The sequence below is a fragment of the Malaclemys terrapin genome, chromosome 1, assembly GCF_027887155.1.
Source record: "Malaclemys terrapin pileata isolate rMalTer1 chromosome 1, rMalTer1.hap1, whole genome shotgun sequence".
Lineage (NCBI taxonomy): Eukaryota > Metazoa > Chordata > Testudines > Emydidae > Malaclemys > Malaclemys terrapin.
In genome coordinates this window covers 143,349,020-143,490,982 of record NC_071505.1, presented here as the reverse complement: position 1 = coordinate 143,490,982, position 141,963 = coordinate 143,349,020, and the positions used below count along the sequence as shown (strand labels likewise).

At 48.0% G+C, this 141,963-nt stretch overlaps 4 protein-coding genes and 1 non-coding gene across 10 annotated transcripts in view; 3 read left to right on the top strand and 2 right to left on the bottom strand.

The window, feature by feature from the left end:
- SCNN1A (sodium channel epithelial 1 subunit alpha) overlaps window positions 1–1,101 on the top strand; it is an 8,799-nt gene extending 7,698 nt beyond the window's left edge. The window contains exons 12-13 of the mRNA XM_054042200.1: window positions 31–106; window positions 311–1,101. Of these exons, the coding sequence (XP_053898175.1) occupies window positions 31–106; window positions 311–637 (403 nt within the window). The 3' untranslated portion in view covers window positions 638–1,101. The remainder of the gene's footprint in view (window positions 1–30; window positions 107–310) is intronic.
- Window positions 1,102–26,441: 25,340 nt separating this feature from the next.
- On the bottom strand, window positions 26,442–33,600 carry VAMP1 (vesicle associated membrane protein 1). Of its 3 annotated transcripts, XM_054042189.1 has the most exons (5): window positions 33,272–33,597; window positions 30,403–30,532; window positions 30,075–30,233; window positions 29,156–29,207; window positions 26,442–28,701 (listed from the first exon to the last, which is right to left on the bottom strand). In XM_054042189.1, coding segments are annotated over exons 1-5 (360 nt in total). In that variant the 5' UTR covers window positions 33,274–33,597; the 3' UTR covers window positions 26,442–28,684. The 3 variants fall into 3 exon arrangements, with proteins under 3 accessions (XP_053898164.1, XP_053898155.1, XP_053898146.1); XM_054042180.1 differs by having other exon boundaries at window positions 26,442–29,207; window positions 33,272–33,600; XM_054042171.1 differs by lacking the exon at window positions 33,272–33,597 and having other exon boundaries at window positions 26,442–29,207; window positions 30,403–30,552.
- Window positions 33,601–39,439: 5,839 nt separating this feature from the next.
- On the bottom strand, window positions 39,440–41,039 carry MRPL51 (mitochondrial ribosomal protein L51). Of its 2 annotated transcripts, none has more exons than XM_054042160.1 (4): window positions 40,937–41,039; window positions 40,483–40,576; window positions 40,254–40,361; window positions 39,440–40,026 (listed from the first exon to the last, which is right to left on the bottom strand). In XM_054042160.1, exons 2-4 carry the CDS (start codon window positions 40,565–40,567, stop codon window positions 39,830–39,832), a joined length of 390 nt encoding a protein of 129 aa, XP_053898135.1. In that variant the 5' UTR covers window positions 40,568–40,576; window positions 40,937–41,039; the 3' UTR covers window positions 39,440–39,829. The 2 variants fall into 2 exon arrangements, with proteins under 2 accessions (XP_053898135.1, XP_053898127.1); XM_054042152.1 differs by having other exon boundaries at window positions 40,950–41,009.
- Window positions 41,040–41,245: 206 nt separating this feature from the next.
- Window positions 41,246–112,222, top strand: NCAPD2 (non-SMC condensin I complex subunit D2). 3 transcript variants are annotated; one of them, XM_054042123.1, is made up of 31 exons: window positions 41,246–41,465; window positions 46,647–46,722; window positions 48,174–48,232; window positions 48,687–48,868; window positions 49,360–49,499; window positions 50,425–50,552; window positions 50,635–50,758; window positions 50,830–50,977; window positions 52,551–52,748; window positions 52,949–53,083; window positions 53,649–53,733; window positions 54,087–54,264; window positions 54,575–54,702; window positions 55,030–55,230; window positions 56,559–56,733; window positions 61,650–61,734; window positions 62,942–63,075; window positions 64,237–64,369; window positions 75,282–75,366; window positions 75,452–75,613; window positions 75,883–76,100; window positions 78,447–78,558; window positions 78,907–79,030; window positions 79,238–79,393; window positions 79,654–79,831; window positions 83,862–83,956; window positions 92,786–92,866; window positions 109,778–109,964; window positions 110,242–110,383; window positions 110,507–110,671; window positions 112,081–112,222. In XM_054042123.1, exons 1-31 carry the CDS (start codon window positions 41,330–41,332, stop codon window positions 112,161–112,163), a joined length of 4,233 nt encoding a protein of 1,410 aa, XP_053898098.1. In that variant the 5' UTR covers window positions 41,246–41,329; the 3' UTR covers window positions 112,164–112,222. The 3 variants fall into 3 exon arrangements, with proteins under 3 accessions (XP_053898098.1, XP_053898106.1, XP_053898115.1); XM_054042131.1 differs by lacking the exons at window positions 110,242–110,383; window positions 112,081–112,222 and having other exon boundaries at window positions 110,507–110,612; XM_054042140.1 differs by lacking the exons at window positions 110,242–110,383; window positions 110,507–110,671; window positions 112,081–112,222 and having other exon boundaries at window positions 109,783–109,926.
- LOC128830700 (small nucleolar RNA U85) lies at window positions 48,296–48,607 on the top strand. The gene has a single exon (XR_008443658.1). It is a non-coding gene; the product is annotated as a small nucleolar RNA U85 (small nucleolar RNA).
- Window positions 112,223–141,963: the final 29,741 nt, after the last annotated feature.

The window sequence follows — 141,963 nt, the reverse complement described above, 5'->3', positions numbered from 1 at the left end:
GAGTCACTCATCTCTTTTTCTTATTAACAGGAATGGAGTGGCCAAAGTGAACATATTTTTTGAGGAATGGAAGTATAAAACCAATGGGGAGTCTCCTGCCTTCACGGTATATACCTCATCCTCCAGCTGCCCCTCCCACTCAACATACCCCTCTGCCTTCCAGCAACATCCCTGACTTCTGTATTTCTCCTCCTGCGGCAGGACTGGAGATGGGAATAAAGCCTCAGCAGTGGGTGATCCTGACAGCAAGTGGGAATATGAGCATCCTCACGGAGACACAATTCTCACTACCCCCATCTCTCTCTTGCAGGTGGTGACGCTGCTCTCCCAGCTGGGGAATCAGTGGAGTCTCTGGTTTGGTTCCTCTGTTCTTTCTGTGGTGGAGCTCGCTGAGCTGATTTTGGATTTCATTGCTATCACCTTCATCCTCTCCTTCCGGTGGCTCCGCTCCCGTCAGCTACTGGCCTCTGCTGTGCCATCCCCAGGTGCTCATGACAACACTGCCTTCCAGCCTGAATCCTCTGGCCCCAGTGCTCCACATCGCTTCACTGTCGAGGCTGTGGTAACTACGCTGCCCTCCTACAACAGCCTGGAACTATGTGGGCAGAACAGGGATGCTGAGATTGGAGTGGAGTGAGGATTATGGTGGGACAGCACACTGCGGTTGAGGAGTTTCGTGTCTCCACTCCACAGATTATATGCTTGGGTCTGAAGACATGTGGCAAGTTGGAGCAGGGACTGATCTCCTGTTTGGTGCTACAGCACTTGCAGCTCAACTGCATTTCTATGATGCTGGTGCAGAGTTTCCATCACCTCAATTATGGCACTCACTCGGGAGGCAGGTGACTGCAGTGTTGGTTGGGGGGAGGTGTTAGTTTATATTCCCTACTGTTGGTAAACCCTGCATTCATCTCCCACAATACAGATGACAATGCCCTTGGCCACATTTGCTATGGAGGCACCAGTGATGGGAGAGACAGCATATGTGGGTGATATTGACTGAGCCCCCTTCCATCTATATACACTCACTTCTCAGCACCCAGGAATGTGGCCACAGTGGTCTGTAACTGTTTGAGAATAAAAACTAATTAATTAAAGAGGCTTGGCTGTGACCAGGAAAAATTAGGCTCTTGTGTATGCCTGACAGCAGACAAGGGTGGGGTGTATAGAACCCAAGAGGGTACTAGCATTCACAACTGCCTCATCCTCTGTAGGACAAATTTTCAGTCAGGAGGTTAGATGCTGCTTCCCAACTCTGGATTGCTGTTTCTGATGCCATGCTCAGGGTGGAAATTTCCCCCTCCACCCAGGAATCTAGGGAGGAGGCTAGGAGAGCCTGTTTGGAAGGACACCTCCCTAGGCTAGAGACCAGGCAGGAGAGGTGCTGGGTTAAGGGGCTTAGGGGTTGGGGGGTGGTGGTAGGGGAAGGGTTCCTGCATGGATCCTCATCCTGGCATGAGGTCTAGAATAGTCTCAAGCTCTCCACAGGCTACCTGCAGCTCTTAGGCCAATACAAAGATTCTTCTTTGCAACATAACATACGCCTCACTCTAACTCTCCATTCAGCCTCTCATCTCTTTTCTGAACACTGGGGGCTAAATTGGTCTTGACACTGGCTTATGCCTCCCATAATAAAGGAGCTGTGGGGGCCAAAGTAGCCTCAGTGATGCAGAGCCTGCAGAGCTACCCTAAACTGTGACATTGCTTCAGTGGCCCCTCTGAGCTGCTGCAGTACAGAATAAGAACTGTGCAGGGCCGCCACAGCTCTGATCTACCTATCCCTAATCTGTTCAACAACAGAATACCCGCTGCATGGGTGTGGGGGTGCTGTGCTGAGCTGGCTCCGTTATCTGCTTTGTGAAAAATGTCAAGGTTTTGAAATTCATTTTCATGCCCTATCAGAACAAAAATGAGACCTCTGGAATTAAAAACCCCCAGAACACAAGAGAAAGCAAGCTACCCCAGAATAGCCAATAGCCCAGAGGTTAGAGGACTTCCATGGGATGCGAGACCCAGGTTCAAGTCCCTACATGGTCTGATTCAGAGCACAGCCTGCTCACGATCTGCTGTTGGAGCTGTTCTACCTGATAGAAATGATTACCTATTCATGGGGTCAGAGAGAGATTGGCTCTAGCCTGGGCTATTGGCTATCTTGGGGTGGCTTGTTCTCTTCCATCCCGGCCCGGAGGAAAAACGGTTACCTACCTCTTGTAACTGTTATTCTTCGAGATGTGTTGCTCATGTCCATTCCAAGTAGGAGTGCGTGCGCCGCATGTATAGTCATTGGAAGACTTTTCCCCTGGTGGTACCCATTGAGTCAGCTGTGGAGGCCCCTGGAGTTGCGTCTTCATGACGTTGTATATAGGTCCCTGCCGAGCCGCCACCTCTTCAGTTCCTTCTTGCCACAGTGCTCTGAGAGAGGGGTATGAGGGTGGGTATTGGAATGGATATGAGCCACACATCTCTAAGAAGAACAGTTACAAGAGGTAGGTAATTGTTTGTTCTTTGAGTGCTTGCTCATATTGATTCCAAGTAGCTGACTCCCAAGCAGTCCTTTGGAGGAGGGGTCAGAGTTCACTGAGTCGCAGACTGCAGCACCACCCTGCCAAATGTGGCATCGTCTTTGGCCTGCTGAGTAACGGCATTGTGCGATGTAAAGGCGTGGATCGATGACCACGTCGCCGCCCTGCAACTGACTTGAAGGGGCACCTGTGCCAGGAACACCAGAAGAGCAGAGGCTTCCTCAACGGAGTGCGCGGTTAGTGCTGAGGGAGGTATCTTTGCTAGGTCGTAGCACGTCCTGATACAGGCCGTGATCCATGAAGAGATCCTTTGGGACAACATGGGAAACCCCCTCATCCGCACAGCAATTGCAATGAAGATCTGTGTTGATTTTCTAAACAGCTTTGTCTGCTCATTGCAAAAAGCTAACGCTCGTCTGACATCCAGGGAGTGGACCATCCGTTCCCGGTTACTAGAATGTGGCTTAGGGAAGAACATGGGAAGAAATAAGTCCTGATTCACATGGAATTGCAAAACTACCTTTGGGGAGAAAGCCGGGTATGGCCGCAACTGTACCTTGTCCTTATAAAAGGGCTCGAACGTCAAGGCCTTAAGCTCAGATACCCTCCTGGCTGAAGTTATAGCCACCAGGAACATCACTTTCCAGGAAAGGCAGAGGAGAGAGTATGTTGCTAGGGGCTCAAAAGGAGGGCCCATCAGTCTCGAGAGCACCAGGTTGAGATCCCATGGGGGGATTGGCTGTCTTACTTGAGGGTACAGTCTATCTAGTCCCTTGAGGAAGCAGCCAACCATGGGGTTAGCAAATACTGACCAGCGGTCAGACCCTGGATAGAAAGCCGAGATGGCGGTCAGGTGCACCTTTATTGACGACACTGCTATGCCTTGCTGTTTCAGGTGCAGTAAATAGTCCAGGATGAAGGGAATCGATGACTGTAATGGCGTGGAGTGGGGAAGTGGCCCAGGGAAATGTAGCAACTCTGGCAGTGAAAGGTTGGCTGCCAACAGCTGCTACCATTAGTGTCCCTGGGCTGGAAGCCGGAGTAGAGGGCGGGCCCAGGTTCCCCCCCATGGAAGCAAGTTTCCAAACCTGAGGAAATCTCTACCTATGAACACGGCGTTTGGGAGGTTTGGGACTACCTCTGCTTTCACCCCGGTGATATTTCCGTGAATTTCAATTTTTACTGGTATGATGGGGTGGTAGCTAACAGTCCCATGGACACAGGTTACCCCATACACTTGGCCTGCATTAACTGGCTGCGCTTCACTAATTTACCCAAAATTAGGGTGATATAGACTCGGGGAGTGCTGAGTGCCATGGTTTCTACCCCATTCAACTTTACCTGCCTTGTATATTTATGTGGGGTGACTGCAACCCCTACAATATTGAGTAGGCTGCATGGGTCTGCCCCGTTCCCCAGGTTACACTGCATTGGCTCTATGACATTGGGGCACTGGGCAGCTATGTGCCCCAACTCCCCGCACCCATAACACCTATAATTGCTTCTAGTCACTCCCCTATCATGTGGGTTAGGGGGGTTAGTCCTAGGGTTCCCCCCACTCAGGCCTTCCCCTTCCTTCAGGGTTCCCGACTGGTTTTCGACCTCCCTCTTCCACCTAGGACTTCCTGGGGGTTTGGCCACCCGACCCTCCATGGTCGGGGTCGAGTGTTTGATTCGTGAGGGGCCTTCCTTGGGTAGTTGGGTTAACTCCCTGGCTGTCCACCAATGTGATCATTTCGTCGTAGGTGGACAGATTGTTCTGGCAGACCCATTTGCAGAGATCTGGCGGCAGTCTCCGCATGTAATGGTCCATGACCAAAGTCTCTAAAATCTCCTCCGGGCTGCATGCCTCGGGCTGTAACCACTTTCGAGCGAGGGGTATGAGGTCGAATAGTTGGGACCTTGGAGGTTTGTTCTCCCTGGAACCTCTAGGCCCGTACCGCTGCCGTCACTAGGATCTCTGCCCTCAGCCAGGAATAGTCAGCAGCATCCCCAGTGGGCAGATCAAAGTAGGCCTTCTGGACCTCTCCCCACAAAGAAGGGGCGAGAATGCTGGCCCACTGCTCCCGGGGCCACACCTCATGCTGAGCAGTCCTTTCAAATGAGAGGAGATATGCCTCTATATCATTGTCTGCCGTCATCTTTGGCAGACAACCGGTGACCCTCAGGGTTCGCGTTCCATTGGACCCCTGGGCCTGGGTGGTGACGATCTTCAGCTGGTCCACAACCTCGCACAGGAGGGCTTGATCTTGGGTCGTCTGGCTCATTAATAATTGGTTGGTTTCCTGCTGTAACCTCATGGACTCCTGTTGCGCCATCGCCTGAGCCCGGGTTGCCTCCTGCTGGGCCGCTGTGGCTTGCACCAGTGCTCTCACCACCTCCTCCATCGTGGTACAAACAAAAACCCACAACCAAAAACCCCAGTGCATTTTTTTTTATTATTATTAGTAAACACCTCTGTTCTGCCATGCTGTGAACAATCACAATCCCACTCCCGACACCAGTTGTGGCAGAGCTCTGACCTTGCCCCCGCAGGTCCTGTGCATCTAGGCGGTATATGCTAGCCTCAGTGGCTCACTGTGACCCTCCACCTAGCCTTCTCTCTCTAGGGCCCTTTTCTACTGAGCCCTTTTCATCATAGGCCAGCAAGGAGGTTGGTGAGAGAATTCCCACAGTCTCTGTTGTCCCTAGGGGCTTGTTTTAGAACAGTTTAGCCTCCTGTCCTGACATGGGCCTGACTTCCCCTCCCAGGAGGTGTTCCTGTAGTGGTGGATTGGGGGGAACCCAGGCCCGCCCTCTACTCTGGGTTCCGGCCCAGGGACCCTAAAGGTAGCAGCTGTTGGCAGCCAACCTTTCACTGCCAGAGTTGCTACATTTCCCTGGGCCACTTCCCCACAGCTCTCCTGCTTCTCCCTTCTTCACTCTTACCTTAGGGCTCCCTTATCAATAACTTGAGGGTGTCTTCATTAACCAGCCCTTCAGCCACACTTCCTCCCCTCTAGCTCTCCTCTGCCTGACCGGAGTGAGCCCTTTTTATAGTATCAGCAGGGCCTTAATTAGAGTCAGGTGGTCACATTAGCTTAATGGCCTCACCTGACTCTTTGCAGGTTAATTGGAGTCACATGTTCATTAGCCTGGAGCAGCCCCTGCTCTGGTCAGTCAGGGAACAGAAAACTGTTAATCCAGTGGCCAGTATATCTGCTATTCTGCTATACCCAACTGGCCTGGGTCTATCACATATGGTATTGCCACCCTTCTGTTCTGCTGCTGGCGGTGAGGTGCTGCCTTCAGAGCTGGGTGCCTGGCCAACAGCCACCGCTCTCTGGCCACCCAGCTGTGAAGGCAGCGCAGAAGTAAGGGTGGCAATACCATAAGCCCCCCTAAAACAACACTGTGACCCCCTTTAACTCCCTTTTGGGCCAGGACTCCCAATTTGAGAAATATTGGTCTCCCCTGTGAAATCTGTATAGTATAGGGTAAAAGCACACAAAAGATCAGATTTCACAGTCTGTGACGTGTTTTTCATGGCTGTGAATTTGGTAGCTCCCTACTGATACACATCTGCCCTCCAGATGGGTTTGAAACGTCTGGTAAGAAAGGCAAACAGCACGTAGTTCCCTGACATTGATGTGCAGCGCAAGTTCTGCTTGGGATCACAGACCTTCAGTCCCGAGTCTTCCTAGGTGCACCCCCCAACCCATTGCTGATGCATCTGTTACTAGAGACAGCGACGGTTGGGGCCCAGAGAAGGGCACTCCCGCATACACCACTTGCAGGTCGAGCCACCACAGGAAGGACTTGATAACTGGAGGAGTGAGTTTGACCAACTTGTCCAGGTGGTCTCGGTTCAGCCTGTATACCGAGGCTAGCCAAGCCTGAAGGGGATGGAGCTGCAGCCAGGCATGCTGTACTACACACGTACAAGCAGCCATATGGCCAAGCAGCTTCAGGCAATTTTGCGCTGGAATAGTGGGGTATTGCCTGAGTTCCTGTATGATGGCACCCATGGCGAGAAAGCATGTTTCTGGAAGGAATGCCCTGGCTTGACCAGAGTCGAGGGGAGCTCCACTGAATTTGATCCTCTGAGTAAGGGTTAGGACTTGCCACATTCAGTATCAGGCCAAGCCTGTCGAATGTCACCCGAACCAGGCCCACATGGTCCTTCACTTGGGCCGTGGAGCGGCCCTTGATTAGCCAGTCGTCTAGGTATGGGAATACTTGCACCTGCCACTTCTGCAGGAAGGTGGCTATGACCAACATGCACTTGGTGAACACCCGAGGGGCCGCCGAGAGGCCAAAGGGGAGAACTGTAAACTGATAGAGGGTTTTCTTGACCACAAAGCAGAGAAACCATCTGTGGGATGGGACTATATAGACACATGAAAGTACGTGTCCTTCAAGTCAAGGGCAGCATACCAGTAAAACCCAGATCCAGGGAGGGGATAATGGAAGCCAGAGAAACCATGCAGAACTTCAGCTTCTTCATTAATCTGTTGAGGTTTTGCAGGTCTAAAATAGGTCTGAGCCCACCCTTGGCCTTTGGAATTAGGAAATACCGGGAGTAGAACCCCCTACCCCTGAACTCCGGAGGGATCTGCTCTACCACCCCAAGTTGTAGGAACGTTTGCACCTCCTGCATGAGAAGTTGCTCGTGAGAAGGGTCCCTGAAGAGGAATGGGAATGGTGGGATAAGGAGGGAGGGAACAGAAGTGGAGAGAATATCCCTGTTCTACCATGCTCAAGACCCAGTGATCTGAGGTGATTTGTGCCCAGGCATGGAAGAAATGGGATAGACGATTCACGAAGGGAGGGGAGTTGGTCCGGAATTGCCCTTGCATTTTCTTTTCAGTGGCAGCTACTACAACCAATGTGCCCAGCTGAAGGTGTGTGAAAATGTACTCATACCCTTTTGAAGGCACAAAATATTTCCTTTCCACCCCTTTGGTCATGGGGGGGAGGAGGGGAGAAAGAGAGGCGGGTGTTTGTCACAACACTTTAATAGTGTTCTGGAGGGTCTTAATGAGGAGCAAAGCTACCCTCGAGGGACCTTCAGGCTGGCCCCAGTGCCAGTTCCTGCTGTGCCCTCTGGGCACCAAGGCCGGCACCCATCTCGTGGCCTCGAGGAGGTTCCTGTGCTACAAATCATGATGGAGGGGCCCATGCCTTGGATACATCTGACACCTATCTGGACCCGCCTTGGGCTTGGTGATAGGCCCACGGGGTCCAGAAGGGCCATTGAGCCAGTGCCTGCCACTCGAGTGGCCACAACATCATAGGCAATGGCCACCCCTCCTGTCTGGAGCAGTGCCGGCTCCACCTAGATGCGTATGCTTCTGAATCCAACCTCGGCAACAAAGGCAGTACGGAGCGAGATGGCGTGGGGGAAAATGGTGCCGAGGTGAGGGCGGGCAGTTCCACATCATCACTGGCTTTCCCTGGAGTGCGCTGTCATTGCTGGCTGCCTCAAAGGGATCTGGAGTGGAGGGAAGGTTCAACTCCTCCACCTGACACTCTTGCACTGGGGATTCCGCAAGAACCGGACTCGACAGACCTCCCTGTGAGGCTGGAGTCGACGGTGCCAGCTGAGTAGGAGCTGGAGGTCTCGGTGCCTCCTTGCTCTGCTGCTCTAATGGGAGAGCGATCGGCCGGTCATCTTCTTGTGCGGCACCAGTGAATGGGAGTGGTGCCGGGCACTTGCACCAGAGGAGGTCTTTCATGCTGGGGAGTGGCGGTGCCAACAGTCTCTGGAGTCTGAGTGCTTTCTTGGTGCTGCAGCCTCTCTTACGAAGGCTGGTGCGCTCCGCACCGAGGTGCTGGGCTTGGGGTCGGACACCGCCTGTGCTGGTGGGGACAAAAGGCTGACTCCATGAGGAGCAATTTTAAGTTAAAGTCCCTCTCCTTCATAGTCCTTGGGCGGAAGTCTCTGCAGATTTTGCACTTCTCAGTCTGATGGGCTTCCCCCAAACACTTTAAACAGGAGTCATGTGGGTCTCCCTTTGGCATAGGCTTCAGACAGGACCCGCATGGTTTGAACCCCTGAGACCAAGGCATGCCCCGGTCCCCGGGAGGGGGAGAACGTGGTGGTGGGGGGAAACCCCCAACTAAAACTTATCTTAACTAACTATGGCCTAGTGAAAACTAAGTTTAATTATTTACAGATACAACACGGGAAAGTCCACTAGGGGATCGCTTGCCGTAGCAAGAGAAGAGAGCTGCTCCAACGACTGTCACTGGCGGTAAGAAGGAACTGAAGAGGTGGTGGGTTGGCAGGGAGCTATATATACCGCTGTGAAGGCACGACTCCAGGGGGCTGCACAGCTGAACCAACAGGTACTGCTAGGGGGAAACCTTAAAACTGTGCGAGCAGCATGCGCACGCCTACTTGGAATTGACATGAGCAAGCACTCGAAGAACCACCTTCCTTATGAAAGTTCTGTCAAAACTAATATGTTCACACAAAGTTTTGGTTCCAATGAACTGACATTTTCTGACAAAAAATCATTTCACTGAAACATTACCAACCACCTCTAGCATAAAAAATCCACTCAACCTGCTTTAGGGATAGAGGGGGTGACAGACTGAAGCAAAAGCTCAGTGGTTTGAGCATTGGCCTGCTAAACCCAGGGTTGTGAGCTCAATCCTTAAGGGGACCATTTAGGGAACTGGGGTAAAAATCTGTCTGAGGCTTGGTCCTGCTTTGAGCAGGGGGTTGGACTAGATGACCTCCTGAGGTCCCTTCCAACCCTAATATTCTATGATTCTAAAAGCAAATGGACACTGAAATTTTAGACACATGGATTATGGTCCACAGCATTGCCTTAATGTGTGCTGTAGTATTACTGAAGTGGGTACCCAAAGATTAAGTAAAAGGAGTAATAGGGAGCCACTCCCAATAATAAATAGGCATGTTGGTTTGTGACTGACTGACTGTGTGACAAGTCACTTCACCTTTCTCAGCCTTAGTTTCTCCCTCTGTCAAGTAAGGATAACAATCCTCTCCTGCCAACCTCATGGTGGTAGGAGCTGTGAGGATCCGTTTGAGTGGCACTAGTAGCAGTGCATAGTATGAGGTGTCCTATCACGTTGAGTCATACCAGATGACATAATATAATATCTGAACTATTCTAATTTATTTGTATTTTATTATTTTGAAATTGTTAAGAGCAGCAACTACTTAGCACAGCCTGAAAAAAAAAAAAAAAAAAAAAAAAAAAGGAAATATACCTATCTCATAGAACTAGAAGGAACCCCAAAAGGTCATTGAGTCCAGCCCGCTGCTTTCACTAGCAGGACCAAGTACTGATTTTGCCCCAGATTCCTAAGTGGCCCCTTCAAGGATTGAACTCACAACCCTGGGTTTAAGTAGGCCAATGCTCAAACCACTGAGCTATCCCTCCCTGAAGCACCTTATCTAAATTTTCTAGATCAAAATGCCTCTTTGTGTAGGACGAGACAATTTAACACTTTGTGACAAACAGATGAGCCAACAAGGAGTGTTGGAGAAACAGAAGGTTAGGTGAGCGTGACAAAGGGGGTCCTCTCAATAGTGACACTTTACCCTTCCCCGCCCCCATTTTGAAGAAGAGGTTGAGATACAGTGTGTAAAGGCATGGAGACACTGATATGTATTGGGGGAGGGATAAAAACATTGTAAATAAACTACTGTAGTCGTGGCACGGTTGTCCCTCCCCCTCTGGGTCGGAGGGAGGCCACACCGCCTCACTAAGTTGTCGGGCCGCTGCCTAGTGTCAGGGGAATTAGCATTAGGTGTAGTGTCCCAACTGGGCTAACAGGCCAAGCAGCCAAGCACCTATAGCCCTCGAGCCGTGCATGCAGAGACCATGCACAGCTTAGCGTACGGTCTCTGGGTCCTTGTGGCAGGGTTCAGAGCCCATATAGGAGACTAGTAGCTCCGGGCCCTTCAGCCAAGGGCGCAGCACACACAGTGGTCAATTCGCTCTGGTCTCTGGAGGCAGAGATAGAGCAAGACCTGCAGTCAGTTAGTTCTGGGCTCTAGTTGTAGGGCCAGAGCAAGCCCAAGAGTCAATCAACCCCAGTCTCTCGGTGCAGAGACAGAACAAGCCAGCAGTCACCCTACTCCACCGGACCCCAAGCTAGTGCCCTAACAGTGGCAGAGTGGTCCACCACTGGGTCAGCGGGGATCCCAACCACAACATGCTGGTTGTGGCTCACGCAAAGCTGCTGCCAGACCAAGGTCGGCTGCCCCTGGACCACTTCCTCCCCTCCCCTCAGGATGTACTAGAACAGCAGGGTGTCCTCTGCCTCCTCTAGGTAGGTGGCCTGTGGCAGTCCTGGGTTCAGCAGCAAGGTCAGCAGGGCCGGCTCTAGGCACCAGCAAAACAAGCTGGTGCTTGGGGCGGCACATTTTTAGGGGCGGCATGACCGGCGCCAGAATGCTGCCCCTAAAAATGTGCCCCAGCCGCCCTAGCTCACCTCTGCTGCTGCTGCCGCCGCCACAGCGCGCAAAAACAGCTGATTCGTGCGCCGCTACTCGCCCTCCCTCCCAGGCTCTCAAACCTGGGAGGGAGGGGGAGATCTCGAGCGGCCGTTTCGCGCGCCGCTGCTCCCCCTCCCTCCCAGGCTTGGGAGCCTGGGAGGGTGGGGGAGAAGCGGCGCCCACGCCACGGCCACTCGGAGTCTCCCTCCCTCCCTCCCAGGCTCTCAAACCTGGGAGGGGGGGGAGATTCCAAGTGGCTGCGGCACGGGCGCTGCTTCTCCCCCTCCCTCCCTCCTAGGCTTGAGAGCCTGGGGGGAGGAGGCAGGGCTGGGGATTTGGGGAAGGAGCGGAGTTGAGGCGGGGCCGGGGGTGGGGTTATTAAAAACAGGGGGAGGGGCGGCCAAAATTGTTTTTGCTTTGGGCGGCAAAAATCCTAGAGCCGGCCCTGAAGGTCAGCATCCAGGAGCGAGCAGGGTCTGTCTGCCTTCTTCAGTGTCTTGGTCCTAACTCAGCGGGAGGCACCGCCCTTTATACTTCCTGTCCCGGTGACGTACTTCCGGCGGAGGAATGAGGCAGGCCTGGCTCTGCCCACTTAGGCATAGAGGGGGTTCCTCCCTGTCTCGGTCAGAGGGAGGCCACACTGCCTCACTACAACTACACAATGGCCTTTATTACGAGCAAGAAAGTCTTAGAGCAGGGGTAGGCAAACTTTTTGGCCTGAGGGCCATATTGAGGAATAGAAATTGTATGGCGGGCCATGAGTGATCACAAAGTTGGAGTTGGTGTGTGGGAGGGGGTGAGGGCTCTGTTTGGGGGGCGCGGGCTCTGGGGATCATGGAATATCAGGGTTGGAAGGGACCTCAGGAGGTCATCTAGTCCAACCCCCTACTCAAAGCAGGACCAATTCCCAACTAAATCATCCCAGCCAGGGCGTTGTCAAGCCTGACCTTTTAAGGAACGAAGGAGATTCCACCACCTCCCTAGGTAACCCATTCCAGTGCTTCACCACCTTCCTAGTGAAAAAGTTTTTCAAATATCCAACCTAAACCTCCCCCACTGCAACTTGAGACCATTGCTCCTTGTTCTGTCATCTGGCATCACTGAGAACAGTCTAGATCCATCCTCTTTGGAACCCCCTTCAGGTAGTTGAAAACAGCTATCAAATCCACCCTCATTCTTCTCTTCCGCAGACTAAATAGTCCCAGTTCCCTCAGCCTCTCCTCATAACTCATGTGCTCCAGACCACTAATCATTTTTGTTGCCCTCCGCTGGACTCTTTCCAATTTTTCTACATCCTTCTTGTAGAGTGGGGCCCAAAACTGGACACAGTACACCAGATGAGGCCTCACCAATGTTGAATAGAGGGGAATGATCACGTCCCTCGATCTGCTGGAAATGCCCCTAGCCTTCTTGGCAACAAGAGCACACTGTTGACTCATATCCAGCTTCTCGTCCACTGTAACCCCTACGTCCTTTTCTGCAGAACTGCTGCCTAGCCATTCAGTCCCTAATCTGTAGCAGTGCATGGAATTCTTCCGTCTTAAGTGCAGGACTCTGCACTTGTCCTTGTTGAACCTCATCAGATTTCTTTTGGCCCAATCCTCTAGTTTGTCTAGTTCCCTCTGTATCCTATCCCTACCCTCCAGCGTATCTATCACTCCTCCCAGTTTAGTGTCATCTGCAAACTTGCTGAGAGTGCAATCCACGCCATCCTCCAAATCATTAATGACGATATTGAAATAAACTGGCACCAGGACTGACCCCTAGGACATGCCGCTTGATACTGGCGGCCAACTAGACATGGAGCCATTGATCACTACCTATTGAGCCCAATGATCTATAGTCCTTATAGTCCATTCATCCAGTCCAGACTTCTTTAACTTGCTGGCAAGAATACTGTGGGAGACTATTTCAAAAGCTTTGCTAAAGTCAAGGAATAACACGTCCTCTCATCCAGTTATCTTGTCATAGAAGGAAATTAGGTTAGTCAGGCATGAGGAGAAGTTTGGGGTGTAGGAGGGTGCTCTGGGCTGGGGCAGGGGGTTGGGGCATGGGAAGAGGCTACGGGGTTCAGGCTCCGAGCGGCGCTTACCTGAAGTGGCTCCCAGAAGCAGTGGCATGTCTCTTCTCCAACTCTTATGTGTGGAGCGGCCCCCAACTCTGCGCCCCAGAGCAGAGCCATTCTGAAGTTTCCAGGAACAGTGTGGCGTGGCCCCCGACCCGGCGCCCAAGCTGGAGCGCCAGAGCGGGACCGAGCCACGTGGTGCAGCCCCCAACCCGGTGCCCCAGCTGGAGCGCCAGAGCAGGGCAAGCCTCAGACTCTGCTCCCCATTGGGAGCTTCTGGGGCGGCTTAAAACAGCTTGCAGTCCAGATTGTAGTTTGCCCACCCCTGTCTTAGAGCAGTCTGTGTTCATGAAAGATGTGGGGGTGTGGCATCCTGCCCCATCACAATCATACAGTGCACAATTACTGGTCAGCCATGAACCCTCCAATTTCCCAATTAATGTTCTTCCAACACTTATTAATGGTTTCCATATTATTTCTGTAGCAATTATTCAGATGCTTGCCAAATCAGAGAAACCTATCACAGCTCATGGAAACAAATCTAGGATGTGGTCCAAATCATAGAAGATTAGGGTTGGAAGGGACCTCAGGAGGTCATTTAGTCCAACCCCCTGCTCAAAGCAGGACCAACCTCAACTAAATCATCCCAGCCAGGGCTTTGTCAAATCTGCTCTCATACACTGTATGTGGTGCACACCAGGAATAAAGCCCAGATCATTTCTATCCAAGTGAGTCAACACAATGCCTAGTAGATCACAATCTCTGAAGTCACTGATTAGATGTTGACAAAACATGATACCAATGCAGGTCACTGCTCTCCACCCAAATCAGGCTGTAGTCCCAGTGATAGGTTGGACCCCTTAAGGTGCCACCTGATGTGCTGAGATACCACTGAGCCCACCAGTTATGCCAGCCTGGGCACCCTTCTTACCTGTCTTGCTGAGCCAGGCTATTAAGCCTCCTCCAGCAAACACACAGGCAGGGCCACACCCAACTGCAGAATGACACAGACACTGAGATCAGTTCTGGGAAGGCTCAGCTTAAGGGACTTGCCCCCGCACTCAGGTGTCCACCTCCTTTGGAATGCAGGCCCAAAGGTATATTATGAAATCTGCCTCCTCCCTCAATGTGGAGGAAGGTATGCACAGCCTTTTATCCCCTCTCCCCCCCCCCCAATTATGAATTGCAGAAACTGGGTTATGTTATAAAAAGAAAAGTTTATTAACTACAAAAGGTGGATTGTAAGTGAATATAAGAGATAACCGACAGAACAAAACAGATTACTAAGCAAATAAAACAGAACACGCAAGCTAAGCTTGTTCACTAGATATTGTTGCAGGCAGATTACAGAAAGTCTTGAAAGGCAGCTGCACTGGTCTCCAGCTTAAGACCTCAGATATTACTACTCACAAACTAGACGCCCTTCCAGCTTGGGCTCAACGCTTCTCCCCCCAGTTCAGTTCTTGCTTCCAGGTGTTTTTCAGTGTCTCTTTGGGTGGGGAGGCAGAGGGGAACCTCGATGATGTCACTTCCCTGCCTTATATAGCTCTTATGTATGGCGGGAACCCTTTGTCTCCCAGTGGAAGAACACTGTTGGGTCCAGTACCAGGTGACCCAGCCCCATGTCTCTGCAGGATTGTGGCAGCCATTACTCATAGGCTGTCTGGAGCCTCCACAGGAAGACTAGCAAAAACAATGGACTGTAAAAGAGCTTAATGGGCCATTAGCCCTGTCTGGCTTTTCCATTGTTGTACCTGAAGGGCTAGTTAGGGGTGACACCCAAAAGTAGCATATTTGAAATACAGATACATAGTCAATATTCCTAACTTCAGATACAAAAATGATACAGGCATACAAATTGGATAATCACATTCAGAATATCATAACCTTTCCAATGATCTCTCACATGAGCCATCTTGCATAAAGTACATCTCGGTTATGTCATAATAATATCATAAGCATATTTTCACAAAGAATATGGAGTGAAATGTCAGTCCCATGTCATAGTTTACTCCTTGCTCTCCTGCAAACTGTTGCCACCTCATGAGCCAAGAATCATCTAGAATCCACATTAGCAACCCTGGCAGCACACACATTTCTTTTCCCTCAGCAGTCAAGTTACCTGAGCTGTCGGTTCCAAACCACCACACTGTGTCTCTTTGGACACTCCATATTAATTACCCCCAAAATAATGCCACACTCCTGGAGTGGTTCTTTTCCCCGCTCGTCCCCAATGTACACCCCGCTCTCACCCGTGGCTTCATTTAGCTGTAAGTATGCGACAGCGGCCACACCCCGGTAAGCCACCTCGGCAGGTGGGCTAAACCAGGTAAAGGTAAGTGGAAGTGTGGAAACTGACGGTGATTTAGGGATTGTCCTCCGAAGCGTACGAAGACTGTTCTGGTAGCCAAGGCGGAAGAGACCGTATATTGGTCCAACAGCTTGAAAAGCAGTGCAGCAACACATTGTAGAAGGTGAAAGGCATGATGGGGCACTTCAGAAGTCATGGCTATCCACTGCAGCTAAAGAAGCCTCCAGTAGTAACAGCCTTTGTGCCACTGGGCCAAGCTTCAGCCGCTGAGAGAATGGGATTGTCCCAGTGCAATGACTCTCCCATTTTAATCAACCTCACACACGTCATTCATGCACATCTCTCTTTAAGAGTCCTGTGGAGCTGGGGGAGTGGCAAAGAGACTGGTGAAGATGATTACTAGCTGTTGTAGCCACAAGCTTGCACATAGGTGGCCTGGGACATTGGTCACCCATCGCTATCCCAAGAGCAGCAGGGAAGCTCGGCAACGTGCCTGGCAACAGAGCAGCCCTTTTTAGGATTGCACTGCTCTCCCTTTGTAAGGGAAGGGGCTAGAAAAGGTGCCTCAAACATTGCCTGCCCAAATCAAATCCGGTCAGTTTACCGCAGCTGGCAGAGCATCTTCAACGCAGTCGAAAACAAAAAATAACTAAAAAGTACTTGGAACATCAGGACTATGATAGACCAAGATGATACTTCTCGATTTAAAAGAAGAACAGAACAGCTCTTCTTTCAAAAGAGCTAGCCCGGTAGGATATTGACATTGCAGTGTTCAGTGAAACCAGATTGGCAGATGAGGGCTTTATTACAGAACTGGCTGGGGGCTAGACGTTGGGCTTGTCCACACTTACATTTTACAGTGCTCTAACTTGCTGGCTCAGGGGTGCAAATAATCACCTCCCCTGAGCGCAGCAGGTCTGAGCACTTTAAAGTGTTAGTGTAAACAGGCTCTGAGTGCTGGGAGCCAGGCTCCGAGTGCTCGGAGTTAATCCCCTCGCGGAGGTGGTTTACTAGGTACGTGGAGAGAGCTCTCTCCCAGCGCTTGTGCGCGACCACACTTGCACTTCAAAGCGCTGCCGTGGCAGCGTTCATGTGGCAGCGCTTTGACTTTTCCAGTGTAGACATTTCCCTTCCAAAAGGACCACAATTCATGGACTGGGAATTGTCATCAAAACCAAACTCTTGAAGACTTTCCAACAGGCATCAACAAAAGACTGATGAAACTCCGGCTACTGCTAAATAAGTCACGATTTGTTACCATCATCAATGCATATGCACCCATCTTAACAAGCCCTGACAATGCTAAGGAACGGTTCTACTCTGATCTCGACTCTCTCATCAAGTCAACAACTCAAAGTGACAAACTAATCATCATAGGGGATTTCAGTGCATGAATAGGTAAAGGTAACAACTGGCAAGGTGTCATTGGAAAAAAAAATGGCATTCAAAAAGTGAATGAAAATGGTCTCCTACTCTTCGGCTATGATATGCACACTTGCCTAACTATTACAAATACCATCTTCAGACAGGCAGACAAATATACAACTACATGGATGCACCCCAAACAATGGCATCTAATAGATTACATCATTGTCCATTAATGTGACATAAGGGATGTCAGAATCACCAGAACTATGCATGGATGGAGCAGAATGCTGGATGGATCCTAGAATGATTAGGTCAATACTGAATGTACACATTGTAGCCACATGCCTGAAATGCCAAAAACAATCAAGAGATCCCCTGATATTGCTGAATTAAATCATGCATACTATCGAGACAAGCTACAAAGTGCACTAGAAACCAACCTTGATGATAACCTTGTTTCACGGGAGGAATTCAGGGACACAGAACTGAGACATTCCCCTGGTGTTATCTGGGCCGGTGATCTGCTAGGTCACTTCAATCCTCGACTCTGGGAGCCAGCCTGCACTGCTGTGAGAACCCCCACTCCTGGGTTGTTCAGCCACAGCCTCTGGCATGTAAGCTGCTCCCAGCTACCTTAGTGAGCACTTTTGGCCAGCCGCTGCTTGGCTTATGCAACCAAAATGACACTAGCCAATATCTCCGGTCTCAGAAACAACCCTAGGAACCTCAGTCTTGCAGTGTCCAGTTATGCCTCCTGGACGCTGCAAAGCTTATACGAGTTCGTCAATTTAACCAAGAATTTTATATGTACCAGGCTTGTTATCCGGAAGGGAGTCTCTGACACACTTCAAACCAAACGCACTGTTTCAGGTAGAACAAACAAACAAATTTATTAACTACAAAATAGATTTTAAGTGATTACAAGTCAAAGCACAAGTAGTCAGATTTGATCAAATGAAATAAAAGCAAAATGCATTCTAAACTGATTTTAACACTTTCAGTGCCCTTACAAACTTAGATGCTTCTCACCACAGGCTGGCTGGTTGCCCTTCAGCCAGGCTCTCCCCTTTGATCAGTGCTTCAGTCGCATGGTAGTGGTGTCTGTAGATGGAGGTGGGAGAGAGAGAGAGAGAGAGCGCGCGCATGGCAAATGTCTCTCCCTTTTATCATGTTCTTTCTTCTCTCTTGGCTCCCCCCTCCCCCTTCAGAGTCAGGTGAGCATTACCTCATCATAGTCCCAAACGGACCAAGGGAAGGGGGGTGGGGTGACTCACTAGAGAGTCCAACAGGTCCTTTGTTGCTGCCTAGGCCAGTGTCCTTTGTTCTTGTGAGGCTGGGCTGGGTTTGTCACACCTCATCAAGGCATGTATGGGAACTGCCCCTCCGCTCCTGAAGAGTTTTGCCTGGGCTTGTTTTAAGCCACAAGGACATTTTCAGCCTCATAAGTATATACATGAAATTACAATCTATAACATTACTATAATAAACTATGCTCAGTGTATCATGAGCTTTCCGAAAACACCTGCCATGACAAATTGCATTGGATATCACACAGTCATATTATAAGGATGGACATGGGGGTGCAGGGTGTTACCCCTAGGTACAGAGTGTCTCAAGTACAGAAACCTCCAGCTGACATCCTCAGACAGAAGAAAAAGGGCTCACCACAACTCGTTTGACAAAAATGAGGAGGAAATCACAAGGAAAAAAAAAAAAAAAAAAAAAAGAGGCTTTCCAAAACTGGCAAAATAATTATTCAGTCCATCCCAAAGAGAGACAGATTCAAACTCCTGAAAAGCAACACACGGAGACAACTACACTCAATACAAGATAAATGGTGGGAGAAGGTAGCAGAAGACATTCAAATGTATGCAGAAACAAATGAAATAAGTTATTTGATTCTTTGAAGCTAGTCTGTGGACCTTCAAAGGTGGGCACAGGTTCACTCATGACGGCTGATGGCTGGACAGTCATCGAAAGACAAACATGGCATGGAACAGAGATGGGTTGAACACTTCAGCCAACTACTGAACAGACCATCCTCAACTGAAACAAGTGCTATTAACCAGATATCTCAAGAGCCTATTCAGCACCACCTTGACTCCTCACACTCACTTGAAGAAACAGAAAAGGCATGAGCAGCTCAGGAAAGTCCTCAGGCAGAGATGGAATACCAACAGAAACATATAAATCTGCTGGTCCAAAGATGTCAACAACACTCCAGAAGATCCTTGCTGACATCTGGGACAACAAAGAAATGCCACAAGGCTTCAAAGATGCCACAATTATTCCTTTATTTAAAAATAAAGGCAGCAAAATGGTCTGTGATAACTACCCTGGGATCTCTCCTATCCGTGTCACTGGAAAAATCTTTGCTCATGTCCTCCTAAACTGTCTCAGAAGCCAATCTACCTGAGGCTCAGTGCGGATTCACTGACTCCTTTCCCATTTCAGATGGAGTCAAACAAGGCTGTTGTCCTTGCTCCTGTACTGTTCAACCGCTTCTTCACTCAAGTTCTCAACCATGCTACAAACAGGCTCAACAGAGGCATATACATCAGGTACAGACACGACGTCTCAGTCTTCAATCGTATAAGGCTTAAAGCAAAAACAAGAGTAACAGAACTACTAATAAGAAAAGCACTTTGTGGATGATTGTGCCCTCCTAGCACACACAGAGGGAGATCTCCAGTGCATCGTAGATCGCTTTGCTGAAGCATCCAAATACAATCAGCCTGGAGAAAACTGTAGTGTTGCATCAATCATCTTCACTACTCCATGCCATATCCCGTTAGCATATCCATTAGTGGAATACAACTAAAGCAAGTTGACAATTTTACCTATCTCGGCAGCAAGATCTCCAATGATGGATTTCTTGACAAAGAGATCACAAACAGGATACAGAGAGCTTCACAGTCACTAGGAAAGCTATGCAACAGAGTCCTGAAATCTCACAACATAACCCTCTCAACAAAAATAAAACTTTACAATGCTTTTGTGCTCACATCTCTCTTCTATGGCTATGAGACCTGGACACCATACAAATGGCATATCAAACAGCTAGAGGTTTTCCATATGTGGTGTCTGTGCGCCACTGTGGGAATCCGCTGGCAAGACAAAATTACCCACCTAAAAGTTCTCCAAAAGTCAAATGCCACAAGCATCAAGGCCACGGTGATAAAAGCCCAACTACACTGGGTTGGACACATCATTAGAATGCCTGAACATCAACTCCCCAGAAAGGACACCGGAATCAAGGCCTCCCCAGAAAGCTCTACAAGGATAGCATCAAGAACAGCGTACCCTTTGGTGCAATAAAACTAGTTGATCTCGAGAAGGCTTCATCAAATAGATCAGCATGGTGACATATAACACTGAGCTCTCCAAGCCTTTGATGAGGACAGAAATAATCAACTGTTAGCTGCAAGGGAAAAGCATCATGCTACTGCTATAGCTACCAAGACGCTCACCAATGACTTTGTCTGCCCAATCTGCTCACGAGCATGTGCCTCACGCTTTGGACTCCAGAGTCACTCCAGAATCCACAAAAAGAGATAGCATGAAAATATCATCAAACCGACAGTCTATGCGAGAATGAAATAGCCATTTGCTCCTCTCATTCCCACAGGGGCTAGGAAAATACAGATTTTCTCAAGCAACCAATCCAATGCTTACGGGGGAGGGATAGCTCAGTGGTTTGAGCATTGGCCTGCTAAACCCAGGGTTGTGAGTTCAATCCTTGAGGGGGCCATTTAGAGATTTGGGGCAAAAATCTGTCTGGCAGGGGTTGGACTAGATGACCTCCTTGAGGTCCCTTCCAACCCTGATATTCTACCACCCATCCTCATTTCCCGACCCCTTTGCAGCCCCAGCCTTTCTCCTTGGCCCTCTCCACTGGTACCTTCACACACACACACACACACCTCTAATCTGGCTCCTCCCCACCCAATAGAGCAAACATTTTCATTAGACTGGATACTGACTAGTTTGCTGTATTCACAATAAACCTCTCCATAAAACAAATGCATATTATATTATAAAAATAGACAACTTGTAGCAAACAACGTGAGTTATTAAATTTTTATTGGACAGGGGTACAAAGGTTCATACTAGAAACATCAGTGGCAGGATGTTCACGGGGCAATGGCATTGGCACATTCCCTCATATCATCTAGGCAAGTATAAAGTGGAGGCACAGAAACTCTCACATTCTTTTTCTTTATTGGTTATAGCAGTGCAGGACTCACCCCTGTGGTGCCTCCTGCTGGTCATCTCCGGGAATTGGCTCTGCCAGCCTTGGAGCACCCTCTGCAGGCCGGTGATCCGCCTTGCTGCTGGCCCCGTGTCCCTCCCAGGATCCTGGTGCCCCGTTATCTGCCCCAGGGGAACCCCCACCCACTATCCCCACTTCGCCTCAGTCTTGGCTACTGCCCAGTCTCCATCTAGCCCCCGTTCACTGGGGCAGACTGCAGTATCAGCCACTCATCACAGGCAAAGGGGTTCGGACCTGCTGCCTCTGCCTACCCATAGGCTGCCTCCTGCAACCCAAGTGCTCCTTTGGCCTTTCCCCAGCCCTGCTCCACTCTAGGTACTTGGTTAAGCTCCCTGCAGCCAGGCCCTTCTCTCTCTGAACGCAGAGAAAGACTCCTGAGCTCCTGGCTCCCAGCCTTTTTATACAGGCCAGCTGTGGCCTGATTGGGGAAATGGCTGCAGCTGGGCCACACCCCAATCAGCCCAGCTTTTAGAGCTGCAGCCCTCTCCAGGGCTGCTTTCAAGCCCTTCCAGGCAGGACCAGGTGTCCACCCCGCTACATTGGCACATTCACACACTGTAATCTTCCCAGATTACACATCCACACAAGCAAAAATATTAACATGTTTTTAAACACCATTCACAATTTGGATCCCTCAAAGACTCAGTGGGTGGCACTACCTTGCACAAAAATTGACCGATTGAGACCATTTTTGACCTGCATAACAGCAGTAGTTTGAGCTCTAATTCTGTATGCACACAAAAGCCCCACCTAAAAACTTTCTGAAAAACTGCTATTTTTTTCCAGGGCGTCTATTTCTGGGTCCTACTCTGCATTCCTATGAAGGGTTGCAAATTCCAAGAAAATCTCTGCAAGCATAGAGATTTTAGAGCACTTAGACCAGGACTACACTACATATCTATATCAGTATAATTATGTCACTCAAGGGTGTGAAAAATCCACCCCCCGGAGCGACAGTTATACCGACCTAACCCTCCAGGTACGCAGTGCTATGTTGGCGGGAGGGCTTCTCCTCCGACATAGCTACCGCTTCTCAGGGAGGTGGATTAACTACGCCAACATAGTTACTCCTGGGGGAATTCTGTGCCCAAATAAAAAAAATTCTGTGCACAATATTTGAAAATCCTCCATATTTTGTCAAAATAACACAATATAATCACACCACTTTCAATTATTTTGGTAATTTATTTCAAAATACCGGTCAGCAGGTGTCTCTGTAACAATACAGACAACAAAAAAGATTCAGGAAATGTTTGTCAGATTCCTTACTAGGCATATTAATACAGAACTCTGAGTAATAATTCATTTAAACTACAATACAGAACCATATATTTCCTGCACCCCTCAGAACCAATGCAAAGGCTTGGGGGAGTGAGGGATAACAGAGGAGCTGAAGGAAAGGGAAATAATTGCAGGGAAGGAGCCTGGGTGTGAACTTGGAGGGTTGTTGGGTATGGATGGGAAAAATATGGAACAGGTTTTTTTAGGGGGCAGGGAGGGATTGTTAGAGAGATTCCCCCATGCATATCCTGGCTGACTCTTAGCCTTGCCTATTCAGTCATGCACATCTGCCCCTGTCCCCATGTGTGCCTGCACCTCATATGTCCCTCTACCCCCACTCACTCACTCCCCCATCCCCATGTGTCTCTGTGCCCCTACTCAGGGATTCCCTTCCCATGTGTGGTCTTGCACCCCACCCATCCTCATGTGGCCCTGTGCCTCCACTCCCATTCAGCCCCTGCCCCAATCTGTTCTTCCCCACTAGCCCTTAGGAACCCATCTAACCTCCCAGCAGCTCTATGCTGTCTTTTTCCCCCCCCCCCCCCACTGTCCCTGTCTCCTGACCTGGGCTGACAGGCGCTGTGAGGAAGGCACTACAGGCTCTCTCTCTCTTCCCTAGCTGGGTGGAAGCAGCTGTTGTGTTCTAGCGCAATAGTGCCCTCCGGTGGGCAAAAGGCATAACTGCAGCAACTATCTTGCAGAAGCTATTTTCTGCAAAAAAAAATTTAAATATGCATGGTCCATTAATTATGGACATGCACAGTGGTGCAGAATTCCCCCAGGAGTACATGGTGTAGCACTGTACATGAAGACAAGTTCTTAGAAGTGTCCTCCTTTAAACAGGAAGGATAGAGGAACAATGGAGGGAAAAAAGTTCCTCTATACAGCCATCTGCAGCATAGGAGGCTCTGAAAGGTGTGAAGTGGCCCATTCTTCTCAATGTGATGATCCCAGCTGATTAAGAACACCCCAGCCTGAAACAACAGCATGTGAACTGCTCCACACATCTCAGTGCAGGTTCCCAATGCCCTCATGAGTACTTTAGATTAGAGCCTGTAATATGCATGAAGTATACTTGTTCTCAGCTTCCCATCAAAAGCAGCAAGACTTCCCCAGATCCTGGCTTACATGGGAGCCAAGAGGGGGCCTATGATCCTCCCAAAAGAGTAAGCCACCCACAACCCACTGACATGGGGCGGGGCATCCAAGCACTATAGATGGCTCTAGAGGCAGGAATGGGGACTCCGACTCCCCTAAAGGAGCAAGAGTCCCCCAGGTCTGGTCACACACACGGAAAGGGAGAACGTGGGGCTGCTAGGTGCCCCTACCCCTAGTTGTTCCCCAGTCCTCCTGCCACTCAACCCCACATTCCCCCTTCAGTGTCCCACTCCCACCTCTCTCCAATTCCCACATCTCTCTGACCTATAATCCATCCCCATACACCCCCTACTCACTGTAGCACTAAACCCCCTCTCCCCCAATTCCTCCTTCCACCCCCTAATAACTCTTCCCTCCCAGGAACCATTCACATGTCTAATTCCCCCACAAAAAATAAAATTACTACCTATAACTCAAATTGTAGCAAGCTCCAGCCACTCAGTCCAAAACTCTTTTGTCATAAGTAGGCGCTTGTGATAAATTTATTCTTAGTTACATTAACTGAAGGGTGAGTTCACAATCCTCATTCTCAACAAGGTACGATTCATCCAGTCATTAGTACCTCTCAGTTTAATAGCACAAGGCAGCAGACCGAAACCATTTTTTGGAAGGTGGCTCTGTAACTTGGGCATTTCATGACCAAGTGACCCCAAATTTAGAAGCACACCACATTTCAAATCAATCCAAGTAACTGTTCAGATTTGAGAGCACTTACAAGACAGTCAAGCTTTAAAGCATATAAAATGGTGGGAATGGAAACACTCCTGACATTTTTCTGTAGTGGTACAGTCGCACTGTACAAAAATTGACCATTTTCTTAAATACCGTTTTCACATTTGGTCCCTCAAAAATGTACTTTGGGTAAAACTAAACAGATTGAGACCATTTTGACTGACATCACATCAACAGTTTAATCTGCAGGTCAGAGCACGTGCCACACACACCCCTTTTTTGAAAAAGGCTATTCAGTTTTTTTTCTCCCCAACCTATAGCTCAAGTGATCCCAAATTTGGGTCACTAACTCTACCCAGTAGCCTTCAGTGGCACACCAAATTTCAAAAGGAATCTAAAATCAACATGTTTAGTCAGAGGACTTAGAAAGGTCAACCTTTCAATGGAGGTCATGAAACATCATTAATTATAATGGCACTGCCCGGCCATTAGGATAGGAGTCTGTCTCTGACTGTGTGCAACATGGTGCCCAATGCTTGGAGACAGGAGAGCAACATGAGAGATGCCATTATGTTATAAAATCATCTGTCACTGCATCAGGACATAAATGACAAGATACATGACAAATGGACTAAGCAGAGGGAACCCCAAACAGCATGAAACCCTGTTCTGGCAACTGTATTTGCCTCTGACAGACATGCAAAAGATGTCTGTCTCTTTTACACTTTGGCAGCATAAGGTAGCATGCTAATAAAGCATCAGTGACATTTCTGTGAATGTATGGGACTATCATTACCACTCGGAGTCCCTCTGTCTTTGCATGTATGGCAGCATGCACAAATAGTCTTACAAAGTCTCTCATTGTTCGTCTGAAGTGAATTCACTTTCTTTTCATTATAGCATTGGTTCAAAGTATGTGTGACTGTCAGTCTGAGTATCTACCTTTTTTGTGGACAGCTGAACGTATGTTTGACTTTTAATGCCACTCTGCTACCATGCCTTCATGGGTATCTTAATGAGTAAATGCCTGTCAGTGTCATTTTGTGGGCATCTGGACATCTTGCATACATTATTGTTAAGGCTACATTTTAGTCACAGGTATTTTTAGTAAAAGTCATGGACAGGTCACAGACAGTAAACAAAAATTCACAGCCCATGACCTGTCCATGACTTGTACTAAAAATACCCCTGACTAAATCTTGGGGAAAGGGGGAGACAGGGGTGCTGGGGGTGCTCCAGACCAGTGCCACAGCTAGTCCCTGCCAACGCTTCCACAGCCCACTAAGTACCTGAGCTTGTCACCTAGCAGCCCTGCCCCAGTAACCCACCCACCTGCCCCAATCCCTCACAGGCACACCCTACCCAGGAATGACAGAAAGGCTCAGGGGCCACCAGCACGCAATGCCCCCTTAAACTCCACTCCAGCAGAACACCTGGAACTCTGTCACAGCCCACAGCTTAGGAACCACATATATAGAGCACCACCAAGACCCCTTTCCTCTGATCGGTGTTTCCTCAATAACTCCCTTCTTCAAAGGGAATTACCTCCTCCTTGTCTTAGGGGGGTGTAGCTCTCAACTCCCTCTTCTCTAGTTGTGTTTTTCCTCTGACTCCCTTCCCTACATATTGCACCCACTAACTACCCCATCTGATAAATGGGATGGTCTCCTTTAAATTCCTTTTTAAATTTAAACTCCAGGTCTTTCAGTGTCCTTCTGTTTATGGAATGAGCCCCTCATTCCTACATTTCCTCTGAACTGTCTCTAATAACCTCCCAGTTGCAACACAGTTCAAACAGCACTGGACTCCACTACTTCCAGCCTTAGTAAAGTCTGTTTTTAGTGAGGCAGAGTACACATCTTCCCCCACCCTCATTATGAACAGTTGTCTGCCCTCTCGTAAGTTACCACTCCTACCTAATGCTCTTCCTCTTGGACACAAGACACTGCCTGATGGTGTACAGCAGAAGAGCCAGGTAGGTCAGGCTCCATTACATTCTATGGGCCAAGCACCAATTACTAACCCAGGTTCCTGACGCTGATAGTAACAGGGTTTAGAGTTGTCACCTTTCCTCTCAAGGGCATACTTGAGATACAGTAAAATAGAATGACTCAGAACCAGCTATGCACTTAAGATCCAGAAGAGAACCACTGCCCTAGAGACAAGAAGTTCGTTTTCCCAACGCTGGAATTGCAGAAGGTGTATGACCTTCCCCCTTCTCACCCGCTGGAGCGGTTCAGGCTAGACATGAAGGAGTCAGCCCCCGCTCGCTCAGCCCCAGCAGTAGTCCAGGGCCACCTTTCCCCACCTATATGCAGACCAAGCAGACAAAGTAAGGGAGTGGAACTGTGTTTATTAGCATAGAGAGTTCAAAGTACATGAGGTGGGTGCTATACATGCCCAACGAGAAGGTTACAGTTGTGTTTAATAGAGAAAAGACACAAATCACACATGTGTGAGACAGCCACTGAAGCCACGTGGACAGGGAAGGAAGTTCCTTGCTTTAGGCTCAGAACGACAGGGGTGGGGAAATTTTTTTTGCCCACACACCAAGAACTAGAAAGAGGGGCACAACATACAAATCCCCAACAGAAAGATAAATGGAAGAAACAGCCCAGAGGCCTCAGCCCCGGAGGAACAGGAGGGATGGGGGAGGGCTTGTCCAAGAAAGTTTGAGCAATACCTGCTGGCTTGGGAGCCCTGCATCATCTTGCTTGCCCTCCCCACAAATTATGGCATCAGCACAATCAGGCCCTAGCTCCTCTTCAGCAGATGTACTTCTGTCCATCCATCTCCACAGCTCAATTCAACAGAGGATAGTGGGAAGCACTCAAAGAACAAGGGCCACTTCACTCCAGATCTTCAGTTTTGCCATCCCCAAGGTGGGGAGGGATGGGGAATTACAGGGATATGGACTCAGCGCAAATGAAATGCTGGTTCATGGAGATGAGCAAGCAAAACCCATACCCTTCCCAGAATGTCCTATTGCAAGAGAGTCTTTTCTTCCTTTACTAGCATTCCGTCTACCTTACACCCATGAAGCCCCACAGATGGCATCCCTCTTCCCAGCATCATTGGTCCTGCACATAAGTCCCAGTGCATTCTAATTCATAGCCAGGGCTCCCTGAACTGAGGAAGCCTTCCTTTTGGTGCAGAATACAGGGAGCATTGCTCCTTCTCCCTACACTCTTCCCTCAGTGGTTCTGTTTGAGAACAAAATACTCACAAGAGGTTCTGTAGGGACTTGCACACAAACTGTGCAGCTCATTTCATCCACAGAATTCACCACAACACTTCAAGGACTCAGAGGAGCGGTGTAGCTCTTTTCACAGATGGGAAAATGGGGGCACAAAAGAAGTGACTTACCCACAGTAGGTTATACAGTTTCACCTGCTCCCAACTCCCCACCTTCCCAGAAACCTTGGAGAGCCCAGTCTGGACTCAAAAGTCTAAACTAGAGTTTGTAGCATTCGCATATAGAGAAGTTTTAAGCTTGTGAACCAAGCAGATTTGCTGAGATCCAAGAGTTGCTGAATATTGAGTTCAAGACATTTTCCCAAAGCTCTTTCTCAGCGCAGAACTCTACTTTACTACCATTTTTTGTAACTCCTTGAGAATGAGGCTTTGGAGAAAGAACAGAGCAGAAGATGGGGACTTGCCCAGAAATACACACAGGATGCAGTTGCTCAGCTGACTATTTAAGCAACAGAGACTCCCCCCACCTGGGACTCCCCAACCCATGTCCCCCTTCACACAACAGAAAGAGGCACACAGCTTGATGAAGCAAGAAAAATCCAGAATTCCCTCTCACTCCCTCTACCAGTCCTGTTCCCTCCACGCCCTGGACTTCCTCAGTAAAATGCATTCCAGTAGCTAACCAGGATGACATCCTGACAAGTCTGTACCGGTTACAGGAATACCAACCCCCGATATAACAATTGCTGTTGTCCTTGTGGTGTAGGAAAAAGGATCATCAACCCTTCCTGTTGCATTCTATGAAGCTGAGAGCTGCCACAACATGAGCAAGACACAACTCATCACTATTTGTGGGAAGCTGAAGGATAAGTGACCACCATAAACTAGTTTAGACTTCAGCAGTTAAAGGGAAACTCCACAAGAGCAGAGGCCAGATGCTCTCCTCTGAGGTGAGGCACTACTCTAATCAATTTCACATTGGAGTCCCCCTCCTGCTCTCTAGGATCATCACTGCCAGGGAAATGCTTTGAGGAAGCTCAAATTGCTGAAGTACACCCTTTAGGTACAGCTGTGATGAAGGTGACACCTAAGCCATGCCTCACTCAAATTCGGATTAAAAAAAAAAGTTACCCTCAAACATAAGAATGGAAGCAACATCTTCCCCCCCCACCCCCCCAAGTGAGCTGACCCTCCCTGAGGCTGCAGCAGATGTTGAAGGCGTTAAACCTAGGTCCAGGAGAGTTGCTTCAGAATCTTACACAGAAGACAAACAAAACCAACAAAAGAACTGAAGATGAAGCAGCCACATGGAGGGGGGAGTGTGGGCAAGGAAGGAGACAGGAAGAGGGGAAGGTGGACTGCAGACTGGAGGGTCACATTCTCAAGTACAAAAGTAAACTGGAGACAGAATGCAACAGAAGGAAAAGAGAAAGGAGAAAACAAGAGGGCAAGTTATACCAAGGTCCCCACAGTAGGCAACTGAGGCCTACAAACCCCCAGCCAAGTTAGGGACTTCCCAACCCTTCCACTCCCATGCCTTTCACACTTGGGGGAAGAACTCCTCTGTCCCAGTAGAGGGAAGGTCCCATTTCCCCCAAAGAGAAAGAGCTCTCAGATTGGGTCCTTTATATGCTATTTCGAACATACCATTTCCCTGTAGAGTTTCCCAGATACTCCACCCTTCACCAGGCATTTGGAAGGTACCTTTTCCCTTAACCAGAAGGCAGAAGCTACCACTTGAACATGCAGGGTACTCTCAGACCTTCAGTCCCTTAACCAAAAGGGAGACGGTGGCATTTTCCAAGACTTGGGGGCTCCCTGACCCTCCATTCAGATTCTATATGGTACTTATGTACAATCGCCACCATCACAATGGCACAGATCACTCCAAGCATGATCATCATCTGGGGAGAAAGATTATGAAGGGTTAATACTCTCAGAAGGGGTTATTATGCGGTTGAGCACTCCCAAGGCATCTCATCCACACCCTAGAGACAAGAAAGCTCAGGGTTCCAGTCCTTCCATACAGCATGGCCTGGTGCAAAATAGCATTTCCTCTTTCCAACCCCCAGTGTCACGAACCTGCTTCAACCAGCCAAGAGATGAATGTCCAGGTTGGGTCAGGAGTCTCCAAAGAAGGGGGAGCAGCAAGTCCTAATTAGCAGCACAGCAAGTTTTCTTCAAATCCTAGGCCATGGATGCAGTGCTGACCCAATTGATTCCCATCTCTAATCTTCTCCCCACCCCCACAATCAGTCCCTAAGGCCTTTCATGCAGAGTAGCGAGGAAGCAGCAGGGGTCCAGCGGAAGGCTGCACTCCACAACCCCTCAGGGAGGGTATGAAGAGATCCAGGTCATTCTCCTTCCTGTGTACCTTGCCTTCCAAAGAGGGCTTGGGGGAGCTTCATGCTGAAACCACAGCCCTAACTGTACAAAAGGCAACTGTCTTATAACCCCAGCTTCACTTTGATGCAGCCACAGATTACCTGTGCCTGCTGACGGGGAGTGGGGGAGAAGGGAGAAGAGAGGGAGGGGCACAACCCCACAAAAATTCAAGTCATACACCACTCCACTCCTGCCTTTGCCTCTCCATGCCTGGCTTGCTGGCCCAGCTGCTCGGCAGGGAGGGGCCCGGCCACATCATGTGACCCTGCATGTGCTGCCACCCCCCCCCCCCCCCCCCCATGGCCTCTGGATGCAGCCAAAGGAGACACAGAACAACTTCAGATCTGGCCTCATTGGAAGGTAGATGAAAGGGTTGGGAGACTCACCTTACAGTTCTTCCACCAGTACTTCCTCTTTAGCTTTCCTGCACTAGTTTTAAACACTGAGGCACCAGCCTCAAGTGCCTCTGCCTTGCCATCCATCTCGGTAAGCCTTATGTCTCGATCCAGCACTTTCTCCACATTCACACTCATTATGCTCACCACCTGCAAAAAGAAGAAAAAAAAAAAAAAAAAAAAAAAAAAAAAGCATATTACATTGGTACAGAGGGAGGCACAAAAGCAAAAACGGGATTCTAGTCCATCACACTAATCCTAGGCAATATGATAATACAAAATAATAATAAGAGACCAAGTTCATGAGACACTGACTTACCTCCTCCATCTGGGCCTGGGACTGCTGCAGCCGAAGGTTACTACTCATGTTGGGGGGAGGCCCAGGGGGACCCCCACCAAGAGCACCCCCTTCTGGGGCCCTGGGAGCAGATTGCTGAGCTGGATCAGACCTGATGAGACAAGGAGACATACCCAACAGAGGAAACAAAGTAATATGGGTCCATCTACGAACCTCAGATTTAAGAGAAAAGCAGAACTCAGGAGTCAAGTCCCAAACTAAAAAGCCAGGAGAAAGCTCAAGAACTGATACAGGATCTCAAACTGGGAGAGGATATGTAGTGAGGTCCCATGGGGGTGGGGGAGGGGAAGGGGGAGAGGAGGGGCAGGATTGTCAATCCTGGGTCCAGCACTACTGAATATTTTCATTAATGATTTGGATAATAGCATTGAAATTATGCTTATAAAATGCATGGATGACACCAAGCTGGGAGGAGTGGCAAGCACTTTGGAGGATAGGTTTAGAATTGAAAATGACCGTAAGAAATTGGGGAACTGGCTTGAATTTAACAAGATGAAATTCACTAAAAACAAGTGTGATGTAGTAGACTTCAGGCTTGACTACACTTGCAAGTTAGTGCGCAATAAAGGAGCCCTGTGCGCACTAGCACACTCCCCGTCCACATTGGGAAGGCACGTAGAGCGCTCTGACTCCGCAGCTAAAGCGCTCCTGGTACTCCACCTTGGCGAGAGGAATAACATTTGCTGCACCTTGGCTACAACACACGGTGTGAACAAGGTGTTGCATTACTCTGATCAGCCTCTGGAAACGTCTCATAATCCCCTTAAATCAAGTGGCCACTCTTGTCATTGTTTTGAACTCCTGGTAGGAATGCGGAAATGCCCTTTCAAAGCTCCGTTTCTGACAGCCTGCATGTACACCGCTACTATGGAATGCTGTGTGAGAGAGGGGCGGGAGGGAGGTCTGCTGCTGTCTGAACTTACAAGACAGCATGCCAACATGCTCTCAGACCCACAAAAACCCACTGTCTCTCTCCCCCAACATACACACAACACACTCCACCCCACCCCCCTCATTTGAAAAGCATGCAGCAGCCACTTGCATGCTGGGATAGCTACCACAATGTACTCCTCTCTATGGCCATTGCAAGATCTGCTAATGTGGCCACGCCAGTGCACTGTCAGCTGTCAGCGTGGACAGACTGCAGCACTTTCCCTACTGCGCTCTACAAAGGCTGGTTTAACTCAAAGTGCTCTACGTCTGCAAGTGTAGCCATGTCCTTAGTTCACAACTACAAGATGGAGAATAACTGGCTAGGTGGTAGTACTGCTGAAAAGGATCTGGGAGTTATAGTTGATCAGAAATTGAAAATGGGTCAACAATGAGATGCAGTTGCAAAAAAGGCTAATGTCATTCTGTGATATATTAACAGGAGTGTTGTATGTAAGACACAGGAGGTAATTGTTCCGCTCTGCTCAGCACTGATGAGGCTTCAGCTGGAGTCCTGTGTCCAATTCTGGGCACAAGATGTGGACAAACTGGGGAGAGTCCAAAGGAGAGCAACAAAAAAAGGCAAGGTTTAAAAAACTTGACCTATATGGAAAGGTTAAAAAAAATGGGTATGTTTAGTCTTGAGAAGAAGAATAGTGAGGGGGAACCTGATAACAGGCTTCCAATATGTTAAGGGATATTAGAGGATTGTGATCAATTGTTCTACATGTCCACTGAAGGTAGGAAAAGTAGTAATGGGCTTCCTCTGCAGTAAGGGAGATTCAGGTTAGATATCAGGAAAACCTTTCTAACTATAAGGGTTAGAATAGGCTTTCAAGGGAGGTTGTGGAATTCCCCCATCACTGGAGGTTTTTAAAAACAGGTTGGACCTGACTTGTGTTTACTTCTCCCAGCCTCAGTGTAGGAGGCTGGACTTGACCTGGAGGTCCCTTCCAGACTTACATTTCTATGATTCTATGGCACATAGGTGTCTAATACCAGACAATAAATAAGGGTCAACTTTAAAGAAAAGAAACAGAAGCAAGGGAAGGGAATTGAGTCTAGCAGTAAACCTGCATATGTGCATGCAGGACTGGAATCCTGCCGCCCAAACTCAGGCAAGCCCCTACAGGGAGAGGAGAGCCTATTCCAAATGTCATTACGACATGGGCAAAGAGACTCTTACCTCCCTCTCCCCCCACGCACCTCTTACTTTCAGCTACTGGGAGCCAGAACCACCTGGTGCCTTGCCTGACAGGCACCACTGATGCGCGGGGGTGCACGGAGCAGGATCCCCGGGCAGTCCCCTAGAACATGGAACTCCATGGCGGAGCCTCTTCCTATAAGACCCGCACAGCAAGAGACCCCCCCCCCCCCGCCTCTGAGCCCTTGGGCGTGGACTGCAGGGGCCAGAGGGAAAGCTGCTGGGAGCGAGACACGACACACAAGCGCAGCTGCTGCTGCTGGTGGTGGCCGGGCAGAGCAGGGCAGGCTGGCGTGATCACCGGCCGGAAAAGTGCAGACGCCGCTGTGCTGGGCAGGTCTGGCCACAGACGTTGATGGGAGCCAGGCAGAGGTGCAGGAAGGGCCATTTCGTGCCAGCCGAGCCCGAGACTCTCACCAATAGAGGTGGGGAAGTCAGTCCTGGGGCGGTGGGGAGCTGCCAGGAGCCGGGGAGAGGCGGCCGGTACTGGCACGTAGGCTGCCCCTTCTCCCAAGGAGGTGGCGGGTACATCCTACGGGCCAGAGGAGCCTCCCCTCCCTGCAGACTGCTCAGCCCCAGACAAGACTGCAGCACGGCACAACGCCCAATCCCCGCTCGGGGGCCGCGGAGCCACAGCTGCGACAATGCGCGACTCGGCGCCGGAACCCTGGGGAGCGCGGAGCCCCCAATACTTACATGGCTCCGCCGGGCTGAGAACACGCGCTCCGCGTCTACCCGGCACCTGTCCTGCGCCTGCCTCGGGTTTTAGCTGTCGCGCCACTACGGCCCCCACCCTATAGTCTGGTGCTATTTGACCACGCCCACCATCGGCAAATCAACGCCGCCACGGCCACGCCCCCTCCTGTCTGCAATGTCCCTTCGCACCGTCAGCCAAGTGCTTCCCTAAGCGCCAGGCTAGGCACCCTGTAGGTCTGGCTGCTACCTCTCTACCCGCACAACCAAACAGCTATAGCCTAGCACCAGCCAACCGTCGTGTGACGGTCCTCCAACCCGTTGTACAGTGAGCTGCAGCCTCCGTTCCAGACCCCCCCCCGCGGACCTCTGCCCAATCAGAACGTTCGCTACCTGTTCCCTAAACCAATCACTGTACCTTCCTCCGGCCTCGCGCCACCGAGCTTTCAGGCCATGCCTACAACTCTTAAAGGGCGATTAACCCCCCCCCCCCCCGGTGGATATGGTCGTGGCGAGGAAGCCCCTCGGGGCCCTCTCCCTGCGGTCAGAGAAAGCTGCGCAGCGGGAGATAGATAATGGGTGTTTACACGGGAAAGAAGAGGGCCCCGGAAAGGGGAAAGAATCCCAGAAAATCCAGCCTGGAGCAGACGCAATCATTGCAGGGCCGAGCTGCAGACTGAGATAATCAAGACGTCATTATAACAGTGGAGTGTGATCGCATCAGACTGAAAAAAATAATCACCATGGCATCACAGCCGGATGTACCAACGTCACCACAGCGCAGCTCACACGTGGTTCAGCCCTGAAAGAAGTTGGGGCTAGGGACTGCCACCCCACCCCCAATGCGGAGAACTGACTCTATGTTGCAGCTTCCCCTTCATGACTCAGAGACTCCACAGCGGCAGGTGACACTAGCCAAACTTCTGCCACACATCATTGCCTTCCCCTGCATTAGCCAGGATTGCTGGTGCAGGGCTCCAATGTGTTGATTCATTTGCCTCTCCAGTGGAGAAAGCTATTAGGGGAGAGGCTGTTCTAGAGTTGATTTTGGCAGAAAGGGAAGAACTCGTTTTGAATTTGAAAGTGGAAAGCAGCTTGGGTGGGAGTGATCATGAAATGGTAGAGTTAATGAGTCTAAGAAATGGTAGGCATAGAATATCAGGGTTGGAAGGGACCTCAGGAGGTCATCTAGTCCAACTCCCTGCTCAAAGCAGGACCAATCCCCAGATTTTTGCCCCAGATCCCTAAATGCCCCCTTCAAGGATTGAACTCACAACCCTGGGTTTAGCAGGCCAATGCTCAAACCACTGAGCTATCCCCCCCCAAACAGCAAAATAAAGACAACGGCTTTCAAGAAGGCAGACTTTAGTAAAGTCAGGGAGTTTGTAGGTAAGATCCCATGGGAAGTAAGTCTAAGAGGAAAAACAATTGAAGACAGTTGGTAGTTTTTCAAAGAGACATTATTAAGGGCACAAGAGCAAACTATCCCACTGTGGAGGAAAGATTGGAAGTATGGCAAGAGACCACCCTGGCTTACCCAGAAGAACTTCAATGATCTAAAAATCAAAAGAGCCCTACAAAAAGTGGAAACTAGGTCAAATTACAAAGGATGAATATACACAACACAAGTATGTAGAGAGAAAATTAAAAAGTCACAAAATGAGATCAAACTAACTGGAGACATAAAGGGTAACAAGAAAACATTCTACAAATACATTAGAAGCAAGAGGAAGACCAAGCACAGGGTAGGCCCATCACTTGATGGGGGCAGTGGGGGAAATAACAGAAAGTGTGGAAATGGCAGAGGTGCTTAATGACTTGTTTCAGTTTTCACCAAGAAAGTTGATGATGAATGGACGTCTAACAGTGAATGCTAATGAAAATGAGGTAGGATCAGAGGCTAAAATAGCGAAAGAACAAGTTAAAAATTACTTAAACAAGTTAGATGTCTTCAAGTCACCAGGGCCTGAGGAAATGCATCCTAGAATACTCAAGGAGCTGACTGAAGAGATATCTGAGCCATTAGCAATTATCTTTGAAAACTCATGGAAGATGGGATTCCAGAAGACTGGAAAAGGGCATATATAGTCCCAACCTATAAAAAGCTAAATAAGGACAACCGGGGGAATTACAGACCAGTCAGTTTAACTACTGTACCTGGAAAGATAATGGAGCAAATAATTAAACAATCAATTTGCAGTAAGATAGAATAGACAATAGTAAGGTGATAAGTAACAGCATGGATTTGTCAAGAACAAATCATGTCAAACCAACCTGATAGCTTTCTTTGACAGAGTAACAAGCCTTGTGGATGGGGGGAAGCGGTAGGTGTGATATATCTTGACTTTAGTAGGGCTTTTGATACTGTCTTGCATGACCATCTCAAACAAACTAGGGAAATACAACCTAGATGGAGCTACTATAAGGTTGGAAAAATGTTCCGAGTTATCAATGGTTCACAGTCAAGCTGGAAAGGCATAATGAGTGGGGTCCCACAGGGATTAGTTCTGGGTCCGGTTCTGTTCAATATATTCATCAATGATTTAGATAATGGCAGAGAGAGTACATGTATAAAGTCTGAGGACGATACCAAGCTGGGAGGGGTTGAAAGTGCTTTGGAGGATAGGATTATAATTTAAAATGATCTGGACAAACTGGAAAAATGGTCTGAAGTAAATGGGATGAAATTCAATAAGAACAAATGCAAAGTACTCCACTTAGGAAGAACCGATCAGATGCACACATACAAAATGGGAAATGACTGCCTAGGAAGGAGTACTGCAGAAAGGGATCTGGGGGTCATAGTGGACCACAAGCTAAATAAGAGTCAACAGTGTAACACTGTTGCAAAAAAAGCAAACATCATGCTGGGATGTATTAGTAAGAGTGCTGTAAGTAAGACATGAGAAGTAATTCTTCCGCTCTACTCTGCGCTGATTAGGCCTCAACTGGAGTATTATGTCCAGTTCTGGGCACCACATTTCAGAAAAGATGTGGAGAAATTGGAAAAAGTCCAGAGAAGAGCAACAAAAATTATTAAAGGTCTAGAAAACATCCTATGAGGGGAGATTGAAAAAATTGGGTTTGTTTAGTCTGGAGAAGAGAAGACTGAGAGGGGACATAACAGTTTTCAAGTACATGAAAGGTTGTTACAAGGAAGAGGGAGAAAATTTGTTCTTCTTAACCTCTGAGGATAGGACAAGCAGCAATGGGCTTCAATTGCAGCAAGGGAGGTTTAGGTTGGACATTTCCTCCAGGGCAGATTGGCAGAGGCCCTGGAGGTTTTTCGCCTTCCTCTGCAGGGTGGGGCACGGGTCACTTGCTGGAGGATTCTCTGCACCTTGAGGTCTTTAAACCACGATTTGAGGACTTCAATAACTCAGGCATAGGTTAGAGGTTTGTTACAGGAGTGGGTGGGTGAGATTCTGCAGCCTGCGTTGTGCAGGTCAGACTAGATGCTCATAATGGTCCCTTCTGACCTTAAAGTCTATGAGTCTACATTAGGAAAAACTTCCTGTCAGGGTGGTAAAGCACTGGAATAAATTGCCTAGGGAGGTTGTGGAATCTCCATCATTGGAGATTAAGAGCAGGTTAGACAAACACCAGTCAGGTATGGTCTAGATCAGTGGTCTTCAAACTTTTTTGATCGCGCACCCCATCAGTAAAAAAATTTTGAGCACGCACCCCCTGCTGCACCGAAGCAAAAAAAAAAAAAAAAAAAGCTGCTCAGACTCCCACACGAACTGCCGAAGCAAAACCCCATTTGGAGACCACTGGTCTGGATAATACTTAGTCCTGCCATGAGTGCAGGGGACTGGACTCAAGGTCCTTTCTAGTCCTACGATTCTCCTTGGCATGCCACCTTGCTGTTCCACCTACTACTCACAAATTTTATCGGTTGTGTAGAGATTGTAGAAAAAAAAATCAGAAAAGCCTGAGTTGTGTCACAGAACTGAAAGCAGTCATGCTTTGGGAGGAGATATGTCCTTTATTTTACCTATTCCCTTTAAAAGATTGACTAACACTTAGTTTCACTAACATTCAATTTTGTCAAGAATTGTTTGGTGTTTACAGGGCTACGGTCCCACCAAAGTGGAAATCAAGATGGCACATTAACTGGGATGCCTCCAGATGATACAGATTTAAAAGACCCACATGAATAAGCCCCTGGAAGTACTTGCATTCATATTTCGTATAGCAGAATTTGATAGCTCAAGCATATGCCTTATAGGCTGAAGCAGCAGCAATGGTCAGAAACTCTAAAGCTTTGTCTATGCTAGCACTGGTGTGGAAAAAAACACCTCCCTCACCAACATAAGTTTCACTGACAAAAGTGCTGGTATGGACAGCGCTATGTCGGCAGGAGAGCTCTCTCCTGCTGGCATAGAGCGGTTACACAGGAGACCTTGGAGTGGTACAGCTGTAGCGGTACAGGTGTGCTGCTGTAAGGTCCGTAGTGTAGACATAACCTCTGGAGCACTCTGACAGGGTTTGTAGCCTCCGTAGGAGCAGTGCTTTCAAGCTCTTCCATCAAGGCATGAAGGTACACAAGGTGGAGTAAGAGCCAAAGTTGTAGCCAGGTCTAAGGAGACAGCCCTCTGTCACCTGACTAGAGATCTATTGCTGACCCTCCTAGGGGCCAGAATTCTTCCATTATGTCCCTCTGCAGACAAAGGGCTCAGCAGTGTTCCATGTTGGGGTACAACCCAAGCAGCAAACGTTTCCAACTCCTGCCTCCCACTGGATCAGAATGGAAACTACTGGGTCTCTGCCAGGACACCAGCTAAAGCTTCCTCCAAGAGAGACTGCTACTTGTTTCAATTCCCCAGTCACAACGTCTATCCCACCACTGGAGGAAGGAGGGAAATTAACTCAGTTCTTCTGTCACAGCTCCCTTACTGAGGCTAACTCTTGATGCAATAACATCTCAATGCAACACTGCTTCTCCTGGGACACCACAGAACTCCCCATTCAGCTCTGTCTCTACACTGAGGCCTTGGTACATCAGGGGCTCCCCATAGCAGACATTTCAGCGAAGCCAACGAACTCCTGATGCTTCATTACAGGAGAACTGGTAAGACTCCATCCACAAGCAGACATGCCAAACCCACAAAAAAAACACAGAAAATGTGCTTGTTTTTGGCTTAATTGGCTTGCGAGCTGCTTGTTGGCTAGTTTTTGGCATGTAGCTTTTTGCTTTTTTTTCTGATCGCCTCCCGGCAAGCAGGGGCAAGAGGGGGAGGAAGCAAGGGCAAGGGGGTGGGAGAGAATCAGGGGTGCACAGCAGGCCCACCACAGTCCCAGACTGCACCCTGGGGGGAATCTAGTCACATAGAGTGTTGGGATTCTTAAGGATTGGCTTGTTTTGAAATAGGATTAGCTTGATTTTTGGCTTATTGTGAAAGTCAGGGTTATACTTAGTTTCAGCCCATCTCTAACTGTGAGAAATCAGAATGTGAACTAATGGGGGGCAGAGTACCATAGATCTGCCTACTGTAGATTTCTTACACCGGCCTCTGAAGGATCTGGTACTGGCCCCTGTATGAGACAGGGCACTTGACCCCAGCTCTGATCCAGTAGGGCTGTTCCTACAAAAGAGCCTGATGACAGCCTGACTTCAGGGAAAATTTCAAAAAGGGTTTATCTAAATTTCACCTGCTTAAGTTACATTAGTAACCTTTGGCTAAGAAAATTCACCTGTTCAGGGAGTATATTAAATACACCTCTACCTCGATACAACGCTGTCCTCGGGAGCCAAAAAATCTTACCGCATTATAGGTGAAACTGAGTTATATCGAATTTGCTTTGATCCATCGGCGTGCGCAGCCCAGCCCCTCCCCCCCGCAGCACTGCTTTACCGCGTTATATCCGAATTCATGTTATATCAGGTCGCCTTATATCGGGGTAGAGGTGTATAGAGTTTAAACACAGGAAGTAGTGTGAATTAAAAGGATTAATCATCCTTTAAAACACATTTCAATGCAACTTCAATTCTGGGTTGTTAAGGTAACTTCAGCATTACTCAAGTCACAATTTATTGGAGGGTTTTGAAGGACAGACAGATGACTAAACTGTGAGCTGTAGCAGATGGGGAATTAGTGGAGAAGGAGAATACAAAAGAGACTTGCAATTCTTTGGGAGAATTATAAAATGGAATCAAGGTTGTCCGAGTGCTGATAATTGAAAACATTTAATGTTTTGTGTCATTTCAATATTAAGATTGGTGTGGAAACCAGATACTACAGGGAGGGGTTGCAATAGAGCAATATGGGGATCCAAACTAAAGGAAGCAGTAAGAAGAGAAATTTAAGGGTGGTGGTGGTGAAGGAATAATCAGGAAAGGCGTGCAAAGGGAGCTCAGGACTGGACAAGCAAGAGGGACTGTGGGTTGGAACTGAGCTTCAAGTGGGATCAGAGGTAGAAGGTGGTTGTAGAAGAGAAACTCAGTTTATTACGATTTTACAGCACCCCAATCTGTACACAGCTCCAGGTGCTAAACCTGTTACACCCAGGATGCCATTCCTTCCAGGAGGCACATGGCTGGCTCTCACAGGTCTGCTCCTAGCGGTGCTTTCCAGTGCGGTTGAAACGTCTGTACAGGAACCTGATCCTTTTGTTAAGGTTCTTGTAATCCTGATCAAACATTCGGTGACCTACAAATTGCTTCTTGCGGATGCATCTCTGTAGCTCATTTCCCCGCCAGCCTCGCAGCCACCTGGGCCCTGTGATCAAGTCCTTGGGGTGAACCTTGAAGTCTCCTGAGGAAGAAGGGGTAAGTGGGAAACAGATGCAGTAACAGGAAAACAAACCCAGGGTAGCAGAAAGGTTAGCCCCAGGTCCCATCAACCTCAATTCATTCTGACACCATTAAATTTTCCCCAGCCCCAGAGTAGGACTAACCTCTACTCTCCTGACCCCCCAGTTTGGAGTTCCAGTTACTTTCCCTTTGCCCATGATATCCTCAGACCCACCGTTGGTCACTTACCTAGAATTCCTATATTGTCATAGACCCCAAATAAGGCTCGTTTCTCTGTCCAGCGATCAACCTCTTTAGGTTCAGGGGGCAACTTCACATGGATCCAGCTAGAGACCCCTTGAAACAGAGAAGACAGCTGAAGAACGAGATTATCAGTAGAAGGACCTGACCCTGCAGGTCGCCCTTGCTTGGCCCGGAGGGCAATACAAGGTCTGGGTGCATACCCCGCCCCGCTCACCACAGTGGAGGCTCCTCGCGGTCTGGACCAGAGAGAGACTACGGCCGAAGAGGCCCCATCTTGCCAGCTGCAGCAGAGTCCCCATTGTCCCACCCTGCAAAGACAGAGCCCCGGTCACCGGAGCGGCCCCGACAGAGCCCGCGCAGCAAGGGCGCGACGACCGGGCATGCGCTCCCCGCTCCCTCCCCACAGGAACCACGGGGCACAAGCCAGGCAGGCCCGACTGGAGCGGGGGCCTTAGTAACAGCACGAGCCCCGCCGAGACACAGCCATCTTAACTGGCTGCTGCTTCCCAGAATGCACCGCTCCCTGCGCGGCCTGTCTTGGCGCACCCCAGTGTCCCTGCTCCCAGCCACGGGTCCAGACCAAACCAACGGTAGCTGCTGTCCCCGGACGCCCCCTCCCCCACACGCTGACTATGAACCCGGGCTCGGGAGATTCAGCCCCCCCTCACCGGCGCCACAGACCAGCGGTTGCGCGGCCGGGAACTGAGAGGTGGAAGGAGCCTCTGGTGTCTGATTGGTTGTTGTGTTCCAGCCGCCCTCTGATTGGCGCCGGTAACAAGGAGGCGGTTGTGATTCGAATGCGGGAGGAGTTGGCGCGAAACCGGCAGTTCAGAGACGGGTGGGCTTGCATGTGGGTAATTGGATGGAGGTGAAGAACGCGGTCTGTGCTGTGATTGGCTCCTTGGTGTTCCGAGGGCGCTGAAGCTAGTGATTGTAGCGTTTGCCTGCGCGCTTTGACTGTTTGGAGGAGGCGGACCGGCAGCGCTGGTAGGCCAGGCTCTTGGGTGGGGGGCTAGACCAGCGCCGCTCACGTCGTGGTCCTGTTCCCTGGCAGCCAGAAGATGCCGTCGTCGCCGTCGCTCCCCTGGGAATTCCACCTGCCCCTGTCCCCGGGCGATCTGCTCCGCAGCGGGGGGCCCGCGCAGTACGTGGTGCAGGAGGTGCTGTCTGTAGCCCAGGTTGCTGGGCAGCTGGCGGGTAAGAGGCGCGGCTCTGCCCCCTCCCTCCCCACCCCTCCCCAGGCTATGCGGTTAATAGCGGTGCCGCCTCTCACGAGGTGATTGTGACTGGCAATTTTAGGGGTGTTTTACCCGGTCTCGTGAAAACGGATTCTCCCTTATTCAAAATGGCCGCCATCTCCTATTGCTGTCAATGGGGCTGAAGCCAGCGAAATGGGCGCCATTTGGCGACGCCTGGGAGTGAGGCTGCCCAGTAAGCAGGTATAAATATACAGCACATGAAAAGATGGGAGTTGCCTTACCAAGTGGCGGGAGGGTCGGGGGTCAGTGATAATGACACCCATTCAGTTAGGGTGGATGTGACCCATTCCCAACAGCTGACACGAAGTTGTGAATGTCAGAGGGAAAATTATTTTTTGTAGTGACCCAGCCACTCACAGTCTTTATTCAGGTCTAATTTAATGGTGTCCAGTTTGCAAATTAATTCCAGTTCTGCAGTTTCTCTTTGAAGTCTGTTTTTGAAGGGTTTTTGTTGAAGAGTTGCCACTTTTAAGTCTGTTATTGAGTGTCCAGGGAGGTTGAAGTGCTCTCTTACTGGTTTTTGAATGTTATAATTCTTGATGTCTGGTTTGTGTCATTTATTCTTTTGTGTAGAGACTGTCCGGTTTGGCCAATGTACATGGCAGAGGGGCATTGCTGGCACATATCCCATTGGTAGAGGTGCAGGTGAACTTGCCCCTGATGGTGTGGCTGATGTGATTAGGTCCTATGATAGTGTCCCTTGAATAGTTATGCGGGCAGAGTTGGCAACAGGGTTTGTTGCAGGGATTGGTTCCTGGGTTAGTGGTGTTTTTTTGTTTGTTTTGTTTTTGTTTTTTGTATAGTGTGTAGTTCCTGGTGAGTGTTTGCTTCAGGTTGGGTGGGCTGTCTGTAAGCGAGGACTGGCCTGTCTCCCAACGTCTGTGAGAGTGAGGGATCATCCTTCAGGATAGGTTGTAGATCCTTGATGCATTGGAGAGGTTTTAGTTGGGGGCTGTAGGTGACGGTTAGTGGTGTTCTGTTACTTTCTTTGTTGGGCCTGTTCTGTAGTAGGTGACTTTTGGGTACCCTTCTGACTCTGTCAATATGTTTCTTCACTTCCCCAGGTGGGTATTGATACAGATCCTGTAGGTGTTATCTTAGAGTTAGGGCTTGGCTGTAGATGGACTAGATGACCTCCTGAGGTCCCATCCAACCCTGATATTCTGTGATCTACCAATGTGATATATGCCATCATGTGCCAGCAAATGCCCTCTGGGTCATTACAAAAAATAATTTCCCCTCTTGATATTCACACCTTCTTGTAAACGGTTGGGAATGGGCCACATCCACCCTAATTGAATTGGTGTCATTATCACTGACACCCCCTCCCCACACACACACACACACTTGGTAAGGCAACTCCCATCTTTTCATGTACTGTATATTTATAGCTGCTTACTGTATTTTTCACTCCATGCATCTGATGAAGTGAGTTATAGCCCACAAATGTATATGCCCAAATAAATTTGTTAGTCTCTAAGGTGCCACAAGGACTCCTCATTGTTTTCACTGTTTGAGTGAGTTGAAGCCAGCCCGCGAGCAATGTGGCTGCCACTGTGCGGTGCAGGAGTCAGAGATAGTGAGGGGCAACAGAGGCTGAATGGTTGGTGGTGAGAGTGGGGGGGAGCACTGGGGGGTAGGGAGGCACTTGATTTCATGTAGCGATGCCAGTCTTGCTCTGAGACATCTAGAAATGTTTTTTGGGGGGGGGGGGGGGGGGATAGGGAGCTTGCTTGGAGATCTCCCTCCTCTTCCCCTCCCTGTTTATGGCAAGCGGCGAGTTGGGATGTCCCACCCCTATTGTGCCCCTGACACCCTCCCACAAACGAAGAAAGGGAGGATCAGCCCTGGGAAAGCCACCCTCATACATCACCTAGGGTCCTTAATCAGCTTGGTCAGTCCCAGGCCTGGACCTCCTTCCAGGAATGATCCTCCTCTTCTCCCTTCTATGTCATGTTCCATTTCTCCTCCTCTGCCATCACTGCCTCCTCAAGCTTTTCCTCCCCTACAGACTGTGCAGTGAGTGTCCAAGAAGATAAGCTGCAGTGCTTGTCAATGGTGTTTGGGGTGCTGTATTCACCGCCCAAGCCATAGACTGTGTGTTGCACGCTGTCTCTCCTGTGAGCCCTGTTGGTGTCCTCTAGGTACCTAGAGTGCATTAACATAGCCCCTTAGGGTCCACATGGGGCAGATAGAGCGCAATATGCAGCCTCTGTGGTGAATCCAGCTGTGCTCCAACCCATTCAGAATTGCTGACGCTTGCCTCCTGTCAGACTCTGTCTGCTTGTGCCACAAGGGAAGTGGAGAATGCCCTCTGCAGCCACAGCACTATTTGCTGTTTTTAGTGGATCTGAGTGATAGTGAATCACGCACACACGTATTATACAAAATGTGCGTACTTACAAGATTAGTAGATTGAAGCCTGAATTAGTAATTTTGTAAATACTAGGGCTGTCAAGCGATTTAAAAAAAAATTGCGAATAATTACATGATTAAACAATAAACAGGGCTTTGGAGCTGTGCTCCGGCTCCGCTCCAGCTCCAGGCAAAAACCTGCAGCTCCACTGCTCTGGAGCTGCTCCGCGCTCCAGCTCTGGGCTCCGCTCCAAAGCCCTGATAGAATACCATTTATTTAAATATTTTTGGATGTTTCCTACATTTTCAAATATATTGATTTCAATTACAACACAGAATACCAAGTGTACAGTGCTTTATATTTTATTTTTTATTACAAATATTTGCACTGTAAAATAAGATACAGTATTTTCCAACTCCCCCATTACAAGTACAGTAGTGCAATCTCTTATCATAAAAGCTGAACTTACATAATTCTACATTTGTGTGTTTTTTTTTTTTGTTTTGTTTTTTTAAACTGCACTCAAAAACAAAACAACGTAAAACTTTAGAGACTACAAGTCCACTCAGTCCTACTTCTTGTTCAGCCAATCGCACAGACGAGTTTGTTTACATTTACGGGAGATAATGCTGCCTGCTTCTTATTTACAATGTCCCCTGAAAGTGAGAACAGGCGTTTGCATGGCACTGTCGTAGCCGACGTCGCAAGATAGTTATGTACCCAATGTGCTAAAGATTCATCTGTCCCTTCATGCTTCAACCACCATTCCAGGGGACATGCTGATGACGGGTTCTGCTCGACAACAATCCAAAGCAGTGCGGACTGACTCGTTCATTTTCATTATATGACAGATGCCACCAGCAGAAGGTTGATTTTATTTTTTGGTGGTTCGGGTTCTGTAGTTTCCACATCGAAGTGTTGCTCTTTTAAGACTTCTGAAAGCATGTTCACACCTCATCCCTCTCAGTTTTTGGAAAGCACTTCAGATTCTTAAACCTTGGATTGAGTGCTGTATCTAACTTTAGAAATCTCACATTGGTGCCTTCTTTGTGTTTTGTGAAATCTGCAGTGAAAGTGTTCTTAAAATGAACAACATGTGCTGGGTCATCATCCAAGACTGCTATAACATGAAATATAATATGGCAGAATGTGTGTAAAACACAGCAGGAGGCATACAGTTCTCCCCCAAGGAGTTCAGTCACTAATTTAATTGACACTTTTTTTTTTTAAACAAGCGTCCTTCAGCATGCAAGCATGTCCTCTGGAATGGTGGCCGAAGCATGAAGGGCATACGAATGTTTAGCATATTTGGCATGTAAATACCTTGCAATGCCAGCTATAGAAGTGCCATGCGAACACCTGTTGTCGATTTCAGGTGACATTGTAAATAAGAAGCCAGCGACATTATCTCCCATAAATGTAAACAACATAGTTTGTCTTAGCGGTTGGCTGAACAAGAAGTAGGACTAAGGGCAGGTCTACACTAACCCCCCAATTCGAACTAAGGTACTCAACTTCAGCTATGTGAATAACGTAGCTGAAGTTCGAAGTACCTTAGTTCGAACTTACCTCGGTCCAGACGCGGCAGGCAGGCTCCCCCGTCGACTTCGCGTACTCCTCTCGCCGAGCTGGAGTACCGCAGTCGACGGCGAGCACTTCCGGGTTCGACTTATCTCGTCCAGACAAGTCGCGATAAGTCGAACCCAGAAGTTCGATTTGCTTGCTGCCGAACTACTGGGTAAGTGTAGACCTACCCTAAGTTGACTTGTAGGCTCTAAAGTTTTACACTGTTTCATTTTTGAGTGCAGTTATGTAACAAACAATCTACATTTGTAAGTTGCACTTTCAGGATAAAGAGATTGCATTATAGAACTTGTATGAGGTGAATTGAAAATAAAATAGATATAAGTGAGCACTGTATATTTTGTATTCTGTGTTGTAATTGAAGTCAATTTATTTGAAAATGTAGAAAAACATCCAAATATTTAATACATTTAAATTAGGATTCTATTGTTTAACTGTGCAATTAAAACTGCGATTAATTGTGATTAATTTTTTTTTTAGTTAATCCCGTGAGTTAACTTTAATTTAATCAACAGCCCTAGTAAAGACGTAAAAAATTGAGAGGATTACTGAAAATTAGGGAGGATTGGCATGTCCTTCATGGATGGTCCTGTAGCAGTGAGATGGGGTCCTGCGGCAGCAGAAATCAGTAGAGCGGGGAGTTGGGAAAATGTTGCTATTGGATCTGGGGCCCTGAGCCCTGCAGCAACACTTACCTTCTCCCACCGTCTTGGGACTTCTCCTCTACTTGACATCCAAGCAGAAAAGAAGCCCCAGGGGGGCTAGCAAGTCAGAGATGTGATGCTGTTGGATCCAGAGAAGGGGTGGCAGGGGAGAACACTTCAGGCAGTGAGGCAGGTGACAGGAGGAGTCCAGACAGTAATAAAGGGAACAGTAATCCATTGTCTATCTTAGGGGTGAGGAGAGGATAAGTGGAATCTCCATCTGAGCAGCCAGAGAGGGGGTGTCCATTTTGTGTCCATTAAAGGCTCTTTGCATCCTGAAATTATCACATATAGCCAAAAGAGTGGAGGGGAGTTAAAAAGTCAAGAGGCTAAAAAAAAAAGTTTGATAGTTTTTGTTTGTTTAAATCTCATGATTTTGTGGGGCCAATCTCATGACTTTTTGGCATTTGATTCATGATTTTTGATCCCTTGCAGTTGGCAATATAGTGTTTTAATTGTCTCCCTCTCTCTTCAGAGTTCCGGGGGGCATTCCAGGTGCAAGGGCCATTAGCCATCCTGCAGCACTTTGACACCCTCTACAGTCTACTCCAGTGAGTATACCCCGCCCTGCAGGGGTGGGGGGGAAGTGGCTTGGTCATGGACTTCAGGGGTGATGGTGATCAGTAGTAGTGAGCACTGCTGTTCTTGCTCCTACCCAAGGGTTCAGGAGAACAGAGTCCTGGGTGTATCTGCAGAGGTATCCAGATGGGGCTAGGCCCTGGCCGGGTCCATTTATAGATGCCTCCTCTTCCTGAGTGCAGTAGGGCCTGGTGCTGTGAGTGGCATGAACCCATCCCCACCCTGCGGTGATCCCACTGGGATACTAGTGACGTAATAACATAAGCATTGACTGTTTAACTGGTTACTGCAGACGCCATCTCAGGAAGGAGAGGGCGTTAAGCTGCGGTGGAGCTGGAAATTGGGAGTTCCTGGAGGGAAGGGAATGTTACAGCTGGGCAGGAAACACAGATTTCCTATCTCACAAATATTTTAGGTAGGCCATTCTTCCCACCCCCCCTCCCATTCAACATCAGGACAAAACTGACATCTTTTGTTATGGTTGTGTACGTTACAGCTGTTTGTGAGTTTTATTACAGGATAAACATTTGGTTTGTCTGGGTGGCTGGTTGTTGAATAGCATTAGGTGATGGTTTGTGTATGTGAATTCCGTGTTAAGCAATTTTCACTCCAGCCTTATGTCAGCTTATCTTGCAGTTTCCATAGTTTTGTAGTGGGAAAACATCTATTGATTTGTACTAATCTAGGTCTACAAAACTTTTGCTGGCAATAAGGGGTATATAATGGTGTCCTAGTTTTTTGCCAAGTATAGACAAGGCCTTAGTTACCATATTATAACTTCTTGCATTGCCTTTGTCTTTTGTAACTTTTTGTGTTAGTACAATATCAGACTCTCACTAATTCAAATAATTTGCATTTCCAGACCATAGCTAAGTGTTTGGTACTCAAAAGTGAAGTGGTATTTGCTAATTGATAAGCTTACTAAGCAATAAATTCTTATCGCTCACCTAGATCCACTCTGTTTATGTTTTGTTTGTAACATTTTAAAATGTTCTTCTATGAAATCTTTGTGTATGTGTAGAGGCCTGTTTTGGAGGTGCTGATATACTATAGTAAGAGTTTTGCTCTTAATGTAGGTGTTCAGTCTGTTACCTGAGGAGAAATATAGTGTATCCTCCCAAAACTCTAGCACATGCATTTTGAGTACAGAATTTTCTGAGAAATTACAGGTAAACCCATCATGAGTTGAAAATTACTAATTACTACTTTGATCTCCAAATTCTCCAGGGAAACTCTCCGCAGAACCTATTTGAACCGTCTCATTAATTGATCCCTCTAGTCACAAATGTGGGCAGGTTGGGAGAGGACTAGGTTTAGGAGACAAGTCTAGAGTTGCTCCTGAAGACTCTTGTGTTACAGTCTTGAACTAGGCCTAGTGCCAGTGGTCATCCTGTATTTTTGTGATCTGTTGTCTGCCTCACAGCCACTTCCGATCTATAAATGCTGCAGTCAAGGAGGATGCCCTGGAGCTGATGGTGAAAGGTAGGTATGAGGATCCTTCTCCCCTTGTGGAGGGGTTGGTGAGATATTTGCTTCCTCCCTGCAGCTTTATGATGATATAAAGGCAAATGTGACCCCATTGGCTGGGCTGCACCCTCACCCATCCCTGATACAGGTCTGTAATCTTGGCAGGCAGTGCAGAGTTGTGTGCGTTCGCTGTAAGGGCAGACCAACAGGAAGTCCCATTTTCCATTTCTTTCCTGGAGGGAGATATGCCTGCCCCTAGCAAGTGATCCTAGGAGCTGGGCAGGGGATGGGGACAGGGTGAACTTAGCATCTCTGGGTCCTGGGGCACAGGGTGTAGCCCAAATTATGGCTGGTGAGGCATGAGCACAGTTCTTTGGTAATCTGATGGCTGCTGTGAGTTTGTCACAAGGGAAGTGGGTGCTTCGGTGTGTATGGGTAGTGATGCTTATGCCTTCTCACTTCCCTGCAGTGGTGTCCTGTCACTCCAGTGACCTCTCCTCCATCTTGGATAATCTTGACCTGAGCCCTTCAGACCGCTCCACTCACCTCAATGCTCTTAAAATGAACTGCTATGTACTGACTCATCTAGTGGAGGCCTTTGAAATAGACTCGTGCAAGAGTGGCTTGTCAGGGCTAGATCCCAGTGGGAAGGTATGTATGCGAGCATGGGGTGGATTTTATGAAAATGGAGCTGCATAAACTTACTGGACTCTGTGCAACTTTGTTCCTACACATTGATGACCATAGCTGGAATTTTCCATATGGATGCTGGGCAGGCCAATATGACATTAGGAAAGCCAGGCTGTGGTACATGCACCTCTAAGGAATGCTTATGGGCAGCAGCTTCAGGAGACAGGACATATCACAGCATGTAATGCTCCACTGATCTATAAATGTCCAGGCTGTTCTCTGTGCTGCCTCCCACTTCTGTGTCTGCCTTTGTTGCAGTTCCAGTATACTAGCATTTCCTCCCAAGCACATGCCTCTCCCCCCGCATATTAGGGAAAGCAGCTGCTTCCATTTGGTGTAGCCCTTTGGCTCCCGGCAGGTTTGGGGCAAGGGTTTCGTTACTGTAAAGCTTGAGTGTCGCCTCCAGCTTTAAAAGGGGTACTGCCTGATGTGAATACCTATAATCTTCTCAGAGCAAGAAGAACTGCACCACGGGCTCAGGCTTCTGCTGGGAGGAAGAGAGGCAGCCACTCCTACAGCTGCTGACACAGCTGCTGCAACTGAACCTCCGTCGACTGTGGTGTGGTTTGGTGGTGGAGGAGGAATTCATCAGGTAAAGGTTGAAGTGAATGCTGGGGAGAGGAAGGCAGGATGGAATGGCTGCAGGGGGTGAGCTATATGTGGGAGATTTTTGGAAGGGCTGACTTGTAAGACGATACGTGGATAGGTAAATCAGTTTGTCCCACCTCATTCAAAGGCAATCTATAGGATGTGAACCTTAGGGGAGTAGGGAGGTAGATTGAGAAGAAATTTGGGAGAACACGATAAGATTGAACCAAGGAAAAAGTTTGGGAACCATTCCCAGTGCTGAGGGATCTATGAGCATGGACACCTCACTGCTAAGGCTCTGAGAAAAATCTTTTGTTTCTCTTTCTTTAATTCACTGCAGCGTAACAGGTAAATGTTTGAATTTCCTGGGATAGGCACGGCTCCTGAGTCTCTATCCCCCCCTTCTCCTACCCTTTTCAAACTGCAGTGATTTCCCCCCCTCCCACCCCCAACATGAGAGAGGTGTTCTCAGTGCCACCCCCTTTCCCTGCTGGCTAGACAAGAAGCAGCAATGATGGCTTAGGGTGGAGTGAATTGGGCTGGGTGGGCTGAGCCAGACTACCTGGTGCCATGTGTTGAGATACCTCTGCCTGCCTCCACTCCCCAGAATGGAACTGTCCCACTAGTCCATGATGAACAGCTGCAGCCTCAGTGAGTAGGTAGAAGTGTCTCCCTGCTGTTGGAAAAATCATGGCATTGGGCTAATTTCATGATTTTTTTTTTCATGCAGTCCATGAAATTATTTACACAGGGCCTTACTCATTGTTTAGGACACTGGGAAGTTGGAGCCAAGGCAACAGCTCTCTGCTCGCCCCCTTTCCCCCCAGTGAGGAGATGGAAACTTAGAGGCTCCACCAGTTCAGATCTCTTGGGTGGGGTTGTCAGATTGTAGTGTCAGGTCTCTTTATCACTCCCTATTTTCCTCTCAGCCTAGTGACTGGCAGCTGTTACCGCATTCTGGAGAAGCCCAGCATCAGCCACCAGAAGCATCGGGCCACACGGGAGGCAGTAATGCATCTTCTTGCTGTGGCTCTGACTCACTATGACCACATGCTCAGTGAGTCTGTCACTTCCCCTTCCTGATGTGGGATCCTCTCGTGTATCCCCTGACCCTTTTTTCCCCTCCTCTGGTTTGGCAGGTGCAACTCTGAAGATCACACAGATGCTGCAGCACTTTGAACATGTAGCCCCAGTGTTTGCGGGGGCTGTGAGCCTGTGGGCCACGGAGTATGGCATGAAGAGCATGGTGGGAGAGCTGCTGAGGTGAGAAACTCTCCAAGCCCCTGCCCCCTCCATTCCCGGCAGCCTTGGGCACTGACTCTTTCTTTTTGCAGGGAGATTGGCCAGAAATGTCCACAGGATCTGACTCGGGATGCTTCCGGAGTGAAGGGTTATGCTGCCTTTCTCACAGAACTGGCTGAACAAATCCCAATGATAGTGCTGTCCAACATGAGTGTCCTGCTGCATCACTTGGATGGAGAGGTACTGCTTGGGAAGGGGCAAAGCACAACATATCCAGGGGAAAGAATATGTACCATAGTGGTGTCCAATCTTTTGGTCTGAAGATTGAGTGTATTTCACAAAGATCAAGGAGTTGCAATCAATATTTTGAGGCAGATTCTCTGCCTTGCTCCACTCCCTGCATGCTCTGGTGATGCAAACCGAGCAGGAACTACTGAAGAAAGTACCACGCTGAGAATTCCCCTAGCATAGGTAATATCCAACAGCAGAGAATTGGGGATGGGGGAGAGAACTGGCTCTTGGTTCTTGGTGCTTTTTTTGCCCTTCTGGGTGACTGTGAGGAGAGAAATCCTTTGGTAGGCTCAGGCAGAGCCAGCTAATCTATGCTGTCCTCACTGGGGCTCCCACAGCCAGGCAAGAAAGCAGCCAATAGCAGGGATAACGTGGGTATTTGGCAGAGGTGGTTTGGACCAGGTAAAATCATGGTTTGTACCAGTTTAAGGCATTTTCTATTTTAAAAACTGTTTCATTAATGCATATCACATTCCACTTAGCTTTAGTTACATATTCAAGCTGCGGTTACATATGGCAATAGATTTGTAGATTTAATTTAGGTTTGTACAAATAAAAAGTAAAACTTCAGTGCGCATAATACTCCTATGTAATTATAATACTGAACATCAGAATGTCTATACTTTCCGGTTCAGTATTTTCTAAAGGAAGTTATGTGTTATGACTTATTTCAGTTTTCAATATTATAAACAAAAGTTGAGAACATTTGATTACGTGGAATTGACAGTAATACAGGGTTGAAGCATTAAGGAATCTGAAGCATGCAAAATTGCAGACTACCACCCAAGTCCATTTGGCCATACAGCATTCTGTAGCAGAAGACCAACTTTGACGTAGTGGATTGACTGAGCCTATTCCTCAGTTTTTTTGAATGGATGTATTCAAAGTTTGAAAAGATTTGTTTTGTACTTGCTGGATGGTGATGCAACTATTTTTCCTAGTTTAACCCGGGCTTAAGATGGTATTTACAGCATCCTGTCCTAAACTAGTTTTTCCTGAGAAATTGCCAACCCTGGCCAATAGAGCAGCCAGAACTTCTGTCTTTCCTCATCATGATGCAGCATTTGGCCAATAGGGGAACTGCTGAGAAAATGCATCGGGGAAAAGAACAGCAGCTATTTTGGGGCTGCGGGGGAAGTGGTGCTCCCCATAATAAGGAACTTGATTTGCTTTTATTTAAACTGCAGGGTGTGGCTTACCTTCAGCTCATAACCATATACAAATTTTCTTAAGTCATTCTCAATGGCCACAAATGATACTCATTCCACGGATTGGGTGCTGCAGACCTAGGTGCATAGGAGGGCTGGGACACAGCCTCCTGGGCTCCGCTACACTTGCTTGTTGTCACACAGGAATTCTGTGATGGAGCAGGGAATTGAATTTGGATTTCCCAAATCCCAGACTAGGTGCCATAAGCACTGGACCATCCTTGCTGTCTTAGCATGAGTCCTGGTTGGATGGGGGCTACAGGAATATGCCCTCCCTTCACTCCCAGTATAATGAAGTCATTTTCTCTCTTCAGAGCTATGTGATGAGAAATGCCATCCTGACAGCCATGGCAGAGATGTTGCTGCAGGTGCTGAGTGGAGATCAGCTAGAGGAAGCTGCAAGGGGTACTCGGGACCAGTTCCTGGATACACTGCAGGCCCATTTATGTGATGTCAATGGGTTTGTGCGCAGCCGTGTGCTGCAGCTCTTCACCCGGATTGTCCAGCGGAAGGTGAATCTCTGTGTGAGGGGACTGGGGGGTTGGCTTTGAATTGCTCTCCTGTGAAGGGAGGGGTGAGGGAGACCATCAGAGGCCCAGCAAGAGGCCTGAGGAAACTTGGCTGCAGAGCCTTCCCAGAGGGAGGAATGAAAGATTGCATCTAACTTCTCCAGGGCTTTTGGGTAACCTCTTCAATCTGCTCTTTGCTGCAGGCCCTGCCCTTGGCTCGGTTCCAGGCTGTGGTGTCTCTGGCTGTGGACCGTCTCCAAGACAGATCAGTAACAGTGGCTAAGAATGCCATCCAGCTGCTGGCTGCATTTCTCTCAAACAACCCCTTCTCCTGCAAGGTAACCCTTTGTACTAAGCTGGAATTTCTGTGCCTCCCCTGGGGCAGGAGCCCCCAGGGAGAGAGTGGTCACCAGTCTTTGGTTGTGGCTCAGGTTGGAGGCTCCCTTGTTTTTCCTCATATCCAGGTGCCCTAATATCTGGGCTTTCCATCCCCTCGTGCAGCTTGCATGTATGCCGGGGCATGGTATATGCCTCTTAACTCTGAAAACCTGCCCCAGTTTGATTTGAGTCTGCAGTGGGGACTCTTCTTTGAGATCTTGGTTCAGACTTTGGGATCTTGCTCCACTGCATCCCTAGGTCATGGAGCTCATGCTGTTGCACACTCTTCACTTAGACTTCGTCCCAAACTGCTTAGCTTCACAGACAGGCAACTTACTGCAGCCCCCGTTCTGGGAAGTTGACTAGAACCAGCTACTCAGCTTCCAAAAGCAGGTGTCTTCTACGGGCCTGGGGTACTTAAAGTGGGCACTGAAAGCAGGCTGTGGGGGAGCAAGGAGGATCCTAAGAGTTAAGAAAACGGAGGATAGAGAGTGAAACATTCCCATTCTCCCCTCACATCCCCAGCTAAGCTGCACTGATTTGGCTGAGCCACTCAAGAAAGAGATGCAGAAGCTGCAAGAAATGAGGGACAAACGTACAGCAAAAACTGGTAATCTCCTCTTTTCCCCTTCCTAGTGAATATACTGTGCCCTCCCAGCAGGAGTTCCTGTGCACTTCTCATTCTACCTCCTGTCTTGCTCATACTCAACCTGTGTTGGCCTTGCCCCAATCTCATATCCATTTGAGATTCTGTGGCCTTAGAGCATGGCCTAAAGCATCAGAAGCTTTCCATAGGGAGAAGGAGGATTAGGAAGGGTAAGCAAAGGGAGTGGTGTCTGCCTCAGGGATCTAGAGAGGAGCATGCGGGACCCCAACCCCATCTCAGTCTAAGCTGTTTCCCTCACTTTAGAATAATGGGTCTGGATATCTGTATCATTCCCTTCCTCTGCCCTCTTTTCATAGCTGCACTAATTACCCCAGAGGAGGAGTGGGAGGCCATGCAGCCAGAGCTTAGGGCCACCATACATCAGCTCCTTCACCCATTGCAAGGAGAAGAGGAGGAAGAGACGCTAGAGGTTGAGGAGACTGCACTGAATACGGCTGAGCGCATCATACAATTGCTGAGGAAGTTAAATTACAAGTGAGTGGGAGACCCTCCAATGGACCACAGTTGAGTGGGTGGGGCCTTCAATCTGGGGAAGAGGGTTGCCCTAGGAACTTCCATATGTAATCATATTGTTAGGTGAGGTCTGAGCCCTGGGAAAGGGGTAACACCATATGGGAGATTGAAGACTTGTGTGGAAAGAACTTTGGTGTATACAGTAGGCTGGAGGTGCTGACAGGAGTCACTGTCCCACAGGTCCAGGGACAAAGCTGAGTGATGGATTTCTTAACTGACATACTCTCCCCACCCAGTGGATGATTTCTTATTGTGCATCATCTCTGTCCAGGCATGCTATCCGTCTAACACAGATGGCTGTGTGCCACTTCCATGGGATGGAGCCTTTCACCAGCAATTCAAGGTTGGAAGGTGACAAGGAAACCATGATCTTGGGCGTTCTGAGGACACTGTACACAGGTAGCTTTTCTGAGCCCGCTAGTTTCTTGTCCTGGAACCATATTGATACCAATACTATAGAGGTGAAACACTTTATATCCCTTTTATTCAACCCTGTCTCTGCTTGTATTGCACCATACCATGGTAGTGAGACTTCACTGACATTGTGGTGAGAATCCAGCTCTAGGTCTAAATCTCCCTTTTGACTGCCTGGCTGAGCTGCTGTTAGATTGTGTTGTTCGGAGAGGGGCTCTTGGTTTAGGTCACCAGGGGTGAAGGGAAAGAGGTCAAAGAGCAGTTTCTCCTGGCCCCCAGCATTGTTTATGGATCATTATTCTTGCTGTGTAGATTCCAACCTGGAAAACAATATCCAACATCCTTTGCATAGCAGTGGGGATGAAGACCCTGTAATAGAGGAGCAGCCACCATCTGAGCTGGTTAAGCAGGAGATGCTGGTGCAGTATCTGCAAGATGCCCACAGCTTCTCTATGAAAATCACTGAAGCCTTGAGCATGGTCAGCAGGATGATGTACAAAAGCTCTGTCTCTGGTAGGTTGGGAAGACACAGATCATCCTACACATTAAGATTTCCAGGGTCCTAAGCTTGGTGTATGAGAACTCTATTTTGGATATGTGGGAGAGGCAGGGACTGGAGTAGCCTGGACAGGTGCCTTGGGGGCTTGCCTACCTTGTTTACATTGGGCTCACAGTACCAGTCAAAAGGGTTATCTTGGGGAAAGTGCAGTCTTGTGGGGAGAAGGGCTTCCTCTGGTATCTAAAAGCCTCAGCAAGCTTTTTAGGTAAATGTAGAGGATCCAGCCTCTTCAGCCTGAAGGCTGAAAATATTTCAAAATGTCAGGTGGCCACAATCAATTCTTAGGGACAGATTTTCTGCCTGGGTGGTGTTCAAGTAGTGGACACCCCTTGCAGCTCTCTTGTTGGGTGTTTCCTTCCTATAGACAAAGAGCCAGCATATCTGGCTTCTACGTTGCCACACTGCACAGTTCCAGGTGTGCAGAGGAGCAAGGAGGAGAGTGGCTGGAGGTGCATGCTATGCTGTGGCTAATCACAGCTGGTGTATGGCCCCTTGGAGCAATAGCCAGCTGGTTCAAGTTGGAACAGACCTCAGGCTGTGCTAAACCTGTGTAAGAGGTGGGGAGGAGAATCAGAAAGCTATAAATACTTGATTCTCTGCTTCTTCTCTTTTTTTTCTTAAATCATCCTCTTCTCTCCCCCCCGCCCCCACCCTTTTCTTCTGGTTTGCTGGGCAGCAGCGGGGGGCCACAGGAAGTATCTTTGCTCCCTGGTCTCCGATGGAGCCAGTCAAGCCCTTATTGTACTCTGCCTGGGGCTCCTGTAGCCTGATAGAGAAAGAGGCTATGGAGCAATTGGATCAGTTATACCATTTTCTTGTACAACAGTGTGTGGCTGGCAGGCATGCTGCTGAGTAGCTGCAGTAGGGAAGAAATAGCAGCTGCTTTAAATCACTTGCTATGAAAAAAAATTGATCTGTTTCAAAATGCTTTTGTTCAAAAATTGTAGGCCATGGCTCTGGAAACGTTCTCAATTCATAATCAAATACAGGGTGGGTTTGTTTGTTTGTTTTTTGTTCTGTTTTGTTTTTTTTGGGGGGGGGGGAGGTCATCTTTTTTGGGCCACTGTTTGGACGCTGCTGAAAGTGCTGTAGCAGCCATGTGTCTGCTCCACAGGGGAGGGGACAATAGTGTGGGGAGAGGGAGTGTCTTTTTTTGTTTGTTTGTTTTGTATGTGGGTTATGGGTTTGCTGGAAGAACAATGGGTGCATAATTTATTTCTTAATGAGGCCTCTGGCCGAGACTATGTAAAGCTGAACTGACCTCTCTCTCTACTCCCCTCAGTGGTGCAGGAGGCCATTGAGTTCTGTGTGACAGTCTCGCAGTTTGGTGTCCCCCAAGCACTGCATGGAGTCCAAAGGATGCTTCCTCTTATATGGTCTAAGGAGCCAGGTATTAGAGAAACCGTGCTAAGCGCCTACAGGAGGCTCTACCTGAGCCCCAGTGGGGACTCAGAAAGGTATGGAACCCCCAAATCAGAGTCTATATCTCTCAGGAGGTGCTGTTGGAAGTGGAGTATGGACAGTGGTCAAACTTCATATTGAGTTGAAATGCTAGTGGGTGCTGAGCTGCAGGGATGGGGGTGGGTGAGTGAAGTTCTGGGGTGCAATCCAGACCACTGAGGGGTTGTCATTGCCTGCCCTGCAACCTGGAGTGCCTTGCAATGTTTTGCTGTTGTAGCTATCCAGCTGGGCCACTCACAAACAGCTTGCCAACATGCAGGCTGTGTGTCTGTATATAGCTGCAGCCCTGGTCCAGCAGCCAGTCGGCAACACTCCAGTCACACTCTGGCTTCCACCAGCATTGGTTGCTATTTGCCAGATGTCCCCAACCCACTCCCAGTCCTGAAAACGTGTGTTCTGCACTGTCCAGCCCTCCCCGGGCAGTTCAGATATTAAAGGTCCGTTGTCCCTGTAAAGGTTTGCTACTTTAACTGGAGTTACGAAACACTGGATTGATTTAGACTGAAGAAGATAGGCTTTTAAGTAGAGTTGTCAAGCGATTAAAAAAATTAATTGCACGATTAATCGCCCTGTTAAACAATAATAGAATACCATTTATTTAAATACTTTTGGATGTTTTTTCTATATTTTCAAATGTATTGATTTCAATTACAACTAGGGCTATCAATTAATCACAGTTATATCACACAATTAACTCAAAATTATTCGTGATTAATTTTTTTAATTGGAGTTTTAATCCCACTGTTAAACAATAGAATGCCAATTGAAATGTATTAAATATTTTGGCTGTTTTACATATTCATTTATTGTATTGTGTGTTCTAATTTAAATCAAAATGTATATTTTTTGTTACAAATATTTGCACTGTAAAAATGATAAAAGAGATGGTATTTTTCAATTCACCTCATACAAGTACTGTAGTGCAATCTTTGTGTGAAAGTGCAACTTACAAATATAGGTGTGGGTTTTCTTGGGGGTTTTATTTATTTATTTTTACACACACAACTGCACTAAAAATAAAACAATGTAAAACTATAGAGCCTACAAGTGCACTCAGCCCTACTTCTTGTTCAGTCCATTCTGAACAAGATAATGCTGCCCGCTTCTTGTTTACAATGTCACCTGAAAGTGAGAACAGGTGTTCTCATGGTACTGTTGTAGCCGCTGTCGCAAGATATTTATGTGCCAGATGCACTAAAGATTCATATGTCCCTTCATGCTTCAACCACCATACCAGGGGATACGTGTCCATGCTGAGGATCGGTTCTGCTAGATAACAATCCAAAGCAGTGCGCACGTTCATTTTCATGATCTGAGTCAGATGTCACTAGCAGAAGGTTGACTTTCTTTTTTGGTGGTTCGGGTTCTGTAGTTTCCGCATCAGAGTGTTGCTCTTTTAAGACTTCTGAAAGCATGCTCCACATATAATCCCTCTCAGATTTTGGAAGGCACTTCAGATTCTTAAACCTTGGGTCAAGTGCTGTATCTATCTTTAGAAATCTCACATTGGTACCTTCTTTGCATTTTGTGAAAGTGTTCTTAAAATGAACTTGTGCTGGGCCATCATCCGAGACTACTATAACATGAAATACAGTAATTCCTCGCTTAACATTGTAGTTATGTTCATGTAGCCTCACACTCTACAAGGCAATACAGATGGAGGGAGGAGATACAGCATGGCAGAGAGAGACAAAGACACACATCGTGTATGTGCTTGTGAGACCAAGGGAGGGAGACACACACATACCGTGTGTGTGTGTGTGTGAGAAAGGGGCAATGCCCCTTTAAATACGCTGACCCCACTCTAAGTACACTGCCTTTTTAAGTAAATCAACAAGTTGAGACAGTAGCTGCTTCCAGCAAGCTCCCTCTGTTCCGAGCCCTGTCGTGTCTCCCCTGCTCTGTGGAGATGGGGTAAAGGAGCGGGGGGGGGGGGGTGCTGATATTAGCACCCCTCCTTCCCCTCTCCTCACAGCAAGCAGGAGGCTCCCGGGAGCAGCTCCAAGGTAGAGGGCAGGATCAGCACAGGGCAATGGGGGGAGGGACAGCTGAACTGCCCAGCAATTGATAGCCTGCTGGGCAGCTGCCACACAGGGAACTTAGGGGAGCTGATGGGGGAGGGGGGCTGCTGGACCATCCTGATTCCAAGCCCCCACAAGCTAGCTCCAACGGGCTGCTGTTTCTGCAAGCAGTGGACAAAGCAGGCAGCTGCCAAACAATGTTATAAGGGAGCATTGCACAACTTTAAACGAGCATGTTGTCTAATTGATCAGCAATGAAACAATGTTAACCAGGACGACATTAAGTGAGGAGTTACTGTATATGGCAGAATGCGGGTAAAACAGAGCAGGGGACATACAGTTCTCCCGCTATGAGTTCAGTCACAAATTTAATTAAGCATTATTATTATTATTATTTTAAATGAGCATCATCAGCATGGAAGCATATCCTCTGGAATGGTGGCCAAAGCATGAATGGGCATAGGAATGTTTAGCATATCTGGCACATAAATACCTTGCAATGCCAGCTACAACAGTACCATGCAAATGCCTGTTCTCACTTTCAAGTGACATTGTAAATAAGAAGCAGTCAGCAGTATCTTCCATAAATGTAAACAAACTTATCTGTCTTAGCGATTTGGCTGAACAAGAAGTAGGACTGAGTGGACTTGTAGGCTTTAAAGTTTAAACATTTTTTTTTTTTTTTTAAATCTACATTTGTAAATTGCAATTTCATGACAGATTGCGGTACAGTACTTGTATGAGGAGAATCGAAAAATACTATTTTTTACAGTGCAAATATTTGTAATAAAAATAATATACACTTTGATTTCAGTTACAACACACAATACATATTAAAATGTAGAAAAATATCCAAAATACACCTCTACCCCGATATAGCGCAACCCGATATAACACTAATCTGGATATAACGTGGTAAAGCAGTGCTCCAGGGGAGCGGGGCAGGACTGCGCACTCTGGTGGATCAAACAAAGCAAGTTCGATATAACGCGGTAAGATTTTTTTTTTTTTTTTTTTTTTTTTGCTTCTGAGGACAGCGTTCTATCGAGGTAGAGGTGTATTTAATAAATTTCAATTGGTATTCTATTTAACAGTGCGATTAAAACTGCGGTTAATCACGTGAGTTAACTGCGATAAAATTAGGGCTGACGATTAAAGTGAATTCATGTATGAGGTAATCAAGTCAGAAATGGTTACACGAGAAATAAAGATAAAATACTTTCTAGTAGTTTAAAACTTAACAAGCTAGACTTGGTTCAAGGTAACTTCCTTACCATGTGTTCCTAGCAACATGGGTGACCAAATTCTCAGGTCAGGATTTCTCTACTCTTCCCCTTCCTTCCCCCCCACCCCCACCCCCCCAAAGTCATGGGTTGCTTTCTTTTTCTTAAGTGAAAGAGAGCTTGGGGGTTTTCTGCCCCTTTCTTGTATAGTCCTGTTAACCTTTGAAGTGGGTTCTTCTGAGGGTTACCCCTCAAAACAAAGTTTATTCAAACTGTAAAGAAGGCCACATGGAGCTTCCTTCACTACCAGACTCCATGTTCTTTCTTTCTTCTCACTTATGTTCGCTGAAATGCACATTTGCTTTGTCTCTTGCCATCTCTTCTCTCTCGAGGAGCCTGTTTACGACTTATATGTAAATTCAGGTTAATGCACACTTTTTGTTCAGGATATAGCTGTGTGGTTTTGACCATCATTCATGACTTTACAAATAATATTGCTACATATATTTCACCATGTGTTATTGAACAGAGTTTTATTTTTCAAATACTTCACAAGGCATACTTTCTACAAAGATTATTACGGTATTGTGTAGGCTATGAATACAATGGTACTTTTGGTCAGTGAGTCAGTAAGTAGAGCCCTGCAAATCTGCAGATATCCGCAGACCATTTCCGCAGATAGAAGCGTGGCTGCAGATACAAATTTTGTATCCATGCAGGGCTCTGACTGTAAGAGCCGGGCAGGCAACTGTGAGGAACTGTGGCACGGCCCCTCCACCTGCCCTGATCAAGGATCTGGGGGGCAGGGACAGGAGCCCGGGGACTGCTCAGGTCCCCCACCCAGGACAGATGGAGGGTCCACTGCAGCTCCCTGCAGCTGCCTGTCCAGCTTTTACCGTGGCTGGGCTGTGGCTCTAAGATGCTCCCTTCCCCAGCCAGAGCTGGGTAGGGGACAGACGTGCTGCCAGCTGTGGGGAGCCTTGGGTCCCTCCACCTGCCCTGGTCAGGGACCTGCGGGGCAGGGGGCTCTCCCTGATCCAGCTCCGGCTGGGGAGGAGGGTGACTCGAAGCCTCAGCCTGGCCACGGTAAGAGCTAGGCGGGCATTTGTGGGGAGCCATGGCGGACCCCCCCTACCCTCCCCGTACAGGCCAACGTGGAGCACAGCTGGGGAGCTGTGGCAGACCCTCCATGTGCCTGGCGGGGGTGCACTCAGAGCAGCCCGCAGCCATGTCCCTGCCTGGCTGAGGGCAGGTGGAAGGTCTGCAACTCCGGCCGGACTCCCCACAGCTGCCCGCGCGACTGTCAGTAAAGATGCTCTTCCTTCTGAATCATTACCTACCCTTGTGCAGTTCTAGGATGCACTGTGCTGCTGGATATCTTTCCATTCCCATGGGACCTAAAACAGATGTTTTGCCCCATCCTCATGAGATCACTGCATGTTCCCTAATGCTTTTTCTGAACCTTACTGTTGTGTTTATATTCTCTGTTCTGAGAATGGCTTTCATGTGAGCAGCTCTTGGTTCCCTATTCCCAGATGTTTATATATCCTGCTGGGAGACGGGGGTGCATGCACACTACATTTTAGGAACTGGATTGCTGTGTGTAGGATTTGGATCTGGGAGGTAGTTGCATGTAAATTGCCTTTTGTTTGCTTATCTCCTGTACAGGGCCAGGGCGGAGAGGCTGGTGCAGTCTCTTTCCCTCCTCATGGTAGATGCATCGCTAGGGACCATTCAGTGCTTAGGGGAAATAGTAAGTACTAGTCCCACCCTGTATCAGATTCTGTCCAAGATTTTGAGCCTTTGTCCTGCTCACTGTGAAGGGTTTGACTTGCTGCTGGTGCCTCCTTGTGGCTGGGCTTGGCATAGCAGTTTTCTCCCCACTTGGTGTATCCTGCCAAAGATGAGGTGAGCAAACTACGGCACGGGCCACATCCGGCCCGCGGGACTCTACTTCCCGGCCCCTGAGCTCCTGCCCCGGGAGGCTAGCCCCCAGCCCCTCCCCTGCTGTTCTCCCTCCCCTGCAGCCTCAGCTTGCCCGCTGCTGGTGCAATGCTCTGGGCAGCGGGCTGCGAGCTCCTGGGGCAGCGCAGCTGCAGAGCCAGGGCCTGACCCAGTGCTTCGTGCTGTGCTGGCTCCAGCCGGACGGCGTGGCTGTAGCACCGCCAGCCACCAGTGCTCCAGGCAGTGCAGTCAGGGAGGCAAGGGGTGTTGGAGAGAGGGCAGGGGAGTTCGGGGGGGTGGTCAGGGGCAGAGGTGTGGATAGGACTCGAGGCAGGGAACAGGGGTTGAATGGGGGCAGGGATCCTGTGGGGGGGAGGGGGGGCAGTCAGGAAGGAGGGGGTGGAATTGGATGGGGGCAGTCGGGCAGGGGTTCCAGGAGCGGTCAGGGGACAGGGAATGGGGGGTTGGATGGGGCAGGAGTCCTGGGGGGGGAGGGGGGCTGTCGGGGGCGAGAAGCAGGAGGGGTTGGATAGAGGGTGGGGCTGGGCCACGCCACGCCTGGCTGTTTGGGGAGGCACAGCCTCCCCTAACCAGCCCTCCATACAATTTTGGAAACCCGATGCAGCCCTCAGGCTAAAAAGTTTGCCCGCCCCTGTGCCAAAGGCTGCTCTGCTTCTGTGTGACCTTGGCCCTCTGGCCAGGCCGCTTTAAGGTCTCTCTCCTTCCTGGATAGTCCATGAACAAAAAGCAAGTGGAATAAACCCAAATAAACTGCATTAATAAGAAATGGACAGGAATAATTCCCTCTTAGTGTGCGTCAGAATCTGTCCCTCCCTTCCTTCAGGGAGGGGCCTTTAGGCATTGGTCATTTGGGAAGCTCCCTTCAGTCTAGGGTTTGTATACCCCGTCATATCACCGTAATCTAGCCATCCCAATAAGATCCCCTCATGAGGGTGTGAAACATGTCCCCCTTGCTGTATTCTTGCATCCCTAGTTGTTGTCCCCTTTCTCTACAGATCTCAGAGTTTGTGCAGAAAGATGAAATAAAGCCACCTGTGGTCCACCTGCTCTGGGAGCAGTTCACTAAGAAATCACAGTGTTCATCACTGGAGCGCCGTGCTGCTGTCATGCTGCTGGGGATGATGGCACGGTGAGCCCATAGTTCAGGTCTTTCTGTATCAGTACTGATACAGGTCTTTCTGTATCCTGTGAAAGCAAGGAGTCTTCCCAGAGTTGATTATATACGCCTTTGTGGGGTGCAGCATCTGGCTCTAGATTCTGTGGCAAGGTCCCTGATTTCTGCACAAATGGATCATTCAGAAATAAATACTTGAATTAGACATGGAAATACTGTGTCCCACCAGCCCCAGATTCTCTAGGTTGTTAACTTGATACTGAATTCCCTGTGTTCTAAGCTAGGCTACCTTCCCTTTTTTATGGTATGTTATACTACAGTTCTGGGTACCTAGTTACAGCTGCATTGTATAGATGGGGGAAGCTACTGAATAGGGGTATTTGAAGACTTTGGCATTGCAGGTGAGATGTATCTTTCCATCCCCACTTTGCTCAGGGCAGGAGATGGTTTTACATTTTGGGACATGGGGAGTTGTTCTTTATCTCCCTTGAGAGCACATACCTGCCCCCACTGGGCCTCACATCCACTACTGCATCGGCCAGTGATCCATCTGGCAGGTGTTTCCAGAATTCTTGATGTTGGAGACTGGAGAATCCCCAGTGAGGTCCATGTAGTACACCCTTCATACCAGGGGCTGCAGCCAGATCATGTCACAAGTGTTAAGTATAGATCCTCAAAGATATTACTTCTGCACAGCCTTAGAGTAACTTTCAGCAGCATTTGCAAAGCAGACTGACCCATTTTTTTTCACAGGAGGGGAGGAGGAAGCAGAACTACCCTGAGCTGCTGGACTCTGTTCTCCTCTTCCTCCTCTTGTAAGAATGATGTCAGCTGCTGCCTCTTCTCCCTTTATTACCCAAAAAACCTTCTCTGCTCTTGAGGGGGAGAAGAGGTTTGCAACATTGTTTCAGCTATAGTGATGTATTGTCCAGCTTACCTTGTTTCAATGCTGCTGGCCCCCCACCAGAGCATATGTAATACCCACCTCCCTGAAATTTGGTTTACTGTCTCTCAGCTGAGTCAGAGATGTCAGTTGGCAGCTGTTTCTTCAGGCTCAAGTCCCTCCTCTTCCCTGGGGCACAAAGTAAACTTTGGCTGTTTTCACATATTTGATGTAAGCTTTCAAGAGCAACCCTACCTAATTGCATGTATTTCCCCCTAACCACTGCCACTCAGGGGAAAGCCAGAGATTGTGGGCAGTAACCTGGATGTTCTGGTGATGACTGGGCTAGATGAGAAGGTAATTGAAGACTATCGCCTCGCCCAAGAAGTATGCAATGCCATCTCCAAACTTGCCAGCAGCAACAAGGTAAGGCTAGTACTCTGCAAGTGAGCTCCCCAAAACCAGAAATGTTGGGCATCTTAGATGAGCTGCCATTGTTAGATCATCTACCCTTGAGCATCTAATTCGTAGGAAAATAGGTATTTATCAAGTCTAGGTCCACTCATCCATATGATTCCTCCACAATGTAGACTGGAAGATATAAGTGGAACCATTTCTGTCCATCACTGGCAAGGTAAGGCTAACTTCATTTGGTGGAAACTAGGACAGCAGATTCTCTAATTGTTTTCCCATCAGTGAGCTTCCAGAGTGGTAATTGAGCTGGAGGCCAGCTTGACCAGCTGGGGAGTCTGTTCCTTCAAACCATGTGTCCTAAACTCTCATAGCATCAGGTTCAGACCTTTGTTTATATTGGTGGAAGAATCACATTTAAAGTTTTACATGTAAAGGGAAGGTCAAACAGTGCAGTGGACTGGCTCAATCCCCAGAGAATACAGCAAGTGAAGTGGTCCCTCATAGGTGGACACTCAGGTGGCTGCAGCCCTAGACTCAAGAATTGGGACACAATAGAGCTTTTTGCTCCCCAGACCAATACAAAGGCTCCCAGATTGCTATCTAGTACCCTTCCAGAAGAAGGTGATGCAATGGGAGAGCCCATCTCAGATATGGCCAACCAGATTGTTGAATGTGTTTTTGCTCTGTCCTGCCCACAGGGACATCCAAAAGGTTTAGAAAGGGCTTTAGTGATATTGAGCGCCCTTTGCTGACCCAAGAGGCCTTGATATTTTTTCAGATCCAATCAGTCTAACATCCAGTCTACTGATATTCTATCCCATGGAATCTATCTTCTGACTTAAGACCTTGTTTTACATTCGACCCAACAAGCTCAGACTGGCTGCTTGGACTTTGAAAACAAACATTTGAAAAAGAAAAATTAATCCTCTGAAATTGTGAATAGGGGCTGTATTCTACAAGGAAGTCTCATTCAGACACTGGTGTAGACAGAAAAGGGGATAGCTAGCCTTGCCAGTGGTGGACAAAACCTATAGTATGGATCTGTGGATGTGTAGTAAGGAGACTTTAATAAACTAGCAGGATAAATCGGGATTTTTCATGTAGCTCTGTATATTCCAATTTGTGGGTAATGTGCTGACCAGTACTGCCTAAGCGTGGAACCTTCTCCAAGTAATGCCTATTGGAGCCCACATGCACTCCCTCCTGCCCATCCCCTCAGTGTCTGAATATTGAGTTCAAGGCTATATATATGGGCACTGCGCCCTTCATCATCTCAGTTGCTTCCAACTGCAAGCACCAGATGGAAGTGAATTGCTCTGAACCTTTGGATCCAGGGTTTTCTTCTACCTTAGTGCCTTTTCAGTTGTGGTGTTAAATAGTTAGATTTTTTTTGGTTGGGTTCCGTGGGATGGCAGATCTGAAAAAAAGATCTAGGCAGGAAGCTTCAAGAGATTTTGCTTCCTGCCTAGTGGTCTTCCTGGTATCTGATGATCCTGTGAAATGTCTTTAAGTGCCTCCGAGAAGGCCACTCTCCTTGGTGTTCCATGTGTTAACATGCAGAGCACATAAGGAGTGGCAGAACTTATTGCAGGTGCACCTTATTAAGGCAGCTCTCACTGCTAGGCCTTCTGGTTTTGGCTGGGATGCCTTCAGATCCTAAGGCTAAGAGGGTCTGTGTTGGCATGTACTGCATCATCAAGTAAGGCTAAGGTGCCTAAGAAGTGGTTGGGGGTCCTTGTTGTCTGATTTTGTTGAAGTTCCACATTCTGGAGTTGCTTCATAAAATTTGTGATGAGTTGTTCAAATCCACACCAGCCCTGAAAGAGAGGAAAGGGCCCATTAGTGTGAAAGGCCACAAATGAAGGGCTTAAGCTGGAGAAGCAACCCCTGATTGGAAGATGACACTCAGCTGAGCAGGTATGGGCTGGGCTAGTATAAAGCCAGGAAGCTGGCAACAGAAATGGAGGCAGCGAGGAAGTCTGCAGCCCCTCTGTATTAGGGGGGGAAGAAGGGAACCCAGGGAAAGAGCAGGACCTTGGGAGCCTGGCCCAAGGGAAGTGTGTACTCAGAAAAGAGAATGGTGGAAAAGAGAGCATGTGGGAAGTGGGTAGGAAGTAGGGGAGGGAGAGAGCAGCAAGGTTGGGGACTGCACAGACCATGGCTGCATCTTGTAGGGTTCCTGGGTTGGAACCCAGAGTAGTGGGCATGCCTGGATTCCCCTACCAGCCAGTCACAGAATGGCAGTACCTGGACAGCAGGTCCAGTAAAACTAGCCCGGAAGGGGGAAACCTCACAGTGACTTGGCCATCAGGCCAAGTTACAAAGAGGAAGCTGAAGGTCCTGGAGTGAGAGGGGGGCCACAGAGTGAGAGAGAAGATGATGGGTTGAGAGACCACAAGGGGAGTTATTGGACCTGGGAAGAGAGCTATTCCCCAGAGCAGCCAGGAGGAGGTGCCACCTATGCTGAGTGGAGTACCCTGTGACATGGGTCCTTCTATGAAAACTGCTAAGGCATCATCTGTTCAGACTGCAGCTAAGGAACCTATATTTAAGCTGTCCTGACTAATTTCCATTCCAAAGAAGAAGTCTGGGTAGAAAATGGCCAATATTAGCAGTGCCAGGTCCTGTGGATCAGTTTTGTTGTATCCTTAAGATTCAAATCTGTTTTCTACAGTTTTTATGGCTAAAAGAGCTGAGGTGGTTCCGCAATCCCCGTGCAAGTCCAGGATTACAGACAGAAAACTTTCCCCAGATCCAGTGACGCATATGTTTTTAGTAACCCCAGCACTGATGTTGGATCTAAAGAGGACATTTCACCGTGCTGCATCTGATTATTCATCGGGAGGAGAAGGACCTTGATGGTTGCAAGATCTAAATCCCCTACTCTTGAGAAGTGGGTAGGAGAGAGGATATTTTGAGGTTTTCCCCAGATCAGTTTTTCCCTCTTCCTTCTCCTATGACTCCTGCTGGGTCACCAGACAGACCTTTTTTGCCTTTCATTTCTCTTCTATGCCCCTTCCTGCCCAACAGTGCTGTTATCCCTGGTAAGAGCCATTGTGGCTCTGAAATCAGACCTACAATTATAAGAGGATCAAGATGGATTTAGAAGACCTGAACAGTCTGTTTGTTCCACCTAGAACTGTTTTCCTGTAACCTTATGGACAGTTTGTATATCCTTATTTTATAGATATGTTTCCAGATTACTGGAGAGACTGACAGTCCTGGGCAACATGGCCTTACTGGACCCCACCTGAAGAGGTGTTTTGGGGTTTTTGGATCATCCACAGTATGGGTCGGGTGGTGAGGCCCTAGCTGAAAAGGATCCAGTCAAAGTGATCTTTTCAGATCCAATGTCCCCAGATCCATCTTCAGCCCAAACAATAGTACCAGACACATCCTCTGAGGAAGAAGAGGAATTGGTCCCTCTCCTGGAACATCTGGGTCCAGTTGCAAATCCACCAGAGTTGTATCCTGATGAAAATATGAGCATTGTTTCTGCTTTGTCTCCTTCAGAGGATGAATCACAATTCCATGAGTTGGTGGACTGAATGGCATCTACTTTGAACTTGCCTTCTATTATTGAAGAGATATTGTTTCCAGTATTTGATATCTGAGGAGCAGCTTTGAGAAGTATGGTGTCTGCTTATTTTGGATACACTTTCAACCTGCTAAAGCAGTTTGGGCTGCTCCTGTTTCCTGCCAGTCCATCTCTAAGAAGGCAGACAAACTGTGAGCTCCCACATGGGCAGTTTCATATTTCCATATTTACCCTATGCCACATTCTTTGATAGTTTCAACAGCAAGTAACAGATTTAGGTCTGGTCAAGTCCATACTGTTGTTGATAGAGAAGGGAAGACGTTACCTTTCCAAGGAAAGTAATATTCAGTGATGAAGAAGAGAAAAGAGTAGCCAATTACCAACCGTAATGTCCCACTACCAGTTTCACCTGTGTGTGTGGGGGGGAGGGGAAATGACTGTGTTTGTTTTAGAATTGAATTATCAGAGGAAATTTGCTAATGCTATCCTCTTAGAAGTTCAAAATGTGGCAAAACGAGTCCTCAGGGCTGCTTTTGATACTTCTGGCTCTGTGGCTAGGGCTTTAGTATCTGCTGTCACCTGTAGACATGTATGGTTAAGATCTTCATTGGCTGTGGATGCTAGATTTTAAAGTTGAAGATCTTCCTTTTGAGGTTGAGGGTCTGTTTAGTAAGAAAAGGGGGCAAACTTTTGGAGAAATTGAGAACAGATAGAGCAGTATATCACTTGGTCTCCTTTTAGTAGTAAAATATAAACCATCTACCGCTTTTCACTACAGGAGGCAATTTTATCCACAATCATCTTCATATTTCTCAACAGCAACTGCAACACCAGTAACTTACTACTTCTCAGTCTCAACAAAAGAAGTCTTTTAGGCCCGGACCTAAGTCGAAGCAATCGGCTTTCTCCTCTTCATTGAATATGGCTTGTAGATTTGATGTGAGGGTAGAGATTTGAGGACCAACTTGCAAAATTCCTTTCTACCCTTTGTTTGGAGACAGGCCAGACCATTTTGCAAGCAATTGGAGGCTTACTTCATTGGTCAGTTAGAAATAATTGGAAAGGATTATGCAATACAGTTCAAAACACTATCTCCTTTCAGTTCCTCCAACCTTCCCCTTTTCAGGGAACCATCTCACAAAGTTGTTCTTCTGTCAGAAGTTCAGGGATTGCTTCTGATGGGAGCTATAAATGAAGTTCACAAAGATCTATGGGATTAAAGTTATTTCCTGATGCAGAGAAAAGATGGGGCTTTTGCCCTATTTTAGATATAAGGAAGCTAAACACATTCATCTGGAAGTTTCGGTCCCAAATGTTAACCCTAGCCTCGATCATTCCCTCACTCTCAAGCATGGATTGGTTCAAAGCTCTCTAGGATGCATATTTCTATTCAGCTCAGTCATCAGAAGTACCTCTGTTTTGTCGTGGGACCGACCTCTTCAGTTTGAGGTCCTAGGGTTCTTTCTCTATGGTGCTAAGGGTCCTTACAAAGTGCCTTTCAGAGGTAGTCAAGTATCAGGGGGTAGCCGTGTTAGTCTGTATCTACAAAAACAACAAAGAGTCTGGTGCCACCAGACTCTTTGTTGTTTTTTCAGAGGTAGTGGTATATCTTAGAAAAGAGGGTGTCTTCGCTTATCCATATATTAAAATGATTAGCTGGTAAAGTAGGCTTTGTGCACAGATCTGTTGACTCATTCAGTTTAAAACTTCTCCTTACAGATTTAGTACTGCTTACAAATGTCAAGAAGTCTATTCTCTGTTCAACTCGGACAATCATCTTTATAGGATCAGTGGTGAACTCCGTAGCAGGAAGGATTTTCCTTTCAAAGGAAAGATTTCTGAAGATTGGTAGTTCTCAAACCCAGATATTAATTTTCACTTTGGGTCTGATGGGTCATATGGCAGTGACTACTTATGTCGTTCGGTTTGAACGTCTCTGAGTCCAGTGCAAAATTGGTTGGCTCAAATTTACAAACCAAGCTTGGATAAACTTCATATGCTAGTCACCATGCCACAGCACATTTTAGATTCTTTGATGTGGTGAATGAACAGAACTGATGTTTTGAAGGGAGTTCTGTTCAGTCCTCTCTCGCCATTAGTCACAATAACCTCTGATGCGTCAGACAATGAATGAATGGAGACCTCACTAAGCCCTCTGACAGTTTTGAGATCACTGGCTGTCCCAAGAAAAGAATCTGCACATAAATGTTTTAGAAGTGTGGGCAATTCATCTGGCTCTCAAATCTTCTTTTCCTCCTCATCTAAGGGGGAAAGTTATGCAGATAGTGATGGACAATACAATGGCTGGGTTATGTCAAGCAAAGACTTGCTGATTCAGCTCTGTATGCTGAGGCAACCAGTCTGGGATTGGGGCATACCACGAGACATCTATCTGATGGCTTTGTATTTAACAGGGGAGAGTGTTTGGTAGATCGGGCTCAGCTGAGGGAAAGCTCTCAGATGCACAAGTGGTTATTAAAGGACCTGCTTATACAGAGAGCTTCTCCAGTTGGGGTTAGCTTGTCATGAATCTTTCTTTTTTACAAGCAGGTATAACAAAGTGTCATATTTTTTTTTGCCCAAGAGTAGTCAGCCCATCTCAGACGCTTTTCTAATGCATTGGGGAGAAGGCCTTCTGTATACTTTCCCTCCTTTACATTAATTCAGAAGGTGAGGAAGATAAGACTGGACTGAAGATAAGATTGGACAAGAGGAGGCTGATCCTGGTCACATCAGCCTGGCAAGGATCAGCAATGGTATACAGACCTACTGTCAGGGGAGATGTACAAACTACTACCCTTGTCTCTAGACCTATTGTCTAAGCAGCATGTAGAATTCTTCATCTGGATTTCCAGACTGTTCATCGAACAGGCCTGGACTATTGGACTCTGACTAATACACTGTGAACCAACAAGGAACAGGATATCACTTTACTCTAGAAAACATTGTACAAGAAAATATTATCACTTGAAATTAGCTAGATTTGTCTTTTGGAGATGGGGGGGAAATCTTGCACTTACCGGGGGATCAACACCTGGTGATTGATGCATCAGCGGCAGATCACTCTCCTGTCGACTCCTGTACTCCACTGGATCAAAAAGAGTAAGGGGAGTCGATGGGAAAGCTATGTCAACGGGAGCCATGTAGCGTGGACCCCGCGGTAGGTAGATCTAAGCTACGTCTACTTGAGTTACACTATTCATGGAACTCAAATTGCATAGCTAGATCAACTTTTCCCTGTAGTGTAGACCAGGCCTAAGTCACCAGTTAAATTAACTATTCCAAAACATAAGGAATAAAAATTGTATCTAAAGTCTAAGCGGTTATCTAATTTATCTAAGAGTGTGCTTGGCAGCTTTGTTTGTCTTATTTTGATGGTAGATTGTTTGTGCATGATATGATTAAAAGATTTCTAAAGCAGTTATCTAGTATGTATTCCCCCTTCAGGGACCTAGTTTCCACATGCAATCTTATTTTGGTCTTATCTATGCTTATGAAGACCCTTCTTGAGTACTTCGTAGTGTTATTTATTTATCTATTAAGATTGTGTTTATGCTTGTTTATGACATCAGCCAGAAGGGTAAGTTAATTTCATGCATTGATGGCAGTCCCACCTTTCTTTCTTTCTTTCTTTCTTATAAAGATAAGATGGTTTTTAGACCTGATCCCAGGTTTTTATCAAAAATAGCATCTGAGTTTCACATAGGACAATAAATTTATCAGTGTTCTTTCAGAAGTCACATGCTAATACTGGGGAATCTGCTTTAGATACTTCAGATGCTAGAAGAGTTCTAATGTATTATTTAAATAGAAATAAAAATTTTAGGAAGTCTTTTGGGTTCTTTATTCCTTATGTTAAGAATCATATGGGTTATCAAGTGTCTTTTCAAACTATTTCCAGATAGTATCCTTGAATATTATAAGTTAGCAGCAGTTTCTCTGACCACTAGTGTGAGATCTCATTCTACTAGGACAGTGGCATCATATTTTGCTGGTTTTAAACATGTTTCTGTTGGGGAAATCTGTAAAGCTGCTACTTGGAAGTCAGTTCATACGTTTACTAAACATTATACTTTTAGATTTGGCTTCCAGAGCAAATGCTAGGTCTGGTAGAGCTGTTCTTCAATTGTTATTTAATTAGGACTTTGTGTCCATCTCCTAAATTCTTAGCACTGCTTTCCAAATTAAACGTAAGTGGGAATGTATCCAGAGCCCCTTGAAGAAATTAAGATTGATTACTTGTAAATGGAATTCTTTGAGATGCCTGCATACTTGCACTTTCCACTTGCCTTCCCCCCTTTCTCAGTCATACCTTAAGTCCCCTTTCCTTCCTCTCTTCCCCTCCCCCCCCCCCCCCCCCCAATCAGTGGTATGAGGAACTGAGGTGATAGAGGGTGGTGTGTGTGTATTCCATAATGTTCTATGGAAATGTGCTTGTGTGTGTGAATATAAGGTAACTGGAATAGGCTTTATGCAAAAGGTCTCTTGTAAGATATCATTGCAAAGCTTATAATGTACTGAGTGTGTTCATTCTATTTGTATGCATGTATCATTCTTGTAACTAGAAATATGAAGTATAACTCTGAAGTCCTATTGTAATTATGCAAAGTGTGGGCCATTAATGGTGGCTTGGAATCTTGATGGCTCCTATTGACTAGGACAATTGGTTGTGAATGGCTCTGTTTACTTGCAAGCCTTCCTGGGTACATACAGGCCAGCCCTGGAAGAATGAAGGCTGGGGTCTCACAGGACATGTGACCATGTCACATGATACTGGAATCCATCTTAAACCTGGTACTTTTCCATTTAGGAGGGGTGGGGACCCAGAGAGACAAAGGATTCCCACCTTTTGTCAAAGCTATAAAAGGGTGTGGAACAGAACAAAAAGGTCCCAGTCATGAGAGAGTCCCTGCTTTTCCCTAAGATACCTGCTGGAACTAACAAGGTCTGTACGAGGGGAAAGGATTGGGCCCAGACTAGGAAGGAGTCTAGTCAGTGAAAGAAGCTTATTGAAACATCTCTGAGGGTGAGATTTGCCAATAATCAGTTTTTTAATGTATTAGGCTTAAACTTCATGTTTTCTCTTATTTTGCTTGGTAACTTACTTTGTTCTGTCTGTTATTACTTGAAACCACTTAAATCCTACTTTTTATACTTTATAAAATCACTTTTGTTTGTTAGTAAACCCAGAGTAAGTGATTAATACCTGGGGGAGCAAACAGCTGTGCATATCTCTCTATCAGTGTTCTAGAGGGCGGACAATTTATGAGTTGACCCTGCATGAGCTTTATACAGAGAAAAATGGATTTATTTGGGGTTTGGATCCCATTGGGAGCTGGGTGACTGGGTGCTGGAGATAGGTGACCTGCTGATCAGTTTTTGGTTAAAGACTGCAGCTTTGGGAGCGTGGACCAGACCTGGGTTTTTGTTGCAGCAGGCTAGCGTGTCTGGCTGAACAAGGCAGGGTTCTGGAGTCCCAAGCTGGCAGGGAAAATGGGCTCAGAGGTAATTCCAGCATGTCAGGTGACAGTCCCAAGGGGGTCTCTGTGACCAAACCCGTCATACACACAAATATAGCCTTGATCTTGGAATGTTTGTGAATGCTATGGGGAGTGGTGGTGGAAGGGTGGTGGTGCATGTGTACCCCAACAGGTACTGTGTAGAGAAGGTTCCACCAATAAGCAGGAATATGTAGTCATCTTGAATAGGGATGTAAATATTGGTTAAAAAATTTAACCAGTTAAACTGTTAATTATATCGGTTAACCATTAACCGAGGTAGCTCCGGCAGGCCTGGTGGCGCCAGGGCTGCTCCAGCTTGGCCGGAGCTGGGGGGAGATGCTTCAACCCAGCCCGGAGCTCCAGCCCAGCACAGGGCTGCCAGGGTTAACGGTTACAGTTGATTAACCGGTAAGCCTAATGCTTACCGGTTAACCTTTTACATCCCTAATCTTGAAGAACTCCAGTTATAAGTAAGTAACGTTCATTTAGAGAAGTGGCCCATCCACAGGGAAAACTGCTTCCTCTAATCTCCATTATAAGTTGGCCTATGTCCTGAAATATAAATTCCTTATCCCTACTTAAGTTCTTGGCGGAGAGAGGTTTTCAGTCTGTTTTTAAAACTGATATTCAAAAACAGTTCAACATTTATATGTTGATAGGAATATCTGAAGCCTTGGCCCCAATATAATGGAACAATGAGCTTTTTATCTTTTAAAATGGATTGTCTTTTTAACTTAATTGTTCATACATTAAAGAGTGAATAGAAATACTTGGTCTACCTACTTCTCATGCGCAATAGAATTCTCTGCTCTGGAGACTGACTGGGTTACCTATGCCATAAATGAAGCCTTGAGAAACTCAGTGTTTTAGTGCCAAACTTTCCTCCCTATATTAGCCTCACAGCCCCAGTTGGTTACTTCTGTGCCACAGCACACAGCTTCTCTCAGCAGCTCAGCTTTCTGGAAGGAACTAGGGCAACAGATGGTTGAATGCTCGTAGCAGCTCTTCCTTCCTCCCTCCCTCATTGATACTCCAGACCTGGATTGTGACTGTAGGAATATAATTGTAGCAACTGAGGCTATATCTCCCACTGCTGGAAACTGATTTTCTTACTTTCCATACCCAAACAATATGCTTATGTGAGTTGAGCATCTAGGCAGCTCCAGATATGCTCATGCTATTCTGGCCATGCTTGGCTGTTCAAGTATGTCAGACTCCCAGCCCAGGAATAACTCCTCTCTTCCAGCTTACTCTCTCCCCAGCTCCAGGTTCCATGCATACAGAATGGGCATTTGGTTTCACTTGTCCAGCTTCTGTGCTGCTGTCTGTGGAAACTGTTTCTTTCAAGCCCCCAAAATGGCAAGGGGGAGGGTCTACTATATCCTTATAATAATATGACCTGGACTGGTGTCAGTACTCCAGGTGAAGGCATTCTATTGATTTTAATATAATAGCATTAGAATATTTTCAGCATTTACATGTCTTAGCATGTATCCTTGTTCACCTGGTTGGAAAGCAGGATCAAGTGGTACTCCAAGGGAATAACTGATAGAACAAGCTCAAAAGTAGGATTGGCCATCTTGGTTTGGAAGCTTCCTTTGTTGGCCTATAGCTGCAGTCTTTCTGCATGATGCAGTGTGACCACTGTAACTTCAGAAAGGGGCAGGAACCACTTTTGTTCTGTATTGCTTGGGCTCTCAACTGACTCTAGAATTGCTCCCCCAAAACATTCTGGATGGCTCTAGCATCAGTATAACACATTTGTATCTAGAAGTATGAGTGTGAAAAGAATGAGCCCCTCAGCAACACAGAGGGAGGGAGAAGGAGGGTAGAGGAGGTTGTGAGTAAGCTAAGGTTACCCATCTTTCCGGGGTTCTTTCTACAGCCAGCTGAGGGGAAGAACCATGCTCCTTTCCGGCTGCCGCAGACACACCAGCTGTTTAGACACCTGAGTGAGGCTGTGACCACAGGTGAGGTCAAGGAAGCTGCAGGGTATGGGGTAGGTGTTGATATGTCTGTCCTGTGTAACATGTGGATCTCTTTTGTACTCACCAGGCTTTGCCCAGCCAAGCACACTCTGGATCCCCTTCATGGAGTCAGCAATGACCCTCATCTACCAGTTAGCAGAAGGGCCTGAGGAGATATGTGCCCAAATTCTGCTGTGTTGTAGCCAACAGGCTCTGGAGAGGCTTCAGGAGCCACAAGGGGTGGAAGCAGGTGAGGTGGATGGAGGAGGTCTGCTCCCATAGCCTGCAGCATTGCAACCAGCTGCCCCTGGGGTAGGTAGGTCAGGGAGGCCTGGTGAAGCGGCTCCAGAAGAAGCTGGATTAGAAGAGGATGAGGGTGTAGTGAGCTGGATATCCAAAGGTGTAGAGGTGGGGTGCAGAGTCATTGAGACTTGCTGATAATTAATAATAATAATAATGGAATGTAAGTCCAGAGAAGTTGTTCTATGAATTTTGACTCCTTCCTTTTCCACCCATCAGAACCAGGGACTTCTCCAAGCAGTGTCCTCGGCGGTGCCAACACTCTCCCTACCTTCCTGCTGACACATCTGCTGTCCCTCGTGGGAAATGTGGCCTTACAACAGGTTGTGCATCTGGAGCGGGCAGTGAGTGCAGAGCTTCGTAGGCGCCGTGTCCTTGGGGAGGAGCAGGAGGCCAAGAAACATGTTGTCAACAGCACCAAGGAGCAAAGTGCCAAGGTGAGAATTGAGCTCCTTCATATGCATAGCCCATTCCTCCTCAGTCACTGCTCCAGCAAGTTTCTAAGGGAACTGTTCTGTAAGGAGTGGTGTGCAAGACCACTGTGGATTGATTTTAAATCACTGATTCTAATCACAGTTTAAATCAGCAAGCAGGAAACCTTGGATTAAATTATTGGTGGGTTTTGGTTTTTTTAAATCTTGTTTTATATATGAACTTTTTAGTTCTTTTCCTAAAAAAAGGCTGATTATCATTGGTTGGTGGTAACCATTAAAACATGTTGCTATAGCCTTCACACTAAATTTAGTGCTTCTTTTTGCTCACCGAGAAGATGCATTATGTTAGAATACAGTGATTTTATGATTTCTTATTTACTAAATTTTTTTACTTGTGATTTGTGTCAAGCTCTGTTTGGCTGGAAATTCAAATTTAATTAAATGCACAAAAATAGCATTTTTAAATGGTTATTCTATTAGTTAAATCTACTTTAAATATACTGGATACATATGAAAAACTTTGAGGGGAAAAAAGGTTATTAAAAGATGTTTTGCATTTAAAATTAGTTGATTATTAAGCAAATGAAATATCCTCCGTAGTTAGTGAATTGAAGTAATTGTTTGTTTCTGCTCACTATATTCTTCAAGATTTTAGAATTGGTAGATCTCATCCTCACCTAGTTCTTATTGATAGTCTGGAAAGGGAAAAACTAGGTTTCCTACTTTTTCAACTCCCATTGGCTTTTTAACTTTGAATGAACTAGTCATTGAACTGAACTTGTTGAATAAATCTGAAATGAAAAAATTCTCTCTGAAGAGGCTATTGCTTTCAAAATTTAGTTTAGCATTTCAACAAACTTGTTCCAGGTGCTTAGCGAATGACTTCCTCCGGTTCAGTGATTTGACTTTCTTTTAAACTTGGCAGTCAACGTGTACTGCTCAATATTATTTTTTGTATTTTTAAATTAAATGTTTTTAATGTGTTATAGTAAGAATAGGTCTTAACATAAGTTGTCATATTTAATGTAAATACAGGTTCATTTTGTATAAACTACTATTTAATTTTTAAAAGTTGAATTTTCAGTTTTTATCCACCTTGTACAACATTTAAGAAGACTGACTCTCTCTCTCTCTCTCTCTCTCTCTCAAGAGTGTACTGATCCAGTGCTCAAGCAAAGTGCTGAGGGCACTGTTATATGTTTCAGATCAGAGACAGTTGAGGTCTTGACCTCTCATGTTCACTAAAGATCCCCTGATGCCCTTGAGTTTGGGATTGGGGGGTGAGGGAGAAGGAGAATGAACCCAGGTGTCTTGACCATGGTCCCCTCTTCTCTTCCTGTCCCATGCAATTCCTGGCACTGGCACTCCCCAGCACCTTTGGCCTTTTGGCTTCTTTTTTGTGTTCACCTGACACAACCTTTTGAAATGCACTTCAGTGGCAGAGGTCTTTTGTCTGTGCCTTGTCTGACCAAGACTAAGTGGTGGGGGAGGTGCTGAAGGTTGAAGGAGTTTCTGGAGCATCTCTGAGGTTGAGGGATTCTTGTTCCTTTGGAACAGCCTGTGAAATTATACATACAACAGTAGTTTTCTTAAACAAGCTATATTAAAAATAGAGAAAATGGTGGTAGAACAAAAACAGTTAATATATCATACCTACTCTAATATTTTGCAAAGCCCAGTGAGGGAGACTTCCACTAGTTTAAGTTGCAAAACATATATACAGTTTTCCTCATCATCAGAAGCCTCCACTCTGCTGTGTCCAGAAAACTCTTCTCTTTATCCCTCATGCACCCTGCTTATCCAGTTCCCAAGTGTTTATAGTTTATCATCAGATCGGGTCAGGTTACATTGATGTTTCCCCATGAGTGTTTATTCCAGAGTACCATCTGGAGGAAATGGTAAACTGTGTCCTCCATATAAAGCAAGACCAGTTTGATCTTCTGTTTTTATAAGTTCCTCATCAATCAAAGTAACTGGCCTTTTGGATTTGCATATCCATTGTTGCTTATAGGTATTAGACCAGGCCCTCATGCTGGTTGTAGCCCAGTTTGTCTTGGCTGATCAGAGGTCGCATGGACTTGTTTCTTTAAATCCCTCATCAATGCTGCCATATCATGAAATACAAACTGACAGATCTCTCCCCCACTATCATAATTCTATTCAAACTAGAGGGGGCAAATGGTTTGAATTCTCCCTGCGTTTGATATTGTAAGCCTTTATCATGTTGCTGTTAATCAGTGCCCACATCCCACCCTGGAGGGAAGGACCTTGTGATGAAAGGTGCTAGTACGCTGCAAAGTCTTTCCTGTAACTTTTTTGTTCAATAACTTCTTCCTTCCCTCTGCACAGAGCATTGAGAATGAGACCACCATGGAGGAGGATCTGGGCCTAGTAGGTGCCTCAGCTGATGACACTGAGGCAGAACTCATCCGCAACATCTGTGACACAGAGCTTCTGGATGGTGAGTGTGGCCCCGAGATGGGAGTGTTCCCCTCCAGTCCGTACCTCTTTATGTGCCATACCCTAAAGAGTGGACACAGTGTGTGAGAGAACCAGCATGAGGCACACACATTATTCCTTCAGGAAACTTAAAATGCTGTGGAAATTTCCTTTTCGTGTGAATTTCTTATAACATCAGGTTCATGATTCTGAATTTTTCTGATGGCACTTGTCCCCTCACTTCTGTAGTTGGACATCAAATTTGTGTGGACTCTTAAGTAATTTGTGACTAAATATGTGGTCTCCTTTGAAATGAGATACATTTTGTGGTATGTTCTCTCAGATCTGACAGTGTTTCTCCCCACTGCAGGGAAGCAGCTGCTCTCTGCCTTTATTCCCCTGGTGCTCAAGATCTGCAATAACCCTGGGCTCTACAATGATCCAGCACTCTCAGCTGCTGCAGCACTGGCCCTTGGTAAACTCTGCATGGTCAGGTAATGTCCAACCTTGTGGCCATAGTCCTCTCTTCTCCCCAGCCTAACCTCTTAAAGCAACATCTGTCAGAAGTGACTTTGTCCCCAAGTCATAGCACTCTTCTCTGGAGACAGTACGATGACAGTGCCCTTGGCTCTGTTCTCATTGAAGCTCTAAAAATTGAGTCTTGATTTTGTCTTCTCTGTCCCCACCCTGTCTTCCCTCAGTGCTGAGTTCTGTGACTCTCATTTGCGCCTCCTGTTTACCATGCTGGAGAAATCCACCCTATCAGGTGTGAGATCCAATCTCATGATTGCAGCAGGAGACCTAGCTATCCGCTTCCCCAATCTGGTGGAGCCCTGGACCCCCCATCTGTATGCCAGGTAAAGCCTCCTCTCGCACCTCTGGGAGTGGAGGGTTTAGAACAGCTGATTTGGGGAGGAGGGGGGCAGAATGCCTCTTAATAAGGCGAGGGAGCTACAGTAACCCAGGTTTCAGGAGATAGGATGGAGGTCTGTGCAGATGAGGGAATTTTGAGAGCTAAGGGTTGTGGCGGGGAGGCCTGAACAAATATGAGACTTGGCTCTTTGGGTGGGAGACAGATGGCCTGTTGGCTCCCTGTGTAACTGAATCTTTCTCTTAGGCTGCGGGACCCCTGTCAAGGTGTGAGGCAGACAGCTGGGCTGGTGATGACCCACCTGATTCTCAAAGACATGGTGAAAGTAAAGGGGCAAGTGAGTGAGATGGCTGCTCTGCTCATTGACCCTGAAGAGGAAATTGTGGGTCTGGCTCGGAATTTTTTCAGCGAACTTTCCAACAAGGTGAGGGATGGCAAGGGATTCTAGGGAGGATCCCAGTGAGGAGGTGTGGAGATGGAGAGGAGGTTGTTGGGACTGGGGATCTAAGCAAAGAGTGAGGAGCTCTGGAGAAGGGTGCTAGTTTCCAAGCTGTCTTGCACGTGGCCAAGGAGACTGTCTGTCCTGGACCCCCTCTCGTGCTGTCGGGTGACTGTATAAATCCAGAAGGACACTCTCTCAGAACCATCCTTGTGCCAATCCTGATATTGTTGAAAGTGACTATCCATCGACTGCAGAGTACATTGACTCTCTATATGGCCTGTGTTCTACAGGAGATCAGACTGGATGATCACAATGGTCCATTTTGGTCTTTGAATCTTAGAGATTTTGTTACCACCGCATGTAACTGCTACCACCAACCCTGTACCTCATCTCTGCCCTGTGTTCTCTCTTCTTCCCTCTTCAAACATACTACTGTGTGCTCCAGCATCTAGCCTTTAACACTTAAGCAACCTTGGTGGCTGTCACTTAAAGCAGACTTCTACCTGCCACACTTACAGGGCACAGCAATGCTGGAACTCCAGCAGTCTAACCAGCTTGCCTGGTAAACCTGGTAAAGCCAGATGCATTGCTGATATGGCCTTATGCTCCACCTTGTGTGCCAGAACCAAGCCTGAAAAGAAGCAGAATTTCCAGAGATAGTAATAGCTTCTCAGCCAGTTCTACCCACTATGTGGTCAGACATATGTACACATTAACTCCTCCTCCAAAGGAGGAGTACCTCCCACTTGCATACTTCTCTTGGTGCCCACACCTACTTCTCTGTGAGTATGTGCCATTTGGTTTTCCCTGTGTCGAGTGTGCCAAGGAAGTTTCAGGTATCTTTGTTTGGGAGCTTCAGTTACTGGCTCAAGTGCTCACTACTTTGAATCTGGATCCAGAGGACAAACTGCTTTGAACACCCATATCCAGTACTATTAAAGGATGCCAGTCTTGAGAGCCTACCTCTTCAATCTTGCTTTCAGCCCCATTAAATGTGATTCCCTAGTGGGTCAGCACTGCTCTCGGGAAGTCCTATGTTTAGTCATTAATTCTCCATTCAGAAGCTCACATTCTCTGAACTTGCTTGGTAGCCTCCTCCTGGCCATAACCTCTTACCCTGTAAATTAAGGTTTTTCCCCTACCTCTAAGATAGTCATGGGGTTCCTAAATGGGTCCTGGATTCCTGCTTTCTGTGTTTTCACTGATTGTTCTCCAGGCCTCAGGCTCCCTGTTCAGACCTGTCTCCATTATTTTCACATGCAGAAAGAATTAATTGGTCTGGCATCCAACTACTGGGTTACAGTACCAACATAGGCTAATGAAGCAGCTGAAACTGTTTGTTTGTTTTGGTATTTTGGCACCTCCTATACTAGCTCTAGAATTGGCTCACAACCCCAATTAGCTGCTTCTGTGCCACAGCTGTTAGCAGACCTGCTTGTGCATGGAAATTGACTGTAGGTGTTTACCTCCATGCAGGCTGCAACTAGCACTCAAACTTCTCTCTCCCCCTCCACCCCCCCTCAGCTGATTAGTTTCCTCCATACAAATTGCTCCCGAACCCCTTCTCTCCCCTTGAAATCTTTTCCTGGAATCTTCTGGAAACTGTTCAAATTCAAGGCTGTTTTAAATTGTCTATTGTCCACACAGTCTGTTCCCTCTATTTGGCTGTAGGCTTTTGTGCCTTTTTGTAAGAGGGTAAGAAAATGGAATTGATCCACATGGGAGAGCCTGGTTCAAATCACAACCCTTTTCAAAGGCAGTGAGAAGTGTCTATAATCCCCTGCTGCTGGGGGGGTGGGGGACAACAATTGAGCCTATCTGCTCTCTCCAGAGTTGGTGGTCTGTGTTCTATAACTACTTATCAGTTCACTAGATTTCTGGTCCCTTTAATCTCTTGAGTTCTAGTTCATGCAGGCACTGCTGTTTTGTGTTTCTCAAAGCCGTTTCACTGCCAGCTGGAATGTTTTTTCCTGTTAAGTTCTCTCCTCCTCACAATCAGCAAGTCTCTGATACTCCAGTTTCTCTCTCTATCTGCAGCTTTTCCCACTCCAAGGATTGATTGTTAGGAAGCCCGGTTGGGATGGGGCCCGAGCCTTCCACTGGGAACTTTCTCCTTGGACTCTCCTGTTTCAACTGGAGAACTGGGTCATTCCCAGTTTCCACACAGTTCTGGTACCCAGTTTTTCCTCCAGATACTGCAGACTGACTAGCAATGCCTTTTTCAGGTGGTGTGTTTGGGTTTTTTTTAATTGTCTTTCTTTGCACATGTCCACTTGCTTCTTTTTTTGTGAGCTGTTCATATTTGATTTTCCTGACCATCTTTTCTTACTCTCTTCCTGAAAAGAACATTAAGCTACTTTTTCTCTTGCCTTTTCCTTAATACTTGTTTTTACTGCTGTCACTTACTGCAAATTACCACTGTCACATTCATCCCACTACTTCCACTATTATCATGGGTTCAGGGCTAGCTGCACTTCTGATCCCCTTCTGTGGTATCTCTGAGTGCACACCCTCCAGATTGTAGGCCTCAAGCCTTTACTTTCCTGGAGAGGAATTATGTGATTCTCCCATTCTGACTGATCCCTGGACTATAGCCCCTTGTATACCAACCATGATTTCTCATCCAGTTTGATTGGGTTAAGCCTTGCAAGTCTTCCCTTCAGGAGCTGTGACTAGTGTTGAATACTGTGACTCAAGAAAGCCTTTTGAAATCAAAGTATTTATTTATTCTTCTTCAAGTAGTGTCCCTATGGATCCTCCACTGTAGGTGTGTTTGCGTTCTATGCTGCTGACACAGAACTTTAGTAGCAATGTCCATTTGGCCTACATGTGCTCTCTCTCCCCGTGCTGCACTATGAGGCTAGCCAGCTGATAGACTGATGCTGTCTATTGTGACCAATCAAGTCACAGGAAAGCTAAGTGACATCCAGCGTCCCCAGTGTCTGCACCAAATGGGTACAAAGGTGGGGCCTGTGGGGCATTCACGAGACTGTCCAAAGGGGATTCCACAGTGCTATTTTGAAACTGGTCAGCCAGTGTTTGGGCACATTTAACTGAGCATGGTAATTGCTGGCCCTGTCAGGTCAGGTCTGTCCCTCTGGGGTTGCTAGCCTGCCCAGAAACTCATGTTCCTGAATTAGATGCTGTTACACTAGTCACTAAATTATTCCTTTATAATTATTCTGGGAACTCTACGTGAGAGAGCCAGTTGACTGGCAAACGGTTTCCTTCACCTATCACTATGGGGACCTATGGGAATTAAGCTCCCTATTATGGACACAAATGATCCCTAGGATTCCTCCGTTCTCCTTGAGCTCTCCTGCCAGAAAAATAAAGCTTCTCATAGATTCTCCTGGGTTGAGTAACAGTGACACAGCCTCCTCAAATATTCTGAATCCAAATTGCTTGACCCCAAAGACACTAATAAACTTATGCTGAAAGCGTATCAAGCTTTGCCAGGCCAGCAGGGAATAACTCATGACTCTGCTTCTCCTGCTAAGGTTTCCCCCAAAGTAAGAGGGTTATCAAGGCTCAATGTAGGGGGGGAAAAAACCTTTTCCCATAAGATATGTTTCCCTTAAATCTTCTACTAAAGGAAAAGTGGGGAAAGTTTGGTGCTGTCTCTGAGACTGCAGTGTCAACTCCTTGAAGTCCTCCATCCCAGAAGCGGGGTGTCATTTCCTTTGCTTCCATCCTCAAAACCTCTTTTGATCCTGGCTTTAGGCCATTAGTAAATCTGTAGGGGGTATTTCTTGTGCTCGTCTTGAATGTTCCCGCTAGTAGTTGTTCATCTATTTCTCTGGGTTTGGCTGTGCAGCCTCCAAGAAGTGTGTGCACGTGTAGGTGTACACAGATCCACCTCCAGAAGCTGATGAACATAGCCATGCCAAAAATCACTGGGGCTGGTGACAGGCCATTTAAATTGGAAACTCTGTTCTCTAGCTTGTCCCAAACTATACATTCATTCCTTTGTGAGTATATGCCATGTGATCATTTTGTGTGTCCTGTGCAGGGTAATGCCATCTACAACTTGCTTCCGGATATTATCAGCCGCCTCTCAGACCCAGACTGCGGCGTGGAGGAAGAGTCCTTCCGTACCATTATGAGGTATTCTGGGGAAATGGATGTTGTCTTAAGACTATGTATATCTTGGTATGCAACACGTACAAAGGTCTAGAGAACAGAGACAGTGCAGTGGTATGTAAAATACGTTCCAGTCACTGTCTGATCAGAACTGTTGACTTGTTTCATAATGAGAAGTTGAAATAGGAATTACAGTTTAAAAAAAAAAAAAAAAGGGCAGTAAATCTGTAGGGATATATCTTGTGCTAGTCTTGAATGCTCCCTCTAGTAGCTGTTCATCTGTTTCTCTGTAGCTTTGGCTGTGCAGCCTCCAAGAGGTAGGTAGGCGTGTGCGTGTGCTTGTGTACACAGACCCACCTGCACCTGCTTTGTAGCTAGATATGGGTGAGGGACACTATATAGTGAGATTTCCCCAGCTCTTCTCAGATAATGTTCTTTTCTAGGGCTATGTGGTAACATGGACAAACACCACCAGAAGCATACAGCATTTTCCTAAAGAGTTGTATTCTGGCCACAGTGCTGTTGGGATTTTGATGAAGTAACTCTGTACTTAGGGTTGCAGCTGGGATTCTTCTAGAAGCTTGTTCTTTATCATAAGATCCACACATCCATTAGAAAGATTCTTCAGTCTGGGGATATACTTGTCACTGGCTGACAGCAGGGGAATGCCCTGGCTCTTGAAGTTTCCATGAGTTCTGCCTTCATAGCTGTGGACAAGATATGTGACATAATCTTTTATTGGACCAACATCTACTGGTGAAAGAGACAATTCAAGCCTCACAGAAGTGGTATTCAGGTCTGGGAAGGGGATACTAAAGCAATGTCTACACACTAGCACTTTTGTTGGTATAATTTGTGTCACTCAGGAGTGGGGAGTGTGGGGGGGAGAACACCTCCTGAGCAATATAAGTTACACCAACAGAAGCACCAGTGTGGACAGCGCTATGTCGGCCTGGAAAGCGTCTCCTGCCGATGTAGCTACTGCTGCTCATTGAGGGTAGTTTAATTATGTGGACACGAGAGCTCACTTCCGTCGGCATAGAGCAACTACACGGGAGATCTTGCAGTGGTGTAGCTGCATCGGTACAGCTGTGCTGTTGTAAAGTCTCTAGTGTAGACATGTCCTTAGCGTGTCACAGCTAAATATAAGGTGGAACAGATTATTTAGCATAAGTAGTTCACCTTGAATGGTTCCATAGAATGTATGTTAAGTGGCCCATTAACATCTCTGCAATCATAGGACAAAAAAGGAAGGTTAGTGGCTTTAAATTGTTGTTGTAATGAGCCATAAATCTAGTGTCTTTAAAATAAATAAATAAAAACAAACTTAATAGTGTCTAGCAAAGTTATGAATTTAAATTCCCAGACTAGTCTTTTGAAGGTGTTGTGCAGGTTTCCTTTGAGGATGAGGACTGAGACCAGATATAGAGTGATCGTTTTGTGAAAAGAGTTTGCCTCCGGGTGATTAGTCTTTTTTATTTTGTATGTGTGTGATTTCAGTTGTGAGCATAGTGACAGTTTTTGTTTCACCCACATAGTTATTGGGGCATTTAGTGCACTGGATGAGGTACACCACATGTTGTGATAGGCATGTATAGGACCCATTGATCTTGAAAGGTGTGTTTGGGAGTGGGGGTGGTATTGATGTCTGCAGGTTTTGCATCTGTTCTGGCAGGGTCTGGTGTCACTCTGACTTGGTAGGTCCTGGTTTGTGGAGAGCTGCTGATGAGGTTGTGGGGGTTGTTTTGAAGGCCAGAAGAGGGGGTTTGGGAAAGATTTCTTTCAGGAGGTGAAAGAATAAGGGTTATTTAATGATACCCTGTATAGTTTCCAGTGTAGGGTGGTAGGTGACAAATAAGGGGGTGCAGCTGGAGGGTTTTTTTTTTTTCCTTGTATTTAAGCAGGTTCTCTCAGAATATGTGGGTTTCCCATTCTGTGATGCAGTCTACTTCTCTGGTGGCATGTCCTTGTTTGGTGAAGGTGGTTTTAATTGTGTTAAGGTGTGTATCCTGGGCTTTCTCCTCAGAGCATATTCTGTGGTCTGAGTACCTGGTTGTATATAAGAATTCTTGGAGTGGTTACTGGATCTATGAAGGTAGGTATAGGTTTCTTGTCTGTAAGGTTCCATTGTTGAAGCTAATAATGGTGTCTAGGAAGTTGATGCTAGTTCCAGAGAGTATAATGGACAGATGGTGGTGGTGGTTGAAGTTATGGTGGAAATCTGAAGGAGATTAGGGTGTTTTGTCCAGAGGATGAAAATATCATTGACATATATTAAGTGCATCATTGGTTTCATGAAGCAGTTGTCCAGAAATTCTTCCTCAAGGTGGCCTGTGAAGAGGTTGGCACACTGGGGAGCAATCCTAGTACCCCTGGCTGTTCCCCTGTTTTGGACAAAATGTTTGTTGAATATAAAATTGTTATGGGTAAGGATGAAATGAATGAGTTTGATGGGTTTAGGGTGGAGATCTGAGTGTTGTCTATTGTCCTGTAGACATTTGAGGCAGGCAGCGATGCCATCATTATGAGGGATGTTGGTGTAGAGCAGGGGTTCTCAAACTGGGGGTCAGGACCCCTCAGGGAATTGTGAGGTTATTATGTGGGGGGTCATGAGCTCCACCCCAAACCCAGCTTTGCCTCCAACATTTATAATGTTGTTAAATTCAAAACACTTTTTTATATATTTATAGGGGGGGCGGGGTCACACTCAGAGGCTTGCTATGTGAAAGGGAACAGAGGGTCCTGTGGCACCTTTGAGACTAACAGAAGTACTGGGAGCATAAGCTTTCGTGGGTAAGAACCTCACTTCTTCAGATGCAAGTATGTGAAAGGGGTCACCAGTACAAAAGTTTGAATCACTAGTGTAGAGGGAGATGACATCCATAGTGGCAAGGATTGAGTTCTGAGGAAGGTTGTTAATGTTGCAGAGTTTCTGGAAGAAGCTGGTTTTGTCTTGCAGGAAGCTGGCCCTTTGTGTGAAAGTGGTTTGAGGATGGTTTCTGAGTCTTGATATTTCTTCTGTAAGAGTGCCATGGCCAGATATGATGGGTCTTCATAGCAGCAGGCAGTCTTAAGCAGATTTACCTGCTGCAGAGCATTTTTGAGGAAAATTCTAAATTTTTTCAGTTTGTATTTGATTTATATGGTTACTGAATCCCAATCATGTCCCAGAGCTGTATTTGCTTTTTGGGGAGTTCCCCCATGTTGTGAATGGAGGGCTTCACACACAGTAGACACTGAAAAGTGCAGTAAGGTATCCAAAGTAATCTATTTATAGATGAATAATATTGACCATTTGAATCCTAGAGGGGCATCATTCTAGCTCTCACTTTTGCAAGAATTATTTTTAACACAGGGAAGCCTTTATTTAAGATTATCACAGAAAATCTTCAAGTAAATTTCTCCATTCTTTGACTAATAAGGGCCACAAATATGCCCCATCCTGGAAACAAAAAGAACATCTGGGATGAAAGCAAAATTAGCGTTCAGGTTTTTTTAAAGGGGAAGTCTATCCTCATGTTCTGAATAAGAAATTAACTACATTTTGAAGACTACATACTTTCTGACATTAGGAAAGTAGAATTAAATTATTTTATATGAAGTAGTTCTCTGCTGGTGGGTATTTTAGATGACTGGGTGCTCTCCTAATAACTGATGGGTCTAGTTCTCTTAACCCCAACCCTGCAAAAATGCAAGCTGTTACAGCATCCTAAAAATTGATGTTTTCCACTGTTCCCAAAATCTAACTTTTTTGCCACTTTATGTGAAAAAGCAAAAGACAGGAAGGAGACAAAATCTGCTTAACTGGAATGATCTAGTTGTGAAAAGTGAAATATCAGAAGCTATAAACTCTCTTCATTTGGAACTATGCTATAAATTGTCTATTTCTACTAAGCTTAGGAGAGATCATTAGGGCCTGGCAGGAGTCCTAATCTTTCTCAGCTGGTGTGGGGAGGAGGGTATACAGATGTCAAAAATACTATGTTAAAAGAACATTAAAGTTACAAAGTCAAGCCTGCAGAAGTTAAGAAGTGCTAGAATTAAGGTTCCCTGTGCAACATTAATTTGCCCCCCTTGTGCTTAAGTATTATGATAGTCTTTTTAATTACAGTCATACTATTTTTTTTTTTTTCTACAGATCCCCCTGCTTCATTCAGTATGCAGGATGGATAGTGCTCACTGAATGAGCTTCACAAAACCCCTCTGATGTGAGGTGGTATTATGACTTCTGTTTTGAAAATGAGAAACACATGGATAGAGTAAGGTTAAATGTCCCAATTTTGTAGGCCTGCTTTTGAGGTGCTTATGACCTGATTCTTTTCAGAATACATAGCATTATACAGTAACTCCTAACTTAACATCATCCCAGTTAGCGTTGTTTCGTTGCTGATCAATTGGAGAACATGCTCATTTAAAGTTGTGCAATGCTCCCTTATAATGTTTGGCAGCCGCCTGCTTTGTCCACTGCTTGCAGAAAGAGCAGCCTGTTATAGCTAGCTGGTGGGGGCTTGGAACCAGGGAGGACTGGCTGCCCAGCAGGCTATCAATTGCTGGGCAGTTCAGCTGTCCCTCCCCCACTGCTGTGTGCTGTTCCTGCCTTCTGCCTTGGGGCTGCTCCTGGGAGCCTCCTGCTTGCTATGTGGTGGGAGGGGGGAAAGAGGGGTGCTAATGTCAGGGTGTCCCCCTCCCCTGTTCCTGCCCCACCGCTCCTGTACCCCATCTCCACAGAGCGTGGCGGGGGGGCGGGGAGAGACACACGACAGGGCTCAGGACAGAGGGAGCTTGCTGGCAGCAGCTGCTGTCTCAACTTGCTGATCTACTTAAAGGCAGTGTACTTAAAGGGGCAATGCATGTTTCTCTCACTCTCTCACACACATAGTGTGTGTCTCTGTCTCTCTCTGCCATGCTAACTCCCCTCCCTCCATTTGTGCTGCCTTGTAGAATGTGAGGCTACATGAACAACAATGTGTTAACACCTGAGGGCTCAGCCAGGTGCTAGTTCATCATTTAGCAGTAAGGTATTCCCTGGGAAATATCCCACCATCTGACTCCACCACCTCAACCAAGCTTCACAATCATCATTGCTGTGTACAGTATTAAATTGTTTGTTTAAAATTTATACTGTGTATGTGTATAATATAAGATAAAATAGTCTTTTGTCTGGTGAAAAAATTTCCCCTGGAACCTACACTCCTCCCCCTCCCCATTTACATTAATTCTTATGGAGAAAATTGGATTCGCTTAACATCGTTTCACTTAAAGTAGCATTTTTCAGGAACATAACTACAACGTTAAGCAAGGAGTTACTGTATAGTATTTTCTGTGTTCTCATTGACTTCATTTGCAGTTGTGAATGCTCAGCACTGCTGTAAATCAGACCCCAGGTCTCAAATTAGGCATCTGATAAAAAGGAACTGCCTGTGAAAGGAAGGAGTTCTACAGGCAAGTCTCATTCATCATCCATCCATGATTCATTCTCTGGTCACTGTCCATCCAGTGCATTGAATGAGGCGGGATCCTGTGGATAGAAGCATCTAATCATGTAATTATGGTATAGGCACATGTAATTAAAGACTGTATCATGCATATGCACAAGGGGCCCAGATTTATATTGTATAGAAAACCTTCAATGTGGCATTTCCTAACTTTTGAGTGCTTGACTTTGTAACTTTAATTTTCTTTAATGTCATTTTTTGATGTTATCTTATAGGCTCTAGCCAAAGGCTCGTGACAAGGTGACTGCAATTATGGAGGGAACAGGACTGGAGAGTTAGGGAGGAGGCAGCGATACAGGGGGTTGGATACAGCTAGGGTGGCTATAGCAGTAGATGGGGAAGCTAGGAACAGTATATGAGGAGTTGAGGAAACTGGAATGGGCATAGTTGAGTCCTTGGCAGCAACCAACTTTGAAGGTTCAGGGGGTTATTGATTCTGAAGTTCCTCTCCCTGTGGTCTGGGCTTACCAGAGCTGAGCTGTGGAGTGGCTGCTCCCTTCTTGCCTCCCACCTTTTTGGTGGGAAGGGAGGAGGATACAACTGTTCAAGGCTGGCAGTGGGGTAAGGAGCAGCCATCGGCATCCCACTCCTATTTTGCTCTCCCTTCACCTATGTGTAAGGGAGTGTGTGACATCAAAAGTAAATGTGAGATGAGTGGCACCTGGCAGGTTTAGAGCAGCTGAGGTGGACAATTGGCTGAGTGAAGCAGGCAAGACCCCAAAGAGCTTTGTTCAGTGGCTCCCAGACTGCTCTTTCTCCCTGACGCAGCCCCTCTGCTCCCTACTCCCAGCTGACCCACCACACACCCTACACCTGTGCTGGGGCTGGGGAGGAGATCCTGGCTGATGTCACTTGTGCTGACGAGATCACAGACAACTGATCAATTGGTGGCACCCAAATTATTCCCTGTATGTGTGTATCCGTCCTAGTCTTGCTGCCTTTGTACCACAGTGAGAAGTTTTTTTGTTTGGTTAGGTTTTTTTTCTGTTCTGCTCTGCTCTAAGCTCTGGAGAAGGGCTGCAGACCCTGTGTAACAATATGGCACTCACCTCTTGTGAGTGGCCCTTCTGGTCAGATGCATCTGTGGTCTTTAAACAGTCCTGGCCCTTGTATTGAGCTGTACCCCCTGGGCTTCCTTCCTGGAGACAATGGTTTTGCCCTCTTCGTCTGTTCTGGTCCCTGATCGCCAGCTAGGCCTCTTAACAGTTCATTTTCCTTTCCGTGGGTTTATTGCTATCCAATTGTTGGCCACTTCCCCTGTGGCTTATGGGTAGAGCCCTACTAAATTCATGTCCATGAAAAACATGTTACTGACCATGAAATCTGGTCTTCTGCATGCTTTTACCCTATATTATACAGATTTCACAGGGGAGACAGCATTTCTCAAATTCAGGGTCCTGACCTAAAAGCCCAGGGGGATCACAAGGTTATTTGGGGGGGCGAGGGGGTCACAGTATTGCCACCCTTATTTTTGCACTGCCTTCAGAACTGGGCAGCTGGAGAGCGGCAGCTGCTGGCCAGGAGCCCTGCTCTAAAGGCAGTGCCCTGCCAGCAGCAGCGCAGAAGTCAGAGTGGCAATACCATACCATGCCACCCTGACTTCTGCACTGCTGCGTTCAGCGCTGGGCAGCCGGAGAGTTGCAGCTGCTGACTGAGGGCCCAGCTCTGCAGAATAAAGGTGGCAATACTATGCCATCCTTCCTTCTGCGTTGCTGCTGATGGTGGCTCTGCCTTCAGAGCTGGGTTCCTGGCTAGCAGCTGCTGGTCTTCAGCTGCCCAGTTCTGAAGGCAACCCTGCCGCCATCAGCAGCATAGAAGTAAGGGTAGCAGTACTGCAATCCCTCCTACAATGACCTTGCAACTCCTTTTTGGGTCAGGACCCCTACAATAACAACACCGTGAAATTTCAGATTTAAATAGGCTGAAATCATGAAATTTTTAAACTCCCATGACTCTGAAATTGAGCAAAATGGACCATGAATTTGGTAGGGCCCTACTTATGGGGGAGGAGGACCGATGCCTGCCCACTTCTCTGGGTCCAGGAACCCTAAGAATAGCAGCCACGCACCACTGTTTCCCTTTAAAAAACTGTTTTCAGTTCCCTGTGCCACTTCTCTGTGGCCCCGGCCTTCACCAAAGCTTCACCCTTATTTCAGGGCTCTCTTGTGTTTGGGCCCAGCAGACCGCCAGGAGCTCTTTGTCTGAGCTGTCTGCAGTGCTGCAGTTCCCTTTGGCCATCCAGGAGCACCAACTCCACTTCTCTGACTCCAGGCAGGAACTGAATGGCTCTGCAGCTCCTCTTTATTTGGCCCTGATTGGCTGCTTCACTTGCAGCCAGTGTAGGCTGCTTTGAGGACTCCTCTACTGCTCCTTTTCTGGGACAGGTGTGACAGTACCCTGAGGCCTCCAGCAGGGGGTCTCTAGGCCAAGTCCACCCCATCACACCCTTTTATGTAAAGACTAATTTACAGTAAGGTTAAATTGATTCCCCAGTATCACAACATTGGTTACAATAAAAAACAGTAAACTTTGGAAAACCAAGAATAGCAGAGTTGAAGGTAATACTTTCCTCAAAAGAGAAGAACAATGAAACTCTCGACACCTTGCTCCTCAACATTACCTGCCTCTTTTCATATGTCCATCACAACTCCTAATGAGGGCTCCTCTTCATGTGCTCCAGTTGGATCTCTGTATGGTCTGTGATGCAATACTGATTATGAGAGTAACTGCTGCTGGCTAACAGATTAATTTAGCCATGATGAGCTGATGCTTTGCTTCCAGCTGCCATATTCATTTGGGAATTTCTTCAAATTACCTTCCTGTCATTTACACAGATCAGAAAGCAAATATTCCCCACAACCAAAAGAACAATGAGTTGCTGGTGCCCCAATGGTATTAGAGTTAATCTTCTTGGAAAGCTTTCCCTTTAAATTTGGTGCTTTCTTTCTAACTGGTGTTTTTTAATGTTATGCTCTTGCAATATATGGGATGCAGTCCTGCAGGAATTGCCATAAAATGGGGTCTGTTTGCAGGTTTTTGGCATGTATCCTTAATGCTGCACTTCTGGTTTGAGTTCTTAAATTCACACAGGAGGGGTACAGGGAACACAGACCAGTGTTATGGGCCACAATCTTAATTATACCTTAAAGTTTTGTCTGAATTCCTATTGCAATGACAGTTACCCAAATTCACAGTACTGCTGCCTAGGAAAATATGATTAGTACTGAGCTGTGCTTGCAGCAGCTTTTCCTCTTTCACTCAGTTCTGCAATATCCCCAAAGACCCCATTTTGCGGCTCTGTGTGGAGAAGTAGGAATTCTCTTTGCACTCAACCTCCTAATCCTTTTTTTCCCTACAGACAGCTTTTCTCTTATATCACAAAGGACAAGCAGACAGAGAGCCTGGTGGAGAAGCTGTGCCAGCGATTCCGGACAGCCAGGTGGGTTGCACTCTAACTTCCAGGAGTATAGTGAGAGTTCCCTGACTACCAGAGTGTGAGCCTGCTCCCATGGGGATGGCGTCAGGCTCCCATTGTCCTGCCCATATGACATGATAGTTCTGCAGACCCTGCTCTAGGTTGGGATCTTCCTTTCCCCACCTTTTAAAACAAAAAAATTAAGGACTGTTGAGATTTATAAAGCTGTTTGCTGTTATCACTCTGTCATTAGTGGAGAGGGTACATGACTTCAGCAGGGCCTGACTGCAGAAGGCCATAGCAGATTCCAAACTGTCAAGATTTAAATCCTGTCCACCATGCAATGAATGGTCTTATGCCCTTGAAAAGGCATCTGCTATGCACATTATTCTGCCTTGGGAAAGGACATATCCCCAGTACATGTTTGTTTGATCTACCTCCTGGACCTAAAAATCCAGAGACTTAAGGCTCTAATTACATTTACTTGAGCAGTCTGTGAAAGTTGTGCCTAATCCTGAGGAGGCAGGAGCCAAGATGGAGTCAAGAAGGCCATCTAGCAGTACCCTAGCAAGCAGGCACCAAGGTTTGAGTGGGAAGAAGAGAACGTTTAAAAACCTCAAAATCCAGAGCCAGCACCAGGATCCTTGACACGATCTCTGCATTCAGCATGACTGTTCCAGGAGATGTCCCTATTCACCATCTCCTAGCTTCAACTCTTCTCTTACATCAAGTAGGGATCCCTCTCCTCTCAGGTCAGGAGTGGAACTCTCAGAAATTCTGGAAGCGCCCTGTTCTAAGCATCTGCACAACTGGCCAACTGCAGTTGGCCATCTGCAACCTGGTCAGTAACCTTATAACTCGCTTTCTTGGCCTTGCTAAGATTACTAGGGTCCACCATTCCATATATCTAGAAGCAGATCCATATTGTAAATGTTGAGGAAAAAGTAAAGAGCAACAGAGGGTCCTGTGGCACCTTTAAGACTAACAGAAGTATTGGGAGCATAAGCTTTCATGGGTAAGAACCTCACTTCTTCAGATGCAAGTAATGGAAATCTCCAGAGGCAGGTATAAATCAGTATGGAGATAACGAGGTTAGTTCAATCAGGGAGGGTGAGGTGCTCTGCTAGCAGTTGAGGTGTGAACACCAAGGGAGGAGAAACTGCTTCTGTACCTGGAAAGCCATTCACAGTCTTTGTTTAATCCTGATCTGATGGTGTCAAATTTGCAAATGAACTGGAGCTCAGCAGTTTCTCTTTGAAGTCTGGTCCTGAAGTTTTTTTGCTGTAAGATGGCTACCTTTACATCTGCTATTGTGTGGCCAGGGAGGTTGAAGTGTTCTCCTACAGGTTTTTGTATATTGCCATTCCTGATATCTGACTTGTGTCCATTTATCCTCTTGCGTAGTGACTGTCCAGTTTGGCCAATGTACATAGCAGAGGAGCATTGCTGGCATATATAACATTGGTGGACGTGCAGGTGAATGAGCCGGTGATGTTGTAGCTGATCTGGTTAGGTCCTGTGATGGTGTTGCTGGTGTAGATATGTGGGCAGAGTTGGCATCGAGGTTTGTTGCATGGGTTGGTTCCTGAGTTAGAGTTGTTATGGTGCGGTGCGTGGTTGCTGGTGAGAATATGCTTAAGGTTGGCGGGTTGTCTGTGGGCGAGGACTGGCCTGCCTCCCAAGGTCTGTGAAAGTGAGGGATCATTGTCCAGGATGGGTTGTAGATCACTGATGATGCGTTGGAGAGGTTTAAGCTGAGGACTGTAGGTGATGGCCAGTGGAATTCTGTTGGTTTCTTTTTTGGGCCTGTCTTGTAGCAGGAGGCTTCTGGGTACATGTCTGGCTCTGTTGATTTGTTTCTTTATTTCCTTGTGTGGGTATCATAGTTTTGAGAATGCTTGGAGGAAAAAGTAATTGGTCTCTCTTGCCAGTCGCATCAGTGGCCAGGCCTGATGCTACTGGAAGATCTTTGTGAGCGAGAAGAGAGTTCTGGAGGCACTTCACCGTCCTCCTTCATCAAAGGAGTCTTCATCTTGACCAAACAGACACATTAACCCCAACTCTGGCCACAATGGTTCTTCAAGTGATAGTCTGTAAACATATTCCACTGTTGGTGGGGAGACATCACAAAGGGCAGAGCTGCCCCAATTGCGCCCCAGTTCCTTCTCACTGCCCATTGCTAAGAGTCAGCGTATTCTCACTCTTATTCATCACTGTGCATTATTTGTAAAATATTTTAAAGTGGTTAGTGATAGTTAGCAGTGCAGTTTAATGTAGTGTTAGTATTTCTGTTAATTTTCTTCCTAGTTTGGATAATTTTATTTTGTTATTCAGGTTTTGGTTTTTGCTTCTCCTGTAATAATAACAGATCACAAATCAAAACTTTTTTTTTTTTTTTTGTTTTGTTTCCCATCATGTTAAAAGATGGGCACACCTGGTGCTTATTTTGCCTAGGGGAGGATCACATCCCTGACCATGTTGACACCTGTTGGTCATTTTCAAAAAGAATATAGTGGGCTAAGGAGTCCTGCCTCATGGCACCTCTAATTCAATGAATAGTCCATTCATACTGACTCTGATCCTGGCTTCTCACCATTGGATGCTTCTAAAGATCGAGGAACCTCAAGGTCAGTCCCTGCAGCTTCATCGTCCTTATTGTCAAGCTTGCATGACAAGCCTTAGGTCAGACCTCATATGGGAGCTTAAACATCACATGGCCAAGCTGCACAGATCACCATCTCCAGTCCTGCTGTTCAGGCTCCTAAAAATTCCAGGCCATCTGACATTAAGGGTGCATCAAAATTTTGCAGTAGGTCCCTGAGCATCAATATTGATTCTGGTCGTGGCCCTGTGGGAAAAGACTTACCCCAGGTCTCTGCCAGCACAATCTCAATGATATTGACTTCATTGGTGCTGAGATCATCCAGACAGCCACTAGCTGTATTGACAACGTTCATAGATTTTGTGTTACTACACCAATCTGTTTTAGTGATGTCTTTTATGGCATCAGTACCTTCTACTTGTAATATCATAGTATTCACTATCCATGCTTCAAACCCCCTGGTACCAGCTCTGCTGAGAAGACTGCAGAGCACAATGCATGTCTGTTAAAACTATGCTGCTTCATCTTCAGATCTGTCATTCTTTCCAGTAAATATTTTAAGCTGCTCTAAAACTTATTCTAAAATCCTCGCTATCTAGTAAGTAGAAGTATTAGGACACTTTGTTCATAGCTATGGATCCAAGACATCCAGAGAGGTCCACATATGCAGAGGACTCCTGAAGAAGAAATGAAGGTTACCTATATGTAACAGGAGTTCTTCGAGATGCACTCTGTGTATTCAGCTCTTGGGATGTGCCTCTTGGTGCCATTTTGGATGATGGAACTTTCTGGTAGCAATGTCTATTAGAGTACTCACATGCTTCTCCTACCCTTCCCCTCAACATTTGAGCAGAGTTTTAATAGTATTACAGTATAACCTCCGTTACAAACATCAGAGTTACAAACTGACCAGTCAACCACACACCTCATTTGGAACTGTAAGTACCCAATAAGGCAGCAGTGGGGAGGGAAACAAATACAGTCCAGTACTGTGTTAAACATAAAGTACTAAAGAAATAAAGGAAAAGTTTTTAAAAAATGACTAAGGAAACTGTTTCTGTGCTTGTTTCATTTAAATTAAGATGGTTAAAAGCAGCATAGTAGTAAAGTTTCAAAGCTGTAATCTTTCAAAGGTTTACAACTAAACATTGACTTAACCAATGTTTTGTACAGAGTTCTGAACATTTCAGACTTATGAACAACCTCCATTCCCAAGGTGGACAAGGGAGTGTGATTAGACAGAGTCCATCTCAAAGAAATCTGGTTACATGTATGTAACCTTTGAGTGTCCTCTGCATATTCCCACTCTTGGGATAGTTTGGCATTCAAGAATGGATGGAGGGATATTGAGTCCTAATTAAACAAGGATTGAAGTGAAACTCTGTCAAACTAAGCAACAGCTCTGGCTGCCATGTTTAATGAAAGTGTGAATTGAACCACAAGTAGCAGCTTTACATATTTTCAATAAGAGGAAAATGCTGAGCACATGCTGCAGCAACTGAACTTGTAGAGTGAGCCCTAAAGACCAGCAAGGGGAGAGTGGGAAGAAATCTTATAACTCTTCACTATACGCTGTCTAAATCATCTAGAAAACGACTGGGCAGAAACAGTTTGACCTTTGTGTAGTGTCCAGCATAGGAAATAAACAATTTGGGAAGTCCCTGAAGTCTTAGTCCTGTCCAGAAACTAGGATAAAACTCACATTACATCAAAAGCATGCAATTTGGATTCACCTTTAAGTATGGTGTCTAGGAAAGAAGACTGGTAGGTTAAAATATGAACATGGAAAGTCAGAAATTAAAGAAATCTGGGGTGAGGTCTTGTCGTTAGAAGTTGGTCCAATAAAAGAGAATACCTCATCCACCTTTCTAATATCCTGGGATCAACAAGGTTGCTACAAAAACTCAGTTACAAACTGACTGAGCCCACACTTGAACAAAGACAAGGACATTTGGTATCTAATCTGGTGATAAAAAGACTGATATTTCAGCAGTCCAAAAGGTTGAAAATAATCTGAATCACTGAATCCTTCAGTGACCATTCATGCAGTTGCGTGGAATCTCTGCTCAGCCAATCAACAATCTTGTTGTGATCTCTCACTAATAAATGCTGTGTAGAATATACCAGTCCCATAGTATTATCGCCTTCTTGCAAAGTTAAGATAAACGAGCTCCGTCACATAATACATTGCTGACATATATCCCGGGGGAGGGATAGCTCAGTGGTTTGAGCATTGGCCTGCTAAACCCAGGGTTGTGAGTTCAATCCTTCGGACCATTTAGGGATCTGGGACAAAAATCAGTCTGGGGATCAGTCCTGCTTTGAGCAGGGGGTTAACCTCCTGAGGTCCCTTCCAACCCTGATATTCTATGATTCTATTGTCCGTGGCAACTTGAACAACTGAATTCTTTACTTGGAGGAACAACTTGAGAGCTAGACAGATGGCCCTCAGTTGTTTTAACACATTTATGTGCAAATGGGATTCTTGGTGATTCCACAGGCCTCGAATTAATAAATTGCTGCAATGTTTCCAGAGTCGGTTGGAGGTCACATCTGATATAACTATTACAGTAGGAGGATAAAACCTCCTTTGAGAACATTCTCTGATCTCAGCCACCATGTTAAAGAGAATCATCACTCCAATATTTGAATATCTTGAACACACCACCCATACTGAGTTTGGGATTCACTGATATCCAGTGTTTGAAGTGGCCTCATTCTTAGTCACATATGTTGAGGCCTAGTAAAGTCACCCCATTAAAATGGGGTCATGACCCACTTTGAGAGGGCTTTGGAAGTAATCTCTAAATGCTGGAGTGCAACTTAATAATTACACCAGTGAAGGAGATTCTCTGAGATGGTGACAGTAGAGACGTCTTGTTTATTAGAAGGCTCAAATTCTTGAACAGAGAACAAGTGAACTGAATGGTGTTTCTCGTTTCCTCTTCAGAAGAAGCCTTTAGGAGCCAATCGTCTAAATATGGGAAGAAAACAAAACAAAATCTGCTCAGATATGTTGCTACCGCAGAACGGCATTTGGTAAAAATTCTGAGCACCGCGGGAAAGGCTTGTATTGAAAATAGTCCTGACCAAGGGTGAAATGAAGATATTTGCATTGAGATGGTATTGTACAAATATGGGAGTAAGCATCCTTGAGATCGAGAGCAGCAAATCCATCCAAAGTAGAAAGGGAGGGGATAAGTGATATGAGAATTAGCATTCTGAATTATAACTTTCAGATATCTGTTTGGATTCCTGAGATCTAAAATCAGTCTGACATCTGTCCTTTGGGATAAGAAAATGAGGAAAATCCCATGTTGAAACTTAATGGAACTTCTTCTTTGAGTGATGGCCTGTGCGTATTCCACAGTAGGTGTGCTTGCTCGCCATGTGCACCGGTGCCGGACGTTTTTCCCCAGCAGTACCCGTAGGGGAGCACCTCTAGCAACCCCTGGAGTGGCGCCTCTATGGTGCAGTATAAGGGGAGCTGCACGCTCCCCCACCCTCAGTTTCTTCTTGCCACCAGTGAAGGTGTGAAAGAACTGCTCTGCTCCAGCTTGGCTGCAGCTTCCCTCTTGGACTCTGTTAGTTCATAGTTCGTACCAATAGTTAAAGTAGTCTAGTTTAGACTTAGTTTAGTGTGCCCGGGTCGGGGTATGCCCCGGGCTTTAAGTCGTGTGACACTTGCAAGCAGCCAATGCCCGTGAGTGATCTGCACGCGGACTGTTTACGCTGTCTAGGGGAAACCCATCTCAGCAATCGCTGCAAGATTTGCAGATCCTTCAAGTCTCGGACCAAGAAGGAATGGGACGTTTGGCTCCGAGCCATTTTGATGGAGTCGGCCTTGACCCTGACTCCATTGTGCTGTTCCAAGTCGGCACCAAGCACCGTGGCGTCGGTGCGCGGTGACCCTTCGGTGCCTTCCACCAGCCAGCACTGCTCCCCATCCGCAGGATGCTCCAAGAAAGCTAAGAGGTCTTCTCCACCGAGACACCGGCATAAGACCCGGGGACAGACTAGACCTACGTTGGTCAGTTCTCGGTCTCTATCAGCCTCCTGGCCTCCAATTCAGGTTGAGTGGAGTAGCCCGGCCCACTCTGCGCCAACCTCCCTGGATGTTGATGCCTGGAGGCTCTGCAAGCGGCCCAGGATGTTATGTCTCTGCCAGTACTAGGGGCACCGCCACTGTTGGCTCCCCGGTCCAGAGGCAAGCCACCGCTTGGATCCCGACAGTCGCTGCCTGGTTGGTACAGTTCACGATCTAGAGAATGTTCCCAATGCCATTCAGCAACCACCCTGTGCGCAGTCCGTGCCGGTCCCCGTCGACCCCCACCATGTTGTCTGGCTGGGTACTGACTGGCAGGGGTTCCAAGCACTGCTCTGCTTCAAGGGACCGTAGACCTCGTGAGGAGAGCATGCCCCGTCGAGACCGGGACAGACAGCACCGGGAGTCCTTGTCTCCGAGGCTACCGTAGCCCGTCGGGGTACGGGCATTGACGCCATTCCCGTAATTCGTCTCGCTCGAGGTCCCCGCTGCGGCACCGCTCCCACAGTTCCAGGCATCGATCGCCGTCACCTTGCTGTTGCGGATCCGCCCGTCAGAGCCTATCGCAGAGCAGCTGCTACTGGAAGCACTCCCGCTCCTCCACGCCGGGATCATGGTCTTGTGGTTAGCACTGTTCTTGACAACACCACTCCTCCTGGTCCCAGGATAGCGGCAGGTTGTATGCCAGCCTGGCCTCCTTTCGCAGCCATTAGTCAATGGGACAGGCTAGTCAGGCTGAACAGCCTGCTCTGCCGGTGCCACAGCAGGTGCCACAGTAGGTGCAGTGGCACCTGGCTCCTTGGCTAGCACCGTGGTACCAATGGGGCTCCCGGTGGTGGCTCGCTCGGTGGCCGGAGCCTCGGAGAGACCGTCGGTCTCCCTATCTCAGCCTCCCAGGAAGGAGTCGGTGGGGCTTTCATCACCAGTTCTGCGCCCAGAGGGGGGATCAAGTGATGGGTCTTGTGTCACCGGTGGTTATGCAGAGTACTGCACCCCCATCCTCCTCATTCTCTGATGTGATTAGAGCCCCTCCTCCGCCTGTCCTGCAGGACGACTCTAAAGCCCACCAGGAACTGTTGAAGAGGGTGGCATCAAGCCTTAACCTTCAAGCCGAGGAGATGGAGGAACCCGCGGACTCCCTCTTCAACGTCCTTTCGGCCTCGGCAACACGTAGGGTGGCCCTCCGACTCTATGAAGGGGTGGCAAAGATTTCGAATGCCTTGTGGCAAACCCCGGCTTTCTTGCTCCCCATCTCTAAGAGGGTGGAACAGAAGTACTTCATGCCTGCCAAGGGGCACGAATACCTGTATACCCACCCTGCCCCCAACTCCCTGGTGGTTGAGTCCCTCAACCACAGGGAGAGGCAGGGCCAACCAGCTCCTACTCTTAAGAATAAAGCCTCAAGGAGACTGGATCTATTTGGGAGAAAGGTTTATTTGTCCTAGAGTTTCCAGTTAAGGGTGGCGAACCACTAAGCCCTCCTGGGGGGATACAAGTTCAATTTGTGGGGCTCTCCGCCCAAATTTGAAGACTCCCTCCAAGAGCGTGACAAAAAGGAGTTCAAGGCTCTGGAGGAGGGTACAGCGGCTGCCAGGGCAGCCCTTCAGGCAGCGTCAGATGCCGCGGATACGGCTACAAGGTCTATGGCCTCTGCGGTGTCCATGAGGAGGGCGTCATGGCTCCTGCTGTCTGGGCTGACCAGCAAGGCGCAGAACTCCTTACAGGACCTTCCATTCGATGGCAAGGCCCTGTTTGCGGAACAGACGGACATGAAATTGCACGGCCTGAAAGATTCCTGCACAACGCTTAAGACCCTTGGCCTCTATGTCCCGGCTCTGGCCAGGACCAAGTTTTAAGCCGCAGCAGGCTCCCACCCAGGCCACCAACGCTAAATATTCTCCAACCGGTTATGTGCTTTTTTTCCTGGAGTGGTCGCGGCCGACCTCGGACCGATGGGTCCTCAACACTGTCTCCCAGGGCTACACCTTCCAGTTTACCTCTACCCCGCCCTCCCACTCCCCGTCCCTCCAGGGGGACCCCTCTCAGGAGGCCCTGCTCAAGCAGGAGGTGGGGCGGCTCCTTGGCTTAGGAGCGGTGGAAGTGGTACTAGTGAAGTTCAGACACAAGGATTTCTACTCCCGCTACTTCCTTATCCTGAAGGCCAAAGGGGGGGGCTCAGGCCCATCCTGGACCTGCGAGGCCTGAACCAGTACATGGTAAAGTTCAAGTTTCACATGGAGGCCAGACAGACTGTCATCCCCTTCCTGGAACCTGGGGATTGGTACACTGCCTTTGATCTGCAGGATGAGTAGTTCCACATTCATATTTTTGAGGGGCACAGACATTTCCCCTGTTTCGCAGTTGGGCAGGAACACCACCAAATTACAGTCCTCCCATTTGGCCTGTCCACTGTTCCCAGGGTATTCACAAAGTGCATGTCTGTGGTAGTGGCCTACCTCAGACGTCACGGGGTCCAGATCTTCCTCTATCTCAATGACTGGCTGGTCAAGGGCCGCTCCAGGTCGCAGGTTCAGAATCACGTGGCACTCCTGTCCACATGCGCCACTCTGGGCCTGTTGGTAAATGACGTTAGTCCCAGTGCAGCACAGAGAGGTTATTGGGACAGTCCTGGACGCGATATTGGCCAGGGCCTCCCTCCTACCGGACAAGTTTGAGACCCTAAGGGAGCACATTGGTACAGTCACAAGGTTCCCTGTGACCACAGCCAGAGCGTACCTCGAGCTCCTGGGTCACATGTCAGCATGCACCCATGTGGTTCGCCGCGCACATGTGGTTCACCACGCCAGACTCGGGATGAGGCCCCTCCAGCTCTGGTTGGCCTTGGTGTTCTCCCAATCCAGAGACAGGATGGACAAAGTCCTCACTGTGCCCGAACCGGTGATCACCTCCTTACAATGGTGGTCCTTCCCGGGGAACATGCTCCACAGGGTCCCGTTCAGGGGCAAGCCCCCATCAGTGGATCTGTTGTCTGATGCGTCGGACCTGGGGTGGGGAGCCTGCGTGGGGAATGTTCAGACCCAAGGTCTGTGGTCCACGCAGGACCTTGCCCTGCATATAAACGTCAAGGAGCTCAGGGCGGTCCGTCTGGCATGAGCAGCCTTCTGCTTGTACCTGGAGGGCAGAGTGGTCAGGGTTCTCATGGACAACACTGCTTTGATGTTTTACATCAACTGGCAAGATGGGGCCCTCTCCTCTGCCAGGAAGCCCTCAGGCTGTGGGACTTCTGTATAGCTCATGATTTTTGCCTGGAAGCTCACCATTTACCGGGCGCCCGGAACCTGCGGGCAGATCGCCTGAGCTGAGACTTCTCCTCCCAGCACGAGTGGTCACTACGCTCCGAGGTGGTGCACAGGATTTTCCAAAAGTGGAGCACTCCCCAGGTGGACCTGTTCATGACACGGCAGAACCGCCGGTGTCCCCGCTTCTGCTCCAGGAGGGACTGGGGTGCAGGCGCCATCTCCAGTGCCTTCCTCCTATTGTGGTTGGGCCAGCTTCTCTATGCCTTCCCCCAGATCCCGTTGATTGGCAAGGTTTTGGGGAAGATAAAAATGGACAGGGTCCGGGTCCTCCTGACTGTCCCAGCATGGCCCAGGCAACATTGGTACAGGACTCTCACGAGTCTGGCTGTTGCCCCACTGTGGCCGTTGTCGTCCTGCCTAGACCTGCTCTCCGAGGAACAGGGCCGCTTCCTCCACCCCAACCTAGCGGCACTCCACCTCACAGCTGGCTGCTCAATGGTTAGGCCGGGAGGAGAGGACATGCTCGGAAGAGGTTCAGCTCATCCTCCTGGAAAGCAGATGGCCCTCCACACGTCTGGCCTACCTGGCGAAGTGGTCTTGGTTTTCCTGGTGGGCAGCTGATCGGGGTGTTTTGCCCCATGGCTGCTCCGATCCAACTCATTTTAGACTACCTCCTTCACCTTAGAGCCCAATGCCTAGCGCCCTTGTCCGCCAAGGTGCACTTGGCGGCCATATTGGCCTTCCACCTGCCGGTGCAGGGACACACAGTATTCTTCCATGCTATGACTGGCTGATTCCTTAAGGGATTGGATCGTCTCTTCCCGTACGTTAGGCCCCCAGTCCCGCAGTGGGACCTGAACTTGGTGCTGGCCCAGTTGATGGGTCACCCGGTTGCCAGGTGCCCCATTTGCGCCGCTAGCTACATGCTCCTGGTCGCACCTCTCGTGGAAGATAGCCTTCCTGGTGGCAATCACATCAGCTAGATGGGTCTGGGAGCTCAGGGTCCTGACCTCCGAACCCCCATACATGGTGTTCCATAAGGATAAGGTCCAGCTCCAACTGCATCCTTCATTCCTCCCCAAGGTGGTCTCCACCTACAACATGGGTCAGGACATCTTCCTGCAGGTGCTCCGTCCCAAACCCCATGCATCCAGTGAGGAGCGCCCCACATGCTGGATGTGAGATGGGCTCTGGCCTTTTACCTGGAACATACAAAGCCATTCAGGAAGTCCTCGCAGCTGTTCATTGCCTCGGCCAAACGCATGAGAGGTCAGCTGATCTCCACTCAGCAGCTCTCCAACTGGATTACCTCGTGTATTCGTACCTGTTACGACCTGACGGGAGTCCCCCCGCTGCCGATTGTGAGGGCACACTTGACTAGGGTTCAAGCCTCATTGGCTGCCTTTTTAGCCTATATCCCCATTCAGAACATTTGTAGGGCTGCCACATGGTCATTGGTCCATAGGTTCACCTTGCATTATGTGATCATCACCCAGACTAGGGAGGATGCCAGGTTCAGCAGGGCTGTGCTCTGTCCCAAGAATTTGTGAACTCCTACCCACCTCCAACAGATATAGCTTGGAATCACCTATTGCGGAATGCACATGAGCAATCACTCGAAGAAGAAAAGGCAGTTACCTTTTCCGTAACTGGTGTTCTTCAAGATGAGTTGCTCGTGTCCATTCCACATCTCACCCTCCTTCCCCTCTGTTGGAGTCGTCTGGTAAAAAGGAACTGAGGATGGGGGGGAGAGTGCGCAGAATCCCTTATACCCCGCCATAGAGGTGCCACTCCAGGAGTTAGGGGCGCTCCCCTACAGGTACTGCTAGAGGAAAAACTTCCGGCGCCAGTGCACGTGGCGAGCACACACACCTATTGTGGAATGGACATGAGCAACACATCTTGAAGAACACCAGTTACGGAAAAGGTAATTGTCTTTTTCTTTTTTAATTGTCGTTGTTGCTTGTAGTAGAGTCTGTATTTCTGTCCTTAGTACAGAAAAGGGAGTTGAGTGGGGGGTTGTGTGGAGGAAGGGAAGGTTTAACTATCCAGTTCAAATCCTTTTGTGTCCAAGACCCATCTGTCCAAGGTGATAATCTTCCATACATTGTAGAAATGACAGGCAGTCTCCAAAAATATGGGTAGAACTCCGATTGTTTTGCAGCCCTCAATTTTCCTGTCAAACCTGTGGTCTGACATTAGGCAATGAAGACTTAGCTGAAGAACTCTTTTTGTTCTTATCTGAGGTTTGACGGCTTCCTCTATTGAGATTGAGGAGAGGATTGTTGCTGCTACTGGTATTTGTCTTTTTTGGTCAGAAGAGCAACAGGGTGGACAGTACTGCCTATGGCAGTGGTTCTCAAACTGTGGGTTGGGACCCCAAAGTGGGTCACTATCCCTGTCACGGACTCCCCGGGCGATGCTCTGGAACTGCTCCCTACAAAGCCAGTCTGGACTCTGGTGAAGTCTCCTCTCTGTGAGCAGACTGTCTTCAGGGCAAGAAGCTCACATGGCTTCAACTTCCTGGGTCTGACCTTGGAGCAGTCAGCATCCTCTGCCCCTCCCTGTGCTTCCCACAGTGAGTCTGCCCAGGCGGGATCCTGGGGAAGCCAGAGGGTCCTGCACCCCAACTTTGCAGTCAGACATGACTCTTAGCCAGCCAGTAAAACAGAGGTTTATTAGATGACAGGAACACGGTCTAAAACAGAGCTTGTAGGTACAGAGAATAAGACCCCTCAGCCACGTCCATTTTGGGGGGCTGTGAGCCAGACACCCTCGTCTACACTTCACTACTCGTCCCCAGCTAGCTCCAAACTGACTCACCCTCCAGCCCCTCCTCCTCTGGGCTTTGTCCCTTTCCCGGGCCAGGAGGTCACCTGATTCCTTTGTTCTCCAACACCTTTAGCTATCTCCTTGCAGGGGGAAGGGCCCAGGCCATTAGTTGCCAGGAGACAGTGTGTCGGCCATTTATGTGCACTGGTCCTTTGCTCTGCAACAATCACACCCCCTTATCCCATCACCCAGTGACTTAAGAAATGCATAGGGGAAACTGAGGCACCCCTACAGTATTCAGAGGAAACATTAAGAACAGTCCCACTTCGTCACAACCCCATTTTAATGGGGTCGCCAGGGCTGGCTTAGAATTGCTGGGGCCGAAGCCTGAGCCCCACCACCTGGGGCTGCAGCCAAAGCCTGAGTGCTTCCACCCTGGGTTGTGGGGCTTAGGTTACAGGCCCCCTGCCTGGGGCTGAAGCCCTTGGGCTTCGACTTTGCACCCCCACCCAGGGTGGCGGAGCTTGGGTGGGCTCATGCTTCAGTCTCCCCTCCTGGGGTCGTGTAGTAATTTTTGTTGTCAGAAGAGTGTTGCGGTGCAATAAATGTGGTATCTGAACATAGGAGCAGATTTCCTGCTAAAAGATTGTAGCAGACTAAGATCTAGTAGAAGACCTTGTCTTCCATTTTTTCTAAAACTTCATCAGGTTTAGCACTGAAGAGACCATCCCCTTCAAAAGGAAGGTTTTGTATTCTAGACTGTCTATAGGTAACAACAAAGATCTTAACCATGCACACCTATAGAGAGGTATTGAGGAAGCAATCAATCTGGAAGCAATGTCTGAAATATCAGAAGGCACTCTAAGTGCATGTATTGCGGCATTCTGACTTTTTCTGTTGAGGACACTAATTAATTTCCGTCAATTCTCTGAAAGATTTTTGGTGAAAAATGAAATCTTTTCCAAAAGGTGAAATTGATATCTCAACATTGCTGCTTGATAATTGCCACTCTTATTCAGAGAAGCTGAGGGGGGGGGCAACAATTTTCTAAGATATTCCAGAAGGGTCCACCTCAAAAAAGTAATCAGATGCTCCCACACCCTGGAAGGAAAAAAAAATCCAGAAAACCTACCTGGAGATCATCAAGAAACCCAAAAAAGAGAAGTTGGTCTGATTAAAATATTACTATGACGGGTTGAATCATAGAAACGCCCTTGGGGCTGCCAACTGATGTGCCAAGACTACTTCTGCCTCTGCTTTCCTGCCCTGGCAGCTTAGGACTTCAGTGCCCTGCCTGGTTTGAGCCAGACCCGCTAGCCTGCTGCAAACCCAGACCCAGAGTCTGAACCATGTCCCCTAACAGCTGTAGGCCTAACTGAAAACAACTTACAGAAGTGTTCTTATATTTAACATTCAGATGTCCAACTCCCCATGGGGTCCAAACCCCAAATAAATCCGTTTTACCCTGTATAAAGCTCATACAGGGTAAACTCCATAAATTGTTCGCCCTCTGTAACACTGATAGAGAGAGATGCCCAGCTGTTTGCCCCCTCCAGGTATTAATACATACTGTGGATTAATTAAGAAGTAAAAAGTTATTTTATTAAATACAGAAAGTAGGATTTAAGTGGTTCCAAGTAGTGGCAGACAGAACAAAGTGAATTACCAAGTAAAATAAAATAAAACACGCAAATCTAAGCTTAATACCATAAGAAAACAGTACAGACAAGAACTTCACCCTTAGAGGAATTCCAGTAAGCTTCCTTTTACAGACTAGTTGCTTTCTAGTCTGGGTCCAGCAATCACTCACACGCCCAGTAGTTACTGTCCTTTGTTCCAGTTTCTTTCAGGTATCCTTGGGGGTGGAGAGGCTATCCCTTTAGCCAGCTGAAGACAAAATGGAGGGGTCTCCCACAGGCTTAAATAGACTTTCTCTTGAGGGTGGAGACCTTCTCCACTCTCCTATGCAAAGTCCAGCTTTAAGATGGAGTTTTGGAGTCACATGGGCAAGCCACATGTTCATGCATGACTCAGTTTTTACCAGCCAAGCCACACTCCTGGGAAGGCTCAGATGTGGATTGGCATCTTAAATTCATTGTTGGCTTAAGTGGTTTTTGATTTGGCACTTAATGTGCACTTTTCTCAAGAAGCTGACGAAATGCTCTACTAGGCTAGTTAAAATCAAGCCAGTACACAGCCAATATTCATAACTTTGAATACAAAAATGATACATACATACAAATAGGATGAATACATTCAGAAGATCATAACCTCTACATAGATCTATTACATGGCATATGTAGCCTAAAACATATTCCAGTACAATCCTATACAATCATAAGCATATTCCATAAAGCCTTATGGGGGCCACCGTCACTATTACCTCTCCAGTCTTGTGTCTCTAACTTTCTAAAATGTTGAAAAGCAGATGAGTGGCTTCTGCCAAAGCTACTGAAAGCAATTTCAAAGTTGTAATGGAATCGGATAGCATTATCAGAGGGGGGTGAAGCTGAAATAACACGCACATTATTGTCTGGGGAAGAATCACCCACAAATTCAAACTCCTGTTGAAATTCATGAGACCTCAATATCATCCTCCTAGGGCACTATATGAAAACTTTATCTTTGAACCCCGTTCAGTGCTGCATCCACCATATCACCCACACTATGGTCTTTTTGGTGGCCATCACCTTGGCCAAAAGCGAATGTGCTCTCAGGCACTCGTATAAGGATGAATTCAAACTGGAACAGGTACAGAGAAGGGCTACTAGGATGATCCGAGGAATGGAAAACCTGTCTTATGAAAGGAGACTCAAAGAGCTTGGCTTGTTTAGCCTAACCAAAAGAAGGCTGAGGGGAGAGATGATTGCTCTTTATAAATATATCAGAGGGATAAATATCAGGGAGGGAGAGGAATTATTTAAGCTTAGTACCAATGTGGACACAAGAACAAATGGATATAAAATGGACATTAGGAAGTTTAGACTTGAAATTACGTGAAGGTTTCTAACCATTAGAGGAGTGAAGTTCTGGAACAGCCTTCCAAGGGGAGTAGTGGGGACAGAAGACATATCTGGCTTCAAGACTAAGCTTGATAAGTTTATGGAGGGGATGGTATGATGGGATAGCCTAATTTTGGCAATTAATTGATCTTTGATTATTAGCAGGTAAATATGCCCAATGGTCTGTGATGGAATGTTAGATGGGGTGGGATCTGAGTTACTACTTAGAATTCTTTCCTGGGTGCTGGTTGGTGAGTCTTGCCCACATGCTCAGGGTTTAACTGATGGCCGTATTTGGGGTTGGGAAGGAATTTTCCTCCAGGGCTGATTGGCAGAGGCCCTGGAGTTTTTTCGCCTTCCTCTGCAGCGTGGGGCACGGGTCACTTGCTGGAGGATTCTCTGCACCTTGGGGTCTTTATACCACGATTTGAGGACTTCAGTAACTCAGACATAGGTTAGGGGTTTGTTACAGGAGTGAGTGGGTGAGATTCTGTGGCCTGCGTTGTGCAGGAGGTCAGACTAGATAATCATAATGGTCCCTTCTGACCTTAAAGTCTATGTGTATATATCTAAACTCCTATATATACCTACTTTTACAAGGACAAGAAAGTACTCAGACCTCCTATGAGATTAATTCCCAAAGTAGTTTGGTTTAAGTGGAAATTAATTAGCTTATCAGCATTCTTCCCAAAATCACACTCTGCACAAGGGAAGAAGCTACCCACTTCGGATGCATCCAGAGCTCTGACACTGCTACTTAGAAAAGATTGTGAGCTCAGGTGCATGAGGTATCCACATTGACTACAACATCTCAAACCACAGTTATTGTAGGATAAGTAACCATTCTGTTCTCCATTTCCTGATATCTTCAGATCAAGACTGGATGCCATTAGTCAAACACATGCTATTGGGCTCAACATGAATAACTAGGTGAAACTTAATAGGCTGTGGTATACAGGTTAGACTAAATCTGTGGTTTTCAATCTTTTTTCATTTTCAGACCCTTAAAAAAATTTCAAATGGAGGAGCACAGCTCTTTGGAAATCTTAGACAAAGCCTGTGGACTCCTAGGGGTGTGCAGACCACAGGTTGAAAACCACTTGGCTAGATGATCTAATTGTTCCTTCTGCCCTTAAATTCTATGAATCCTATACATTCAGTTAAACTGATTTTATAAGATTGCACCCGTTAGAGCAACTTGCTTAGTATATGCTCCTTCACTCTGAAGCTGAAGACAATCTTTGTTTTCCCCAGAACAGAGCGTCAGTATCGAGACCTTTCTCATTGTCTCACTTTGCTTCCTCTCTCTGAACGAGGCCTCCGCAAGATGCAAGATAATTTTGATTGTTTTGCTGACAAGCTCCATGACCTGGCTGTCTATAACTGTTTCCTAGCTGCACTGGGCCGACTCCGCAGGTCGGTCACCCGACCAGAGACCAAGGTGAGAATCTGATAACTAATTCCGAGATTGGAAGAGTACTTCTGCTTCCAAGCTATCTCAGACTAGTACTGGCCAAAATCAAGGTGATTGTCCATGATGAGCTGCAAGACTAGATATAGCTGCTTCTATGCCATGATGAAGGATCACAAAGCTTGAGATGTAGGGAACTCCCATGGTGGGTTTGCTGAGCTTGCTGGGAGGTGCAGGGGGAATCTGGGCTGCAGCATGGAATCCCTTCCCCTCTCCCCACTTATCAGCTTCTGTCTCACTGTATCAGGCTCTGATTGAAGAGATGGAGCAGAAACTCCATGCCTGTCACAACCATGGTATGGATTCCACAGAGGTTCCCAAGGAGCCTCTATGCCAGGAGGGAGGCAAGACTCCCCTGCTAGAACCAGGAAAGAAGAGACAAGTAGCTGGTATGTTCTTCCTAAGGCTGCACAGTCCTAGCCTCTTTGTTCCTCCTATCGTGCAATCCAGGCAGAGTAGCTGTGAGTTTCTCACCCCTTTCAGGAAGCATGGCCTCTCTGCTTCTCTTGCAGGCTCCTGCCGTCGCCCCATGAGCATAGCCAACAGAGATGCAGACCCTTCTTTCATCACACCTCAATCCCGTGTGTCCAGGCGTTGCCGGGGTGCCGCACTGCGCCATTCCTCTCAGAAACCTGCCATCACCTTCTCTAGTGATGAGGAGAACAGCCCTGAGGATGGTAAGGACTCTGCTCATGCTAGAAGGCTATGAGGTGTGGGGGAAGAAGCCTGGACTGCCCTTTAATGGGATCTTACGGGTTGTTGCTGCCGTTGCTAAGGCCCATGTTGTAATGAGAGCTGGCATTTTTTTGAACCTCTGAAACTATTTATGAATTTGGGTCAAATTTGGCAAATAGTTTCAGCTGGGAGGGAAAATCGGAAATGTCAAATATTGGCATACTTTGAACTGACACTTCCAAAATATTTTGCTTAAAAAATGTCAATACTTTCTTCATCCTGGCCACTTTTTTTTGTTTGTTTTAGTCAAGAAAAACAGAAAAAATTCTGTTCAGTTCAAAACAAACTGAATTTTTTATGGATTTTCCATTAAGGCCACCGAACTGAAAAATCAATTATTCACTCAGCTCTAATAATAATAAAGTTCCTCTCAGGCTTTCTTTGCATGTTCCTCCTAGGTTCCCAGTCCCAAATGATCCCATTATCTCTTGGGGGTGTAAGGCATTCACAGCTGTCTGGGAGGGAGGCCATGCCCCTTTGCCACAAGGCCTCAGGGGGGAATTAGCACTGGGGTCTCTGTCACTCAGTGGGGTAGAGCAGAAATGTCTATAAGCCCCAGCCCTTAGGCAGTGTGGGGCAGCACACAGTTAGGAGGCTCTGGCCTGTAGGCAGGGCAGAGCAGTAAAGTCCAGAAGCCCAAGCCCTCAGGCAGGGCAGAAAAGTCAGGAGGCTCTGGCCTGGGGTCAGGGCAGAACAATAATGAGTCCCTATGCCCAAGCCCTCAGACTGGACGGGACAGCAAAGTCTATAGGCCCAGGCCCTTAAACAGGGTGGACCGCTGACAAACACAAGCCTCTTGGCCTATGGTGGGGAGGCTGCCACCCCAGGGATGAGGTGGCTGGGGTAGGGAGACACAGGCCCACCGACTCCACTGCATCCAAGCCCAGGGCCCTAACAGTGGCAGAGTGATCCGCCGTTGGGTCAGTAGGGAAATCCGGCCGCAACACGCTGGATGGCTGTCAGTCAGCAACACAGCCAAACACTGCTCTGGCATTCTCTCTAGATCTCGGGCGCTGCAGCGGTTGCTGTCGGGTCTGAGCTCTAGCAACGGATGAGAGATGTCCTTCTCCTGCAGCAGCTCCTCTCCAACTGAGCTGGAGGGGCCTGCCTTTTATACTTCAGGTTCCTGTCCCACCCCTCTGCTTCCGGTGAGGCGAGCATGGGTGTCCTGGCTCTGGCCACCAGGGGACTGTCCATCTGGGAAGGAGGCCACGCCCCCTTGCTGCAGAGGGCTGTAGATTATATTCTGGATTACTAGTAACCTTGGCCCCCTTGCTTATGTCCTCTGGTATTCTGGGTATATGGGTATGCTGTCTCCTCAGTGACTGACACTCTGCTTCCTCCCTCTTAGAACTCTGTGCCAAATTGACAGAGGATGAAACACCAAGCAAGGTGACTCCCATTTCCCGAGCTTCTGCTTGCCGTGCTCTGTGACAAAATATCTAACAGATGTGTCTCAGTTATTAATAAGAAATAAAACTGGTTTTATTTTCTCTTCTGACTTCTGTGTTAAACCAACCATGTAGCCTTTTGACCATGCAAATGAGGAAATGGCAGAGCTGAGATTTACAGGGGCTCAGTCGTTGGGGTCTTACATCACATGGCAGATGGTACACTTGTCTTAAACTTGCTGAACATACAGCTGTTCTTAGAGTGCCGTCCCTATCTGTATTCCACATGTGGGAACACGTGCACCATATGCCTGAGATCAGAGATTTCTAACAAGCTGTGTCCGTTGTTCCGTGCCTGTGCAGTTGTTCTCCTTGTGCTCCAAACCCAAGGATATAAGAGGTGATGTGGGCTGATGCCTCTCCAGTTCCTTTTTACCACTGCATGGCCTGAATCAGAACTCTGTGTCCACAGATTTCTCTTATTTTCTTTTTGTCTTAACAAACCTGCAAACATGTTGTAAATAGCTTTTAGTATTTTAGTATAGTTAGTATAACTACATTTCTTTTTCCCTCCCTGTGGACAAAGACTATACCCAGAGTTCCAGGGCTTAAGAACTGTCTCTCCTGTCCCTGCTGCTTCTGTGTGAGTAACGAGCACCAGTGCAGTCTCTATTGTCTGAGAGAGGCACATATCTCCATTAAGTGCAACATTTGCCACTTGTTTCCCCCATGAACCTGCAAGGCTCAAGAATTCCAGCTAAGAAAACATATGGAGGAGGCTATGAGACCTTAGTCAGAACTGGGCCAGTGAGACTCCCTCTTCCACTCTACGGTACATCAACCTCAACTGATAAGCAGTGCTCCTTCAAGCCCAAACTCAGGAATAGAAGCTAGAGCTGCTAAGCCCAAGGAGTTACTCTCATCAGAAGCCCTGGATGATAAGGGGCACACAAAAGCAGGAGGATCTGCTTCCAAAGAAAAGGGATCCCTCCCCGACTCTGTCCAAGTCCGGTATGTCCTTGCACATGGGTCCTAAAGACTTAAGTTCACTTAAAGCCTCTTGTCATGAGAGCAAGGGATGAAGGGGAGAGTAGCTGCCAATATCAACATCTGCACTGATTCCTTAGCCGAAGGATCAATGACACCATCTATGAGCTCCTTAGTAGACTCTTCGATGGTACCAGCCCATCACCATAAAGATTTGCTGTCCACAATGGCCATGAATGTGCCGGATCCATTGGTCCGGACAACCGGAATGTCTCTGACTCCAGGGTGAACCAAATTTTGCACCCAACTAGAGGATATCTTCACCCTATCTTATCCTCCGTCTCCTTTTCCTTCACGTCCAATCCTCCTGAGCGAGATTGAGACACCAGAGGAGGAAGCTACCTCCAGGGGACAGGAGCGTGCCCCTCCTTCAGGTTTTAGGCAGGAGTCTTCACCCACAGGTACCAACAGCTCTGCCGGTCAAAAAAGAGTCAGCCTTAACAGGACTCGGAGGCTCCAAGCAATCCTTCACCTCCACAGTGAGAGGTGAATTCGATCTAGGATCTGTCCACCATCCGATGCCATGCAGACCCCCTCAACTGGTTGACTCTTCATAGTGGCCGTATTGTGGCCCAAGGGATCTCTACAGTAGACATCCCGGAGCTGTCCACGAGTCCCACCATATCCCAGGGAACACCTACTGGCTCCGTCAGAGTCTGTGGGAGAGGAGATAGAACCAGATCTACAGGTACTGATGGGTGTTTCATCTTCCTCACCAGATGAGGCTGAAAAAAATTCAATTTGTTTTGAATTGAAACAGAATTTTTTTGGGTTGTTTTTGTTGTTGTGTTCCCCTCAATAAAACATCTTTGCCATCCACACCTGACAACCACAGGCAATATCACAAGCTTCTAAAAAGAGTGGCAAATTACCTCCAGGTTCCACCAGAGGAGGTCCAGAATACCCAGCATTAGCTCCTTGACGTTTGATAAACTTCAGGTCACAGTAGGTGGCTCTCCCAGTAAACGAGGCAATCAAGAAACCAGCTTGGGTAGTCAGTAACACTCAAGCCTCCTGCTCCCTCACCCTGAAAAAGGACTGAGAAGCACTATTTTGTACCAGACAAAGTAGCAGTTTCTCATCATATACCCAGCACCCAACTCCCTGGTGGTGCAAGCAGCCATTAAAAGGCCTAGGGTACAACACCCCAAGGCTACACAGAGATAAGGGCTCTAAATGACTTTGACCCTCTGGGGAGGAAGATGTTTTCTTCTGCAAGTCTTCAATCCCACATTAACTACTGAGCTTTGTTTGCAAAATGATTTCAACAATTACTTGAAGATTTTGGACTTCAGGGACAAACTCCCTTCAGAGGACAGGGTGTAATTCCAGACCCTCATTGAGGAAAGCAAACTGGAAGCCAAAATGTCCCTTCAAGCTGCAGTGGCTGTAGTTGACACTGCAACTAGAAGGATAGCCACAGGAATAGTTGTGAGGTGGCTGCACTCCTTGGGGTTCTCCAGGAGATTCGTGATATAAAGACTTGTCTGTCAGTGAGTTTAATTTATCCTTCAAAAAATGCCAGAAGGTACGGAGACCTAGATATACAATTCTCTCTACTGCAACTACTCAACATCATCCATCATCCATGGGTTATTTTTGACAGGACAATCAAGAATTGCCTGCTCCTATTGATACCATCCGCTACCACCTTACCCTCTTCACCCACAATTGGGGGGAATTGCATCAGACAAATGGGTACTAGAGATTATCCACTGCAGCTACTCTGTAGAGTTCTTTTCCTCCCTTGGCCTCCCCAAACTCTTGGCACCTGTGATGGGGTGTACCTGGCCCTTTGTAGCCCCATGCTAGAGGTCTTGTGGTCCTACTACACCCTCCCCCAGGAAGGAGCATCAGAGGTGGGTCCTCCAGGCCTGCCTAGAAAGGCCTCGTGGGAGAAGCCAAAGCAGGCTCAGATAAAAGGAACTGCAGAGTCTGAGCAGGTCAGTTCTTGGCTAGGACCAGAGGGGTAAGGAAGGGAGTTCCTCTCTGGCCATAGGAGCTTGACTGGCTGCATTTACTTAAGCTGGGAGAAAGAGGACCTGTGAGCTTGAACCCTCAAGATAAGGGGTAGAGATAAAAGGGTCATGTGGGAAGAGGCCTAGGGAAGTAGCAGCTATTAGTTGAAGGCAGCAGTAAATGACTGCTGTTTATAAGCTCCCTGGGTTGGAGGCTGGAGTAGTGAGTGGGTCAGGGTCTCCCCCACTAGCAAAGTGGTCTAAGCCCTACAAAGGGGACAAGGCTTGAATTTAAAGGGCCCAGAGACAGGTCTCAAGACCTGTGAGGTCACATAGTTTTTTGTTGGACTTTTTCTACCTCGGAAGGGGTTTATTCTGACTGTGACTTGGCTGGAGGGCTGAGCTCCTAAAGACCTGCCAAGTGATGTTGACAGCCTACAAGGGGACACCCAGGGCAAGAAAAGGCCTGCAGTAACAGATGCAGCAGCAGGAGATGTTCAAGAGGTGAGTGCCCCCTGTCAGAGCCCCTCTTCAAGGACTATTCTTATATGGAGAGTCTCTCTTTCGAGGGACCTGTTTTGGCTCACTTCTTATGCCATCTAAATTAATACAGGTGTTAATATAACCCAGTTACTGTTGACTACTAAACACTGTTAAACTAAATTCAGGTTTTGGTATACAGAGACCTTCATCTGCTTAGTACCATGGCGTGCACACCATTAAAAATCCTTTTAACTTTTTATTAAAAATAAAAGGAAAAACAGTTGAAAGATTTGAAATGTAAAGTATTAAATAAGGCTTTCATTTTTACAACATCCGTTTTTCCCTTTAGCTGGAGAAAGTTTTAGAAGGAACACACACACACACCACCATCACCACCACACCCACCCCCCTTAGATAGTAACAACTGTCCTTTTGGGGAAAAGAGTAGTTAGTTGAAAGTGGCTGGAGCTGCTGTTAAAGTCCAATCCCGTTTCATCCCAGGTAATGTTTAGGATTCAGCAGGAGCCAGTAGAAGTGGTGATGTCACCTGAATCCAACTCTCTGGCCCTGCCTGGTCAGAACATCCCTCAGGATTAGAATGATAAAGGCCTGTGGTCCCAGAAGACAGTGGAGGTGGCAACCATGATGGTGAAGCTTGCTTCAGTAGCCAATTCTCCCCCACCCCCATGTCTTTCTTTAAGGACCTACGAAGGGAATGGTGGGTGGAATAGCCCATCCCCTCATAAGTTTGTTCACTAACAAGGCCTAATGTCCAACACCAATTTGGCTTATTAATTTTTGATCCTATATTTTTATTTAGCAAGTATGATCATAACCAGGGGTTCTTCTTCGAGTGATTGTTCACGTCCATTACACATTAGGTGTGCGCGCGCCGCGTGCACGGACGTCGGAAACTTTTTCCCTTAGCGGCTCCCGTCGGGCCGGCGGGGCCCCCACCTTCCCGCCAGAGCGGCGCCCCGCTCCAGGGTATATATATCCCTGCCGACCCGACCCCTCCAGTTCCTTCTTACCGTCCGTGGCGGCGTTGGAACAACTCTGTCTCTCGTCTGAGAGTGTCCCTTAGCACATTAGAGTTATCTAGCAGTTATCAGTTAGTTGTGTAGTGTTTAACCAGTAGTTAACAGCTCATTAGAGTACTTAAGTTTCCTGCTGGGGTTGTTTGTTCAGCCCCGGCACCGGCCCCGGGCGGTGGGGTATGCCACACGCCCAGGGGTTTAAGGCCTGTGCCACGTGCCGCAGGCCTATGCCTTTGAGCGACCCCCACGCTTCGTGTCTTCGTTGCCTGGGGGAGGCTCACCAGAAGGAGCGCTGCAAAATCTGCAAGGCCTTTAAGCCCAGAACTAAAAAAGAGAGGGACTCTCGCCTTAAGCAGCTGCTCATGGAGACAGCGTTACAGCCCTCCACTTCGACAGCACCGTCTGCCTCCGTGCGGAGCGCCCCGGCTTCGGTGCGGGAACCGGCGCCGGCGGGTCACCCGAAGACCACGGCACCGACCCAGCGGGGAAGTGCACGACGCCGATCGTCTTCGCCGGCAAAGGTGAAGGGCCAACCTAAGGCCCGAGGTCGCTCCCCGCACAAGAAGGCGGCACCGGTAAAGGCCTCGAGTGCCCCTAAGGCCAACACGGCCTCATCACGGACCCCGGTAGTGGCTCCGGCGCCGAAGGGCCCGTCGAGCCCCGGGATGAGCGCGTCGAGCGAGGACGCAGGGCTGGAGGAACTGGTGGAACAGCCCTCCACTCCGGACACGTTTGAGGCAGCTAAGGACCTCATTGCCTTGTCCGTCGAGGCCCCGGTACGCGCTGAAGGCGCCCCGCCTATGCTGCCGCGCAGAGGCAAGCCGGCGATGGTGCGCCCACCACGGTCGCCGTCTCGGCACCGTTCCAGGGACCGGTCCCGGTCGAGCTCCGCCTCGGTGGACTCCCGGTTGCCCTCGGCGCAAGAAGCACCGCAGCAGTCGGGCTTCAACAAACGGCCGGCACCGACTCAGCAACCGAGCACGAGTCGGCACCGCGAAGCATCGGCGGCTCGTTACCCGAGGCCGACCAGCCGTAGCCGTTCCCGGTCCCGCGATCACCGGTACCGTTCCGGGTCCAGGTCGACGAGGCGCCATTCCAGGTCCTGGTCGCGGAGGCGCTACTCCCCAAGACCGGACCGGCACCGTCCCACAGCCCCACCGTGGCCTTCCAGGTCACCGTCCGTGGTCTCGGGGACTGACTCGGACCGATACGGCGGCTATGCCCGTAGGTCACAAGCCAGCAGGGACTACGGTCAGTCACAATGGGGCCAGCCGGGCCAATGGCCATTCTGGACACCCTGGGCCTACCACCAACAAGAGCCCCCAGCGGGAGCCTCGAGATCCGGGCCATTCCGGTACCGATCCCGCTCCCCGCGGCACCGTCCACCGTCGTATAGGGAGGCAACGGTCTCTAGACCACCGGAGCGGGAAGGAGTGGACTCGGCACCGAGTACGGTACCGTCCCAATCCCACGCGGCGGGTCAGGCTGCAGAGGAGCAATTGGCTGATGCCGGATTGCAGGACAATGAGGATGGGCAGAAGGCCCCGACCTCTTCCTCCTCGCCAGATGAGGCGGTAGCGGGCACACTGGTGTCCGGCCCTCCCCCGATTGACCATCGGGCACACCAAGACCTGCTTCGCCGGGTAGCCCTCAATCTGGGCTTGCAAGCGGAGGAGACCATAGAGCAGGACGACCCCATGGTCGATATCCTGAGCCCAGAGGGCCCCTCCAGAGTCGCTCTCCCGATTATACGGACAGTACAGTCCAACTATAAGACGGTGTGGCAAACACCGGCCTCCAGTGCGCCAACTGCAAGGGGAGTGGAGAGGAAATACTTCGCCCCATCTAAAGGGTTTGACTTCCTCTTTCTACACCCGTCCCCCTGTTCGCTGGTGGTCTCGGCGGTCAACGAAAGGGAGCGACATGGCCAGCAAGCTCCTGCCCCCAAGGGCAAGGAAGCTAAGAGATTGGACCTATTCGGGAGGAAGGTCTATTCATCGGGGGGCCTGCAACTGAGGATCGCCAATCAGCAGGCGATTCTAAACAGGCATAATTTTAACTCTTGGGCATCAGTCGCCAAGTTCAAGGACTCCCTCCCACCGGACGCGCACCCGGAGTTCACGGCCCTGGTGGACGAGGGAATGGCAGTGGCCAAGACCTCCTTACAGGCCGCACTGGACTCAGCCGACGCTGCGGCTAGAACAATCGCGTCGGGAGTCGTGATGAGGCGTTCGGCGTGGTTGCAGGCTTCAGGTCTCCCGCCGGAGGTGCAGACCACTCTGCAGGACCTCCCGTTTGAAGGTTCGGGCTTGTTTTCCGACCAGACGGACGCCAGGCTACATAGCCTTAAGGACTCACGAGCGACCCTTAAGTCGTTGGGTATGCACACGCTGGTAACGCAGCGTAAGCCCTTCAAACCCCAGCCGCCGCAAAGGCATTACCACCCTCGGCCCCGACACGAGCCTTACCGCTGTCGAGGCAGGGATAACAGGCGGAGACGTAACAATACGCCTAACCAGGGCCAGAATCACGGCCAGGGCAAGCCGCAGCCGGGAAATAAACCAGGCTTTTGAAGCTACGCCCGAGGACAGCGTACCACTTCATATACCGGATCCTCCTTTGGGTTTCAAGGACCGTCTGTCCCAATTCTACCGGGCCTGGTCGCGCATAACATCAGACCGCTGGGTCCTCCGCACAGTGAAGGCGGGCTATACCCTCCAGTTTTCCTCGCCCCCTCCCTACCATCCCCCTTCCCCGTCCCTCTTCAGGGACCCTTCTCACGAGCAACTCCTCATACAGGAGGTACAGACCCTTCTCGCTGCAGGAGCAGTAGAAGAGGTCCCTCTGGACCTAAGGGGAAAAGGATTCTATTCCAGATACTTCCTGATCCCCAAGGCGAAAGGAGGCCTCCGTCCTATCTTGGACCTGCGCGATCTAAACGAGTTTCTGATCAAAGCGTGCTTCCGTATGGTCTCCCTTGGAACTATTATCCCATCCCTGGATCCGGGGGATTGGTATGCTGCCCTCGAAATGAAAGATGCCTAATTTCACATCGCAATCAATCCGGCCCACAGGCGTTTTCTGCGCTTCGTCGTCGGACAGCGCCATTTCCAATTTACTGTCCTGCCCTTCGGCCTGGCGTCAGCTCCACGGGTGTTTACAAAGTGCATGTCCGTGGTAGCAGCCTTCCTTCGGAAAAGAAGGATGCGTGTGTTCCCGTACCTGGACGATTGGCTACTCGCGGGCAGGTCGGAGGCCGAGGTCCGATCTCACGTGACGCTGGCCTTGCAGACGTTCGACAAGCTCGGCCTCCGGGTCAACGTGCCCAAATCCATGTTAGTCTCCACACAAAGGCTGGACTTTATAGGTGCTACCCTGGACTCGGTAACCGCGCGAGCGAGTTTACCAGAGGCACGGTTCATGTCAATTCACGGGGCCGTAAGCTCGGTCCAAAAATTTCCCACGACAACGGCAAGGTGTTGCATGCAGCTTCTGGGGCATATGGCAGCCTGCACGCACATGGTCAGACATGCCCGGCTGAGACTCCGGCCTTTACAGTTGTGGTTCGCCCACACGCATCGCCCCAACAGAGACCCATTGGATCAAGTAGTCACGATCCCGAACCAGGTGCTCAGCTCACTACGCTGGTGGCTCGATCGCCAGCAGGTGTGCGAAGGGATCCCCTTTGCTGCCCCACAACCCACTCTGACATTAGTGACAGACGCATCAGACATGGGCTGGGGGGCGCACCTGGGGGAACTGCGGACCCAAGGGCTGTGGTCCGGAGAGGACAAGCTGCTTCACATCAATCTGAAGGAGCTAAGAGCGGTTCGCCTCGCCTGCCAGACCTTCCACGCCTTCCTAAAAGGTCACAGCGTGGCAGTCCTGACGGACAACACTACCGCCATGTTCTATATAAACAAGCAGGGCGGGTCCCGGTCTTCTCCCCTCTGTCGCGAGGCACTCCAGTTATGGAACTTCTGTATAGCCCATGCGATACACCTAATCGCGACGTATCTTCCGGGAATTCAGAACGGCTTAGCAGACCGCCTCAGCCGATCCTATCGAATGCACGAATGGACACTGAGAGGAGACATCCTGCATTCGATCTTCCGGAAGTGGGGGTTTCCCCGGGTGGATCTATTCGCCACCAGGGACAACAGCCAATGCCCTCAGTTCTGCTCGTTCCAGAACCTCAGCCCGGGATCATTAGCGGATGCTTTCATGATCCCATGGGGAGGGAGCCTAAAATATGCCTTCCCTCCATTTCCACTTATACACAAGGTTCTTCTCGAGACCCGCAGGGACAGGGCAACGATCATACTTATTGCCCCAGCCTGGCCTCGCCAGCATTGGTTCACGTCCCTGCTGGAACTGTCCGTAGCCGATCCAATCACCCTTCCCCTCCATCGCGACCTAGTCACGCAAGACAAAGGTCGCCTACTCCACCCGAACCTGTCTTCGCTTCATCTCACGGCATGGCATCTCTCTGGCTGAACGATGCAGAACACAGGTGCTCCCACCAGGTTCAGCAAATCCTCCTTAATAGTAGGAAGCCTTCTACAAGGGCAACATACCTGGCGAAGTGGAAAAGGTTCTCCCACTGGTGTGAGCCTCAACGCATACGGCCTTTACAGGCCTCGGTTCCGTCCATCTTGGACTATTTACTGCACCTCAAGAACCAAGGGCTTGCGCCCGCCTCTATTAGAGTTCACTTAGCCGCTATTTCGGCTTTCCATCCGGGAGAGTTGGGAGTGTCAGTATTCTCCAACCCCACAGTGGCCCGATTCCTCAAGGGGCTGGAAAGGGTGTTTCCCTACTCACGCCCGCCGGTTCCGACGTGGTCTCTGAACCTAGTCCTAAATAGACTCATGAGTCCTCCCTTTGAGCCCCTGGCCACTTGCTCCCTCACGCACCTCTCGTGGAAGGTGGCGTTTCTCGTGGCCATCACGTCGGCCAGAAGGGTATCGGAATTGAGGGCCCTCTCGTCGGAACCACCCTATACGGTGTTCCATAAAGATAAGGTGCAACTTAGGCCGCACCCCAAATTCCTCCCAAAGGTGGTGTCACAGTTTCACATGGGGCAAGACATTTGCCTCCCGGTGTTTTTCCCAAAACCCCATACGGATCCTCACCACCGCAGCCTACATACCCTAGATGTCCGAAGGGCGTTGGCATTTTACCTGGAGCGGACCAGGTCGTTCCGCAGAACACCCCAGCTGTTCATTGCTATTGCGGAACGTATGAAAGGCTTGCCTATCTCGACACAGTGCTTGTCGGCATGGATTGTGCATTGTATACGCACTTGTTATGAGCTCGCCAATGTTCCGGCCCCGGTTATCCGGGCCCATTCGACTAGAGCCCAAGCGTCCTCAATGGCCTACTTGGCGCAGGTCCCGATCCAGGAGATCTGTAAGGCAGCCACCTGGTCGTCCATACACACGTTCACAGCCCATTACGCGATCCATCATCAGACCAGAGAGGACGCGATGGTCGGCCGGGCTGTGTTACAGTCAGTTGTACCTTGACTCCTACCCACCTCCAATGGTAAGCTTGGGAATCACCTAATGTGTAATGGACGTGAACAATCACTCGAAGAAGAAAGAACGGTTACTTACCTTCTGTAACTGTTGTTCTTCGAGATGTGTTGTTCACGTCCATTACACTTCCCATCCTCCTTCCCCTCTGTCGGAGTCTCCGGCAAGAAGGAACCGGAGGGGTCGGGTCGGCAGGGATATATATACCCTGGAGCGGGGCGCCGCTCTGGCGGGAAGGTGGGGGCCCCGCCGGCCCGACAGGAGCCGCTAAGGGAAAAAGTTTCCGACGTCCGTGCACGCGGCGCGCGCACACCTAATGTGTAATGGACGTGAACAACACATCTCGAAGAACAACAGTTACAGAAGGTAAGTAACCGTTCTTTCTATTTTCTGTGATTGGGGGGGGGGGGGAGATTCTGATTTTTTTTTTTTAATCCATTATTTTCTGCAATTAAAATGAATTGCTGAACTTTAGTTTCCCTAGCCACACTATAGATAGGTATCAGTTGAACAGAATGTTTTATTGATACCCCTGTGACATTCTGTACCATGGGGGAACACCCATATTCTTCTTCGAGTGATTGCTCATATCAATTCCAGTTAGGTGTGTGCGCGTGCCACATGCACAGATGTCGGAAACTTTTACCCTAGCAGCTACCCGTCAGGCCGGCTGGGGAGCCCCCTGGAGTGGCGCCGAAATGGCCATCTATATAAGCCCCTGCCAGCCCGACCTCCCTTCAGTTCCTTCTTACCGCCTGTGACGGTTGTTGGAACAGTGGTCTCTTGTCTTGTCAAGTGTTCCACTTATACCTAGCGTTCTCTCTTATCTTCATTGTAAATAGTTAGTAAGTGGTAATCTTTCCTTTATAGTGTTAAGTGTAGTTTAGCTGTTAAGGGGCCGGTCTTGTCAAAGACTGCCCTGCGGGGCCCTGGGGTATGCCGTCTCAGGGCTTCAGGCCTTGCAAGTCTTGCAGCATGCCCATGCCCACGGGCGACCCCCACGATTCCTGTCTCAGGAAGATAAAGCAGATAAGTGCAAGATTTGTAAAGCATTCAAACCTCGAACGCGTAAGGAGAGGGAGTTCCGTCTTAGGCAACTCCTCATGGAGTCGGCCCTCCAAAGACACGGGCCCGAGCACCTCGGTGCGGAGCACCCCTTTGGTGGTACCGTCTCCGGCACCGCAGAAGATCCCGCGCTCCTCTCGGGACCAGCATTCTCCCGGGCCGCAAAAACATCCACCTCGGCACCGCTCCCATTTCCCGGTTGCTGCCAAGAAGCAATTTCTGGGAGGACCGTCTCATAGAATCGAGATGGTTGTCACGGGCCCCGACGGCAAGACCCTGGGATTTTTAAGAGCAGGTTGGACAAACACCTGTTAGGGATGGTCTAGAAATACTTAGTCCTACCTTGACTGCAGGGGACTGGATGAGATGGCCTCTTGAGGTCCCTTCCAGTCCTATGATTCTATGATTGTCTAGCAAGGGAGCTACAATTCATTGACTCACCTGCATAAGGCCACACCAGGGGAATTGCTCAACCTTGCTTGGGAACTCAGCAATGCCCACCAGACGTGCCTGGACTTGTGTTCTCCAAGCACATGGACTAAGGATATAATATAGAATACAGGCCAGGCCTGCCCCCACCCATGCTGCAAGCAACAAAGACACTCAGAAGATTCCAACAAAGGAGACTGGCCCAGGTTTAAGGAACAAGCCTGTATATGAAGGGCTGCAGTATCTAGTGAGGTGAGAAAAACTGCTTAATCTAGATGTTGCCCAGTCTAATAGGGTTGAGAGTTTAGACTGTGTGCTTATATTATATTTTATTTTGGTAACTAACTCTGACTTTTTGCCTACCACTTATAATCACTTAATTTATCTTTTGTAGTCAATAAATTTGTTTAACTGTTTATCTTTACCAGTGAGCTTGCCTGAAGTGTTGGTAAATCAGCTCAGGTTTGCAAAGGCTGGTGTATATCCACTTTCCATTGTTGAAGTGGTGAACCAATTAATAAATTTGCACTGCCCATCTTGAGCAGTGCAAGATGGTATATTCCTGAAGTTCAAGGCTGGGAGCTTTCTCTGTGTGATTCATGAGCGACTTTGGGAGTATTCATGCAATCTAGGTGTGGGGCTCTGCATGCAGTTGTGCTGAGTGATAACAGCGTGTGGAGGGATTTGCTGCTTGCCACTAGCAAAGCATTGTGAGAGACAGCCCAGGCTGGAGAGTTAAGGGGGCACAGTGGTCCCATGCTGAAACCTGGGGATCCTGTCACACCCCCCGAGACTCCATGTTCCCGCTCTCTGTATTAACCAAACCGGCAGTCAGCCTGAGCCCCCCCCCCCCCCTCTCATCTTAAAATAAGTCATAGAGAGCTCTGCCCATTCTCCTTGTTTTTGATTATTCTATCTGGCTCTGGTTCCATTTAGATCAGCAAAAGGGGGGTTCCACTGTAAATGTTAAGCATTCAAAAATCGACCACAAGAGGGGGTGGTGTGCACATTGAATAAGTGACACTGGTACTTTCAATAAAATTTAGTTAATGTTTTTTATTTTTTCACAAAATGTAAAAACTAAGGATTCTGGGTTTTTTTGTTTTTGTTTTTGTTTTTTAAACAAATTCCATTTTTTCTGTGGCAAATGGATTTGTAGGATCCCTGATCATAACCACAGCCCTTGAATTATATCAGTAGGCTTTAGTGTTTTGGACTAATTCAGTATTTGTCTCTGTTTTATACCTTTTCCGATCAACACTTGTTATAGATTATTGTGACATCTTATGAATTTTCATGCACTTTCCACAGTTGAGCTGACAACTAGGATAAATTTGTAGGCCCAATTGTTAAAACAAGCCATAGAATGATTGCCACATAAGCACCAAGGAAAAGGGTCCTACTCCCCATATTTTAGTTCCCAAGAAAAATGGAGGATGGAGACTCTTGACCTTGAGCAATTGAACATTTTTACTCTCAAATCAAAATTCCGTATGGTTATGCTGGCATCAATAATCCCCTCCCTCCACGAGGGAATGTAGTTTGCAGCTCTTGACATAAAAGATGCTTATTCTCATGTGGATGCTCATCCATCCCACAAAAAGTTCTCATGTTTCTGGTAGGACAAGAATACTACCAGTTTAAAGTACTCCCATTTGGGCTAGCAGCGGCACCCAGGGCCGCCTTACTGGTGGCAGCCTAAATGAGATGTCCAGGCTACACAGTCTTTCCATATGCGGATAACTGACTCCAGTCAGGTAGTGCAGTTGGCGATTGTTCTTGTTCCATCTTCTGACAACCTTGAGAATCTGCATCAACAATGAAAATTGCCTTTTGACTCCTGCAAGATCTAGCAATTTTTATAGAAGCAATCCTAGATTTGATCTCGGCAAGGCCCTACTTCCCTATAGAAAGATTCCAGACCATGAACAATTTAATAAGACAGGTCACTTTCAGACCACAAACCACCATCAATGTCTGCCTTTCTCTATTAGGCCACATTACATTGTGTACTTAAGAACGTAACAGCCATAATGGATCAGACCAATGGTCCACCTACCCCAGTATCCTGTCTTCCGACAGTGTCCAATGCCAGGTGTTTCAGAGGGCATGAACAGAACAGGCAAGCATAGAATGATCCATGCTGTCGTCCACTCCCAGCTTTTGACAAACAGAGGCTAGGAACACTCAGAGCATGGGGTTGTATCCCTGAGCTTGGCTAATAGCCAGATCTATTCTTCATGAATTTATCTAATTCTTTTTTTGAACCCTGTTACAGTTTTGCCTTCACAACATTCTGTGGCAATGAGTTCCACAGATTGACTCTCTTGTGTGAAGTACTTCCTTTTGTTTGTTTTAAACCTGCTGCTATTAATTTGATTGGGTGATCCCTGCAATTGTGTTATGTGAAAGGGTAAATAATATCTCCTTATTCACTTTCTCCACACCAGTCAAGATTTTATACAGGTTTATCATGAAAAGTCCCAGTCATTTTAATCTCTCCTCATACAGAAGTTGTTCCATATCCTCGTGATTTTTGTTGCTCTTTTCTGTATTTTTTCCAATTCTAATAATCTTTTTTGAGATGGAGTGACTAAAACTGCATGTCAAGTATCAGGGGGTAGCCGTGTTAGTCTGTATCTACAAAAACAACAAGGAGTCTGGTGGCACCTTAAAGACTAACAGATTTATTTGGGCATAAGCTTTCGTGGGTAAAAACCTCACTTCTTCGGATGCATGCAGTATTGAAGGTGTGGGCGCGCCGTGGATTTATATAAAGGCATTATGATATTTTCTGTTTTATTATCTATCCCTTTCCTCATGATTCCCAACATTGTTAGCTTTTTTTTGACTGTTGCTGCACAATGAGTGGATATTTTCAGAGAACTATCCACAATGACTCCAGGTTCGTTCTTTCAGCTAATTTAGACTGTCAATTACTTGCAGTTAACACCTGCAATCAACTGAAAATAAAATTTAAAACTTTTTTTAACTGTTAATTGCATGCCTCTGGATGGGGAGGTAGGCATTGGCTGCAGACTGTCCACTCAGGTGCTGTTACCCAATCCGCCACAGGAGGGAGAGCAGAGAAGAGGAAGTGGCTCCTGGCTCCAGCCAAGAGATAGGGATCCTGACCCTCCCGTGGCCTATTGCCTCTCACTCTGGGGACCGCCCCCACGCCATGCCCCATTGCATCCGGCTGGCCACTTGTTCCAGGAGGCACAGAGAACAGGAGCCTGGTGAGCTCAGCCTTCCTCCACCAGCCTTTACAGTACTTGTATGAGATAAATTGAAATACTATTTATTTTTTATTACAGTGCAAAGATTTGTAGTGCAAAGATTTGTAATAAAAATAATATAAAGTGAGCAGTGTATATTTTGTATTGTAATTGAAATCAATATATTTGAAAATGTAGAAAACATCCAGAATATTTAAATAAATGATATTCTGTTATTGTTTAACAGTGCGATTAAAACTGTGATTAATCACAATTTTTTTAATAGCTTGACAGCCCTATCATAACAACCTGTAACCCACTAACCCCCTTTTTGTCCTATTACTACAGGGGTGTTAAAGGGCCACTTCACGTTGAATGGTCCCATTGGAATATGTGCTAACTACTTATTCTAAATTAGCTGTTAGACCAGCAGTTCTCAAACTGGGGGTCGGGACCCTGTTTTAATGGGGTGACCAGGGCTGGCAGTAGACTTGCTGGGGCACGGGGCCAAAGCCTGAGGGCTTCCACTCTGGGTGGTGGGGCTCAGGTTACAAGCCCCCGCTTGGGGTAGAAGCCCTTGGGCTTCAGTTTTGGCCCTACTAGGCTTTGGAATTGGCCCCCTGTCCTGGGCAGTGGGGCTCAGGCTTCAGTCCCCCCTCCTGAGGTCATGTAGTAGTGTTTGTTGTCAGAAGGGGGTCACGGTGCAGTGAAGTTTGAGAACCCAGATGTTAGACCTTGTCTTTAGCGGTGACACTCTGAGAGCTTTTCTCAGACCCAAGGAAGAGCTCTGTGTAGCTCAAAAGTTTTTCTCACCAAGAGAAGTTGGTCTAATAAAATATATCTGACCCATTTTATCTTCTAGTAAGAACTGTAGTCCATGTTGCAGTGTTTCAAGAACTGTGCAAAAAATTACACTTGCTAGGTTTGTGTACTGTACCATTGTTTCACCTCGCCTACAGGCTTATGGCACCACCTGTCAATTCCACATTATACTGTGATGTTGCACCCCATAATGCTTTATGGAAATATGCTTATGAATGTATATTCGACATAACTGGAATGTTTTATGCCATGTAACCTACCTCTGTAAAGGTTATGATCTACTGAATATATTCAGTATTCATGTATTTGTATTTGTATTCATGTATCATTTTTGTATTCAAAGTTCTGAATATTGACACTGTACTTGTTTGATTTGAAATAGCCTTAGAAAGGAATTTGCAAGTTAAGGGCCCAATCAAGAAACCGTGGACGCTTAGAAGACTCGAATCCACATAAGAAGTCTACCTGGGGACATTCAGGGAGCATGTGAACAATGGCTGCCACCTGTAAAGTTCTGAGTCATGCATGGATATGTGACTTGCCCATGTGACTCCGAAACTCCAGCTTGCAGCTGGGTTCTGCATAGGCAAGAGGAGGGGGGTCTCCCCCCACAAGAAAGAGACTATTTAAGCCCCTGGGAAACCCCTCCATTTTGTCTTCAGATGGCTCAAGAGAGAGCCTCTCCACCATAGAATCATAGAATATCAGAGTTGGAAGGGACCTTAAGAGGTCATCTAGTCCAACCCCCTGCTCAAAGCAGGACCAATTCCCAGCTAAATCATCCCAGCCAGGGCTTTGTCAAGCCGGGCCTTAAAAACCTCCAAGGAAGGAGACTCCACCACCTCCCTAGGTAACGCATTCCAGTGTTTCACCACCCTCCTAGTGAAATAGTTTTTCCTGATATCCAACTTGGACCTCCCCCACTGCAACTTGAGACCATTGCTCCTTGAGACCATTGCTCCTTGTTCTGTCATCTGCCACCACTGAGAACAGCCGAGCTCCATCCTCTTTGGAACCCCCCTTCAGATAGTTGAAGGCTGCTATCAAATCCCCTCTCGTTCTTCTCTTCGGGAGACTAAACAATCCCAGTTCCCTCAGCCTCTCCTCATAAGTCATGTGCTCCAGACCACTAATCATTTTTGTTGCCCTCCGCTGGACTCTTTCCAATTTTTCCACATCCTTCTTGTAGTGTGGGGCCCAAAACTGGACACAGTACTCCAGGTGAGGCCTCACCAATGTCGAATAAAGGGGAACAATCACGTTCCTCGATCTGCTGGCAATGCCCCTACTTATACAGCCCAAAATGCCATTAGCCTTCTTGGCAACAAGAGCACACTGTTGACTCATATCCAGCTTCTCGTCCACTGTGACCCCTAGGTGCTTTTCTGCAGAACTGCTACCTAGCCATTCGGTCCCTAGTCTGTAGCAGTGCATGGGATTCTTCCATCCTAAGTGCAGGACTCTGCACTTGTCCTTGTTGAACCTCATCAGGTTTTTTTCGGCCCAATCCTCTAATTTGTCTAGGTCCCTCTATGTCCGATCCCTACCCTCTAGTGTATCTACCACGCCTCCTAGTTTAGTGTCATCTGCAAACTTGCTGAGAGTGCAGTCCACACCATCCTCCAGATCATTAATAAAGATATTAAACAAAACCGGCCCCAGGACCGACCCTTGAGGCACTCCGCTTGAAACCAGCTGCCAACTAGACATGGAGCCATTGATCACTACCCGTTGAGCCCGACGATCTAGCCAGCTTTCTATCCACCTTACAGTCCATTCATCCAGCCCATATTTCTTTAACTTGGCAGCAAGAATACTGTGGGAGACCATATCAAAAGCTTTGCTAAAGTCAAGGAATAACACATCCACTGCTTTCCCCTCATCCACAGAGCCAGTTATCTCATCATAGAAGGCAATTAGGTTAGTCAGGCACGACTTCCCCTTCGTGAATCCATGCTGACTGTTCCTGATCACTTTCCTCTCCTCTAAATGTTTCATAATTGATTCCTTGAGGACCTGCTCCATGATTTTTCCAGGGACTGAGGTGAGGCTGACTGGCCTGTAGTTCCCCGGATCCTCCTCCTTCCCTTTTTTAAAGATGGGCACTACATTAGCCTTTTTCCAGTCATCTGGGACCTCCCCCGATCGCCATGAGTTTTCAAAAATAATGGCTAATGGCTCTGCAATCTCACCCGCCAACTCCTTTAGCACCCTCGGATGCAGCGCATCTGGCCCCATGGACTTGTGCACGTCCAGTTTTTCTAAATAGTCCCGAACCACTTCTTTCTCCACAGAGGGCTGGTCACCTTCTCCCCATGCTGTACTGCCCAGTGCAGCAATCCGGGAGCTGACCTTGTGCGTGAAGACAGAGGCAAAAAAATCATTGAGTACATTAGCTTTTTCCACATCCTCGGTCACTAGGTTGCCTCCCTCATTCAGTAAGGGGCCCACACTTTCCTTGATTTTCTTCTTGTTGCTAACATACCTGAAGAAACCCTTCTTGTTACTCTTAACATCTCTTGCTAACTGCAACTCCAAGTGTGATTTGGCCTTCCTGATTTCACTCCTGCACGCCTGAGCAATATTTTTATACTCCTCCCTGGTCATTTGTCCAATCTTCCACTTCTTGTAAGCTTCTTGTTTGCGTTTAAGATCAGCAAGGATTTCATTGTTAAGCCAAGCTGGTTGCCTGCCATATTTACTATTCTTTCTACACATCGGGATGGTTTGTTCCTGCAACCTCAATAAGGATTCTTTAAAATACAGCCAGCTCTCCTGGACCCCTTTGCCCTTCATGTTATTCTCCCAGGGGATCCTGCCCATCTGTTCCCTGAGGGAGTCAAAGTCTGCTTTTCTGAAGTCCAGGGTCCGTATTCTGCTGCTCTCCTTTTTTCCTTGTGTCAGGATCTTGAACTCGACCATCTCATGATCGCTGCCTCCCAGGTTCCCATCCACTTTTGCTTCCCTTACTAGTTCTTCCCTGTTTGTGAGTAGCAGGTCAAGAAAAGCTCTGCCCCTAGTTGGTTCCTCCAGCACTTGCACCAGGAAATTGTCCCCTACACTTTCCAACAATTTCCTGGATTGCCTGTGCACCGCTGCATTGCTCTCCCAGCAGATATCAGGGTGATTAAAGTCTCCCATGAGAACCAGGGCCTGCGATCTAGCAAGTTCTGCTAGTTGCCAGAAGAAAGCCTCGTCCGCCTCATCCCCCTGGTCTGGTGGTCTATAGCAGACTCCAACCACGACATCACCCTTGTTGCTCACACTTCTCAACTTTATCCAGAGACTCTCAGGTTTTTCTGCAGTTTCATACCGGAGCTCTGAGCAGTCATACTCCTCTCTTACATACAACGCAACTCCCACACCTTTTCTGCCCTGCCTGTCCTTCCTGAACAGTTTATATCTATCCATGACAGTACTCCAGTCATGTGAGTTATCCCACCAAGTCTCTGTTATTCCAATCACATCATAGTTCCCTGACTGTGCCAGGACTTCCAGTTCTCCCTGCTTGTTTCCCAGGCTTCTTGCATTTGTGTATAGGCACTTAAGATAACTCATCGATCGTCCCTCTTTCTCAGCATGAGACAGGAGTCCTCCCCTCTTGCGCTCTCCTGCTTGTGCTTCCTCCCAGGATCCCATTTCCCCACTTAGCTCAGGGCTTTGGTCTCCTTCCCCCGGTGAACCTAGTTTAAAGCCCTCCTTACTAGGTTAGCCAGCCTGCTGGCGAAGATGCTCTTCCCTCTCTTCGTTAGGTGGAGCCCGTCTCTGCCTAGCACTCCTTCTTCTTGGAACACCATCCCATGGTCAAAGAATCCAAAGCCTTCTCTCCGACACCACCTGCGTAGCCATTCGTTGACTTCCACGATTCGACGGGCTCTACCCCGGCCTTTTCCTTGCACAGGGAGGATGGACGAGAACACCACTTGCGCCTCAAACTCCTTTATCCTACTTCCCAGAGCCATGTAGTCTGCAGTGATCCGCTCAAGGTCATTCTTGGCAGTATCATTGGTGCCCACGTGGAGAAGCAGGAAGGGGTAGCGATCCGAGGGCTTGATGAGTCTCGGCAGTCTCTCAGTCACATCGTGTATCCTAGCTCCTGGCAAGCAGCAGACCTCTCGGTTTTCCCGGTCGGGGCGGCAGATAGATGACTCAGTCCCCCTGAGGAGGGAGTCCCCGACCACCACCATCCTCCTCCTCCTCTTGGGAGTGGTGGTCGTGGAACCCCCATCCCTAGGACAGTGCATCTTTTGCCTTCCAATCGGTGGAGTCTCCTGCTCCCTTCCCTCAGATGGGTCATCTAGTCCACTCTCCGCATTAGTACCTGTAGAGAGAACATGGAAACGATTGCTCACCTGTATCTCCATTGCTGGTGCATGGACGCTCCTCTTTCTCCTTCTGGAGGTCACATGCTGCCAAACCCCCTCACAATCCTTCTGTCCCTGCTGCGCCTGCTCTGAATCTTCAGAACATTGTGGCCGTAGAAGCATCTCCTGACGTCTGTCCAGGAAATCTTCATTTTCCCTTATGCAACGCAGAGTCAACACTCGTTTCTCCAGCCCTCGAACCTTCGCTTCCAATATGGAGACCAGCTTGCACTTTGTACAGACAAAGTCGCTTCTCTCCTGTGGAAGAAAGACAAACATGGCACAACCTGTGCAGGTTACAACAGCTGATCGCTCACCTTCCATATCACCGTCCTCTTAAGAGCTTCCTCAACTGTTGCAGGAACTACTCAGAGAAACCTGCAGATGAAAGCCTCAGTGAGCTCTCCCTAGGCGAACTCCCAGGCAAACTCCCGCTGTTAGCCTCTGCTGTTCACTGGTTCGCTGCTGACTGCCCTTATATACCAGTCAGGCCCACTCAAGGCCCACCTGGAACAAAGCACTCCCAATTCACACTTTTCAAACAAACAAGCAAGCAATCAAGCACACGGTCAAACTGACCAACTGTCCCAGCAGCAGACACTCAGATACTCACCAACACAGCCCCCCTAATGCAGCACTTAGCGTACCTCCTCTCGGACAGCTCCCAGGCAACTATGTCCACAGTATGATGAATCCAGACATATTGCCAAATATTTCATCACCTTTGAGAGACACTACACCTCCATGCTATCCCTGAAGATCAAAAGATGACTACATTGATAGCAAAATTGTCTGAAAGAGCTCTGGACATATTCAATAAGAAGCCTACTGATGATGCTTTAAACTGGTAAATTTAAGGAACTGGTTTTGAAACCGTTTCAGATTACACCTGAAACCTACAGGTTAAATTCAGGAGTCTTAAGAGGGGATCTGGATTGAGTAATGTGTCTTATGTAAATGAAATGAGAGATTTGTTAGATAAGTAGATGAGGGGGAAAGGCATTACAAGCTTGGAAGAAATGTGTGATTTGGTGATGCAGGAACAATTCCTGAATGTGTGCAGTGATAATGTAAAACAGTATTTGTGGGACAAAAAGGTGAATGCAGTGGGAGAATTAGCTGTTGTTGCAGACTCTTACGAGCAGTCACAAGCTTCACTTAAACATAAACCACTGGCAGAGGGGTACAGGATTGGTGGAAAGCAAAATCACCGTTTTACCCCTGTGAAAAAGGAGGCTGGGCATTCATCTCCCCATTCCTCTGTTACTCGTCCCAAATCTCCTGTGCAAGCAGAGGAGCCCAAGGGGTGCTATAATTGTAAATCCACTGGGCACTTGAGGAATAAATGTCCCTTGCTGAGTGGGAACAAGCAGCAGGTAACGCATGAAGCTGCTGCTTCTCAGAGCCAGGCTGCTGCTGCCTCTTTCCACACAGGATTTGTAAAGGTTGCTTCCACACAGTGAGCATATGCATGCTGTTAAACTTAATGGGAAAGTTCTCCTTGGTTTAAGGGACACGGGTGCAGAGATTTCTGTGGTCAGGAGGGACCCAATCCAGAAGAAGGATTTGTTGCCAGGGCAAATGGCATAATTAGAACGGGTGGGAGATTACAAAGTCCTTGCACCTCTAGCTAACATACACATGGAAACTGATGGTTTGCAGGCTGAGCTGACTGTTGCAACAATAGCACACAATTTTGCACCATTTCTACTGGGGAATGATTTCTTGGATGTGGCAGAATCTGTCCCAGGGTTGGTTGGCAGCGAGAAGAAATCTTGTGGTAAAAGCCCAGGGGGGAAGGTGGGGGAAAGGGGGTGTAGTCACATAGGCTGCTGAGGAAATAGAATGTCCCTTAAATTCCTCTGTAGCAGTAAAGAATGCAGCTTTGGGGGCAGGAATGGTTGTAACCAGTTCCTGTAGCTCCGGGGCTCAAGGCAAGTCCCTGCCAGTGGGGCTGGACAAAGCCAGCTTCTGTCCTGTTATCTCCCGGGGGGAGGGGAGAATTCCACCTTGTAATGGGGAGGCCTTCCCAGCTGCTGACTGCCAGGATGTTGCAGGTCAGCAGGGAACAGGGCCTGCCCTGGGGTGCACAGAGACATTTATCCCGATGGTGGAAGTTGGGGTCCTGGTAACCGCTGTGGTGGGAACAGACCCTAGGGACTCTGTAGCTGGCAGCAAGCCCAACCTGAGGGAAAGGGGGTAGGAATTTTGCTGGCTAGTGAAGGGTCTGTCATAACTGGTAGCTGTGAGCCCACAGCTGGACCAGGGTCACCTTCCCTTTTGAGGAGACGCAGGAGTGTCTGATCCAGAGGGGAGCCCAGAGAGGGAAGTCCAAATGGAAGGTGATGGGGGACCAGAGAGTCTGCCCACCTTTTGTAAGGAGGCTCTTCCTCAGGAAGTGGGTGAAAAATCTGCATTTAAAATGCCAGACCCCTCTCCTGTAAATCAGAGTTTAAGGGAAGACTGGGGGTCAGATCTCCTGTGGGGAGAAAATCTTTGCCTTTGGGAAACTTCACAGGAATTTTAGGTATACTGCCTCCGCCATGGACAGTGTCCAAGTCTCCGGCAGTAAGTTCAGGAGGAGGGTGTGACGTTGCACCCCATAATGCTTTATGGAAATATGCTTATGAATGTATATATGACATAACTGGAATATGTTTTATGCTACATATGCCATGTAACACATCTCTGTAAAGGTGATGATCTACTGAATATATTCATCCTATTTGTATTCATGTATCATTTTTGTATTCAAAGTTATGAATATTGACTGTGTACTTGTTTGATTTTAAATAGCCTTAGTAAGGCATTTGGTCAGCTTCTTAAGAAAGAAATTTGCAAATTAACAGACAATGGAACCTTGGAAGATTCCAATCCACATAAGAAGTCTACCTGAGGTCATTCAGGGAGCATGTGAACAATGGCTGCCACCTGTAAAGTTCTGAGTCATGCATGGACATGTGACTTGCCTATGTGTCTCCAAAACTCCAGCTTGCAGCTAGATTCTGCATAGGAGAGAGGAGGGGGTCTCCCCCCCACCAGAGAGAGCCTATTTAAGCCCCTGGGAAACCCCTCCATTTTGTCTTCAGCTGGCTCAAGAGAGAGCCTCTCCACCCCCAAAGGATACCTGAAAGAAACTAGAACAAAGGACAGTAACCACAGGGGTGGGAGTGATTGCTGGACCCAGACTAGAAGGAAGCTAGTCTGTAAAAGAAGCTCACTGGAACATCTCTGAGGGTGAGATTTCATCTGTAATCACTTTCTTACTGTATTAGGTTTAGATTTGCATATTTTATTTTATTTTACTTGGTAATTCACTTTGTTGTGTCTGTTATTACTTGGAACCACTTGAATCCTACTTTTTGTATTTAATAAAATCACTTTTTACTTATTAATTAACCCAGAGTATGTATTGATATCCGGGGGGGGGGGGCAAACAGCTGTGCATATCTCTCGATCAGTGTTATAGAGGGCGAAGAATTTATGAGTTTATCCTGTATAAGCTTTATAATGGATTTATGTGGGGTTTGGACCCCATTGGGAACTGGGCAGCTGAGGGTTGGAGACAGGAACACTTCTTAAGCTGTTTTCAGTTAAGCTTGCAGCTTTTAGGGGAAGTGGTTCAGACCTGGGTCTGTTTTTGTAGCAGGCTAGTGTGTCTGGTTCAAACAAGGCAAGGCACTGACATCCCAAGCTGACAGGGAAAGCATGGGCAGAGGTAGTCTCGGCACATCAGGTGGCAGTCCCAAAGTGGGTTTCTGTGATCCAACCTGTCAGACATACCTCATCTAAACATACATAAAATAAGCTTTCAAAGATATAATGTTTTGAAATGTGAAGGGTGGATATATTAAATTCCAAAAATAGGGCCCTTTTTGGAGGATTGCTCCACACCTATCTATACCATCGGCATCCTCTTTTAATACTGCTCACTAATCACCCATGTGTGGTATAGCACTCAAATAAGAAATGGGGGTTATTTACTTATAACTTCTTTGAGATGTGAGGTCCTTATCTGTATTCCACTCCTCCCCCTCCTTCCTCTCTGCTTCAGATATCTGATTTGGAGTAAGAATAGGAATTGATGAGGCAACAATCCGCATTGCCTCTTTTACCCTGACTTCAGAGCACAAGGGAGCAACTGCATAGACGTGGACTGATGAACACTACTTGCTCCAAGTCTCTGATCTTAGGCACATAGAGCATATGTGTACCCATGTATGGAATACAGATAAAGACCACACATCTCAAAGAAGCTCCAGTTACAGGTAAGTAACGTCTATTTTATGGAATAAGCAGCTGTCAGGGTGGATAACAATATTGACTTTTTAAAATCAATTTTTTATTTAAATCAGGTTTATTATTTACATGCTGCTAGATATTTACTTTTTCTTCTTCGAGTGATTGTTCACATCCTTCCAGTTAGGTGTACGTGTTTGTGTGCACGGACATCAGAAACTTTTTCCCTTAGCAGCTCCTGTCGGGATGGCGGGGGAGCCCTCTAGAGTGGCGCCCTTATGGTGGTGAATATAGTACCATGTTGACCTGACCCCCCTTCAATTCCTTCTTACCGTCCGTGGCAGCATTGGAACATTCTCTCGCTGGCGAGTGATCCCTTAACCTTTCAGTCTTCTAGTTAGAGTTGTTCTTAGATAGTTATTAGTTAGTTAAATATGATTGTATTCAGGTGTCTGGAAGCTAGTTCCAGCACCAGCTTCTGGCTGCGGGGCATGCCGCAAGCCCAGGGTTTCAAAGCTTGTACCACATGCCACAAGTCTATGCCTAACAGCGATCCCCACGACTCCTGTCTCCGGTGTCTGAGAGGCTCATCAGGCAGAGTGTTGCAAAATCTGCAAGGCCTTCAAACCGTGCACTAAGAAAGAAAGACTTTCGCCGTAAGCAGTTGCTCATGGAGGCTGCGTTACAACCACCGGCCCCAGATCTACCAGCACCGGGCCTGGCTTCCTCAGTGCAAAGTACCCTGGCATAAATCACCTTCACCGAGGAGGGACGACCAACCTCAGCACCGGTCAACCTCTCTGGCACAGACTAAGCATCACAAGAAAGGGGAAAGAGGGCCCTCTCCCCAAAGAACTGCCAAGATGCCTGTGTGGTGAACTGGAATGGCATTGCATGGAATGCCCAGACTTGGACGCTCTGGAAATGGTGCCCGATGGCGTTGTGGAACGGCATCTGGTTGCCGCAGGTAGGTTCGCTTCCGGTGCCATAACCTCGCGCTGGTTCATGGCCGCCGGAGAGTAGCGGGACGCCAAGCTTGAACAGGAACAGTGCCGTGAGCAGTGCCGAGACGGTGACCTTGAGCGGTGCACCATTGCTGATTTCCCTCTGGATGGCACCCTCTTAGGCAATGCCAGAGTCTTCTCCCTGCACGAGAGGGGATTTGCTCAATAAGGTCTTTCACTGCCTCGAAAATGTCGGGCATGGAGGGGTGTTCCAGGTCCTCCTCCAGACATTCATTGTCACTGAACTCGCTGGGTACCAGACTCAGTGGGGCCTGAGGCACCGGAGTCATAGAATCATAGAATATCAGGGTTGGAAGGGACCTCAGGAGGTCATCTAGTCCAACCCCCTACTCAAAGCAGGACCAATCCCCAGACAGATTTTTGTCCCAGTTCCCTAAATGGACCCCATGAGCCTACCATCAGCAACAGGGCACCATTTCCCGAGCGTCCAAGTCTGGGCATTCCATGCAATGCCATTCCAGGTCACCACATAGGTGCACATCATGGGCAGGAGAGGCCACTCTCTCCAAGCCACCCTTGGATCCCCAAGAGCAACTGGCGATGGCAGACCCAATGCCTGCGGCGGTACCAACCACTACAACCCCTCGGGAGGTGTCAGCCCCATTGGGCCCTGAGGTGACCCAGGCCTATGGGGACCCACAGGAGGGTCTGGATGAGGGCAACCAGCAGCAACTCCTCTTCCCCAGACGAGGCGGTGGCAGGTTCATCAGTATCAGGACTGCCACCAGTCGACCACAGGGCTCACCAAGAGCTGGTCTGCAGGATCACCCTCAATATGGGCCTCCAGGCGGAAGAAACGGTCAAGCAGGAGGATCTGATGGTGGACATCCTGGCTCCCAAGGGTCCCTCCAGAGTAGTCTCATAAAGACCATACAGACAAATTACAACACTGTATGGCAAACCCTGACCTCCATCACGCCGACGGCCAGGGGGTAGAATGGAAATATTTTGCCCTATCCAAGGGCTATGAGTTCCTGTTCTGCCATCTGACTCCCCGCTTCCTGGTCATTTCAGCAGTCAACGAAAAGGAATGGCAGGGCCAACAAGCCTCGGCCCCAAAGGCCAAGGAGGCAAAGCATCTGGACCTCTTTGGTAGAAAGGTCTACTCATCCGGGGGCCTCCAACTACGTATAGGCAACCAGCAGGCGATCCTTAATAGACATAACTTCAACTCTTGGATGGCTGTGTCCAAGTTTAAGGATCGCCTGCCCCAGGTCTCGCAGTTGGAGTTTGCAGCGTTAATCGAGGAAGGAAAGGAGGTGGCTAAGACTTCGCTGGAAGCCTCCCTCGATTCAGCTGACTCTGCGGCCAGAACCATTGCCTCAGGGGTAGTCATGCGATGCTCAGCATGGCTTCAGGCGTCAGGCCTCCCTCCAGAGGTCTAGAACACCCTCTAAGGCCTCCCCTTCAAGAGCTCAGGCCTTTTCTTGGAGCAAACAGACTCCAGGCTGCACAGCCTTAAGGACTCTAGGGCCACCTTGAAGTCGCTAGGGATGCATACACCGACAACCGAGAGAAAGCCCTTCAGGCCCCAGCCTCTGCAGCATTGGCAGTATCAACCCCACCCCAGACATGAGCTGTATTGCAGGCGGGGCAGAAAAACAGGCGTAGACAGAATAAACCCCAGCCTGGAAACAAGCAAGGGTTTTGAAGGCGCACTCGAGGACAGTGTACCAACCCTGTACCTGGATCCATCCCCTCGGTTTTTAAACTGGCTATCCCACTTCTACCGTGCGTGGTCCCGTATAACATCGGACCGCTGGGTCCTAGGCATGGTGCAGGTGGGATACTCCCTCCAGCTCTCCTCCTTCCCTCCCGTCCACCCACCTTCCCTGTCCCTCTTCAGGGACCCCCCTCACGAGCATCTCCTTATGCAGGAGGTCTGTTCACTCCTCGAGATAGGGGCGGTGGAGGAGGTTCCACAGAAGCTAAGGGGAAAGGGGTTTTATTCCCGCTACTTCCTAATCCCCAAGGCAAAGGCGGGTCTTCGACCCATTTTAGACCTTTGCAGACTCAACAAATGTATGGTCAAACTCCCATTACGCATGGTCTCCCTAGGCACTATAATCCTATCACTGGATCTGGGAGATTGGTACGCTGCCCTCGACATGAAGGACGCCTATTTCCACATCACCATCCATCTGGCACACCTCCGGTTTGTCATAACCAACATCACTACCGGTTCACGGTTCTCCCGTTTGGCCTGTCCACAGCCCCCCGTGTGTTCACAAAGTGCATGGCAGTGGTGGCAGCCTTCCTGCGGAAAAGGCAAGTTCGAGTGTACCCATACCTCAATGATGGCTACTGACAGGTCATTCCAAGGACAAGCTCCAGTCCTACGTGACAATGGTCATGAACACCTTTCACAGACTGGGGCTAGGTCTACACTACGGGGGGGGGTGGAGCGGAGAGGTCGACCTAAGATACGCAACTTCAGCTACGTGAATAACATAGCTGGAGTTGCGTATTTTAGGTGGACTTACCTGGCTGTGAGGATGGCGGCAAGTTGACTGCTGCCGCGCCGCCATCAACTCCGCTTCCGCCTCTTGCCGCGGTGGATTTCCGGAGTCGACGGCAGAGCCATCGGGGATCGATATTATCACGTCTTCACTAGATGCGATAAGTCAATCCCCAATAGATTGATTGCTACCCGCCGATCCGGCGAGTAGTGAGGATGTGCCCTGGGACTCCTCCTCAATGTATCCAAATCGTCACTCATACCTACCCAAAGGAGAGGGTTTATAGGGGTGGTCCTAGACTCAGTACAGGCAAAAGTGAGCCTTCCAGAGCCCAGGTTCCAAGCCACAGAGCAGATTGTCAAAACAATGCTTCAGTACCCCACCACGATAGTCAGGTGTTGTCTGCAGCTAATAGGACATATGGCAGCATGCACGTATGTGGTCAAGCATGCCCGACTGAGACTCAGGCCCATACGAGCATGGCTCGCACTGTCTTACCGCCCATCTCGAGACCCCCTGCACCTTGTGGCGATGATCCCAGGTCAGGTACAAGAATCCCTGCATTGGTGACCTGTGCTGGGGTCCCCTTCACCAAGCCCCAGCCTTCTCTGACGTTAGTAACAGATACGTCAGATCTGGTCTGGGATGCATATTAGGGGATCTGAGGACACAAGGCTTGTGGTCAAGGGACCATATCAACCTGAAGGAGTTCAGGGTGGTTTGTCTATTCTGCCAAACCTTTCACACCATTTTGCAAGGTCACAGTGTGACAGTCCTAACAGACAACACCACCGCCATGTTCTACATAAATGAACAGGGCGGAGCCTGCTCCTCACCCCTCTGCCATGAGGCTCTTCTCCTCTGGACTCCTGTATAGCCCGATCCATTTTGCTGGAAGCATCCTACCTTCCAGGGGTATGGAACGAGATGGCGGATCGCTTCAGCAGGTCATACCATGTGCACGAGTGGTCAATCAGATCGGACATCATACAGTCAGTCTTCCATAGGTGGTGTTATCCCCAAGTAGACCTCTTCGCCACCAAGAGCAACTCACAGTGCCCTCAGTTCTGCTCATTCCAAAACCACAGTCCAGGTTCGATTGCCAATGCGTTCGTAATACCATGGGGCGTGGTGCTGAAGTATGTCTTTCCTCCTATCCCACTGGTCCACTGGGTCTTTCTCAAAATTCGCAGGGACGGGGCGATGGTAATCATGAGTGCCCCATCCTGGCCACGGCAGGATTGGTACACGACCCTCCTAGAGCTGTCTGTAGATGCCCCAATAGCCCTGCCCCTCTTCCGGGATCTAATCACGTAGGACCACGGGCGCCTTCTCCACCCGAACCTGCAGTCTCTACATCTCATGGCTTGGAAACTCCGTGGCTAAATCCCATGGATAGCCAGTGCTCTCAATCAGTGAGACAGATTCTCCTTGGTAGTAGGAAACCTTCCACTAGGGCTACCTACCTGGCCAAGTGGAAAAGGTTTTCCTGCTGGTGTGAACCCAAGCATCTTCAACCGCTCCAGGTTCCTATCCCAGTTACTTTGGATTATCTCCTACACCTTAAGCAACAGGATCTGTCTCTTTCATCCATCAGGGTGCACCTGGCGGCCATTTCAGCTTTCCATCCAGGGGAGTCTGGGCACGCAGTGTTTTCAAAGCCCATGGTGAGGCGATTCCTTTAAGGGCTGGAGAGGGTGTTCCTGTATTCTCACCCACCAGTCCCAGTGTGGAACCTGAACCTGGTCCTCTCCAAACTCATGAGCCCATCTTTTGAGCCCCTGGCCACTCATTCCCTCCTCTACCTTTCTTGGAAGGTGGTGTTCCTGGTGGCCATTACATCGGCAAGGAGGGCATCTGAACTGAGAGCTCTCACCTCTGAACCCCCTTACACAGTGTTTCATAAGGACAAGGTGCAGCTTAGACCGCACCCCAAATTCCTCCCCAAGGTGGTCTCCCAATTCCACATGGGACAGGACATTTGCTTGCCAGTGTTCTTTCCAAATCCCACACGAGCCCAAGACACCACAGCCTACACACACTGGATGTCCGAAGAGCCTTAGTGTTCTACATAGGGCGCATGAAACCTTTCCACCAATCAACCCAATTGTTTGTTGCCATAGCCGATAGAATGAAGGGTCTTCCATTCTCTGCGCAACG

Excerpts from the sequence above, each read along its gene's own strand:
- VAMP1 (XM_054042171.1), bottom strand. The coding sequence starts at position 30,552 with ATGTCTCCTTGTCTCATCAGGTCTGATCCAGCTCAGCAATCTGCTCCC. Across the intron at positions 30,234-30,402 it reads CCCAGGCCCAGATGGAGGAG|GTGGTGAGCATAATGAGTGT; the intron begins GTAAGTCAGTGT and ends TTCTTTTTGCAG. Across the intron at positions 29,208-30,074 it reads ACTGGTGGAAGAACTGTAAG|ATGATGATCATGCTTGGAGT; the intron begins GTGAGTCTCCCA and ends CTTTCTCCCCAG.
- NCAPD2 (XM_054042123.1), top strand. The coding sequence starts at position 41,330 with ATGCCGTCGTCGCCGTCGCTCCCCTGGGAATTCCACCTGCCCCTGTCC. Across the intron at positions 50,553-50,634 it reads TCACTATGACCACATGCTCA|GTGCAACTCTGAAGATCACA; the intron begins GTGAGTCTGTCA and ends CTGGTTTGGCAG. Across the intron at positions 53,084-53,648 it reads ACAACCCCTTCTCCTGCAAG|CTAAGCTGCACTGATTTGGC; the intron begins GTAACCCTTTGT and ends TCACATCCCCAG.
- MRPL51 (XM_054042160.1), bottom strand. The coding sequence starts at position 40,567 with ATGGGGACTCTGCTGCAGCTGGCAAGATGGGGCCTCTTCGGCCGTAGT. Across the intron at positions 40,362-40,482 it reads CGCGAGGAGCCTCCACTGTG|GGGTCTCTAGCTGGATCCAT; the intron begins GTGAGCGGGGCG and ends CTCTGTTTCAAG. Across the intron at positions 40,027-40,253 it reads TGACAATATAGGAATTCTAG|GAGACTTCAAGGTTCACCCC; the intron begins GTAAGTGACCAA and ends CTTCTTCCTCAG.